At 38.7% G+C, this 139,324-nt stretch overlaps 7 protein-coding genes and 1 pseudogene across 7 annotated transcripts in view; 6 read left to right on the top strand and 2 right to left on the bottom strand.

Annotated features, from left to right (window-relative positions):
• The first annotated feature begins 25,082 nt into the window (after positions 1 to 25,082).
• LOC140236686 (AP-1 complex subunit mu-1) lies at positions 25,083 to 45,779 on the top strand. Its single transcript, XM_072316605.1, has 10 exons — positions 25,083 to 25,225; positions 27,294 to 27,450; positions 28,262 to 28,329; positions 29,689 to 29,819; positions 30,144 to 30,288; positions 37,542 to 37,668; positions 38,407 to 38,549; positions 40,903 to 41,133; positions 41,909 to 42,034; positions 42,961 to 45,779. Exons 1-10 carry the CDS (start codon positions 25,184 to 25,186, stop codon positions 43,057 to 43,059), a joined length of 1,269 nt encoding a protein of 422 aa, XP_072172706.1. The 5' UTR covers positions 25,083 to 25,183; the 3' UTR covers positions 43,060 to 45,779.
• Positions 45,780 to 46,945: 1,166 nt separating this feature from the next.
• LOC140237373 (transcription elongation factor 1 homolog) lies at positions 46,946 to 60,283 on the bottom strand. The gene is made up of 4 exons (XM_072317308.1): positions 60,192 to 60,283; positions 54,908 to 55,035; positions 53,959 to 54,029; positions 46,946 to 51,009 (listed from the first exon to the last, which is right to left on the bottom strand). Exons 2-4 carry the CDS (start codon positions 55,021 to 55,023, stop codon positions 50,945 to 50,947), a joined length of 252 nt encoding a protein of 83 aa, XP_072173409.1. The 5' UTR covers positions 55,024 to 55,035; positions 60,192 to 60,283; the 3' UTR covers positions 46,946 to 50,944.
• A 3,812-nt stretch (positions 60,284 to 64,095) lies between these two features.
• Positions 64,096 to 80,484, top strand: LOC140237145 (nuclear anchorage protein 1-like). The gene is made up of 9 exons (XM_072317086.1): positions 64,096 to 64,499; positions 65,277 to 65,394; positions 65,997 to 66,122; positions 66,918 to 66,983; positions 67,711 to 68,068; positions 69,729 to 69,795; positions 70,434 to 70,607; positions 79,141 to 79,245; positions 80,317 to 80,484. Exons 1-9 carry the CDS (start codon positions 64,398 to 64,400, stop codon positions 80,482 to 80,484), a joined length of 1,284 nt encoding a protein of 427 aa, XP_072173187.1. The 5' UTR covers positions 64,096 to 64,397.
• LOC140236869 (L-threonine ammonia-lyase-like) lies at positions 79,157 to 96,151 on the top strand. The gene is made up of 13 exons (XM_072316809.1): positions 79,157 to 79,245; positions 81,377 to 81,739; positions 83,438 to 83,508; positions 84,767 to 84,812; positions 86,543 to 86,728; positions 87,515 to 87,570; positions 88,686 to 88,848; positions 89,836 to 89,926; positions 91,200 to 91,275; positions 92,293 to 92,418; positions 93,358 to 93,525; positions 94,166 to 94,223; positions 94,937 to 96,151. Exons 2-13 carry the CDS (start codon positions 81,446 to 81,448, stop codon positions 95,039 to 95,041), a joined length of 1,440 nt encoding a protein of 479 aa, XP_072172910.1. The 5' UTR covers positions 79,157 to 79,245; positions 81,377 to 81,445; the 3' UTR covers positions 95,042 to 96,151.
• A 9,085-nt stretch (positions 96,152 to 105,236) lies between these two features.
• LOC140237144 (uncharacterized) lies at positions 105,237 to 106,190 on the top strand. The gene has a single exon (XM_072317085.1). It carries the CDS (start codon positions 105,237 to 105,239, stop codon positions 106,188 to 106,190), a length of 954 nt encoding a protein of 317 aa, XP_072173186.1.
• A 1,389-nt stretch (positions 106,191 to 107,579) lies between these two features.
• LOC140237142 (uncharacterized) lies at positions 107,580 to 113,653 on the top strand (annotated as a pseudogene).
• A 3,333-nt stretch (positions 113,654 to 116,986) lies between these two features.
• Positions 116,987 to 117,415, top strand: LOC140237141 (putative deoxyribonuclease TATDN2). Its single transcript, XM_072317084.1, has one exon. The coding sequence runs from the start codon at positions 116,987 to 116,989 to the stop codon at positions 117,413 to 117,415; it is 429 nt and encodes a 142-aa protein (XP_072173185.1).
• A 14,014-nt stretch (positions 117,416 to 131,429) lies between these two features.
• Positions 131,430 to 139,324, bottom strand: part of LOC140237262 (ATP synthase mitochondrial F1 complex assembly factor 1-like) — a 9,855-nt gene continuing 1,960 nt past the window's right edge. The window contains exons 2-10 of the mRNA XM_072317206.1: positions 138,110 to 138,203; positions 137,321 to 137,377; positions 136,216 to 136,278; positions 135,430 to 135,480; positions 134,901 to 134,948; positions 133,825 to 133,920; positions 132,923 to 132,989; positions 132,148 to 132,188; positions 131,430 to 131,702 (exon numbers count right to left, since the gene is read on the bottom strand). Of these exons, the coding sequence (XP_072173307.1) occupies positions 131,538 to 131,702; positions 132,148 to 132,188; positions 132,923 to 132,989; positions 133,825 to 133,920; positions 134,901 to 134,948; positions 135,430 to 135,480; positions 136,216 to 136,278; positions 137,321 to 137,377; positions 138,110 to 138,203 (682 nt within the window). The 3' untranslated portion in view covers positions 131,430 to 131,537. The remainder of the gene's footprint in view (positions 131,703 to 132,147; positions 132,189 to 132,922; positions 132,990 to 133,824; positions 133,921 to 134,900; positions 134,949 to 135,429; positions 135,481 to 136,215; positions 136,279 to 137,320; positions 137,378 to 138,109; positions 138,204 to 139,324) is intronic.

Below are 139,324 nucleotides of genomic sequence, written 5' to 3'. Positions count from 1 at the left end.
ATTTCACAATTTCAATTAACTTTTGTAGTGGCCAAACTGTAATTTTGGAAAGTAGTTATATTTGTATACGGGCGAGCTATTTTTTAGTCGCTTGCCCAATTTCTATTTTCTAGGTTTTTCCATATCACTTTAGGTAAGCATGTGTAACGTCCTTGGGATATAACCCGGATGTTACACACAGCTTAGCTTTAGTTTGGCCTATTATTTGCGGTATTCGTAATATTTTTTTGCGTTTGTAATAAAATTGTTAGCGTTGTTGAAACTCGTGTCCTTACAGAACATGAGTTTGATTTTGGTCTACAATTTAGTGGACGTTTTGTCAAGTTGAATTATGTTTGCGTAGGTTATTGCATTATGAAACGTGCATGTTAACGTGTCCGTTATATTAAGCTTTTGTATGAGTCGAGAACTCCGGCCAAGGTCTTCTCGTACATATTCGATGACGCCAGTACTTCTGTAAATTGTCTTTTTGGAAGTTGTTCGTTATCGTGCTCGTTAGTCGTATTTTGGTATTGCAACTCGATGTATTCCGTATATCGGGAATTACTGTGCCATATTAGACTGCCCGTATATAGTTTCCTTAGATTATGTGTGAGGCAGTCGGTATATAGCTCATGTTTTTGACCGCGGTCCGAATTCATTCGTTGAACGGACCTGCGTTTATGCACCTTATGTATTTTTTCTCTCGCAGGTATATAGCAGCCTTCGTTTGAACATTTTCTGTACAAGCGAGTGTTGAGCAATTGCCGTTTATTTTGCGGACAAGTTTGTGCAAAGCGTTTTAGATATTTTTTTCTCGCTTCTCGTGAAGTGTTCATCGCAGGTGTTGCTTATCATTAGTGAACCACTGCAACTTTAGCGGAGTACGCAGCAATTGGCGCGCTTCAAATTCTATAGCTCTTTTCGTCTTTTGCCGCGGAAATTGGTGCATCATTGAGTGGTCTCCGGGAAGCTACTCCGGCTGGTGCACATTGGACGTTCTTTTCTTTTGTCCGTGTTTGCATTTTCTTCCCTCGCTTGCGGAGAATTTTCAGCCGGCGTGTTTGAATAAATTTGTCTCGGCTACGCCGCGCTGCTTGATGCATTTATTGGCCGCACATTTATATATTTGCTGCATTTATTGATTATATAAAATGTGGTGTAAGATTGCTGTTTTTGTGATTATGTATTTTGTGATGATGTATTTTGTGATTATATTTACGCTACATATACATTGCAGTGAAGTTTGATGTTAATAGTGAATACTGATGTTGAACAGTGAATATTGATGTGAAAGTTTATATTCATGTCGATTTGTGTGCATCAGTGTATGTCTTGTATGTTGTGCAAGTATTGACGCAATGATACAATTTGGATGTTTATACTCCTTGGACTGAATTCGTAAATACATGTTTTCTTATATTGCCGGGAGTCTTTAGATTTTTGCAAATATACGCAAGGGAAAAGAGCGGAGGATTGCTTTAACCCTTTGTATATTTAGCAAGGGAAAAGGCGAAAATGATTATTTCAGTCTCTGCTTAAAGAAGAGAAAAGAGCGATAATTTGCTTCAATCTTGGCTTAAGCCAAAGAAGAAGCAATAAATTGCTTATTTTTGTGATTTGGAAATTAATAAGCAGAAGTTATTGGGGGAGACGAGTGAAAAATCGCTCGAATTCCTTAAAAAACTTTGTTGCTGTGTTATTTTCCGAAAGAGTTTTGTTTGTATTTCGTGAAGTGTTTGTTTCCGGAGTTTCTTTCGGTCTTTACGAAGTGAACGCCTCCAGGTAAGTTAGAAAAGGTGAATGAGTGAATTTGTATACCGTATTGTTTCGTGAATTCGTATTTTATGCCGTACTGATACCGATACATATACCGAGTGTGCGTTACCGGCGATACGTAGTTCTTAATTTACGCCGAGTTATATACCGGTAAGCAGAGAAGCGTATAGAATAGCGGAAAGAGATTGTGATATATTTGTATTTGGTAGCCTTACGCTACGGTTATTCGTTTCATATATTTGTATTTTGTAGCCCTACGCTACGTTTATTCGCTTCATAGCATACTTACATGATTTCAGTATCGGTTTTATTGAGTATGCGCTACGCTATATAAGCCTGGATAGCTTTAGCATTAGCGAACCGGGAAGTGTAACGTTGTCGTTGCGTTTGTACGTAAACAATCCGTGATTATTGATGTTATAGAAGAGATTGCGGTATTTATATTGGGTAGCCGTACGCTACGTTATTCGTATCGTACCAGAATTATATATTTCACTATCGGTAATATTTTGTGTATACGTTACGTTATATGAGCCCGGATAGCTTTAGCATTAGCGACCCGGAAGTATATGGTTGCGTTTGCACGAAAGAGATCCGGAATTATTAATTTGATAGAATTAGTATTTTGTATATAGTATAAGTTATCTCTGTGTGCGTTATTGACGATGGAGCGAATCCGTATTAATTGTTGCAACAAAAATGACCTGTTACAAGTACCAGGCATTGGCGATGCAACAGCAGCACGGATCCTCGCCTTACGCGAGGCAACGGGAAATATAACTCCCGATTCTATTTGTTCGATTCCGCATATTCGAAATTTAGCGGATATAATTCAAATGTTGGATTTTACGCCAGCTCCAGTCCCATCCCCTAGGCCTCGTGCGCTGGGCAGATCTGGCTCTCCGCCGATTGCTCCGTATCCGTATGATCGTTTCCCGGCACCAGGGTATCCGAGGGCTGCATCCCTTCCGCCAAGGGGATCAGAAAACTCTACTGTGCCTTACGAAAAAGGGAGACAATCCCTACCTCCTGATGTCGGTAGGTGGCAAGTAACTAGGCCCATAGCGATGCCGCGGGCAACAGTAACTGCTAACCTTACCGACCAAACCGCTAAAAATGCACAGAGTGTTTCTGAGACCCAGCAAGGGGAGGGGGAATTAGAGCAAGCCCAACCGGAGCCGAATGACAGGCGCGATACTGCTCCTGCTAGTGTTAGTCACACTGGCGAGCCTCAGTGCGCACAGCGGCCACCGGGAGGGGAGCTCCGTGAACGTGATCAGGGTCCTGACCACGATCATGACGAACCTCAGGGTGGTACAAGCTATACCGCTGTACAATCCCGAGTAGAGACAATTAATGAAGGGGACCCGACGTATGGTCAGTTAGGGGACAGGCGCCCATATTATGACAAACATCACGAGGTCACTTATGGTTCTCGGTACGAGGGAAATTATGAACCTCGTTACGAGACATTTCGCGAGCCTCGACGTAACCCGTCTCCATATAGGCCAACGGGTCCACCCCTACATTTTGACAACCGTGATCGATATTGCGATTATGAAAGGTATCGGGGTAACGATCGCTACCGAGATCATGATCGTTTTCGACAGGGTAGCGATCGACACCGTTACGATAGCGTCGATTATTACATTGATCAATACCGATATGATCATGAGCGATTCCAGCAGGATCGATGGCAGCATGATCATGATCGGTATCAGGATGACCACAATCGAATTCAATGTGCGCATGATCAATATGAATGTTATGATCGACATACTGACACTTGTGATCGACATCCTGATCGCTTCATTGGCTATCGGGACAGCGATCATGAGTATTATCACTCTCCTTCCTATCGTTTACGCGAGGATGTATTTCAGCCGAGTTATGGGGAAAGGAGGAGAGGTGAGCAGCCTCTGCGGGCCTCCCCACCACCCGTGCGACGGCTGACCCCGCCACAGCCTGTAGCTCCTAAACCGGCTCCTAGGCCGGCCCCTAGGTTTAACGTGCCTCGGCCAGGTCAGACATCACCGGCCGCTAGTTCTAACCTATCCGAGCCGGGTACTAGGTCAAGTAGGCCCAAGCCTAGCTCTCGTTTCTCTCCTTCCGATACTCCAGTGATACCTCCTCAGCCCGCTCCCAGGACACATTTACCGAGAACGATTACTTTCAATGGTACAGGGAGCTGGCATGCATTTTTTGCCAAGTTCACCTCATTTGCCAATGAGAGTAAATGGAGTCCCCAACAACGGCAGAATCAATTGTGCTGGTCGTTGGATGGGAAGGCAAGCGAATACTATGCCTCACTGATCCAACGGGAGCCAGCCATAGATTATTTCAATATCATTCTCAAGTTGGAGAAACGGTTTGCCCCTCAGGAGCTACCTGAAGTTGCTCAAGGCCAGTTCAACTGTGCGAGACAAGGCCCAGATGAGTCTTGCATTGAATGGGCGGAGCGGCTTCAAACTCTAGCTTCTCAGGCTTTCCCCAATTTGCCTGATGACTTTGTGCAGAAACAGCTGGTGTTGCGTTTCTGCCAGGGATCTACTGATCGCGAAGCAGGGCAACACACACTAAATCATCAACCACCAAACCTTGATGATGCCCTACGTGTGACACGCATGTTTCAACATGCCAGGCAAGCCATCTACGGAAAACCGCGGAAGGAAATAAAGCAGTTGGTTGTCGCAGATAGTTTCCTGGAAAGAGATGTGAGAAAGGTAAACCTGCCTATTCCACATACAGTCCCTTCCAACCATTCAGAGGACGAACCGGAAACGCGAATAACCAAATTTGAAAAAAGGTTTGATTCCTTTCAGTGTTCCGTTAATGACAGATTAGACTCGCTGGAGGCGCAAGTACGTACCCTTAACGCAACAGTACAGGGACTGGTTGCGACCCTTCAATTCAGACGAGATGCTCCAATGCCTAGGTCATCCCCAGGTAGGTTATCTCCGGCCAGAGCCGGTTTCCGGTCACCAGGCCAGGATAACCACTGCTTTAAGTGTGGCAAGCCCGGCCACTTTAGGCGGGACTGCCCCGAAGGTGGACAGGGAAAAACCGTCTCCTTCGTATGTGGCGATGACCAGGAAAACGGGCAGGGATCGGAGGAGCTAGCCCGACCCCGATCCACCTAGCTCCGGGCAAAATTGTTGTCTCCCCTCCAGTCAGGGATAAGAGCCCTCAAACCCTGACGGTGGGGACATCTTGCAATAACATGGAGGGCAATGCTGATACAGTATCAAAACCGGGAGCAGGGGCCAGTGAGACTGTTTTAGATTCTCGGTCCACTTTCACTCCATCTCTCCTTGCCTCCTTGTCAAAGGAAAATGCAGAGTCAAGGAGTGTTGGTGGCGCTGACTCTTCACAGTCTCCTAGCCCACAGTCCCAGGTAGGTACAGGTGAGCAGCCTGCCATTGTCACGCATCCATGGCTGCTCCCTCCATGGCCTCCGCCTTCCACAGACTCCATAAGGACTAGTTCCCATGGGGATGCCAGAGAAGCGTCCGTTGGGAACAACTACCCTGATGATGTCATTGTTTGTCAGCTGAAAACTTCTTCAATGCTTGGCATTCAAATCCAGATAAGAGGTAAGCCAATAAAAGCAGTTGTTGATACAGCCGCTGAAGTCACTATTTTGTCAGATCGGATTTACCAGTCTCTTCATCCCAGACCACCAGTTATCAAACAGGTTGTTTTAAATACGGCGGGCCGGGACATGAAGATGACAGGGTTAATTGTTGGCCCAGTGGATATTACATTAGGGAATATGACACTCCAAGAGGTAATGTATATCGCCCCAATTGCCGATGACATGTTACTAGGAGTAGACCTCCTTCGTAAGTACCAGGCCACAATTGATATTCCGAGGGCAAATTTATCGTTTCAGGGCCAAGACATTCCCATGACCTGTGAAGGAAACCACCATATTTCAACGGCTCAAGTTCTCGTGCAAAACAGTGTGGCCATTCCCCCTTTGTCCGTGAAAAGGGTCACCTGTATGCTAGATCAGTCCATGGATCAATTCATAATTGAACCCCGTTTAGACCTCCCAGGACTGATCCCTCGCTCACATCATGAGGCGGGAGCAGCCATTGAAATATTTGTGTTAAATCCAACCGGTCAAAATCTCAGTTGGAAACGAGGCCTGGTCATTGGGGCAGCTCTCGAAGCTACCACCATAGAACCGGCCTCAGACTCCCTACCGAGTAAAGGGGTGCGGGGGGTGGGTGTCGCTACATCCACAGAAATCCCAGCACACCTACAAGACCTGTGGGAAGAATCCAGGAAACATTTAGATCCGGATCAACAAGAAATTCTAAAGGGGTTACTTTTAGAATTTGAGGGAGTTTTTGGCCGGGATGAGTTTGATCTTGGGAACTTCACAGAAATAGACCATGAAATCAACACGGGGGATGCTGCACCAATCAAACAAAGAATGAGGCGCGTCCCCATGAACTTTGTGCAAGAGGAACGAGCCCACCTCAACAAAATGCTCACTGCTGGGGTTATTCAACCTTCGATATCACCATGGGCATCCCCTCCTGTTCTAATCCGGAAAAGAGACGGAGGAGTGAGATGGTGTGTTGATTACCGTCGGTTGAACAATGTTACCAAGAAGGATGTTTATCCTCTCCCCTGCATTGAGGAATGTTTGGATACTCTTTCAGGAAACACATGGTTTTCTAAGTTAGATGCAAACTCTGCATACTGGCAGATAAGACTTAGGAAAGAGGACCGGGAGAAAACGGCCTTCATTACCAAACACGGCCTGTTTGAATTCGTACGCATGGGCTTCGGTCTCTGCAATGCCCCGGCTACCTTCTCCAGGGTAATGAACTTAGTCCTCAGAGGTTTACACTGGGACATTGCCCTGGCTTTCCTAGATGACGTGGTGGTGCTTGGTACCTCTTTTGACGACCATGTAAAAAACCTCAGGCAGGTTTTGGAGCGTTTCCGGGATTACAAGCTGAAGCTTAAACCCAGGAAGTGCTCCTTCTTCCAAAAACGTGTCGAATTCTTGGGCAGAGAAGTGGATAGGCATGGACTTTGCTTAAAAGATGAACATGTCCAGGCAGTGGTAAATTGGCCTGTACCGACCAGCTCAAAAGATGTTGAGCGATTTCTGGGGTTAGTCAATTACCACAGAATCTTCCTGAAGGACTTTGCCAAAACCGTAAGTCCTCTCTACAGTCTTACTGGTAAGAAGTCTTTTCATTGGGAAGCAGAACATCAGGAAGCCTTTGATAACATTCGGCAACTGATGACATCTGCTCCAGTTCTTGCTCTGCCTAATTCGGTTGACCATTTCATCCTGGATACTGACGCATCGGGCACAGCCATTGGAGCTGAGCTCCTCCAAGTCCAAAACGGACAGGAACGGGTAATAGCATATGGTAGTCTATCTCTAGCTCCAGAACAGCGGAGATATTGCGTTACTCGTCGGGAGCTGCTCGCGGTGGTTAGGTTCACACGTCAGTACAGGCACTACCTTCTTGGGAAACCGTTTACGGTAAGGACCGACCATGGAAGTTTAACCTGGTTGATGAACTTCAGAGAACCTCAGGGCCAACTAGCACGGTGGCTCGAGGAACTGGGCCAGTATGACATGAAAGTGGAGCACAGACCAGGCAGGAAGCATCAGAATGCCGATGCTCTCTCACGGGTGCCCGAAGGTGAGTTTCTTTGCGAAAATGGCTCTCTCACGGGTGCCCGAAGGTGAGTTTCTTTGCGAAAATTACTATCTCGGTGCATATCCTGAATCCCTGCCATGTGGAGGATGCTCCTACTGTCAGAAAGCCCATCGAAACTGGTCACATTTCACAGAGACGGTTGATGACGTGCTCCCTCTAGCAGTCAAACCAAAGCAGATCTCCGAAATCACCGTAAGTAACCAAGAGAGTTACAATGTTACCCACATGGATATCCTTCCCACTTCGGAAGAACCCATTATATCCATAAATGGGGTAACTCTTGCCGACCCTGGAAATGACACACCTGCCTCTTCAGCACATACAGCCACGGAAAAGGATATAACATCCAACGAGTATGTCAAGCAAGAGCAAGAAGCTGACGATCAGCTTAAATACTTGCACAAGTGGCTTGTATCGGAGGAGGAGCCAGGTGATGGTACCATCATGTTATTGGATCCGGGTGGCAAGTTCCTCTGGGTGAACCGGGATCTCTTTCAAATGAAAGATGGCCTTGTCTGGCGGAAGGATGAAGACAAGGAGCTGCTAGTGGTACCGAATTCTCTGCGAAATGAGGTGATCAGACTCAACCATGATCCTCCATCTGCGGGTCATGCTGGGATAAACCGGACTTACACTAAAATTCGGTCCAGGTATTTCTGGTATGGTATGTCCCGTGACATTCAGAACTACATTACGTCATGTGCAGTTTGTAACAAAAACAAGAAACCCGTGAGGTATGGGAAACATCCTATGAAAAACTATCATGCCGGGGCCCCAATGGAACGCGTTCATCTCGATTTCATCGGGCCACTGCCCAAAACTTCACAAGGTAATGAGCACATCCTCGTAATGGTAGACCAATTTACTAAATGGGTCGAATGTGTCCCTTTGCCATCCCAGACGGCAGAAGTTACTGCCCAGGCAGCAGTACGGGAGTTCTTTTGTCGTTTTGGGTACCCACTGCAGATCTTCACAGATCAAGGTAGGAACTTTGAAAGCCGGCTTTTTACTAGCCTATGTGACGCTTTTCAGATCCATAAGACTAAGACTACGCCATATCGGCCATCTGCCAATGGACAAGTCGAACGGTTTAACCGAACCCTTATGGAGGCTGTTAGGTGTTATTTAGGTAAGTCACAGAGCCATTGGGATAAGTTCTTATTTCAAATAGCAGGGGCAATTCGATCCACCGTAAATAGGAGCACAGGTTTCACTCCAAACATGCTGATGCTTGGCCGTGAAACCAATCAGCCAGCCGACCTGATCTTCCCTCTTCCGTCCTCTGCAAAATCAGGCTCAAAGGATGAGTATGTAGCAAGCCTCACACAGACTCTCCTTCAGGCCCATGAAACTGCGAGGACTAAGCTCCGTGCAACACAAGAGCGCATGAAAAGAGACTACGATGTCAGAATTCATCGCCGAGAGTTCCAGGAGGGGGATCGAGTCTATTTACTTGACACGGCCACACCAAAGGGGAAGACCAAGAAATTGTGTCCTCCCTGGAAGGGGCCTGCGGTCATTGTAAAGAGACTATCCCCATATCTCTATCGGATATCATACCGGAACTCCCTGTTTGTAGTGAATCACGATAGACTAAAGAAATGCAAGGATGACAGCCCAGTCTCCCAGACTCACCCAAGGAGCCACAATGAAGTTCTGTATTGTTTCTGTAGAGAACCCGATGATGGTACACTCATGATTCAATGCGATAGTTGCGACCAGTGGTTCCACGGTCGCTGTGTAGGCATTACTCCGGGTGAGGCAGTGAGCATAGATAAATACTTTTGCCCCTTCTGCAAGAGAAGGGAATAAGACGGGCCATCCACTTTTCGATCTTATCGTGATCTGTCTCCCCGGCCTGACAGAAGAAATGTGCCAGATGTGTCACTCACTGTAAGGTGAGGTAGTTGAGTAAGTTTGTTGTTTTCTCGAAAGTCCGGGTAGTAAGCACATTTTGTTTTATTTTGTTTTGTTTTGAGATTGGCAACTGGCCTGAAATAATAATTCAAGTATAGTCGCCAATCTATAGGGCCGGGGGGAGTGTTGCATAAGGCAACATAGGGATATACATGTTTATGTTATGTTCGCCCGTGCAGCGCAGAGTGCCTGGCTTAAAACCGGCAATTGTGCTATATGCAGGGCGATAATCGGGGCGCCGATGACCGGTGCGCCGGTGCGTGGCACGCACGCCGCGTGCGCGCGCCCACACACACACCTGGGGCGTGCGGCGCGTGCCGGTCCCCGCACGGGCCCGGCGCGGGCGGCCTGTCCCCCGTTGAGGGCGGCTGTCGGCGCGGGCTACTTCAACCTGTGCCTCCCTATATAAGGGAGACCAAGGTCTGAAGACGAGAGAGACAAGGAACAAGTAAAGGAACGGAACAAGAAACCAAGGAACCAGCGATCTAGCGACACAGCGACCAGCGACCAGCGACAGCGTATACCAGCGTATGCCAGCCAGGGACTACTACCTGGCATCCGCGCCTACCTGTCTCTCCGGTGGTCCTGGATTACCAAGCAAGGTAAGTACATTTATCTAAGTTACCATGTTGTGCGAGGCGTCGCGACCAAATAATTTATACGGCGCATCACAGCAGCGTTTTGGTGGCAGCGCGCCGCACAACAGTTCCCAGGTCGAAATTCCCATAGAAACCAGTAGAAACCAGTAGAGACCTTCTACTGGTTTTTAATGGTTTCCGGATTTGAGTGGTTTCTATGGGAATTTCCAGAGGGTTCCAGTAGGATCCCCATAGAGACCAATAGATTCAACTGGTCAAAAGACCAGAACAAACCAATAAAAACCAGTAGAGTCTACTGGTTTTCAAATGGAGTGTTAAATTTAAAATTAGACCAGTAGAATCCAGAAGAAATCAGTACTGTTTAATGGTTTCAAGTGGAGAGGGAAACCTGTAGAGAACAGTACAAACCAGAAGAGTCAACTGGTTTCAAAACTGGGTTGAAAAAAGACAAGTCAGACCAGTAGAAACCAATACAAACCAGCATTTTTTTAAATACATGTTAAGACATTACTTGTCAACCAGTAAAAACCAACAGGTACCCGTGCAGCCTACTGGTTTGAAGATGGCTTTAAAAGAAGGAAAAACCAGTATGAACCAGTATAAACCAGTCACTTTTCTGCATGTATAAACATGAATTAAGTCAAACCAGTAGAAACCAACAGGTACCAGTAGTAATGGCTTGAAGAGGGTCATACAATTGTGATGAAGTAATGACCAGCATAAACCAATAGGAACCAGAATATTCTACTGGCTTAAAATGGGGGTGTCGAAATATCAAGTCAAACCAGTGGTAACCAGTACAAACCAGTCAATCTCCTATACATGTAGAAACAAATAAGTCAAACCAGTAGAAACCAACAGGTACCTGTAGAAGTCTACTGGTTTGAAGAGGGTTGTAGAAGTGTGAAGTTATACCAGTAGAAACCGACAGAAACCAGCAGAATCCACTGGCTTTAAAATGGGGTGTCAAAATATAAAGTCAAACCAGCGGAAACCAGTACAAACCAGTCAATCTCCTATACATGTAAAACAAATAAGTCAAACCAGTAGAAACCAACAGGTACCTGTAGATAGTCTACTGGTTTGAAGAGGGTTGTAGAAGTGTGAAGTTATACCAGTAGAAACCGACAGAAACCAGTAGATTCCACTGGCTTTAAAATGGGGTGTCAAAATATCAAGTCAAACCAGTGGTAACCAGTACAAACCAGTCAATCTCCTATACATGGAAAAACAAATAAGTCAAACCAGTAGAAACCAACAGGTACCTGTAGATAGTCTACTGGTTTGAAGAGGATTAGTAGAAGTGTGAAGTTATACCAGTAGAAACTGACAGAAACCAGTAGATTCCACTGGCTTGAAATGGGCTGTCGAAATATCATGTCAAACCAGTGGTAACCAGTACAAACCAGTCATCTCTTATACATGTAAAAACAAACAAGTCAAACCAGTAGAAACCAACAGGTACCTGTAGATAGTCTACTGGTTTGAAGAGAGTTGTAGAAGTGTGGAGTTACACCAGTAGAAACCGACAGAAACCAGTAGATTCCACTGGCTTGAAATGGGATGTAAAAATATCAAGTCAAACCAGCGGAAACCAACGAGTACCCGTAGAGTCTACTGGTTTGAAGAGGGTTGTAAAATTGTGAAGTAATACCATTAGAAACCGACAGAAATCAGTAGATTCTACTGGTTTAAAATGGGGTGTCAAAATACTTCTAACAAGTCAAACCAGTAGAAACCAACCGAGTGCCTGCAGAAACCAATAGAAACCGGTGGATTCTACTGGAAGTTGTCAAACAACAGAACGTCGTTACAATGAACAACTTTTACGGAAAATTTTGTTAATTTTGTTATCATGGGGATATTAACAATTGCAAAAAAAAAAAATATAAGTCATATATTTTGAAATAAAATTATACTTATGTAATTGTTATAACCTAATTGTCTTTAAACTCGTTATGCTCATCAATGAATCCCTGGGACTCAAACGGCAACATGACGTCATATTCTACCGCGCAGCTAGCCGTTATGCAAACGAGCTACTTTTGGCGGGCAGCGCAATCCGCCGTCCGCTCCCCGGCCCTGCGCTGGCTGGCTGGCCGGCCGACCGCCACCGCATTCATATTTGAGCTGTACGTCGTACTGTGCTGTCGTACACACATCAACGCACCCATCGCAATCCGTTCAACTCTGTCATCCAGCAGCCAATTATACCGAGAAAACTCCACTTACGATTGCATTTGTGTTTCGGAATGAGAATCTTCAATGAGCTCAGGAAATCTAAGGTTTAGTTAGCGGTAAACATTGACGTTTTATTTCATTTGAGAGTGACTTTGATGTCGAGTTTGCTTCCAGGCCGTATTCAACCATAGCTGATCATACTAGATGACGATCGGAATCGAAGCCGTGCGTTTGAACGCTACGTTTTTTTCGGTGTACTAGTACGCCCTACGGTATGTTTCAGAAATGTCGTACACCATACTACATGTATGTTCAAACGATTTGAAATGTGCGAGCTAGTGACATCGTGAAAATTGACGAAACAATCCACTGTGAATCCAAACTGTATCTGGTACTACCGTTGTGGTGGTGGTACGTGTCGGAGACTGACAATGCCCGATAATGGACTGTGAGACACTGGAACAGCTACAGCCACCAGTACGCAGTAGGTTCACTGATATGCATAGCCATGCTGTACTCGATCGTCTGCAGTGCAAGTGTATGAGGAACCCGACTGAGACAAACCGAGCACCAGTGTTGGCCAGTTAGAAGGTTAGTGAGTGTTTTGCCTTAGACCTCTTGTTAGCCTAGATTTAAAGTATTATTAACGCTAACTACAAAGTTAGATTTAAGTTAGCTCTTTATATCACTCAATATCAGTTTGTGTGCCATGATGGAAACATTTTGTTTGCCACATTAGACACCAACAAAATAGTGATGATTTGAGAATACATGTACATTCATTTTTTCTCATCTACATGTATTTAACTTGTAGATTTATGTTGAATCGTATTTTGGACATGCAGTGAGCAAAGTTGTAGAAAAAAATGCCAAGCTTTGCTTATTTCATGTGTGTTTGTAAATTGTATGACAAATCTGTGACCATTTATGCGTACAAAAAGCCAGTATACAATTCATAACAACAGTTCGTAGGGAACACCGCTTGCTAGTCAATCACCAAGTAAAATACAGGCTATGCCGGTTACCCGGTACATTGTAAGTGAGAGAAATGGAATTGCCAGAAACACTGTCTACCCTGTGCTAGTGATTTATCGATCGGTGGGTGCGGGTTTGTGCATTGAGTAGAATATGTGAAGTTAACTATAACATGCCCTTGACAGAGTCAGGCGTGCAAACGCAACATATGTTGTACGTATGTATAAAGAGTTCAAACTGAAACACTAGTTGACCTATGTAATGATACGATTGTTGAATGTTGATCTCCAATGAAGAAGAAAAATGTGCTGATTTTATTAAACAAATGTTCTCAATTTGGCAAGATTTACGTAGTACAATATATCACTTTAACATCAAACATTGAAAATTGATTGATTACTCGAAGTTCTCTTTCTGTTTGTTTTGTCTGTAAGTATTAGGAGACGATGAAGACTAGAAGAAGCCAGCTAAGGTCGACTTGCGGAGCTCCGTTATGCCACGTACCTGGTCTTTTGACTGCCACGAGTGGGCCCTACATCTTCCCTTGCCTTCAGAGAATGATGACCTCACTGAGAGTTTGGGCCTTCAGCATTTTGAAATCGTCATACAAGCACCAGATGGGCCCAACCAGGGAGGCCTGGCCAAATATTTGCTGTTACAAAAAGTGTATGTTGTCAGCTTGTCACTTCAGGAAAATTTCAAGATATTTTCACATTAGTGAAAGAATTATGTGAGCGAAAGAAATGTAAAACTGAGAGAACCATCATATTCAGCCAGACTCATCATCATCAGTGCAGAGATTTGTTAGCGACAATGTACTTTAAAGATTGACTGGAGGAAAAGGAGTGTCACTATGTCCTGTGTTATTCCATCACTGGTGACAGCGTAAATGAGGAAATACTTGTACAGTACCGTAATGTACAATGTACAAGTTTAGTACATACATGTATGTCAAAACCAGATGACTGGGCTTGGGTGATCTTCTGTGCTACAGTGTATCTTTACATTCATGATGGGTACAAGTATAAACTGCAAGAAAGTCAGCATATACTTAGTTCATGTACAGTATTTTGATTTTGCACAAGAGAGTTGCTGTGCTGGTAGAGGAGGGGAAGATTCCTGCGCTGTACTGATGGCAAAGGTATAGCTGTACTTGCTATCGGATAAAAAGACTTATGGGTGTGAGCCTGAAGTGCAAAACCTTCCGCGTCCATGCTGTGTTGTTTGTGCTCAAAGTTGTGTAATTGAATCATGCAACGGTGTACACTGTATTTTTTCTTTTTTATTTTAAATGGTCAAATGGGTAATGTTCAGTTTGATGCATTTTCTTTCTTTAAAAAAAAAATGAAATTAGTGTAACCTTGCAACTTACAGACCTGCCAGTTTGCAAATGATAATGGATGATTTTATCAGGTCCCAGGTGAAGACTCTTGACTTATTGTGAAAAATCTATGACTACTATTAGACATTGATTAAACCTCACAGATTGTGCATACCACTTTCCAGCTGACAGAACAAGGACCTATTATAGAAAGAAACTAGCCCAACCAAATGCTGTGTGAAGCAAAGGGACAGGGCTGTGTATATTTACAATATAGTAAGAAAGGTGATATACACTCAAACAAGGTAATTACAGGTGAATCGTATTTTGGTCCTTGACATAATGAGGTTCTCATGTTTTTAAAAGGCTATTAACTAACATAAAATGAGCTGCCAAGCATGCGTGAGCATTTTGGTAATTGAAATCTATTCTGTAAACTTACACATTCAGATGTGACTATGAATTTGTTTATTTGTTTATTTTCCTCTTCTTTTTTTTTTTTTTACTCATTGCCTCTTACCTACAATATCCAATCCGATTTTGGTGCCGCTTTTTTTTAGCACTATCTATGATCGATGCTGTTAGTGTTATCTGTGTATGTACAGTAGATGTATGTACTTGGATGATGCCAGCAAGACAGCATGGTTTATTTTACATACATAATTATGAACATCTATTCTTTGCCAACCACCAATGCTGTATTTTGTTTTGTCAAGTGAAGGTTTGTTTGTCATGCCATCAGTTTAATATCTTTATTATCAAGTTTGTTTGTGTACGTATGAGTTTTGCATCCTTTCAGATGAACATTTTCTATGATTAGGGTAATCATCTTTATGTTATCGCTTTAACAAACAAATGGGGCATATGGAAAGTGCTCAATGACGGGAATGTAAACCTTGTATTTTTGATGTAATACAAATTTACATGTTTTTGGCTTTTTTTTTTTCAAATACCTGTCGAGGCCTTATTTGTCTTTCAAAAAAATAAATTCCTGTCACATAATCAGTTGAACGAAATTGTTAACTGAAATAAAAATTCTTTGGCTTGGCAAAACAACATGGTGAAAAAAAAAGTAATCTGAATAATGAATACAAATGTAATGTACTCATGTAATATGATTATCATCCGTTGACCTGTAATAAAATTTCCTCAACTTAAGACTGTATTTACTCCAGACTTACAGTGTGTGATAGAAGTCTCATGTTTTGATCAATGTATGCATACAAATGCAGTGTGAATTTGTGTGGCATGTGTTGTGTACATGTGTGCATTCTTAATTTTGAACATTCAGGTATGTCTCGTTCAGTCGAAAATTGGTTAGTACTGTACATTAGTTGATCATCTGGTGGCACCATTACAAATAGGTTTTTTGTCTGTTTGTTTGTTTGCTTTTTTTTTTTTTTGCTGATTTGAAGAAGAATTTGTACTACTAGCGCACATCCATTATAATGGACATGGTTCTATGGAAACTTTTTTGCAATGTATCAAAAAAGTAAAAAATCACGTCCTTAAATTATTATCTGTATTTACAACTGTACTACTAGTGTACATTTACAATGTTCTTTCTTGCATTGTTGAGCGGTAACAACATTTTAATGTAACAAAAAGAAAACTGTCGGTCCTGAAGATGTCGTTATAATGGGAGTCACTTGAAGTGCAAGTTCTTCTTCCAAATGCATTGGTACATGCTGTTACTGGTTCAGTAGGAATTTCTTCTGGTTTCTACTGGGGCCAGTACAACATCTACTGGTATTCTGTTGGTTTCTTCTGGTTTCAGTAAGGCATCTACTGGTATTCTTCTGGTTCCAGTAGAAATTCCTACTGGTTTCTACTGGTTCCAGTAAGAAATCCTGCTGGTTTCTACTGGTTCCAGTAAGAAATCCTGCTGGTTTCTACTGGTTCCAGAAGAAATCCTGCTGGTTTCTACTGGTTCCAGAAAGAAATCCTGCTGGTTTCTACTGGTTCCAGTAGGAAATCATGCTGGTTTCTACTGGTTCCAGTAAGAAATTCAGCTGGTTTCTACTGGTTCCAGAAAGAAATCCTGCTGGTTTCTACTGGTTCCAGTAAGAAATCCTGCTGGTTTCTACTGGTTCCAGTAAGAAATCCTGCTGGTTTCTACTGGTTCCAGTAAGAAATCCTGCTGGTTTCTACTGGTTTTCTACTGGTTTTGTTAGATTTCTACTGGTTTTGTTGAGATTTCTACTGGTTCCAGTAAGAAATCCTGCTGGTTTCTACTGGTTTTCTACTGGTTTTGTTAAGATTTCTACTGGTTTTGTTGAGATTTCTACTGGTTTTATTGAGATTTCTACTGGTTTTGTTGAGATTTTTACTGGTTCCAGTAAAAAAATCCTGCTGGTTTCTACTGGTTTTCTACTGGTTTTGTTAAGATTTCTACTGGTTTTGTTGAGATTTCTACTGGTTTCAATGAGAGTTTTCATTGGTCTCCACTGGATTCTATTGGTTTAAATCAAGCATTTCTACTGGTTTCTACTGGTTCCAATAAGAATTCTTACTGGTCTGCTACTGGTTCCAGTACAAATTTCCTACTGGTTTTCTACTGGTTTTATTTCACTTTCCATATTGAAACCAGTAGAAAATCGGTCTCCACTGAACCCGTACAAACCAGTAGAATTCTACTGGTTTTAGCTCTACTGGTTTCTATGGGAATTTCGACCTGGGTTAGCTCTAGTTCCTTTCATCTCTCTTCTTTTTCTTCTTCACTCATCGACCACTTTCAAGTTCTTCTTCCTCTTCTAGGTCACCATGTCCATGTGGTGTATTAAATCTGGCTATTAATAATAGCATTTAAATATACACTATACTGCTTCATGGTTGTTTTGTTCCTCGCCCAACATGGGTTGAACACAGCACAGACAGCACGTACAGGAGGAGCTCAGGAGCTAACGTTAGTAGTAGGAGGTGGGTCCTGATCCTGGGGCATGGCCATGGGGCCGATGGGGGGGGGGGCTACATTGTACACGATTTGGCCAATTCAAATACAATACAGCAGCAACAACACCAAAACCACGGACAACGATGACGACAATATTAACAGAACAACACACACTGACGTGACACAGCAAAGTTCCCACCCAACCCACCACGGAATGCAATGGCACCACCTCTTTCATTGCTTGCGCAGGGTCAACGCATGTCGCACGTGAGGTAGGCCTACGTGCAGCACTTCCAAGTTCAACGGGCACATGAGAAACAGCACGCCGGTAGGCCAGGGTACCGTGATAAACTGTGAACCGTTGCGCTGGTTAGGTCGTACTTCAAAACAGAACTAATTCATACAATAGGTGAAAAAGAATTGCCGCAATCTACATTCATCACGTCTCAATGAAAAATACAAGATGTTACTACTCACTGGTACACTTGTAGTTACTGCTCTGAGTGTGAGTCCAGTTTGAATTTAAATTTCTACCCATGATCCGAAGAGGTGCAACTCGATATTTATTGTTGCGGATTAACCATGCAACAATGGCAACCTATTTACCAGGACATCGACATATTACTAGTATCCCTCGAGATCGGTAGTGGGTAGGATCCACAGAACTGTGGTAGGATCTCGGGAGAATGTACGAGCATAATATTATATTCCTGCGACAATTGCTCCCGTGAAATATCTGCACTCTATAAGCCAAACATAAAACAAGTTATTCTACCCACAAACATGATAAACCCTAACCCTAATCCTGCTATTAAACTAAATTTAAAAACCCTATCTCAACCCTAACTCTAACCCTATGTCCTTGGAGAGAATAAGACCGGAGCATAATGTCGCAGGAGCAATTTATGTTGGGTCACCATAATACTAATCAAACTCACCACGAGTGACCATTCTTTTTGAACAAGAAAGGTTTAAATTTTATCTATCTCTTACGTTTTCATCTCGAACATGCAGAAAGTATTCTGTAAGCAAAGTATTCTGTAAGTGATTAAATTACTAGTCTGTATGGTTTCGTGGGTGTATTTTTTTCTTAAATTCATCAAGTTATGCCAAATTCATAATTCCATAGTCAAAGCATACAGAGACTCCAACTCTCCCGTTTTCGACGGGAGATCTCCCGCCGAAAACCCACTTTTGCAAAATCTCCCGTTCTCCCGTTTGAGATTTAATTTCTCCCGCCCTGGCTCAATGTCTCCCGTTGGAAAGGATTTCTTACTTATTGCTATCGTATATTGCAAAAATAAGCCTTAGATAGCACCAGAGAGCATCTATAACCCTAGGAACTTCGCGCTTCGCACACATAAACTTGGGTCTCCCGTTTGCTAGGGGTTTCAGGCGGGAGAATCTCCAGATCAGAAGGTGCTTGGGGTTGGAGTCTCTGAGCATACACAAGATGGAGGCCAATATGGCATGATAAAGATACAACAACAAGAATATAGGATATCAATTCGAATTTTGTTCGCTTTGTTTAAAATGAAGGCTGAAATGGTAAATGAAATGTCAGGCAATAAGTGTGAACATTGAAAATAAAAGTGAAAAATGAGACAAAAGAAAAAGAAATAGTCACTTGTGCCTCCGACTATCAATCGGTGAGTTGATTCATGCAGAACTTGAATCCTTGATACCACAGGGAAAAAAAATGAAAAATGAGACAAAAGAAAAAGAAATAGTCACTTGTGCCTCCGACTTTCAATCGGTGAGTATCATTCATGCAGAACTTGAATCCTTGATACCACAGAAAAAAGAAAAAAACTTCCGTGGCCCTAACTTTGTTATACATATCGCCTTTTGTTCGATGGAAATAAAGTGATAGTTGAAAAAAAAAAAGAATGGAAAAGGATAATTTCTGTTCTTAGAGCTGATGAAAATGAATTAGTGAAAAATGAAATAATGCTATTACTTACTTTATATTTCTCGTGATTGACCACTAATTTAGAATGTGTTTTTGTGACTTTTTGCGTGCACTGTCATGAAACGGGTATACGTAAACTATTCTATCGCGATTTCCACATACAACCCTATACAGCATACAGCCCTCCTGCAACATTACGGTTTTATCATGATTTGTGGTGGGGTTTTTTTCTCTCTGTTGTTGATGTCCCTTTTCTACAGCATAACCTTACAAAATAGTTGTGAACATGTAATGGGTTGTAATATACATAATACATGTCATGAATGTGTGTGTGTGTGTGTGTGTGTTTTATCTTGTAGTGAATGTCTTTACTGCATGTTTGTCGATGTTTGATAAATAAAGACTGGAAATGAACATTATTTCAGGAACTTGAATTGATCTGTTCATATCATCAGGTGCAAATAACAAAAACACACAAACAACTAGAGATTGTAATTTGTCATCACTGACAAATTAAGGTGATCCGATTTCTTTTTTAATCAATGATTCGAATCGTGATAGTGCAAAGTCTCAGCTACAACATACTAAAATCTGAGAGAAATTCACCGAAGCATAAGTAAGATAGTGCTCGATAAAGAGAGTCATGTCAATTCTCACATCTAAAAAAATTCCCTCCCATAGAGATAACACGTCATAGCGAAAATAGAAAAAAAGAAGTACATATGACCTTTGACCCCACTTTGCACAGACAAGATGGCATCTGAGCAAAAAGTGGTTATTTTATGAAATGATCCCTGTAACATGGTCTTTACGTGTGCACAATATGGGAAAGATAGGACATGTATTCACCAAGATACAGGATGAAACATCTATGACCTTTGACCCTAATTTACATACCCAAGATGGCGTCTGATCAAGTCGTTGTTATTTTATGAAATAATGTTCGTGACATGAACTAAATATGTGCAAAATATGGTGGTGATAGGGTATGTTTTTCTTGAGTTATTGCACATAACGTTGCAAAAAGAAGGAAATATTTCAATACATCGAAGATAAACTTTAATTTCAAGTAAGTTTTTGACGTAATCCCGACATCGTATGAAAAAACGAAGGGCACATTACGATAGCCCAAAGTCTCAGCTACAACATATTAAAATCTGGGAAAAATTCACCGAAGCATAAGTGAGCTAGTGCTCGAAAAAGATAGTCATGTCAATTTTCACTTCCAGAAAAACTGCTCTCCCATAGAGATAACACGTAAACTGGTCAAATTTTACAAGGATACTTTCAATCCATTTTTACGAGGTGATGACGTCATCCAATCAAAAGATTGTATAATAAATATGAAAGAACATTAAATAAGCTACAACATACTGAAAGTTAGGTGAAAATCGGCAAAGGATAAGTGAGATACGCTCGAGTGAACTTGAATTTTGATGACGTCATTTTGAAAATTTACTTTTTTTACTTTTTTAAGAAATTTGATATCTTTTAATCATTTTTTCAGTATCGCCAACCCATGAAATGATATGTACAACTCATCAGCTTTCAAAATATGTAAAGAAAATGGGGGGTCACCGTCCATCCTGACGAGTAAAATCGGATTTAAATTTGGCGGTTTTTTGGCATTGTTGCACTGTATATCACCATTGACGCGAGCGCGGAATTTCAACTTTAACGGGCCCGTATGACGTCATACTGAGTCGGATTGACTTGAAACTTGGTAGAAACATTCTTTGACATTTCAGACATCCGATACGTGTGAAAAAACGGGAAATTTATATTGCATATGAGCTGTGCGTGCGTATATGCGCGCGCGCGTACGCGTCCGTCGATTTTTTCTGAAATACTCCAAATGACCTGAAACGTGTGCAAAATGATTTTGAGCTCGATTGGAGCATGTTAAAATTTCAACGCGCGCGTACGCGCTCGTTAAATATGAACGTGACTAAATTTTATGAAATATATCAACAGAGCTTGACTTGAACTATATGATATGTAAATTTCATTGAGAAAATCCATTCCATTAATGAGATACGAATGTGAACGTGTTTTCAGATAATGACGTCATAGTGACGTCATGGTTGACTGATCACAGTGATACATTAGATCTGTCGTCCTTATGACGTGATACATATATGGTATCAGTTTAGAAGTGATAGGTGAATGACTTTTTGAGTTAACCTCTGCACAACATTTGAGGAGAAAGAAATAAAGAAGAAGAAGAAGAAAGAATCCGTACAGATACAATAGGTGATCCGAGAGGATACTCGGATCACCTAACAATTTATATCTGGAGCTTTGAATGAAAACTAATGCTTTAAGTCAAGTCAAGCTGTGGGATATATCACAGCGAAACTTAAAAAAACCCCGATTTGTTGACATAATATTATACGTCTACAATTGACACAAAATTACATTGTTAAAAAAAAAAATAAACAGACAAAACAAAACTTTGGGTTTGTATGCCTCAAGTTTCCATAGAATTAAGGGGAGGGATACATATTCAAGAGGTTATTGAACACACATTCTTGAATTTTCAAGAATATTTCTTGAAGCGTTTCAACTCATCTCTACCTTTCTCTCTCTCTCTCCCTCTCTCTCTCTCTCTCTCACTCTTTCTCTCTCTCTCTCTCTCTCTCTCACACTTTCTAGAAAAATGTTGTCACGAAAAGAGTAAAATAATTACACTTTTTATGTAAACTTGAGCACTATCACTATAAAAGGTGCGTGGAATAGCATTGTCATGGTTTAAGAGCGACTTAAGAAACGCTCATAACATGACATATTGTGGTGGTCGATCGTGTCAAATCGCAAGTTGGTTACATCCAGTATGTGGTGTGCCACACCCTATAGGGTAAGTGCTTGATCCTTTGCTATTTTTCATATATATCAATGATATCATTCACTCATCAAAATTATTTTTATATTCGCTATTTGCTGACGACACGTTATTGTTCTCTCATAAAAATATTGCTACTCTATAGTGACGGTTGCAACTGCTGAAATGATAAGAAAATTACTTCTCATTCATTCATTTTCATCAATTTATTTTTCCTTTTCCAAAGGAAACATATACATATTTACAGATGTTGAATACATAAATTTCATCATAATACATATGATAAAAGATAAGTTTACAAAATATTGTAAGTATAATACAGAAATGCTGGAAATGGGGAGGAATGCTAAAAAGCAGTGCTTGTATAGGATGTATTCCCCCCACACGTAATACAGCAAATTATATGATTGATAGACTGATATACATAAAAAGTGGAAAAACAAAAGAAACTTGCGTCGTTTTGTTATGATATAAGCTATCATCGAATGTTTAAAAGACTAAATGTATCGATCTAGAGAGGCAAAATTGTTCCGAACAATATTGTTGATTTAAATGTTGGGGGACACAACGTTTGTTCATAACGAGATAGTGAGTATGGGAGAGTATGTTCAACTCCTGGGAGTTATTATTGTTGATGAGCACCTGACTTGCAAACCTCTTATAGAATCTGTTCTAACCAAGGTTTCTTGAGGCATTGGTGCCAAAGCATGCAAATTAAGATACCTTAATCTTGCTTGTGAGGATTATCAAAACTCTATACACCAGCATTGTTCTTCCCTATATTACCTGACTTATTGTATTGTTTCATCGAGCAATACTCGTATTGATAAATTGAAGGTATTTCAGAAGAAAATGAAAAGGTTTATCACGAGTTCAGACTTCAGACAGCCGAGTGTTCCTTCATGTAAAGTTAGTTGCTGCCTCTTGATAAATTAGTATCATTTAGCAGTTCGATTTTTATGTTTAAACTCCAAATCTGTCCAAAATCTTGCCACTTTCAAGACTTATTTGCATGCCCTTAACTCACAGATTCATAGTTTCAGTTTCAGTTTATTTAATTTAATCACGGCAATTTGAACAGCAAAGCTGTTCTTCTGCAAATCCGTGAACATCATATAAGGACTACTGTATATCATCGTTACTAGTATACGTGTCAAAGAAACCTCCTCCATCGATCTTATGTAACAGAAGCGGATCTAGAGGGGGGGGGGGGGGGTTGCAACCCCACCCCCCCAAAAAAAAAATAATAATAATAAAATCCGGGGACCATTTTTTTTTATCTTATCTTTTTTTTAAAACTTGTAATTTTAATTTTTTTTCTATTTATGGCAATGACCTCTATACCAAAAATAGTGGTGTTTTAGATGCAAGAAAACGCCATTTTCACTCACAGATTTTCAAAAATTCTCCCTACTGTGGGAGGGCGGAAACCCCCTCCCACACCCTCCCCCCCCCCCCCCCCCCCCCTCGCTCGCTCCGCTCGCTCGGGCTCGGTCGCTACGCTCCCTCGCATACCGCCCCAACCCCCTCCTTTATAAAAAGCTAGATCCACCCCTGTGTAAGGACTAATGTTTCATCTAAATCTTTGGCGAATCACTTGTATTAAAGAGTGGAACCAACATCCAGTTGATATTGGGATCAGTACAACATTCTCTTTGTTCAAGGTTCAATGTACAAAATTTCCGTGTTTAGCAATATGAAGTCATCGAATTATTTAAGTCGGTCTTTAACATTGATTTTATGTAGACCAGTGTAGTCTTGTGTGTTCTGTGTGGTGTGTATGTGTGTGTGTGTGTTTGTGTGTGTGTGTGTGTGTGTATGTGTATGTGTGCGTGTGTGTGTGTGTGTGTGTTTAGGTGTTTAGATAGGGGGGCACTTAAGACACAAAGAGAGGGTGAAGGGATCAGTACAACATTCTCTTTGTTCAAGGTTCAATGTACAAAATTTCCGTGTTTAGCAATATGAAGTCATCGAATTATTTAAGTCGGTCTTTAACATTGATTTTATGTAGACCAGTGTAGTCTTGTGTGTTCTGTGTGGTGTGTATGTGTGTGTGTGTGTGTGTGTTTGTGTGTGTGTGTATGTGTATGTGTGCGTGTGTGTGTGTGTGTGTTTAGGTGTTTAGATAGGGGGGCACTTAAGACACAAAGAGAGGGTGAAGGGGATGAAAAAATCTTCACAAAATACAGGGCTAGGAGGAGCTGTGGGGAGTGGGGTCTTTGGTCAATATACAATATATCATAACCACATTCTCTTTTGATGTAGGCCTACATTTGTGATCAGAGATCTTTTTTTCGATCATTATCTTTTGATGACTCGAATACCAATTTTCAAATATCCAGTTGTAATTTTTGTTTCTAATGAAGAAGGTTGTCAGAAACAAGTCGACAGAATATTTTTTTTTAATGTTTGAATGTGGAAGAATAATGATTATTGAAAAAAAGTGTGTGTGTGTGTGTGTGCGCGCAAGCGTGTGTGTAAGATTGGCGTTACTTTGTACAATGTTTGTGTATAATGCAGTTTGTCTTTGTGTGATGTTTTGTTTTTGTTTCTGTGAACGTTTCTGTTTCTATGGTCTTCATTTTTCATGAAGACCAGCTTATCTCATTATGTTATGTTTAATTGTATGTTGTATAAAGTCCCATTCATAAGCCTGGCTTCGTAATTCAGGGTCCTAAAAACATTCATATGTAATACGTGTATTTTTATGTAACAATGATTTACGCAAACTCGGATATGTTTGGTATTGGTTTTTTAATAAATTGAAATTGAAGTGAAATAATTGTTTATATTTTCTGACATTCAAGCAGTCTCTTCCATTATACTGTACAAGCTTGCCATTTTGATACGTACATTCTTACATCTGGATGCGAGGTTAAGGGATACGCCGGTCCCACACACACGCCCTCAATTCGGTAGCGGTAATGTATTGTACCTGTACTGTGTGTAGTGTGTATGACGTGTATTACGTGTGAGGGTACAGAGTAACAGCGCTTCTGACTATCTGTGAAAGATTGACGGATATCATGAGGAAAATCTTCATATTTTGTTGATTGATTCTCCTTTAAGTTTACCCAAACCAAACCGGCATGTCTGTATCTGCCCTTTTCATCCTCGATATAAAGGGGAAGGTAAGATTTCTGTGTTTCTGGTGGCGTGTTTTGCGTGGTGATAGATGGAAGTTGCCAAAATCGGTGACAGTGCCAGTGGCAGTGCAGTGGAATTTAGTGGTGTGAAACCTATGACAAATGTCCTAGTAGGCCTACATGGTTTGAGTATAAATAGGGCTCTCCATACATAGTAATGTTTCTATTATTAATACTATGTCTAATCAATGACAGTGGAAGGATGAAACAATTCTGGTTTTACAGAATAAAAGATTGACAATCACTTCACTGCACCAACTTCTACTTTGCTTTACCACACTGCTGTTTACCTTTGGGTAAAGTTTACAATTACATGTCATGATATTGATTAGAAAACAACAATGAACAAGGTATGAAGATTATGAAACACCTGCAGTTGCAGCCACGGTCATGATATGATGGTGGTGAAATGGTGGTAGCTCAGTCCTCAGCGGCATGTACCATCAACATCCCATAAGGCGTGTCTTCATCAGCCCGAAGTTCAAACTAGCGGGACATTTTGCGGTCTTAGAAAATAGCCCGATACAGCGAATGTGCGTCTTCATCAGCTCGAACAGCCTGCTTCGGGAAATTAGTCCGAAAATTGACGCATGCGCACTTTGCAATATTACTCTGCCTGGCTCGCGGTTCGAAAGTGGATTTCCCCGCTCAAAATCTCCTATATCACCGTATGTACGATTCTACAACCAGGGAGGTGAGCAGTACAGCAAATTCTCTCCAAAGGGATATTAATAACGCTACTCTTTCTTCTGTCCAGTGAGGCATCTTATATGAAATTAACGAATTGCAATGTTTAAACAAATCCAAAATGCACACAATCTGCAAGAATCTTCAGCTAAGGTATGAATAGAGTGGACCAGAAGAAGAAGTTTAAAAAAAAAAAAAAAAAAAAAAAAAAAAAAAAAAAAAAAAACCAGCTAGCATGCAAGGCACAGAGTTTTAATAGGGAGGTGAGAGAAATAACCTCCCTGGTTTTAAAGATGACAACAACAGTACGCCTATAGTACACACATGTGATCCTTGAATACACCGTGCGTGTAATGTACTATACACAATCACTAGCTGCTTGTACATGCGCTTTCCATTGCCAGCTGGCGAACCAGAAGCGTGGAGGGATCGAGAAAATTTCGGGCTGATGGAGACACACCCAAGATAGCGCGCTATTTCACGAATTAGCGCTCTAGTTGACGAACTAGACCAAGATTTTGGGGGAAATTTTCCCGATCAAATAGCGCGCTATCTGCGTCTTCACTACACAGATAGCGCGCTATTTTGACATCGGACTAGTTTGGTAACCGCAAGATAGCGCGCTATCTTGAAACTTCGGGCTGATGAAGACACGCCTATAGACATTATTGGCATTGGGGGTCTTATTGTCCAGCCCAGATTTTATCAGACACAGGACATGACCTTGAGTACATGAATCCATTTAGATTGTGTTCCAGCCATCTTGATGAGGAAAAAAATCTGGAGCTGAATACAGAGCTGAGGCCAAAAGAACAGACGGTGCATTCAGAATTCAATTATCTACCATGTCGATTTAAATGAATATTGTTGTAATATTGTACATAGGTTCCTGATTGTCACATTTCAGTAATAATAAGGGATTTAGGCCTATCAATGTCATTATTTATCTGATACTCAAGCATTGACCAGGTCAGATGTACAAACCGTAGCGTAGGTCTACAGCTGTACATAGAAGAATTTCTTAACCAAGTAAAATAAATGATGTTGAACCAGCAATTTAGTTTACATATGTGTATGAACATGATCAGCCCAAGGCTGTAGCTGGGACTATTAGCCAAGTCTTCCTCATGGTAATGTCTTTGTTTCTATCTCTAAACAAGTACAGTGTAAAAGCCTACCATTCAAAATCATTGAACTCCTTGGTCTCTAACGTAGAGTCTATTCCAGTACTACTTTTCTGTTTTCTCTCACCATATTCACAAGCTCTTTTCCTTGTGCTACTGCTAGTTTTAAATGGTCTAATAGAGTGTAGAAACCTTTCTAGAAGTCATTTGATTGTTTCATTTCTTCTGCTTCCCCCTTCAAGGTCCTCATCTCCCGAAACTACCGAGGAGATGTTGACATGTCGGCCATCGATAAATTCATGACCCTGATGATGGACAGGGAGGAAGAGGAGGCACTGTCTCCCATCATCATTCATGGCGGAGTCAACTACATGTACATCAAGCACAACAACTTGTACAGTATCCTTGACCAAGAGATTGTGTTTGTTTCTTTGTTTGTTTTGTTTGTTTGTTTGTGTGTGTGTTTTCCTTAGAATGCCTTGTATGCACAAGCATTATTTACTGTAGGACATGTGTAGCCATGAAGAAACAATCAAAGCGGGACATTTACATTTTTCAAATTATTTTCAGGGTATACCCACTCTTAGGATGAGGAAATGTTTCGTGAACACTAATTTGTCCTAGAGTAATCTCATTTCTTATTTTCTGAATTGCTGTGTATGGTTCTGCCTGCAGGCAAGAATTCCATAAGTACCCTCCATCAAAACAAGTATTGTTTTAAAACAGACATTTTAGTGAGAATGAATTCACCTTATGAGTGTAGAATATAAATCAGAATGGTAAATGTTGGACACATTGTATGTTGCGATATACGTAAAGATGGGTTAGGTATGAGAATCGGAACGTGTATTGGTTGAAGTCAAGTTGAATGGAGGGAGTGAGGAATGCTTTCCTTCTGATTTCTACTTTTCATGAGTATCTGGAACATTTGTCTTAGTCATAATGACTTAGCAGTGCTTGTTGAGTAATCCCCATTCTGTCTTTCAGTAAAATGTCACATGTTTCATATAATTTTCTTCAAGGGCTCACTTTTTTTCATGACCCAATATAGAAGAACAACAACTGAAAAGAAAGTTTTGCAAAATTTAGCATCTTACAGGTGTGATGAAATTTGATTTCATTCATCTTACAGAATGCTGTCATTACCTTTTAGCACCAACAGAGGTATGTCATGTTTATGGATCACAACCTTAACAATGTCACTCCACAGTTGTCACCATTTCAAAGAAAAATGCCAACGTTGCACTTGTATTCACCATTCTGCACAAAGTGGTAGAGGTAAGTGGATCATATTATGATAACATTATCTTTGCTGATAAGATGAATAGATTACTTGACCATCGATGGGTACAGAACAAGTGTAGGGTATGCCTGTGAGTCTTTGTAGCCGTCTGCTCAGTTTTATTGAAGGCCTAATCAAGAAGTTTACTCCAGTGTCTGTTGTCAAGTACAGTTGTAATACTATACTCTCTACATTAAAATCTATTTGTAGGATGAATACTCATCTGCAGGGATTCATTAAAGTGATAGGCGTAGTCTCTTTCTTATGTTTTCAAATGTTGGCCTGTAGTCCACCATGTAGACTATAGATATTTGTTTTTTCCTCATGGATAAAAGACATACCTGGTTACTCGTTCGATGTTTCTGTTGATATACTCTGATCTTGGACCCCGTTTACAGTGCGGGGCCGGGCTCGGCCGCGGCTCGGCCGCGGCCGAGTCCGGCCTCAATTGCGCGGCCGAGCCTCGCAATTTTGTCCGTTTACACTGCTGGGCTCGGCCGCGCTTTTGATTCAAACCTTTCAATATTTTGTCGTAGTGGCGCTCTGCTTGTAAACAAACGCAATTTGGTATTGTCTGGTTTTCAGACCCTTTGCCAAATGAATTCCGTGGCGACGAAGTCACCGTTCGGGCAAAGGCCTTTGCCGAAGGAAAAAAAAAATCCTTTGCAGGACAAAACCACCTTAAACTATACTAGTTTTCGACGTTGAGGGGGTTAATATCCTGAATAGCGAAAGATACAGGCAGAGGGTTTGGAAGCCAGACTAAAATTGGCCGCGCAATTGGCCGCGCATTTGGCCCAGTTTGCGTTTACACCAAGAAGAGGCAGGGCTCGGCCGCGGCTCGGCCGCGGCCGAGACCACCTCCAGAGCGAGGCCAAATGCGAGGCCAATTTTGGCCTCGCATTTGGCCTTTTGCGCGTTTACACTGAAGCGGGGCTGGTCTCAGCCGCGGCTCGGCCGCGGCCGAGCCTCGCACTGTAAACGGGGTCTTCGTCAGGACGGCAGAATTTTTGTTGTGCTGCATTCCTATCATGCCCTCTGTTCCTCCGTCAAGGACCATGAGTGTGCATTATGGCCTGCATGTTCAGGAGGAAAGTTCCCAAAGAAGAAAAAGAGTTTAAAATTCAGTCTCAATTCTGTGATGCAAGTCATACTGCAGCAGGAATATGCCCCGTATGCCTGTCCATTCAAAATTTGTGTGATACATACCAATGGTATAAAAGCCAACTCTACACAGCACTTTCCAAATAGAAAGATGAACACCAACGTGCCCATGAGTGACATCTCATATAACATTTCAAAAGATGAATGAAGTCATTTTCTTTCATTTTATGTCATTTTCATTTGAAATCAAGGTCTTTATAGAATACTTCAAGGAGATGGAGGAAGAGAGTATTAGGGACAACTTTGTCATCATTTATGAGCTTCTGGACGAGCTCATCGACTTTGGATACCCTCAGACCACGGACAGCAAAATCCTTCAAGAGTGAGTGTGGAAGTTTTTGTGTCATAACAATATTTGTTCTTTGTTCAGCCATCTGCTGGCATAATTTATTCAGCGTGGATATCCAGCACTAACTGTCAGTGAATACTGACCATGTACTGTAGCTTGTGTTAATCAGCACTACATTATTGGGGTTTTGGTGTGGGATTGACACAATGTTAGGTCAGATTAGATTTTAATACTTCTTTTTATTTTATTGTTGTTTTACTTTTACCAATTCAAGCTTCCAGTTGTCCTGGGTTTTTTTTTTCCAGGTAGAATTATTTTCCATCCTGTGATATAAACACTCTCCTCCTACACATTTAGATACATCACACAAGAGGGTCAGAAGCTAGAGATAGCACCCAAACCACCTCCAGCCATCACCAATGCTGTTTCCTGGCGGAGCGATAACATCAAATACCGCAAGAACGAGGTCTTCTTAGATGTCATTGAGTCTGTCAATTTACTGGTAAGCAGCACTGGATGCATTCCACATTTCCTCTTTGTCTGTCACTTATAGATGTAAAACATAGTTAGAATCTGGCATATTCTTTTCTTTTTATATTAGCCATTTCTTTGGCAGTTAAGTGCGATATTTCTCATTTAGTTTTTTGCCCATTTCTTGTACCGAGTTCTAGTTTTGTGAATTTGTATGTGAAGTGGACTTCTCTTTAAAGAAAATAGCTTCAGATTACACTGAGGTTGTCAAAGAAATGTCATATAGACGTAAATAAGCACTGAATTGATCAGTGATTTAGTAGTAGCCATGATAAAAAAAAATCATGGGCATACATACTCATGCAGGATTCGAACCTACGACCGTCTGATCTCCGGTCAGGTGTCATCTCCACCAGCCCGACAGCAAGCATTGCTTCTAATCCTTACAGCATGCAGCGGGTACTGCATAATAATTCAAATTCATGAAATCTTTCCGTCAAGAGATCCGGAAATCAGGAGGTCGTAGGTTCGAATCCTGTTCGAGTAGGTAAATCAGTAAGTGAATCTGCTACTAAAACACTGATCAATTCAGTGCTTATTTATGTCGATGTAGGGCAATTTGTCAATCGGTTGCAATGAAAACATCTTGACAGAAGAATTTCATGAATTTGAGATGTCATATATGTGCAGGCAGTGTGCCATTTTCAGACCAAAGTCAAAACAGTGATTGTGTACATTTGTACTTTTTGACAAAATGTGCCAAAAATGATGGTTTGTGTGTGCACGTAATACAGTAGACCTCGCATAAGTCGACATCGCGTAAGTCGACAACTCGCTTAAGTCGACACAATAAAAAAGTCCCGATTTTTGCCTTTGTTATTCCTTGAAAATTTCCTCGTCTTAGTCGACATTCATAAGTCGACAACTCGCGTAAGTCGACCTGATTTTTCAGTACCAACTGAACTGAAATACGTGTTAATTCCCTCGTCTAAGTCGACATGATTTTTCGCTCAAAATCTTATCGCCATTCTCTGAAAAAAAAAAAATTGTTTTCCCGCTCCGATTCTCTGCATTTCTACTCTGTAATTCGCTAGTGTGCGGCGCGGTAGCGTTCGCGCCATGCGTCCATTGTCTTGTATGCTAGAATATAGAAAGGGCATACACTCATTTACGCTGGAGTATTACATGTAGTACCCAAGGCAGTTCACTTTACCCCTTTTCTCCCTCTCGTTATTCTCAAAACGCAAAAATTTTGAACACCAATATGTTCCAGTAGGTATTCATTATCCGAACATGAAATAGGTGTTTTTTTTAATCCGAATATTTTAACGTTAATTATTCCGAAGCGGTATTAGAAACCTGGGCCCTTTCTAGAAAATTCATTAAAATGCAACTAATAGTACAACTCAAAAAATCAAATGCAGGTACATTGTATATCAAATCACACGCAACTTTTGCATTTAAACGCAAGTGTGTTGCTGAAAAGACTTGCGTTGGATAATCATATGAAACTAGAAAATAATTGTACGAACCTGAAACTCAATTGCATTTAAACGCATCTCTAAAAAATCAAATGCAAGTCCATAAAATCACACGCAACGATGTATTTAAACGCAAGTGCGTTGCAGAGAAGATTTGCGGTTTTCGTACGAAACTAGAAACTGTGTTTAAAAGCATCTCTATACATCTACGGAAGTGCGTTATTGTTAAAAAGACTTGCATTACTTTTTTTTTTTATTTCGTAAGCAAAAGTAGAAATTAAACGCAACTCTGAAAATCAAATGCAAGTCCATCAAATCTCACGGAACGCTGAAAAGACTTGCGTTTGATAATCATACGAAACTAGAAAATTGTAGGGAACTTAATCTCAATTGCGTTTAAACGCAACTCTAGAAATCAAATGCAAGTCCATCAAATCACACGGAACGCCGAAAAGACCTGCGTTTGATAATTATACGAAACTAGAAAATTGTATAGGGAACTTTTTTTTTAAACTCAATTGCGTTTAAACGCAATTCCGTATGGGAAGGGCAAAAACAGCAAAATTCAAAGTTAAGTAAATGCTCAGAAATTTAAGTTTCCCGTGCAGACGGATTGTTGTATTTACGGAAACAAAAAACCCTTTTCCAATAACTTTCCTCGTTTTTGTTGTACACACTTTTAAAGTTGGAAGACTATTTATTGTATTTATCTAAAATTTTACAATATTAAATGAAAATTTAAAATGAAACAACTTAAATATCTCTCTGCTTTATCCATACTTCCACATCTTTCTTCCTATGCTTCAACAATCACATTTAATGAAGCATTCAGTCACTCTCATTATGATATTTTTTTGAGAAATTTTCAAAATCTACTGACAAATTGACGTAATTCCGTTACCATAAAATTGAAAAAAGTTTTCTCCTGAACAAACTAATCACTGATTTTTTCTCCCCTTGTAAATTTTTTCTCTACATGTGACTCCCTGAAAACTCACAAAACATTTTGTGAAATATCTTCTTCAGTTCTTCTGTAATTGTGGTAACGGAATTACGTGGTAACGGAATTACACGCACGTCTAATATCGAAGAGAATGACATAACCTACTTTCGTGCCAATATGTATGTGAACCGTTCATGAAATAGCATCAGGGCATTATCATTGAGCTTAACAGATTTAGTGATTGGCAGTAAAGGAGTGAAAGTTGAAATATATGTATGGTATGATACACTGACATGACTGAGCATGGCTGGATGCCTCTGACAGTGAGTCCTGACATCAGGGTACATGCTTGACAAGACTTCTTGTGCTGAAAGTCTCCTCCCTTCTGATCTTTCACCTTTTCTCATGTACAAGAACTACATGGAGACTGTGCTAACTGATAACTTTATAAGGTTTGCTACAGATACTCATTCTCAAATGTTAAAAATCATACTGAATTCTGAGATATCAGAATGTATATTTTCTTGCTAAAAAGTCTCATGGTTTCATACAAAATCTAAGTATAGTGATGAAGGACTATTGCATGGGTGTGATGCAGCATAAATTGAACAAAGGTTAGAAAGAAGAGGAAGGATATACAATTTCTTTAAAAGGAAAAGAGAGCACTGCTACTGACAGAGAGAAATAAACAGGATAATTTTTGTGAGGAAAGATCAAGAATTTAAGAGAAGGATCATACACAATGTGATAGAAGTCATTATTTGACACGGGATGCCCACTAAATGTGACACCTTTGATCTTTCTGTATGAAAGGCTTTATTATCACCAAGTCGATAGTCTGACCTTTTATTGAACATGTCCTGTTTTCATCAAGTCCTTTATCTTTAATGGTAAGTGTATGACTATGACCTTCTTTCATCTGTTTCTTAGATCTTTCCTCCACAGAGACGTGTATTTTGATTTTCATGCCCATTTGATACAGAGCATCTGCTGCCCTTTGAAATTTGTTCTTTAATCCTTTCTTTTTAAAAGGAATAAAGACAAAAACACCATTTGTGACGAACATTATACCCAGTCAGTAATTGTGATACAGCTCTAAAATATAACATTTAGACCTATACTTTCCTGTCCTACAAAGATTTTAAATGTTAAAGTCAATGGGCTTCTGCTTCTACCTTTACTCTTCATGTTACCATTTGCTGTACAATCCAGTTTCCTTTCATACAAGTGCCATTACAGTGTATTTTATCATTTGCTTTCAGGCAGTCAAAATACAACTTACTGCAAAAGAGAAGATGCACACTTTTTGTGAGTAAATATATGGCAACACTCAGGATGAGAAAATAGACAAAGTCAAAGAAGAAAGACAGAGACAGGAAACTTGTAGGAAATTTGTAGGCCAAGTCATGATTACAGTCAATGATCAAATCACTGTCGTGTTTCTGAAGATGTCATTTGGAAATTTTGTGTGGTCAGAAGTAAATACTAAGAACATTATTCACAGTTTGATTAATCTGACTCTAACACAGTGAGCTGCAGATGGATAAAAGAGGCCCTCTTACCTTTCTATGAACTAACAGAATTTGGTGGACTCACTCGAATGGTTCAAAAAGTTGTAGTTTGTTAAAGTTATTTTGCTGTATTCTATTTCATTTTAGTTTAGTTCATTTTATTTTGGTGGGCTTAAGCAGGACTTACACTGTAAGGGAATTATCAAATTATGCACTACATTATTTACCAGGGGGCAACTTCAGCTATTAGTAAAATGTCACAAGTTTTTAGTGATTAATATATTAAAGCCACAACATATAAATAATAATGATTGAGCACTGGTGCAGTACCATAATCATATAAGAAAATTTTATTTTCAATTTATGATTGAATTGTAATTTGTTATATTTGCCATTGAACCACAACTGCATCTTTTCACTTAACAAATTAAAAGTTTCAAGCATCCTTTGTGTTTAATGATGGGGCTGCACACTGTGCTCTTGCACTGTAAATTGGCACTTTATGATTTAGATTTAAATTCAGTGTCAATCCGGACAGTTTTTTATTATTTTCTTGTGCATGTGCACATAATATTTATGTACAATACTTGTAAGTAATTCACACATATTATCAATTATTGGCATATTTAGGAAGAAGAAAACAGAGAAATATGTCTTGCATGATATCAACAAAAGAAATACAAGAAAATTTGAGTATTGTTGACTGGATTTATAGAATTGTACTTGTGTAGGGCTGTTCTAGCGTAATTCCGTTACCATGTGTCTTAGATGTCATTTACCTGCAGAGTGTGAAATTCTTAACTTGAAAGTAGACAAATTTTGATGGATGTGGTACTTAAAAGTTACAAGATCTTGATTGACATAGTTACAACTTCAAATCATAGTCATTAGCATGAAAATTCTATGTTTTCTTGACAATAAAAACTCATTTGGCACCTATACACTTGTAGCAGTTCAAGGTCAAAGGCTAGAGAATACTTATTTAGTGGTTATATTATAGCCAAAGGCATAAACAATCTTTATCAAGACATTTCAGAATACATGAGTACCAAGAATGTGTATTTTTTCCAGTGTATTTCAGAAGGCGTAATTCCGTTACCATTTGTGTAATTCCGTTACCACTGACTTTACAGGGAAAAAGCCTGCTGCTGGGAAAATGTGATGAAATATATGAAAAACAATACAACTAAATTGAAGTTGACACAATCAAAGATGAAATCAGACAACAACCTATAGTGTATGTGTTATAGATTTCAGAGAAACAACTCCCAAAGTCAGAGTTGAAGTTGTGACTCAATTTTCTGGTAATTCCGTTACCATCGCACATAGACCTCTTTTGTAACCAACCAAGTGAGAACATCTAACAAATTTGTATTTGGGGTGACAGTGTGAGTACCTCTGCATCTTTTAAATGTATCAAGAGAAGGCAAAGTAATCAATCCAGTATACAGGGTGAAAGAATATGAGCCAAAATTCTGTGATTTGTAATTCCGTTACCGCGGAATTGCCCATCTCTAAAAATCAAATGCAAGTCCATCAAATCACACGTAACGCTGTAATTAAACGCAAGAGCGTTGCAGAGAACACTTGCGATTTTTGTACGAAACTACCCGCTATCTAAGAAACTGCGTTTAAACGCATCTCTCACATCTACGGAAGTGTGTTATTGTTGAAAAGACTTGCATTATTTTTTTTTAATTCTTAAGCAAAATCAAAAATTTAACACAACTCTGAAAATCAAATGCAAGTCCATCAAATCACACGGCTGAACGCTGAAAAGTCTTGCGTTTGATAATTATACAAAACTAGAAAATTTTATGGAACTTTTTTTTAACTCAATTGCGCTTAAACGTAACTCTAAAAATCAAATGCAAGTCCATCAAATACACGTAACGCTGTATTTAAACGCAAGAGCGTTGCAGAGGAGACTTGCGGTTTTTGTACGAAACTATAAGAAACTGCGTTTAAACGTATCTCTAAACATCTACGGAAGTGTGATATTGTTGAAAAGACTTGCATTATTTTTTATTTCGTAAGCAAAATTTAAAATTAAACGCAACTCTGAAAATCAAATGCAAGTCCATCAAATCACACGGAACGCTGAAAAGACTTGCGTTTGATAATCATACGAAACTAGAAAATTGTATGAAATTTAAACTCCATTGCGTTTAAACGCAACTCTAAAAATCAAATGCAAGTCCATCAAATCAGAAGCAACGCTGTATTTAAAACGCAAGAGCGTTGCAAAAAAGACTTGCGGTTTTTGTCGCGAAACTAGAAACTGCGTTTAAACGCATACATATTTACGGAAGTGCGTTATTTCTTATCTCGTAACGGAACTTTTGCCGTGACCGAACTTAGTTTGCACTTGCAGGGAAAAGACATCGCAACATTTACACGTTTCAAACTACCGAAACGCATGCTGCTGCACGAAATGTCAATGGAAAAAATGATAACGAATTATTGTTAAAGTTCGCTTTATGCCAAAGGTTTAAATCTCAGTCCAAAGTTAAAAGTAGTCCGACAATGGAAAAAGGTGTGTTTTTACGAAGGCTAGTAGTCCGGAAGATGTCATTTTCGGATGAACAAACTTTTCTTCTTCTTTTTATTTCGGACGGGCCCGCGCCGTACAGCACGGTAATGTTGCGTATCGGAGCGCGTGAGCAATTCATTTTCAGAGTATGGCAATAGAAATTTAAGCAAAACAAATATGGCGACTTAAGAAAGGAAAATCACACATATTTCAACTCAGTCGGCACTGCAAAATTATCTCGACAGAATCATGCGAAATCACACGCATATCTTGGCAGCAACGCACTTGAATTTAAATCGCAAAGTTTAATGCAATTTTGGGGAATTTGCGTGTGATACATTGTATTTCAAATCAAGTTTAAAACGATAAGTGTCTAAAAACGGGCTTAGGTTTCCGATCCCGCTCTCTCAAAACCTCTCTAGAGATTTGGGAATTATGCATTGTCGTTACTAACTCGCGCGAAATTTATGCATGAACTAAAACATTTTCGTTGCTGATGTCAGTGGGCATGTTTTGGCGGCAAAAGGAGTAATATTTGGGTAAACATCCGCATCGTGATCCAAATTTTACTCTGTAGAGGGGAAATTAGTTTTCATTTATAAGTCGACAAAATGTCGACTTACGCGTAAGTCGACGTGTTTTGCTCAGTCCCGATTATGTCGACTTACGCGAGGTTGACTGTATTGTCAAAACGACTGACTAAGCTGTATTCATTTTCAGCCACCGCCCCCCCCCCCTTTTTTTCCCCACTAGAACTACAAAGGTAGCTGGTGGCTGGTGTATGAACATTACTTTTCTCCATCCTGTATTCACTAGGTAAATGTCAATGGTAACGTGTTGCGGAGTGAGATCATTGGAGCCATCAAGATGAGAGTTTTTCTCTCTGGGATGCCAGAGCTGCGCTTGGGCCTCAACGACAAAGTGCTCTTCGAAAACACAGGCAGTAAGTGGCGTGTACAAGTCTACTAGTTTGCCAACACTTTGCTTTAATCTTGTAGATATACTTGACATACAATGGGATTTAGAGTGTTAAGTATTGAATGAATAAAAGGAAAAGCTAGTGCCATTCTTTTCTGCTCCAGCAGTTTCTCGATCTATACTTGATTAAATTTTTGCCAAGGATTTCAGTATGTCACACTCTGTTGCTCTATCCCGGTCAAAAATAAAAGCAGATATGCTTCATATTCAGTACTTGTTATATTTTTTCTAAATGCATATTTGTGAGAGACAGTACCTCCTTGTAGTGATAACAAAGAGAACAAGAGACAAGAAATGATTGCGTGACTGTTAATTGCCTACATAATCTAAGTGTAGTTTATGAAACAATATGAAAGTGATAGATGCTAACTCGTAGCTCTGCATGTCTAGTCTTAAAAGTCACTGATGTGTAACAACTTGTAAACATGCCTTCACTACACTATCTGCATGGGTATACTAATGCTTCAACACCTGGCTTTCTGCAGCTGAGATTCTGTGTAGTTAGAAAAGCTGTCCTGCAGACTATTTTTTTTTTTTTTTTTTTTTTTTTACTTCTGAACTAACCTGAACACAGCTACTTTATCCTAGTTTCTTTGTTCTCTTTTTCCTCTCTCTCCATCGTCTTTATCTCTTCTCTGCATCATCTGATCTTTCTGCCATTCATCCTGCTCTTCCCGGACACCTCCTGTTCCTTCCCCACAAGGAGGGAAGAGCAAGTCAGTCGAGCTGGAGGACGTGAAGTTCCACCAGTGCGTGCGGCTGTCCCGCTTCGAGAACGACCGCACGATATCCTTCATCCCGCCGGACGGCGAGTTCGAGCTCATGTCGTACCGGCTCAACACGCATGTGAGTTTGAAGAGCAATGCTTGAAGTATGTGACAGGTGGCTTCTTTTATAGCAGTGCATGGTGCAAGGCCTTGTTGATGTAATCAGGTGTTTGTTTGTTTGTTTGTTTGTTTGTTTGTTTGTTTGTTTGTTTGTTTGTTTGTTTAGTTGTTGTTGTTTTGAAACTGGAAAGTTCTAAGAGATTTTGCTCCAATAGCAGAGGAGAGTGACCCTTGTAAACATGACACAAAAAACACAGTCTAGTGTCAAAAGTAAGGCTATGCTGAAAATCACAACATTGATGGATGCAAATTAGAAAGCATTGTCCTCTTTGTAATGCACAGAATGTGATATGCAAAGACACATCCTTTCTCTTCAGTGCATGGATCATTTCACAGTTATGTGTCTGTGTACTTTTGCTAGTTAGTACTGCATTGTTATGTGAGAGATGGTACTAGCTGTGCTTTGAAAGGCTTGACATGCAAATTCCCATGCATTAGTCATCATGTTGGCAATAAGAAGTTAAAGGGTGTGTACGGTTCTGGTCGAGGTGAGGATTTAGCTTTTAACGTTTTGCGAGATATTCAGAAACCACTCTATGAGATGTCAAAGAGCATGCAGTTCTAAGGGATATCAAAAGTTTATTCAATGAAAATCGGTTTTGAAATGGCTGAGATATCCAAAAACAAGGTGAAACTAAGAGATCCTAATAAAGTTGTGGCATGTCGCCTTTTATTATTAGCACTTTTTTTGATATCTCAGCCATTTGAAAACCAATTTTCATCAAATAAACGCTGAATCCTTCTTAGAATTACATGTTCTTTCATATTTCATAAGAGGCTTTTCATTATCTCACTTAGGAATGTTCAAAAACATGAATCCCCACCTCAACCAGTACTGTACAGTCCCTTTAACCCTATTCTAACTGGGCTATTTGAGACCAAGTTTTTACTGAGGGGGGGTCAATTTGACCCCCCTTCAGATCTCGGCCGCCGATCACGCGATCGCAGCGAAATTTTGCCTGAAGATAGAGCTGGATGTCAACTACAAGATTACATCGTCATACAATAGAAAAATATTGCCTTTCTATTTTTAATAAATTAATTATGCAAATTTGTGCATGAAATCATATTTTTACCTATAACTCCATTAAAAAGACTGGAGGATTGCTAAATGTTTGTGTCAGAATTCCTCAAGACACATCAAACAATTTTTGTATAAAAAAATAGCTCAATTGAAATTAATTTCTTTTGTTTTTTATTGTTTTGTTAATTTCTTATGTATTTTATTGTTTTTTTAACCTTTTGTTTTCTATTGTTTTTTGCCAAAACTTGTTGCAGGCACTCTTTCAGGCTTATCTACACTAGAATCGATTAATTTCAATGGTTAAATGTTGAAATAATCTAATTTATATCAATTTAACCAAAAAACACAATTTGCATTGGATTTGCACACGATATCATGAATTTGAGCAGTTTTTTGGTTGACATGCATATGCAAAACATTACGTAACTTCAAAACGGTGTACCCGGACGTCGCAAATTTGGTCTCAAAATATGCGGGAGACTTCAATGAAAAAGTCGTGAAACGACGCGGCAAAAGCTTTGCGCGTTGCGAAATCGTGGCGCGAAACGTCGAGGGGGGGGGGTCAATTTGACCCCCCCCCCCCCCCCAGTTAGAATAGGGTTAAAGTTTGAAGAAAAAAAAATCATTTTTAAAACTGCATGCTCGAAACAAAAGTTTTCTTGAATAATGAAAAATACTCCTCTCGCTTGACATTCAAAAGTTTGTGATGGGGGCAAGTTTCTTCTTTGAACCAGGCTTGCACATAAATCATAGGTATGTTCATTCATATGTAGGCTTTGGGGCACTTCCCAAACTACCTTATGGTTTAACCCTTTATGTGCTTTGAATGCAAATTGACACAGAAAACCTCATGGCATCATACACACTGTCCAAAGTCCCTTGCACAGAAATGGTTAAAGGTACTGTTTACCATTGGGAGCAGTGATTTAAAGAATGTTCAAGTTATCACATTTGATGCATATGTGTAGGTCAGTTGTATCACAAAACATCCTACAATATAAAATTTTGCAATAAAGCGTGAAATATAATGAGACATCACTATTTTTCTCACTAAACCATAACTGTAGACGGTTTAGTCTAGAAACAATTTTATTATAACTATTGTTCACATTTTGTATATTTAACAACACTTAATAATGATTATACACTGATTAACTTTATTACACTGGTTGTTTCTATCCGTAACTCCCATTTTAGAACTATTTTGAAGCGCTAAAGCTAGGTTTCTGTTTCATGTGCAAATGGTAAACAATGCCTTTAATTGCCTCTCTTTATGCATTTATTATAGGTGAAACCCCTGATCTGGATCGAGTCGGTGATTGAGCGTCACTCTCACTCCCGCGTGGAGTACATGATCAAGGCCAAGAGTCAGTTCAAGAGGCGGTCGACGGCCAACAATGTCGACGTCATCATTCCAGTGCCCAGCGATGCAGACTCGCCCAAGTTCAAGACGACTGTCGGCTTCGCCAAGTACATGCCAGAGAAGAACGCAGTGGTGTGGCACATCAAGTCGTTTCCGGTGAGTACGGCATCGTGGTGTCTCATTTGTGGTTCTTCATTGTTTTTAAATGGAGAGTTTATGTAGTCATAGGAAAACCAGCTGAGGTACTCATTCACAGCTTGTTTCTGTGGGTTTTTCTCCAGAGTATATAAACCATTCATTCTTTATACATAAATTTGACTTTGTATATTGACTACTGTAAAATAAGAATCTTATGGGAAATAAATTTTTCAAGATAGGCTTGTAACAGTGAATTTCACTTGATTGAATTTTTTCTGACAGGATGAATTTTGTGCATATATATCTAGATATCTTCAAGAATATTCACTTGCTATTTTTCAGCTACTTCAGTTGTGCATGTATTTTTGAAAAATTTTCACATCATAAGATACTAGCAAGAACAGTCCCCATCAACAAGGAATATCTTTAAGATATTCCTTGTTGATGGGGACTGTTCTTGCTAGACAGTTTACTGACATACTGACAGTTACTTTATGTAACTGTGTATGCATAGGGCATTTATTTTGTCGTAAAGGTAAAGTGATTGACGATGTGTATGAGTGAGAAAAAAATGGAAGTTAGGGTCAGGCAGTGTGATAACACTATGCTTATATTTCATGGATATTTAAATGTAGTCCTCGTATTGTCTTAGGATATATGGGACATATTTCACAGGAGATGCAGAATTCAACATATCAAGGATAATTTCCTTGTGCACTAGTTTTACACACATATTTCATATCTGCCTCTGTTCACATTTCTATGTGTTCTAATTTTTCTTCTCTGTGTGTAGGGAGGTAAGGAGTACCTGATGCGAGCCCACTTTAACCTGCCCAGTGTAGCGGCTGAGGAGGCGGAGGGCCGGCCACCCATCAGTGTCAAGTTTGAGATTCCCTACTTCACGACGTCCGGTATTCAGGTGAGAATGTCTTGAACCCACCCAAACACCAACAATGTAGGCACCCAAATTTCCTAGCTGTGGAGTCTGGTATTGGCCTTCTTGAATGCTTTTGTTGTATTTGGAATTATTACTTGTAATAGAAGGAATGCCTCTAATAGCAAGGCAACATAAAAATAAGCATTTATTATCATATACCTCATTTGTATTGATGTATGATATGATGTGTAAATATGAGCAGGAAAGCTGGCATTCCTGTTGCATTTGTCCTTTTGCATGTTTGGTACAAAGAAATGAAAACTGGTATTCCCTTGATGAATGTATGCAGCTTCATTTTGCTGTGCTAAGAAAAGAAACTTGCCAAATATTTGTTGGATGTATGCTGCTTTATATGTGGAGCTGTTGTGGCTAAGGGGATAAGGCTATGGGTTGATAATCACAAGGTCCCTGTTAGTTTGAGTCCCCTGGTGATTTGAGTCCCCTCTTGAAGCGGTTGTGCCCCTAGGCAAGGAATTGATACTAATTGCCTTATAGTCCTTTGGAGGGGACTATAAGCTCTCAGTCCTGCGGTCGCATTCTTACAAGCATGTATTGCTTTCTTAGTGGCCATTTAAAACAAATGAATTTTATGCAATTCAGTTCAATTTGTCTGTTTCATATCCATCTGAGTAAAGGGCTGGATACTGTAAAAGTGGATATTTTCGTGCGACTAATTTTTCACGCTTGGTCGGGTGAGAAGAGTTTCGCGTGTTTCTAATTCCGCGGAATCAAGACACCAAGTACAGGAACATACGACAAGCAAAAATATTCACATGCTTTTATTTTCGCGCTAGTTTCTGGTTGCGTGAAAATTTCCACTTTTACAGTAGCCCATATTCAGCTGCACTAGCTGGTCACTACAGCATGGTCAACTCAGTTTTCTTTCTTTCTTTTTCCTTGTATCATAGGTTCGCTATTTGAAGATCATAGAGAAGAGTGGCTACCAGGCTCTGCCGTGGGTGAGGTACATCACACAGAACGGGGACTACCAAGTCAGAGTACAGTAGGGAAATGATGTAACAAATTCAGCCAACCAATCACAGGACTTCTCTCAGACATCTCGCTACCAAAGCAGAGGTGGACAGCCAATGAGAAAAGGCGTTTCATTTTGTCAATGTGTGAGCCCAGTGACCAGAGAGACGATCAGCACTAGCATTCCCAGACCCACTACTGTGGGAATGTCCGGATCAGTGAGCATGTGTTAATGACACTGTACGCCCTAGACATTATACATTAACCCTTTGTGTGTTTTGATTGCCGATTTGCACAGAAAATCTCATGGCATTGTACACAGTGTCCAAAGTACCTGACACAGAAAGGGTTAAGAAATCATAGCAGGAGAAATAAGTAGCACGTCTTCAAGTGATCAACTTGTTCCTCCATCCACACTCGCCATCTCTCAAGTTTATGCTGTTCTGCCCCTTGAGCATGCATATATTTACACAGTAGATAATAAATGTGTGGTGAGCTTGAAATAGTGCTATGCTTGTTGTCACAAGTGTATGATAGCTAGATGTAATCCTTCCCCCTTTTCAACTTGCAACAATCCACTCATCCTCGACTGATACAGATGTTTAGCATCCGTACCTTTACGTTGCTGAGGGACGTTTTCGGTTTTAAGGTCATCAACCCACAGTCAAAACACATGCAGGCACAGCAGCTCGATGAGAGCATAATGACTGCCCAAGGTCGATGTGTGTCCACTTCTCACATCACTGGAATGCAGATATGGCAAAATGTTGTCCAACTGCTGAAAGTCATCGAGGCCTGGCGTTGCTTCAAGAGAAGTCTTTAAAGTTGTTTCAAGTACTCATGATAGGTTAATATATGTTGTCTGTTCCTTTTGTTGTCTTCTATATTTCATGATTTGTAATGCATCTATGTATCGCTTTGGCGCTACCTGCAGTCACACTTGTGCTTGTGTGCGATTATCACTCTTTTTTTTTTTAACATCACAAGTGTAGAGATTCTTCTTGGTAAAGATTTTCTTGCTGCTACAAAATGTGTATTCTTTATATCTGTTGCACCCCCCTCATGTCAATGACTCTGTTCGCAGATGGAAGTCGCCCCTTTTTGTCCCGCTACTCGTGGTGACCAGAGTGATGTAAATTAGCATGTCACTGGTCAGATGGTGTCAAAACATATAGCCAGATACTTGATGGTATGATGGTATTGCACATTGCATTGGCAAGATTTACTCGAATCTAAAAAAAAGAAAAGTGTATATATGGGAGAATGCTTGATCACCATTTATTGCACTTCATGTTATGTCCTTGTCCCAGTAAATATATTGTCGGGGGATACTGGCAAAAAAGAAAATAAAAAGAAAATAAATAAATAAAATAAAACCTAGTTTACAATGTATGTGCACTGATCATTGTCAGGGAAAAAGAAAAATCATGTTATCACACAACTACATGTAAAATAGAGTAAAGCTGTGCATTTTTACCCAGGTATTTGTCACAAAGTCTGCTTAGCAGTCACAAGAGTGTTTCTTTAAGCACCTGTCCATATTACGTGTACATTTTACTTTCCGTTTGTCCAGGTTTTTGTGAATGTTTTTTGTGACAAAGAGTTTGTATTCCTATAGGGTCATTTATATGCAAGCATATGCTGACCTTGGCTAAAGTATCTACAGAGCTGCCAAGTTTCACTGAATATGTTGGAGGCTCCTCATAAAAAGTCTGATATCTTGTCAGTCCTGGCAAAGAAGTGTCAAATCCTTCTTGAGTCGGGAAAGCGTTTTTGCCTGTTGAGATTCATGTCATGATTACCATGTGGTACCTGATAATCGGAGACTGCTTTAAGCGGGAACCCCGCTTTGGTGGGAGAAAAACTTGGCTCCCGACCCCTCCCAATTAAGCAGGGACCACTGGACTAGTATCTCCATGTTTACTCTTGACTTTGGAACATCCCAGACTTTGGTTTGTGAATGTTGTCAGCCCTGTAACTAAAGACATTATGAATAATGTAATGTCAGCTCACACTGTACTTTGTATGTATTTATCACTATCAGTTATTTCTTTACCATCTTCGCCAAAGGTCACTAGAAACCTAATGTAAAAGTTTGGCTCTGATATGGTCTGTCATAAATGCCAGCAGTTTTTTTCATATACTGTAAAACATGATATATTCGCGGCATGAAATTTTCGCGAATTGGAGCTGACAGCCTTTTTCGTGGCATGAAATTTTCGCGAAGTGCCACTGGCGTTCAATGCATATAGTGTAAACAAGAACTTTCGCGTGCATTTTAATTTCGCGAATCTTGGCGCTCGCGAAATTCGCGAAATTAAAGTGCACGCGAAAATTCCTCGTTTTACAGTAGTCTCAAATAAATAAGATGGCATGATGTGTGTCCTCCAACCTAGGTAGGCATCATAATGCACAGAATATACTACAGTGTAGGTCTTCAGATGAAACAAGCTACACTGCAGCTTGTAAGCTTTACAGTGATGCATTTATATACACTACATCCTGTAGTGACATATGGATACAGCATTTATCTTCCCAAAATGGAGGTCACTTCTGTAAAATGGAGAGAACAATGCACTTACTAGTATGATTTAAACTCCTGATAGAATCATTCTTGAAATGTCGGCCTTCCTAATCCATAAGTTCATTTTTTCTTTTTCTATTTTTCTTTTTTTTTTTTGTCTCGATGCGATCAGAAGATAAATGTGTACTACTATCAGATGATGTAATAAATTTTGAATCATAGAACATTATAGATGTTTGGTGTGTGATGGACTTATTCTTGATTTGTTAATTACCCATTTATTCATCACCACCCCCCCCCCCCACACACACACACATACACACGCACAAAGGCAAGGTAGACACATTTTTTATTGTTCAATATATTTATAAAAATATCATCACTGTTGGGCTGTGCTAACTTGACATTTGCTTTAGTTCAACCCAAACTGCATGAAATGCAATGGTCCTGTACTTGCTGGTCTATATCAAGTGTATAAAACCTCATAATCATTTATCCTCCACAATTAACTCCAAAAGTACCCCGAGGCTGTGAGGCCTCCAGCACGTTAATGAAGAAATATGTAAAAAAGACAAAAATTGTTGTAATTCACAAAAGAAAAACTCTCTCATTTCAAATCAAATCATTCACAATGTGAAAAATCTGGCAAACCCAATTTTGCAACAGAGAATGCATTTAGTACTAGTAACTGATTATTTGTTCTTTGATTTATCATGCAGAGCAACAAACTTGTTCTCACAGTCCTGCTGTAATAGTACAACTTGTATGTGCATTTTTGTAATATTACCCCTTGTGTGTGTGTTTGTTTTTGTTTTTCTGTACATCAATATCTCTTGATCTGAAGAGGGTGGAAGCCCTGGTGATGACACAAGCACACAAGATTACATACCCAAACACACACTCCCAGAAGTTTAACATGCAGTGTTGCAAGAGTTTTAACATGATTTTATCAAATTAAATCAGGGAGGCGAGACAAACCGTATCCTGAAATGCAACCAGGGCCCTGTCGCATAAAAGTTGAGATCAAACATGGAAGTCAGGAAATCAAACATAAGACTCTGAATACTCAATTCTGACTGGCTGATAATTGACTTATGTTTGATCTTCATACATAAAATTTGATTGTGTTTTTTTGTTTTTGTTTTTGTTTTTTTTTTTTTTGCAACAGGGCCTAGGAACCCAAAACCACAAAAGGCTCAGCAAACACCCTTCCCCCATTTCCCACATTCTTTCCCTAAATACACACACACACACACACCTCACACAAATGCACACAGATGCACACACACACATATACAGGTGTACCATGATTCACCAACCACTGAAGTAGCATATTTCTGATGTCCCTAGCAGCAACAATTTCGAAATACATATGTACCAATGGTGACAGATATATATTTCATTGTAGCGTTAACCTGCATTTATTATATTAAGGCTGGACTCGCATTGAAGAAACAAAAAGCAACATGTACAGATTTACAATATTATTTGGCATCTCTAGGTCATTACTATCTCCTCAAGAAAGTAACAAAATATAAATCAATATTCCAAAAAAAAAAAAAAAAAGCATACGATTTTGTTTTTAACCTCACATTTGAGTATAGTACCTTCACATTAACCTTCACATTAGCCTTCACACAAGCATCCTTCAAAGAAAAGGAAATCTTTGTTTTTGATATCATGGAAGGAAATCATTTGGGCATGATTTAAACTTTTGCTCAAAGCATGAAAATGTTGACAAATCATTTCTTTCACTTTGTAATTCATAAACTCATAAATGTGGCTTCCATGCCCACTCTTAGTAGAATCAAAATTTTAATATGCAATTTGAGCCATTCAAAATTACACAGGGTGGATAATTCCTATAGACACCTGATGCTAACATGCAGTATTTGTTTTATAAAATGGCAACTCATGTGCAAAACACATCTTGATCATAATGTGGTATTTAAGTACTTTGTAAGGAACTGCATCACATTGAGAAGTCATGCATGTGCTTTAAATCTGCCAAGTCCTTCATACGAGTACACTTGTGGGCAACTATTAGAGAATTGCCATTAAAAAAAAAATGGTATGCAGTAACTTCTAGTTCAACAACAAACAAACAAACAAAAATGCCTCATCACAACATGGATCTGGAGTCATTCATATGATTGTGAACCACGTCACTATTTCAAGATGAGCAATATCCCAAAACGCACAAAAAAAAATCTACAAAACATAAAAAAAAAAAAAATGTTGACCTCGGACAAATTTTTTGGCATGATTCTTTTAAGGAATATCACCCGATACAGACTGTCTAGCCATCAATGGTTCTCAAAATGCACTAAATTGCTTAAAATTACACACATTCATGGTCATTTGGATGAACCAATACATAAATTGAGTAATGGCAAATTATTAAAGCTGCAAATCAAATATTTTCCAAGCATTCTGGTAATAACAGAAATCACCACGAATGATCAGCTTCTACTTGGTCAGACACAATCACAAGACAACACTTGCATGCACTTTTCAGGAATGATTGAAAAACTAATCAGATCACCATCAGTGCATGTAGCTACGTTGTCTGTAGCCCGACCAGACGCCATGGGAAGCACAGCCTGTTGCCACACTTGTGAACAGCGACAGGGCTGTGTGTGACTATGTTGTCTGATCTTGCGTTGCTACAAGTGATATGCAAATTCTAACTTGATGATTTATCACACCATTCCCATGATTGAAGCAAAGTTGTTTGTCTTTTTTTTCCCCAATATCCCACTGAATACTATCCACAAATGATAAATTGTGTTGCACAATCACAAAGAGTTAGAATAAGTCAGTAGATACCTTACGGTACTCAGCATGCCTGCCTGCCACAAAAATGCATTCAACATGAGTGCTTCTTTTTTTTTTGAAATTTCTCCCCTATTTACATATTTACATCAGCAATATGTTTGCTCTTTATATACATAGTCTATACATACTGCTCAATAACAGAAAGTCATAGTTTTTATGAAATAAAAATTAAAATGCTCAATTGAGTTTGGATGAAATAAAGATACAAGTTAAAGCAGGCACATTCTTTATCTATTGAGCATAAAACATACATACATATATTTTGTGGGAGCTTATGATGCGACTGTAGATGCATATTTCATTTACTCACGATGAGGGTAATTTGTGAAATGATAAGGATCTGCTTCACTACATGTATTTTATAAAGCAATCAGTATGTATACATATTGTTCCAGTGTTGGTATACACATACTCGGTCCCTTCGAAACAGTCCAAACACCCTTGACTATCGCCTAGGGCATGTTAGACTGGTCCAAGGGTGGCCTTGTGTCGTTATTCTCACTTTAAGAATGCTCTCACTGATGTATATTATTTGTATACTATCCGACCTCATGTCTATGGTAAGGAGTGCATTTCAGTGAAACAACATGTAACAGAATTATGCAACATTAAAAAATAGGGCTTAAAGGGGCCCCGACATCCAATTCCAGTCCTGAATTGATGACAATCTGCTGATGTGAATGGGTCTTCACACATTATCACATAGTCAGTTTAAGGTGCAAACCATTTTGCGATGTGATACATATTTAAGCTGAATTTCCTCATGATGATACCACAAAAGGTAAAAGATTTTTTTTTTCTTTTAAAGGAAGAGCTTAGTGAGTGCAGAATCAGTTCTAGAATCTGCAATTTGTAGACCTATTCACACCAGAACAAGTCAATGTGAAATGGATGACAGGGGACCTTTGAATTAGTCTGAAAGCCATGAAAGTCATAGCTGTGGATTCACTATGACTGGCCTTGCAAAGAATCACTCTTTGGCTTTGGACACCATTAATTCCCTGTCTAGAACCTCTTATTTGTGCTGCTTGAAAACATACAAGTAGTGGCCTTTTCTAGAAAAAAGAAGAAGACGAAGAAGAAAGAATCCTAATTTGAACCCTGAAATAAACTGCAGAATGACATCAGAACCCTACCAGCCAAGCTGGTTTTACGCCGTACCACATTTCATTAATGTCTCAGCATGTCCTACCACAGGGAACTTGAATAATTTCCTGTGGTTCGAGTTGTTGCCATGGCTGATGATCTATGTTTTACTAATCATAAATCAATTGCACTCTATATAAACCAGCTGAGCAGCTGGTTCATACTGTAGTGAACACTGATAACTGATAAGATGCAGAATGCTGCAGCAAAAGGAAAAGAGCTAAACATTTGCACACCTTAGCTCTATGTAATTTCACGGCAACATTCACTTGAATATTTCACTTTTAATTCCATCAAAAATCCTTAAAATACTGTATGTGGTTAAAAAAAAAAAAACAACTTTGAAATATACCAGGTACTGATATGCAAACTGGATGGTCTTCTCCCACTGATCAAAAGTAATAAAGGGTCAAAGGCCTATTTTACAATACTTCCTAATTATTCTCACAAAGACAAAAATGGCAATCCCTTTTAAACCTGGAATAATTATAAGCAAGAGAAAGAAAAGAAAAGGGGAAACGAAAAAGAAATCAAATACCGGTATTTCAAATGAATAATGAAGATTTAAAGGTATATACAATAAAACAGGGGGCATCATGAAGACGTTTTTGCATTTGCTGTGCTTACATTGGTCAATACATCAATACATGCCAAACTTGTAACGACGTTGAATCTTAAACATGTTCAGTACACATAAACAAAAGAAAAAAAAAAATCACGTACTGCATCAAACAAATATGAATCAGAATTTCATCGTAATGATGTTCAAGCTGCTTGTGCTAAGACTAAAGAACAATGTTTAATTTCTGATGCAAGAAATGTACATGATACCTACACTACTGTCAGTCACCCCTAGTGATCAATTACTAATATAAATTGTAAATAAATGCAATATTTTTGTTTTTCATTTTGCATGGAAATAAACTTATTATAATTCTTTTTTGTATGACACAAAACACCCAACACTGCTACTGAGCTGGTCCTGCTTTGCATGGAAAATGCAACCATCAAAAAGATTTATAGATAAATGAAGAGAAACAATGATCATGATTTCCAAACTGTCAATGCTTTGCTGTTTTCGTACATTTTTATTCTTGACCAGTAAGCAATAAAGTGGCTGACCACAATTCATTTCTGCTCAGATCAGAAGATGGCAAGCTTTTGATTTTGCATCTTGAACTCTCCATTATTGATAACTACTTTCCATAACAAAAATAATGGTAGAGATATGTAAATATGTAGAAAAACTGAAAAATGAACCTGGTCAAAATACTGCCTTGACAGCATTATTCTGGAAAGTCACTTTTGCAAAAAATATGTACCAAAAGTAATGAAAAAAATTCCTGTAAAATGAAAAACAAAAATTATGAACAGCAAGAGGCTAGAGAGAGCTAGGGGTGACGTCACTGGGGCTAGGCGTTGGCTTGTTCGCAGGCATCAATCCAGTCACTGTATACATCCACTGGTTCCGATAGATCTATGGATTGATTGACTGGTCAAGGAAAGGGAAGTGAACAAGGATTTCACATCATAAATGACCTCTGAGACATCATTGGAGAAAATCTTGGTATATCATAGCTTTTTATAATGCAACTCTTTTGGATTTTCTTTTTCTAGAGTAAATTATCAATTAAAAAAAAAAAAAAAAAAGGACTGGTAAAATCACTAAGAGAGAATGGTAGAATCTCAAGAAAATTGGAATACTGTAAAACAAGAAATATCCGCAGCATGAAATTTTCGCAAATTCCCACTGGCATCCAATGCATAATAGTGTAAACAAGAAATTTTGCATGCATTTGAACTTCGCGAATTTTGGCTCTCGCGAAATTCACGAAATTAAATTGCACATGAACATTTCCAGTTTTACAGTACACTATTCTAAGAACAACTTGAAACTTTTCTCACATTTTCAAAAACAGTGATAATGGACATCATTAAATAAGTAAGTTTAAGTTAGAGGTGATGATGTTGCATTGTATGTATCACATTCAACTGTATACATTCATGGCTAATTTGTGACTCACGAACACCATACACCACAAAATAACACTGATTGTTGATGTCAAATTGATTTGGTATGCACACATATGGATGCACTCTTAACCCTAAAAAGACTGGGCTATTTTGATGCCTCGTAGGACTTGGGGGGGCTCATTGGGCCCCCCCCCCCCAAGATTTTGGCCGTTGACCGCGTGATTGCAAGGAAAACTGGCACGCACGTCACCCACAAGGTAATCTACAAAACTGAATAGGTAATTATTTCACAAATATTCAAAATTATTTTTAATAAATTAATTATCCTAATATATGCATGAATTTTAAGAAATGTCAGCACCAGTAACATGGACACAGCAGCATTTTAAAGTGTCACAAGTAACACACATGACAGATGCAATAGCCAAGCACTGCAATTAGGAAGAGCTTAGCATGTAAAGTTTTTGTGTTGGGACTCCCTCGCTTGGCTGACTCTCTTCGCCCCATAAAACTTTTGTTCCTCCAAACATCACAAATGCCACGTCCCAACTATTCTCTGTATCACCTTCACTATACTACATGTACCCTTTTGTTTCTCCCTTTCCCCGCTGCCTGGAGTGACTCGCCTTGTCCTTTTTTATCCTCCCTGCGCTTCAAAAAATCCCAGGCCCTTCCTGGTCTTTGCCACATAAAAAAATAAGTCATCCTTCGTACGTGACATGTCAACCGCGTAATAGGACAGGGGAATAAAGTGTATCTTCCTCAAGTCCTATCAACTCATGTATTCAAGCTGAGATCAAAGACTCCAGCAGAATTATATTCATGCTTGACTTCTCCTTTAAAGCACATCAGATCCTTGCCCAACTATGGTCCTTACAGAGACCATTCAACAATCTATCTAGCTGAAAATGTATGTAGGGGAGTCATCAGGAATATTTTCTTGAGGACTGCCCCTCATAGCAAAATAGACCTAAATGAGTAACAAACTCAGACCTCGTTAAAATTCAATTCCACAATGCAAACACCATACTCATCACCTTCTATGAGTGAGAAAGGCAGTGTTGCATTTGTTTATGTTGTTGCTTCTGTTACTGTTTTTGTTACTTTCACATAAAGAAAGGTGAAATGAATCATCACAGAGGAGCTTTGAGGCTGGGAATAATATTTTATTAAAATAAAAATTACCAGCAATCAAAATGTAAATATATATATATATATATATATATATATGTATATTACTTTTGCTTGAAAAAAAGAAAAACCAAAACAAAACAAAAAACTTAGATGAGCTTTGTGGTTGGGGAGAACATCTAAAAAAAAAAAAATTACAAAAAATAACAAAATAAAACAAACAAAAACAAAAAACAGAAATCACTTTAAAACGCTGTGAATGGTAAACACATATTACTCTCAGTCTGCATCAGTAGACAAGCTACCTCTTTCATGGGTGAGTCAAACTAGAACATCTGACAATGGAAGACAGTTGTTACTGAATGCCAGGAAGTAGACTGTTACACTGAGACTGCAAACTGGAAACCAGCCAAATAAAGAAAAAAAAGGGGGGGGGGGCAAGCATTCCTCACATATCAGTCCCATTTCTCATCTCCTTCACAAAACTTAGGCCAACAAAGAGCCTCCGACACGAATCATCTTCTTTTATGGGGCATACATTGAGGCTGATCCTTTTTGTCAGCTACTTGATATCATGGTATGATTTCTTTGCTGTCCAGGTACAGTTTACCTTTCCCTGAATAAGAGAAACAGCTTGCCTGGCCTTGCTTGTCCCAGCCACTAAAGATGCATGTAAAATCCCAGTGTTTTTCTCGCACAATTTCAGGATTTTGGACTATATCATAGATTGCTGCGGCCTCTGCATGATGTGCATCCTGCACTGAACGGGTTGTTGGAAATTCTTATGGTGTTGGTAATGAAAGATGACTTCAAGAGAAACTGATGAATAATGTTATTATATTTGAATGGACTATTGATCCATTCTATCAAGAACTCCAGTGGCTTTGTGGTTCACAAATAACATGAAAGCACTGGCATTTTATATCTCTATTCTTTTTTTCCTTTTTTTTTCCCAATGATGGGGGAACCAATGTGAAACTTTGCAAAGAGTTTCAACTAATGCGAACCTAATGAAGTCTGCTACGGTTACTGTAAAAACATAACCATTTGCCATTTGGAGGCAATGGAATATTTTTCAAGACATGAAACTTTCGCAGATTGCCACTGGCATTCAATGCATTGTGTAGACAAAACCTTCCATGTGCATTTCAGTTTCACAAATCTTGGTTCCTCCCAAAAAAAAAATCATAAAAGTTTCATGCATGCCAATATTTCTGATTTTACAGTTTATGATACCAAGACATAGGAAACAGAAGGCCTTTTATTTTCAACTCACCAACGGTCACTATAAGCACAACAAAATGTAAATGTAAAAGGATACACGTAATGCTTGTTTGAAAGTCCTCCAGGCAGACTCTACAAGAGATAACGCCGACGTTCCTTGTCCGATCCCTGCAATACAACAGGGCAAAGTGTATACAGTGAAAAATAAAAAGTCATGGAACATCATTTACTGTCTTATAATGTCCAACATCCATTTCAATTTCAATTTCCATTTGTTTTATTTTCCAGCAACAATTTTTCAGAATCAAAAGCACAATGTAACTGTACAAACACAAAATATTTTACCATCATGGAAATCAAAGACAAGCTATCCAAAAATGATTCAAACTCACACAGAAGAAGAAAAAACAAAGAGCAAATCAAAGGTAACATATAATTCCAGGGGGAAGCAAAATCATTATCCTGTTACAGTTTTTATGACATGATTTTATATGTACACATGGTAAAACTAGAAAAGCACTCTGAGAGCGCAGACCTCCGCCAAGCAGCTACTTTCCACCGATGATCTTGCTCTTCCATAGAGATCAGTGATTTCCACCCATACGTATGCATGTTGAAAAATCATCCACTTCCCAATATAGAAGCCTTTGTTACGTCATAAACCCTCAGCTGCGCAGCACGCCTCGCTCTAGCAGAAACTAGAACACACACTTTAGTGCGCCTCGCTCTAGCAGAAACTAGAACACACACTTTAGTGCGCGTATGAAAACCTCAAATATTTGAACTCCCAAGTTCATTGACCCTTCCTGCCAAAATATTGAAAATCCTTTATAAAATCTAAAAAAAATTTCCAGATCACTACCAAAATTTAATCATCTGTTCCTTGTGTCATTCTCAAACTTTTTCACTTTTTGAGTTATTTTGCACACGGACAAACAAACAAACTAACTAACAAACAAACCAACTGTAACGAAAACATAACCTCCTCCCTTGGCGGAGGTAATGACTGATAAAGAAATTCTCAAGTAAAAACACTTGTTACTCACATCTTTACATCACATGACTTTTCGTGGTTGCAGAAAGGGCATGTGAACTGCGTCTCAAGTGTTCCCAAGGTCTTCTTTTTTGCCTCAGGCTTTCGCTTTGATCGGCGACGTCCCATTATTCACAAAACCTAGGAGAAAGACAGAGGAAAAGGATGATGATGATGACGGCCTCCTTTTAGCTGGAAATCTCTATTATGCGCATGTGTTCATGCAGTGAAGGACTTTTTTTTTCATTCAAAAATAGAGAAAAAACAGTGACTTTCATGGATCTATTTCACTAATTTCATAAGATGTGCATGATAGGTTTCTCCATATCTAATTAGGTAAAACATGTATGACAGCAGCTATATTCATTAACATTGTGTCTCCCATATCCGCCCAATTCGCTTATCCGGATGAGCGCCGGTCTCGACATGGGCGGATAATCAAGGTCGAACTGTACTACTACTACTACTACTTAAAATAACGTTGATGTCAAGGGAATACGGCAATTGAACACGATTTAGAAAACTAGTTGGTGAGAGACATTTTAGAACGGCGCCATATTGCGAGCGAATTGTTGGCGCATGCGCGAGCGGGATCTCATATTATGCCGTACGGAGAATTACGAATTAAAATATTAATGATAATACCAAAAGTAATAACAATAATAAAGATAGTAATATTAATACACATGACATACACAGGGCCAAATCTACCCTGTAGAGTGCTTAAGGCTCATACACACTACAGTCACTGGATATAGGCCTACAATATTACTTCAACCTACTACTGACAGTGCAACACTGATATTTCAAAACCATTTTCATAACTCATACCCTTCCATCAATTAGATCCTTCAATGTTCATCCAACCAGCACATAAAAAACTGTAAAAGTGGAATTTTCGCAGTGTGGAAATCTTCGCGCATTTCATGCAACCAGATGCTAGCGTGAAAATAAAAGCATGCAAATATTTTGGCATGCCATGTGTTCCAGTAGTTAATGTCCTGATTCCGCAGAATTAAAACCACACGAAATCCATCTCACCCAGTCGAGTGCAAAAAATTACTTGCGCAAAAATATCCACTTTTACAGTCGTACAATGTACAATTCGTACACCACAGATGCCTCATGCAGAAGCCAATTACGACTTTTTGTGACTCTCACACTACAGTCAAACGAGTGTAAACAAAGAAAGATTTGCAGCACACTTTAATTTTCACAGATTTTGGGCTAGTGTAGTACGATTTGAGAGACTTGCATTTGATTTCTGTAGTTTCTCGCAACTGGGGTCAGGAGCATTACAGATGCAAGCTTTCCACCAGAATGGCTGGCTAACTTCAGAAGGTGATGTGAGTTGAGAGTTAGTAAATTGGTAACTAACGCAATTTCTGCAAACATCCAACAAAATTAATGCCAATAATTTCATTATTGATAGAGCTTGACTTTGGTTAGCATCGTTGCAAAGCTGAAACATGTCAGAATAGAACCAAGTGTCATACAATGTAGTCTGGTCAAAACAGTGCTTCACCCCAAAACTTGATCACTTTCATTCTCACCCTAGCACGCATGCACGTCCCTGCCCCCTGTTCCAAAACGCAGGAAATATTCTACAATTCTATGCAACACCGTTTGATTGCTGAAAGGTCTGACTCTGACTGAGACCATTTGCTGATACGTATAATTTACTAAACATAACTTGGTCACTTTACACTAGATGCATCTAGTTTAAAGAAGTTGATCATGGTATGATAGTGCAACCAGAGGTTGGTGGAGACGCAAGTAGAAATCTCATACTGTAAAAGTTGATATTTTTGCGCGACTAATATTTCGCGCTCAGCAGGGTAAGAAGAGTATTGCGTGTTTTTAATTCCGCAGAATCAAGACATCAACTACTGGAACATATGGCAAGCAAAAATAATCACGTGCTTTTATTTTCGTGCTAGCATCTGGTTGCACGAAATCTGTGAAAATTTCCATTTTCACAGGATATCAAGTAAAGTTGAGTCATTGACTACACTTCACTGTAGTGTTTGGTTACTAGCTACTGGCACTAGAGTAGATATCTACCTGTCTGTCTAGACTACTGGTAATTACCAGACGTCATGTTTGGAACAGTGGCAATCATGCTCTTTACAGCCCTATATTATTGGTACCTCATTCCCTGTGTGCCAAGGTGATATCCCACGAACCACCACGCACTGTGCATCTGCTCTTTGTATGGAACGCCGTTTGACAAGTGATAATGTCACCAAAGCACTCTTCAACCCTGCGATTTTGACACAGCAAACACTGCACAATATCACATGTCTTTGCTCTCTGCTGTAAGATTATCAAGCTTTACATTTAAAATATTGCATCGTAGAAGTTTCTAAGGTCATGGCGCAATGTGTGAAGAATTCTGCAATATAGTAGCTTCCCTTTGAACATCCTAGCTGGCCACATCAATTAAATACGCAAATACTGTATTTTAAAGGGTGTGTACACTACAGTTCTGGTCTAGGTGAGGATTTAGCTTTTAACGTTTTGCGAGATATTCAGAAATCACTCTATGAGTCTATGATGTCAAAGAGCATGCAGTTCTAAGGGGTATCAAAAGTTTATTCGATGAAAATCGGTTTTGAAATGGCTGAGATATCCAAAAACAATGTGAAACAAAGAGATCCTAATAAAGTTGCTGCATGTCGCCTTTTATTATTAGCACTATTTTGGATATCTCAACCATTTGAAAACCAATTTTCATCAAATAAACGTTGAATCCTTCTTAAAATTACATGCTCTTTTATATTTCATAAGAGGCTTTTCATTATCTCACTTAGGAATGTTCAAAACATGAATCCCCACCTCAACCAGTACTGTACAGTCCCTTTAATGTCTCCTTCATCCATCCTCCGCCACCGCAATTCGCGCAAACCACCCGTCGCAGGCAGGAGAGGCTTGTGTGTGTGTGTGTGTGAGTGGTGTGTGTGTATGCATGTAGTGTCTGCCCGTAAATCGGTAACTGTGCAGACAGTAACAGACTGGTGGATCAGAGATTTTGAGGAAATTTTTTTTTTTTTCAAGTTGTTCATTGTTTTACACAATAATTTCGCCACAGACAGTGAACATAAATTATACGCCCTCTGCAATAGGCTAATTAGTTATCACCTGCTTGAGATATAATGCAGTATCAATTCATGAAGGACAAAAGTTTACAACTGTTGAGTTGCGCTGCGTTGCACGCACAACACAGCTGCCTGTCTCTGCTCGTTCACGCCGCGCAGGGCAGAGGGGAATAAATTACCATTAACACCAATTACCGTATAGTTACCACTTGTGTGTATTCTCCTATGCACTCCTGGGTTGGCGAAATAACGATATATGCACAGAATTAGTTCGCTGCCCAAAGCGCACTTGTATTATTAGCGTGTGTGTTATACACACACTTCAATGTAGGATGCATTGTGCATCATCACGTTTGAAAAACTTTGTTAATCTGCCACGTGAAATCCATTCGAAATCAAAGACATTCTTGCATTAAAAATGGTTTTGTCACCTGCTACATATGGTAAAATACATTTGAATTACAATTTTTTTGTGTTTTTATGAAGGAAAAGGGTGAATTAGGAATGTATTTTGAGAGCGATGAAAATCCATTGCCCCAGCTGATCTCTGATCGCGGCGCGCGTTACATGCGATGTGAATGTCTGGCGAATTTAGGTAGTGGTGACTTACACTGTTCATGTAATGGTAATTAACATTAGAGCAACGGTGTGGCGTAGCGTAAGTACTTTCATTACTCACACACATCGAATGTGAGGTCCCACACACCTGCACACAGTACCAGAACACCTGCTGTTGACCTGCGGTGCCTGATAGGTACTTGAATTTGCATGAACTGCTCAATTAGGAAAAAAATCTCACACCGATAATATTATCGTTGATTAAACGTTAGCACTGATATAGTAACCGAGTAGAGCGTTCAAGGCGGAAGGGACGTGGACGTGGACGTAGACATAAATTTAGTGCATGATTGCCGGAACAGTGACGGTATAGACGTATCTAGTTCTAGTGTACATTGTGTACACTGTCCTTAGCCTGACCAGACCGCTGTGCTTCGCACAGCAGTCTGACATGTACTAGTGTTTAAACGTTGTAAACGATCGTCGCTTTTGACGGCAAAATCACATAAAATGTCTTTTATTTTGTTTGATTTTAACAGTAAGATGATTTTTACCACTCACCTACATCGTATTTTGCTGATGGTTGAGTTGAATTTGGTGTGTTGTTGATATCCAGACCTTATTGTTGAATTTTTCGGAGTAGATTGTGCGATGATTCACAAAATCAACGAACTACCACGAACACTCAACCGGAAGCACCGTGGTAACATTTTACGTACGCCCGTGCGTTTTGTGTATTACGTAAAGCTTGTCGTCTGCTACGTACATGTATTTCCGCGCGTGCTGCTCTCATGATCTGACCTTTTCTGCGTCACTTCACTCCGACTAGGTCACCCGACTAGGTCAATGAACTTTTCCGACTCGCTACGTTGTAGTATACGAGAGTGATTGCCATTCAAATAACACGCAGAAGATGAGGAGTGCATGAATACGGACGCTTACAGACCTGATTTTAATCGCGGATTTCGGTGGGTTTTCGACGTAATTTTTTTTTTTAAATCGCATACCGATTATTGAATGAATATCATACTAGACTATGGGGATTCCTTATATTTCAGTTTTCTACAATAAATAAAGATATTCATGAAGGAAACGTACACCCACGCTGAAAATGATGTCGTCTACAAGAGGGTAGACGTGCAGCCGCTGTCGCCGTGTAAATTTTAGTTAGGCTGTCCTATGCCATGGCTACTATGGGCTGTGATGATGTCGCTAGAGCTGTGTAAATTTACATGTAAATTTAAATAATTAAATCACTAGAACATAGTGATTAGTGGCAGCTTGAAAACCACACTTATTTTACAGTCTAGTAGTAGGCTAGTAACGTGTTAGACCGACTCAAAGTCTCTAGATGTAGACTCTAAAAGAGGATTATGGTCTACGCTACGTCTTGTCTAAGTTAGACCTAGATCTTCTAGATCTAGATTCTATCTAAATTCATAATTTATTACACTGCACTGCTTAATTCCACCGTCGAATGTAAACAAGTGGGACTGAGTGAGACTCGATGCTTACTGACACCCGCACCCCGAGGTTCTGCTCCTTCGTATTTGAGCCAGCAACAACAGGCTACAACCTGAAAATTGCGTGAAGTAATTTGTTCAACAAAATTCTCTTATTTCACCATTTGGTTTTACTTACAGCTAAACAATTCGGCAGAGAATGTCGCCAAATCACAGCTCCGTCCAAACGGTACGAGATGATCAGGCAGCGTGACTTTCGATGTGGCGCATGCATGTCATCGCATCAATCACAAAACGATTCTGTCCGCTGCAGCAGCATGGCACACATCACACGCCACATCACACCAGGGAGGTATTTGTCTCACCTCCCTGATCACACCGATGATCAGAGTGTATCACAAACATACACGCTGCCCTCTCTCGTTCACTGCTGAACGAATGAATGAATGAATGAATGAATGAATGAATGAATGAATGAATGAATGAATGAATGAATGAATGAATGAATGAATGAATGAATGAATGAATGAATGAATGAATGAATGAATGAATGAATGAATGAATGAATGAATGAATGAATGAATGAATGAATGAATGAATGAATGAATTGCCAAATTTCAGTGATATTCATAAATTTTGATAAATCAAAATGGTACATATTTGATACATACAACGTATTTGTAAAGAGTGCTAAAAAAGTAGAATATCATCTTAATCGAGGGTAGTCCCATAAAGGCTGATTACAAGAACCACTATCAGCAAATTGACTGAAGATATACATCTCTCATATCTTTTCAAGTGATAACACATACAGTATACATGACTGATTGTACAGTATTTACAATAAGACTAATAATAACCATTTCCAGAAGAAGAAGAAGAATAAATATAAAGTGAGCTTATAATAATAAAGTGAAAAGTAATGACTTTTATGGATTTTTCTGATTGAATCCAAGGGATTAAAAAAAAACACAATCACCTTGTGTCCACTCACCTTCGCTTATTCATCGAGTTAGTCACTAAGCTCTTGTTTTTATAATCTACCTTACCTGATGCTAAATATTGTAATGTCTCATTGAAAAGTAAGTCCTAAAACAATCAATATTCACATCTTCAGCAATTTTTGCTACAGTGTACATTCAGACAAATCTAAAGTTAATTTGTTGTCTTTTTATAATCAAATCATCATCTTCCCATGAAGACCGTGAAGTTTTCTTTTTCTATAAGGTGGTCTTTGTAAATGTATTCCACAGTACGAAAATCAGAGGCTGCAGAATGGGAGAGAGGGTACGATTTATATGCGTGCAAATAACACACGCACCCCCACACATTTCTTAGTATTAATGATAATGATAATAATAATAATAATAATAATAATAATAATAATAATAATAATAATAATAATAATGATAATAATGATAATAATAATAATGATAATAATAATAATAATAATAATAATAATAATAATAATAATAATACTAATAACAATGATAATAATAATAATAATAATGATAATAATAATAATAATAGTAATAATAACAATGATAATAATGATGATAATGATAATGATAATGATAATAATAATGATGATGATGATGAATAGCTGATATTTTAGAGCACCTTTTCCTCTGTAGGCAATCCGCTATGAGATGTCATTCGTGGTCGTCATAGAAGATAAAATTTATACAAATTATACCAGGCAGTGATCAATGTTTTTTTTTTTTTTTGTAATTCACATTTTGTTTAATACCATAACATTTGTTTTCATAATGACATGAATAACAGTGATTTCGTGTAGATCCATACAAATAAACCAAAGACTATATAATACTCATCTACAAAATACTAACATTACATTTTTCTATATTTTACACCTTAACTACGCATTCAGCTTCAATGTACAAACGCAGCAATATTCTATCAACAATGATCAAACAAATAAACAAAAAATCAATCATTACATAACCCAAGCGTCGTGACATACATCTTGAATTTATAATGATTATACAAACTTACTCGTACACGCACACAAAAGAAAATGAAAAAGTAAAAAAAAAACAAAAACAAAAACAAAAAACGCTCCTGACTTATCTACTCTTCCCCCTTGTAATTCTATACGGGTTATACCCGCTCACATCCCAACCAATTCATACACTTAAAATCATAAAATTCCATCATCGCAAACAAACAAACACACACACACACACACACACACACACACACACACACACACACACACACACACACACACACACACACACACACACACACACACACACACACACACACACACACACACACTTACTTTTGGTTCTCATAGAATTAAAAAGGCGGGAGTTTGGGGTATCGGAAAAAAAAAACATTATAATGTAACACACACACATAAAAAAAAAAAATCGGTAACTTTGAGAGGTGCAAATGGTGGCATCTTGCTTACTCAAAGCTGAGCACTTCCCTTGACCCCACCTCCCCCCATACCTATTAATCCGCTGAGACCGACTGATTTTGATATAACACGCATTTCCCATAATAGACACCTGTCAGATTATTCTCGGAACTCGTCTTCAGCGGGTTAAAAACGTTCCGTGGCTGACCCCCTGAAAATGGGGGGGGGGGGGGGGGGGGACAAATGCAAATCAATTAAACTGCACCACCACCACAACAACAACAACACAAAACGATGTTGAAAAACAAAAACAATGTATATCAATTCCATTTTTACTATTTCTCACTGGTGTCTGTGTGATTATAAACCCAGGTAAAGGACTACGTCTTGAAGTAGAATGGACAATTCTGGCAATATGAAATTAGACAACGAGCTCAAGACCTTTATACATCGAAAATATTCCTTTAAATACCCATGCATTCTGCATGCATGCATGAATTTATTATTTTTTTTTAAGTGCTTTAGTCACAAATCCTGATGACAAAAGAACCAATAATCCATCTGGATTACCATCAACAGAAAGGGGATCAAATTATTTTGTAATTTGGGTCTTTTGTGGAGATCACAATTTATGTCAGAACTTGTTTACTTTGTTCATTCTTCATAGTGTGCTGTCTTTTACCATCATGCTGCACTCACTTAGCAAATACTGCTATGATCATTAGGGTACTTGATATTCAGAGTTCATGTATAGTTATAGCTCCTGAATTCATTTAGTCTGCTTCATTTAGTGATAGGCCTACAGTCAAACAAACGAAAGTTGTACCCCTAGACATGTTATATAAGCATAATATTATGCTCTCAATATTTTTGTCTTGACCAATACAGCACCAGTTATTACGCAACTATACATTATATCCCCGCAGCGATATTGTAACACCGCTTTGGTTTTATGACTGAAACAAAACAATCTTGAGGTTTGGCTACATTGTTGTACTTTCTTTTAATGACCATTAAAATGATTTGAAATAGATCAAAGTCCATACATGTGCATTCGTCTGTTGTTTAATCTAACGATAATCCAGATGATGTGTATTCTGCACTTTTTACAACACCCCCCCCCCCCCAAAAAAAAAAAAAAAAAAAAGTGGCATGGAAAGTATAGCATGGAGCGTTTCGAAGACACTGCAATACTGTATTTTAGATAAAATATGTAATTTAAATAAATACAGTATAAATACATGTAAACGGTATTTCAAATGAATATTTCTGTGCCAAAAATGAACAAACGAACATTTTACTGTAAGTAGTAGGACCCTATACTATACAGAGTTACACTCTGTATAGTCCCTGCTCTATGCAATAACTATGCACAAGAATGAGGAGTGGAGTTGAGAGTGCCTTGATTCAAGACTATGTGAAAAACTTCGGGGGCCCGTTGACAACAACAACGCATCAGCGTTCAGCATTTTATATCGAATCATGCTCGTCCTGATTACTAAATTACGTTGTGCCTGCCCTAAGTAGCTTGCAGTTATACTTGCAGTAAGTTAAAAGTACATTTTCAAATGTGAATAATTACAGCAGAAGTCGGACACAGAAGCGACTTTTATCAGAAAGCAGTTCACCGTACTCAGCCAGCTGCAGTCTGTCCCTTGGCGATGCTTACCCGTTCCGCTCCCGAACGTTCCCGTTGCCTGCCCGTACCGCAACTCCACTGTCACTGAGAGTGCTTTGTGCGTGTGCCTGCATTGGAAGCGATGTGACATGGCCACGGAAGGGCAGTCAGTCTCCAGGCAGTAGACCTAGTTTGATTGATTTATTCTCCATGTGCTGTTTTTCTGAATTGATATTCTCTGATATTATGTAGCTGGCAATCATTTATAATGACGGACATGAGTATTATCGACTTGTAAAATGCGCATCATCACCAGTATGTGATTGTGAGAATTAATAAGAATGCAGCATCTACAACTAGTTGAGTGAAGAACTGAAGAAATGGATGTTCAGGAAGCACTGGCTGCAAATCATCTCTATGCTTCACTCTGGACTGTCAAGAATCCATCATGTCATGGTCCGGAGGCAAAGAGAGAGCGACAGGTACTAAAAACTGCTTTCTTTTCTGTCATTAGTCCATGATTGAATCAACCAAATCTGCAGTTCATTGTCGTTGGAAGTACTCCTGCTTCTCTAAATATACATCTATGAAAGCACAATTATGAATTCTCTGCACAAGGTCCAGGATGTGATCCAATCCAGTCATATTGAAGGGGAGACAAAATTTGGAACTGAACACACAAGCTAATTCCTGCACACAGGTTCTACCACAACACCACCACCATCAATGAACACATAGTGGCCATGCATGTATAGAAAGCTCTTAAAAATTATTGGTCATAAATGCCCTTTATGTATTTTTATGTTATTATTTTTTCCATGTAGTGTATGAAATTATTGGAATGCTTGTACAGTATAAACACTAACAGACCATTTTAAAGATAAAGTCGCAGATCACAAGCCATACACATGAAAGTTACTTTCTGAAATTCAAAATTATTCCAAAACTGTGTAGATGGTAGCATGTTAATCTTAACGAGAAATGCTAGTAATGTGAATTTACCTTGGAGTGCCACCCCTCCATCTTCACGTAGATAGAATGCAAGTGTGGCAGGGTTTAGGGAGCTTAATCGTACCCTATTAATAACCCAATTTGGACGATTTCTTTTTGAATGTGAGGAGTGTCTGTGATTGGATGACATCTTCTGGGAGTTTGTTCTAACTGCCTACCACTCTCTGGCTGAAGAAGTGTTTTCTTATAGTATGTCCAGTCTAGACCATTGAATCACTGCACTGTTATGTTCTGCTCTTTTGTTACAGACTTACACTGACTGGATGAACAAACAGCTAATTTCTGCTGTGGAACAGCCACTGATTTACAACCTTGAAATGTCTCTTGCAGATGGTACAACATTGTGCAAGATCACTGATATTCTTGGTGAGTGTCATGCTTGGACAGAATGCAGGCAGATTTTGTCAAATCACGCATCAGCATTGACCAACTTCTTGATACTAGCAGCAAAATGCTCAGATATGGAAACAAGAACAAAAAATGAAAGAGGTCGATTGAACTGCCAAGGTCTCATTTATGTAAAACATAACTTTTGTTGGCCCAATGACCTCATGTTAAATGGGCTTTGTTCATAATACATTATTATAAATGTAGTACATATAATCAAATTTTTGAAGACCCTATACTGTAACTTTCCTGGAAGTTTTAAGATGTATACACATTCAGTTAATTTAGTGTGTTCAAATGATATCTCATCAGAAGAAATCATAATTTCATTACAAATATTATGCACAACAATTGAACAAATTTTTGATGCATCAACATCATATGATGCAATCTATGAAGATTTTATTTTAACTGTTTTATCATGCTTAAAATTACATTCAAATAGCCTTCCCTTTGTTCCTCATGTTGAATATTGTTCTTACTGTCAAACCTCCAGCCAATATGCTGCTTTCTTGAAGTACTTGCTTGTAAAAAGACTCTGTTGTTTTTGCTTTTCTCTAATGATCCCTCGTTACATGCAGCATGCCAGAAACTGGTCTGGCCACACCCCAGACCAGCTCTCCTCCCTCATCGCCTTGACAACGTGAGGGCGTGTCTTGTGCACTTGTTGAGATTTGGCGTAGATTTGACAGGTGTACTAGCAGAAGGTTAGTCACAGCCTGTAGAAGAAGATAGGAAATGCATACAGGTTCCATTGTAATGCTTGTAATTAAAATATGGCCTTACATCTTGAGGCCCCTGAATAGTGGAAGTCATTTTATGTGTCAGGCCATAATTGTTTGATGTTGTCAAAGAATACGTGAATAACCATCCAAAGTTGAATGATTTGATTTGTGGGTCATGAGATTGAAGGTCAAAGGACATGGTTTAGGGTCAAACAGCATAATTTAAGCAGTGGTCTATGAGATCTGCTGTGATCCGCATATTCAAGTTTGAGTAGCATGGTAAGCTGTAATGATACAAAGTATTGAAATAGCTGTTGTGAAAGTTGCAGATCGATTTGAATGAATGGAGCTTTACCTTGAATAGAGAAAGTTTTGCTGAAATTCAATTAATATGTATGATATTCAACAATCCCTAGAAATCTTTTGAAAAAGTAAGGATGTTCCCTTCAAAGTGTTCTTAAACTTAAATTCTGATAATAAGAGCACCAGTACAGCTTTTGGGTAGTAATTCCAAAGGAGATGTTTAAAAAGTCCTTTCATCAGTTCAGTGCTTTTCCATCCTTTAAATGATTATCAATTCCAAATCTATCTGGAGGGAAACAGCTAATGATGTTCATATGTGACATCATTCTGAACTTTGTAATCATGAAACGATTGCTGTAGAAGTTGTCGCTCATGTTCATATCTCAAATAACTGTAGAGAAGCTTTGTGTACATAATTATACACACACTTGTCCTTCTAATGTTATGTATCATCTTAATTTCCTGACCTTTCAGACATTGTGCATGGAGACCCAAAGACTGCCTTAGCCCTGAGTCGTGCCATTTACACAAGATTTCAAAGTAAGAGACGTGCACTCCTTTCAGAAAATGTATCTTTCATGATCATTATAATCATTGTAATGAATAGCGATAGTAAACCTGTTTTAACCCGTTGAGGATGAGTCCCGAGTATACTCGGGCAAGTGTCGGTGGGAAATGCATGCTGTAGCAAAATCAGCCCGTCCTCGTCAACTGGTTAAGTATGGACTTTTCAGATGCTCAAATGTAAGAAAATGGTTTGGTTTATTTCAGGATGACCATGTTTGTGTTTTTTTTTTATATTGTGTGTGTTTGTGTTTGTGTTTGGGTCTGTGTTTGTGTAGTCTGTAAAGGATGATTTTTGTGTGTTTATTATTTGAATAGTGTGACACTTAAATTTAAGTTGGATGTACATGTATAGCATGAAGGTACTAAACTGGCATACTATAGACATTAGAATGATGGATTGTAAGTATATTTGTGTGTGTGTGTGTGTGTGTGTGTGTGTGTGTGTGTGGATCAATAAGCAAATAGATCAGTACATTGATTGTGACATTATATGGCAAGTTGTTAGCAAGTGTTCTGCAGCAAAGACTTTCAGTGTGTTTCCATTCTTTTTTTTAGTGATTGCTTGTCAATGATATACAAATGGACTTGGCTACAATTGCTCTGTAAAATACTCACACAAAATAGTTGCCAATGTTTCGTATCAATGACTTGTAGTATGTTTTGCTCAAACAGTCTTGTTTGGTCTCTTAATTTTCACCAGGACATCCACATATGACATCTCCCAGGGTGCATCACAGCTCTTCTCCAGTGCAACCACAGAGTGTTTCCAACTCACCGAGGCTTGGGGATTCCCAATACCTCTCATCAAGTCTTGATTCATCCTCCTCATTCTGGGCCAATCCCTCGCCTGTTTCCATGGCAACGGCAGACAGAGCGCACGCGTCGCAGCTCTCTTCAAACCCCATCAGGCCGGGGGATCCACATTACTTCTCCCCCAGTGTGAACTCTTTAGCCTCTTGGGCGACTGCATCAACTGTTCCCGTGGCAACCAAAGATGACATGGCTTTGTTTGGATGGGTTGAAAGACTTCTAAGAGTTCCTGTGACTAGATATGAACAGTAAGATGGCAAGAATGATAATAATGCGGTACATTTCTTCTGTGTACACAGACTCCTGTTTGCTTGTCTTACCCAGAACAATTAAGAGCTACAAGCAAAACAGTTTATTGAAATGTATACATTATTACAAAAATAAAGACTGTACAATAGAGATAGAGGATGCTCTGGAGAGACATCTTAGAGATGATGTAAATGTCATGCTTAAAGGGGATGGCTAGTGACTGATCAGTGGGAATCAGTGGGAATGCTGGGGGATGATTGTTCCAATCCTTGTGGGATTCATTTAAGAGTACATTATATATCTATTGTTGTGTGAAAATTATTTGCTTCAGAATGGTCTCATATTCAAGTAATGTGCAGTTTAATGTTTCCAGGTTAGCATGCTTGTACAGTGACGGGGCGATCGTTAACATTGAACTACACATTACCTGAATATGAGACCATTCTGAAGCAAATAATTTTCACACAACAATAGATATATAATGTACTCTTAAATGAATCCCACAAGGATTGGAACAATCATCCCCCAGCATTCCCACTGATTCCCACTGATCAGTAACTAGCCATCCCCTTTAATTTGTCATTTAGTTGTTGCCTGAGTACATCAAGAGTAGTTTAAAAATGAAGTGTGGAAGTGCCCATGGAGATCAAACTATGACACATGAAATCAAACTTCTGGTTATAGAGAGGAAAGTGAAATTTTATGATGAAGATAGCATTGATGATAACTTACATAATGTGACCAAATTTTTGAGATTTTGATCTTTTTGATTTTGTCAATCATCTAGGCACTGAATGATCTTAAAAAGAGGAAATAAACATTTGTTTATGACCATTTGTTGTCTCCTGAGAGTCATGAAGGAATTAGGAATGTGTTTGTTTTGACACATGCTAAGTAGATAAAGATGAGACAACATATGTCGTGTACAAAATTATATTTCTTGGATCATTATGCTCAGTAAACATAGTATATGAGCTTCTGAAAACCTGCAAATTGTTGATAATTTTGACGAAGCTTTGATTGTTTACTTCAGAAAATTGCAATATTCATATGTTGCTTTAAAGGGCCCCTGAAATCCAAATGCATGTTGATTTGTGTTGATTTATGATACCCTCAACATCACTTTTTGTGGTGAAACGAATATCTAGAAACATTCCATATATTTTTAACAATTTTTTCTTCTATTTTTCTTCAGATTACTTGGGAACACCCACAAAAAATCCATCTGAACCAATATTCCTCAGATGACCTCATCTGTCAATCATTGCTAAAGTACTGAAATGTTTAACAAAAGACATTGGAATGCACCTTCCCCTCCACTCAGCATAACTTGCATGTTCCCTCGCCATGTCTTTTAGTAGCCACATTAATATCACAGAAACATGCAAGTTATGCTGAGTCGAGGGGAAGGTGTATTCCAATGTCTTTTGTTATATATATCAGTACTTAAGCAATGATTGACAGATGAGGTCATCTGAGGAATATTGGTTCAGATGGATTTTTTGTGGGCATTCCCAAGTCATCTGAAGAAAAATAGAAGAAAAAATTGTTAAATATATGAAATATGGAAAGTTATGTTGAGGGTGTCTTAAATCAACACAAATCAACGTGCATTAATGGATTTCAGGGACCCTTATTTTGTTTTGTTTTGTGTTCCAGATTCCAGGATGGCATTATGTTATGTTCTCTTGTAAATCAACTCTGTCCAAGGAGCTTCACCCAACAGGTAGGCCATCTTCGTATAACAACACTACATTTAAAGGATATTCACTTAAAAACGACATTCCATTTGAAAAATCGTATGTGCATTACATGATCATTTGTGCTATCAGTGTCACTGATTTTGAGTAAAAATGGAAGCTATGAAGAACATTACTAATGAAAATGATCGATAAATGCTTTCAGAAAAGAGGAATCTCTGTGGGGGAAAGTGTTTTACCATTCTCAATGTTTCTATCCAGAGTAGTGTTAGAAAAAAAATATGGTTCTGTGAGCAACTTGTTAGAATGGTACATTTGTTGTGAGGCCAGTGGATGCATGTTTTTTTTGTGTGTGTTTGTTTGTTTGTTTGGTTTTTTTTTTGTTAAATGGACAGGACAAAAGTTTGTGCTATGTCATACTGTCTTGGGAGGAAAAGATGTATGATACAGTGTATTTCTCATATGAAATTTTTGTGACATAAATGCACTTGGTATTTACATTTTGATATGATTTTGAGACATCTTCACCACAACTTGTGAATGAATGGTGTACAGAAAGTATCAAATCATATGTCTCAATCAATTCTTATGTATACATGTACATACATGTATACACATATTTACAAATGTATTTCCTTACAAAATGTATGGCATCCCTCAACAGCAAGTGTTGTCCAGTAGTCCCTCCCAGAGAATGGGCATTGCCGTTGCCATAGCAAGCAGGTATCTCGGAGCACCGAGCAATGTCGACATCATGCTGATGACATCATCGCTTGGTTATATGGAGGTCAAGAGATACTTGACCGGGCTGAGACTGGCGCATGAACAATCATTTGTGGTGAGAGAAATACATCCCCCCCCCCCCCCCCTTCACATCACCCTAATTTTTATGACTTGGGAATGATAACTATATATGTATTATGTTTTGAAATCATTAGCCCCTAATGTGCCCAACCTCCTCCCTCAATCTACCTTGTCAATCTTTCTGTCCAAATTTTGGATGAATTATTTCTTTGTCCTCTGTACCAGAACTGTGACAAGTTTTTAGTTTTCTGAAATGTAGTACGCATACTGCAAGTTAATTGTTTGGTAGAAGTCACAGACGGTTCACATCAAGATAATGTTCTTTCGAAACTTTGCAAGATTTTAACACCCTCTGAGAATGAAACAATGCTTTTGAACGTGTAATAATAGTAGCCTTTTTCTCCCTTGACTGTCTATTCCCTTCACCAGAGCCAACTTCATCATCAGTTTAGATGCAGCAGGAATGACCCAGCAACAGAAGGAACCAAGCATGACAAGAGCAGTGCAGGGCCCTCTGCTAGATAGCACTGACATAAAGATCACCCCATATATGGCCATAATTTTGATGATTATTAGTAATGCATGCGTGTTAATGTGTTTGTTTGTGTGTGTGTGATTGTGTGTTTGTATGCCTTTACAAGCAAGGACAGCACTCAACAAGAAATTGTTGAGGACAATAGCCGTATTTAGTAGTTACACAATCTGTGAGCATCGTGCAACAGCAGGTTAGGATGCCAGGATATGAATATGTCCATGTGCCTTTGCAATATAGTGAGCAGCTGGCTTGGAGTGTTTCGCCATCAAGTCCAAAAATCAAACATTTTAGTGGTTTGGTGCTGAATCTTCAAGTATAATTTTACATTATTCATTGCTGTTATGTGATTGTCATAAAGTAATATGAAATCATCTCATTTAGTTAATCTATACTTTGGACATAATATTGTATATTTCAGTTGCTGTATAGGCCTAATTAAATTGTCTAAATAGGTAAATGTATAAATGATCCTTAAATTGGCAACACATTTCAAAGATGGCAGTCAATGTTTCTGAAAAATTAAAATTGGCAAATTGTTGTGTTTTTTTCTGATTTTTGTGCCAGTTAAATTAATTTGATAAGCTTCATTTCATCTCAAACATCAGATGCACACTAATATTCAAACTACCCATTTCACAAGGAAAAATGACAGTTTCTGTTTGACACCAATCTAAGTATTGGTGCAGTGCAGACTTGGTAATCCTGTATTGTTTCATGCTTTTCATGTTTATAACTGGTTTTACCAAAGATATTTCAACAAGTATCAAGACCAATTTTTATAGTTGGGTGCATCTGATCAAAAGCTGTGTAGACAATTATGAAGTATTTGAGTCGTGTTATCTTTTTTCTTTTCTTTTTTCAGAGACTGATATACAAAGGAAATGTACTTCTATGTTTGTGTATACAGTTTGTATGACATCAGAGTCACTATACAAATGTGATGCTGTTTACTATGAATGTCTTTTTACGGCTTGTAGCCTCTGTGGGTCTCTAATAATTACTAATATACTGCCTTTGATGATACTTGTAGTCTATATGAAAAGATGCATCTTTTTCATTCATTATTGAACAAAACTTAACCAAAGACTTATATCTGTCACAATTAGATCTACATATTTGATAAGATGATGATATAAATATCAGTTTGTATAGTTGGGTGCTTTAAAAAATACATATGAAGAAAGGTATGTTCTAATTCAGATTTGTTATTTTGCTCTTGAAGTGTTAATGTATCACCTCATGATTTTCCATTGTTTTTTGTTCTTACACAAAACTGCAACAATTTTCTTGGATAAATAATTAGCAACCACATCTTCCTCTGTGATGTATCTCAACTCTTTTATTACAAATATACATTGAATTATGAAACAATTTGATTATAAAAGCAATTTTGGTGATATTTTTGTGGAAGTCAGCAAGAGACATGATTTTATGACGTTATCAACTCATAATTATGTTGTTTGTTTTTTTTTAAATGTGATTTTCACCCATTTATTTGTGAAGGTAGATATGTGAAACTATACAGTATGTCCCCCAAAAATTACAATCGGATTTTCGCATCGATAACACCCGCAATATTATTAAGCTGTCTAAGTGCTACTTCAGGGTCTTAAAATATAATATCTCAGCTCTATTTTGCAGAAAACCCTATTCAATTTGGTTTAGTGGTCACAGAGAAATGTGGATTGTTGTAAAACATGTCATGAGTCTGATTCTTCCAAGTTTAGCACTTGGATGCTCTTGAAACTGCATGCATATTAATGTGTAAACACAATAGACAGAACCTGGAGTGAAGAGATTCCTGACATGCTCTACAAAATTCCTCATTTCCCTTTAACCACTGAAGCAAACTGAATGGGGTTTTCTGTAAGATATGGGCAATGAGTTTTAGTTTCATACCCTGAAATTGTATTTGAACTGATTCACTACAGTTTGAAAGTTATCGTTGTGGAGGGTACCATTTTTTTTTTCCGGGGGGGGGGGGGGGGGGGGGGGGGGAGCATATGCTATTATGAGGTGAATTTTTTATGTTGTAGTTGTTTTATTTGTATGTTAAAAACTCCCAGTTAACTATTTGATTTTAGTCTGTAAAGAGTCCATTTGATGAATAGTTTCACCTCTCTTTTTTCAAGCATTTTCTTATGATTTTTTTTTCTTATAAAGTGAGTGACAGTACAGGTTTGAATGCAGCAATGAGGACCAGAAAAAAGTATTACTGCAATTCTGTGTTTCCATAGTTTGGGCTATCATAGAGTTCACAGCAAATAGAATATGAAGAAAAAAAGAAAACAGCAACACCCCACCAAGGGTCTACATGGTTACTCACCCACGTAGGATGCATTCATGACCGTCTTGTTTCCTCCAGAGAAAACATCAAGGATGTGTTGATAGATAATGGAAGAGAAGCATCTCAGCCTTGCACCAGCCACTGGTGACTGTCACGTCAAAACTGTTCTGGATTCAATTTTTCTCTTGACCAGTGGTAGAATCTGTGCCTCAAAATCAAAAGCCTTATATCATTTTAATAGTGAGCAACCTTGAGCATCACATATATTGTATGTAGGTGCATCGACTACTGGCCTTGTATCTGGCACATGTAGTGTTGTTGTACGCAGTAGCTGATATATAGCCACATATGCACCACATGTTAAACTACAAGAGAGTTGACCTACTTTGATAATACGCACAACAAGTTGATTTGCATGCATGAATAATAATAATAATAATAATAATAATAATAATAATAATAATAATAATAATAATGATAATGATGATAATGATGATAATGATGATAATGATGATAATGATGATAATGATAATGATAATAATAATAATGATAATGATAATAGTAATGATAATAAAAATTATAACAGAAATAATGAAATAATAATAATAATAATGATAATAGTAATGATAATAAAAATCATAATAAAAATAATGAAATAATGATAATGATAATAATGATGATAATAATAATAATAGTAACAATAATAATGATAATAATGATAATAATGATGATGATGATAAAAATAACAATAAATTCTTATATTGCGCATTTCAGACTTGAAAAGAATTTCAGTGCCCTTTACAAACAAATTATACCATAACACAAAATTCTTTGAAGTTTGGAGACCTGCTTGTCCGGAAGTGCAGTAATGAGGAGACTGTTGCAACAGTCCAAGATTGTCAAGACATTGTTGAAACAAAAACCGAAGTGCATGCCCAACAAGCTAACTTTTATATGCAGTGACCCAATTACATGTACCGGTACTTTAAGCTGATTTTTAATCAAGTCAGTGAAATTTAAATACAGTACATAGTACTTCACATTCATACACTGCAAGCAGAGCAGTCCTTCAACTTCAAACTGATAGAGCAAACGCACTAGTGCACAAATTAAATTGATGGACCTCAGCTTCTGCGTAGTGATGTCTACAAAATCACATCAAAACTTTCAGTTTCCACAGGAAGCTGGTCTCATGTTCATTCTCTCTTTGGGGAAAGCCACAGATATGTTACTACTAATGCTCCTTATATACATTTCCTATGAAGGATACTGTTGCACATTATGCAAAGTTTTGGTTTTGTTGCTTTAGTGCACACAAGGCTGTAATGTTGTAGAAGTATTTACGGAAATGACACAACCAGGATATTTACTTTGCACAGTTCTCTGAGAGAACTTGACATTCACTTTCTCTCTGATGACCTATTCTAACTGTAAAGGGATGGTACAGTATTGGTTGAGGTGAGGATTCAGCTTTTAACTTTTTTTCTTTTTTTTTGCAAGATACAGCCGTACTTAGAAAACAACTGTGAAATATGAAAGAGCATACAATTCTTAGAGGAATTCAAACTTTATTTGATGAAAATCGGTTTTGAAATGGCTGAGTTATTCAAAGGCAAAACAAAACAAAGCAATCCTGATAAAAGGTGGGTCCAACCTTTTATTAGGCTTGCTTTGTTTAGAATATATCAAATCAATATCCATCAAATGAACTTTGAATTCTTTTTAGAATCATATGCTCTTATATTTCATAACAGGTTTCTCATCATCTAAAAAAAAAGAAGAAATCATCATCAAAAAATGTTAGAAACCTGAAGACCCATTTCAACCGAAACTGTACCATCTCTCTAAATCTGAAATTTTGGTGGCCCGAATAAGAAATGTAGTGGTCTGATATAAAAGGAAACATAACAATCCATTTTGAATCTTTGTTACCCAATCGGGCCACCAAAAGGTAACCTTTTGTGAAGTTTGGTGATCAACATCATATTTAGTGGTCCAGGGCCACTGCTGATATATAGCTGTGTATTCTTATCCAGTGTTTTTTTTTTTTTTTTTTTTTTGGGGGGGGGGGAGAATTGATACATTGCAAAAACTTTGAAATTTTGAATGAAAAGTTGATTTGTTGAGATGAGACTTTGTTAAATAATTTTTCTTAAAACATCAGTCTGCTGTTCACAACAAAATCATGTTTCCAAATTATGTGTTTATGTGTTAAATTGAAAATAAACCAATCATATTCATAAACTCTTGTATAACATGCAATAGTTTTATTGCCTCTCAATAAAGTTCACATACTCAAAATTCTCCTGTACTAGAAAATATATATGTGAAAAAAAATATTGAAGTGTGAATTTTTGTTGATTTCAGGGAGTAAAATTCTTGGTGTATCGAGATAGATAGATAGATAGATAGATAGATAGATAGATAGATAGATAGATTAATAGATAGATAGATAGATAGATAGATAGATAGATAGATAGATAGATAGAGAAAGAGAGGAAGGGAGAGACTATCCTGTGTGGGATGCACAATGACCAGAATGAGATCATTATGAATTTTCTGCTACATCATGTCCCTTGTAACCAGTCAATTGGTGAGCAAGAAATTTGCCACAGAGAACAAGTATTTTTTTTTTGATGAATATGCCATGGCCAACAAACATTCAAATAACTATTCCCCCCCCCCCCCCCCATCCATAAGTTTTCATTACATTAGAAACAAAAATGCATTGATCGATGTGCATGTGGTAAATAAGCAACTAAATTTCTAAATTAGCCAGTTCGGCGTTTATAGCTCATGGGCACATGGGTACAAATGACCTTTCTTCATTCTGTGTTGATTAGGCACTCCACCAGTTTCAAGTGACAGAAGGCATACCTGGATAAGCTTGCCCAACGTAACAATTTATGGAATTCACCAGTCATGTTCAAACAAAGGATGAGGTGGCAAAACCTTTTTGGTGTCATTTTGTTTGTCGGGCATAGATGTGCTTATCAAGCTATGATAGCATTTCCAAATGAGTAGCTTAGTCATAGTAAATGAATTTTTAACCAATTTGGTCTCGTTGTTATATCCCTATACTTCTGAATCGAAACTAACCGCTATACAAAGAAGAGCACTGTCTTCTGTATGTTCCATAGAGCTGTAAAATGCAGCTTTATGGTATGTTCACAGGTGTTCTGTTGTAAACGCGGTGCGCTTAGTCTTTATTCAAGGCAGCGAAGGGAACATCCAAAGGTTATGATGTCCACAGCGCTTAGTCTTTATTCTAGACGGCGAAGGGAATATCCAAAGCGTATGATACAGTGTATATCCTTTTATCTAAAAACAACAACAACAACAAAGCAATTCCTCGTGAATTTTACCGTATCATTCAATTATTTATAATTTTCCGGCGAAAACGCTACGGTGAAAACGCTGATACCACACCAATGTCGCTTTATTTCCCTCCAACAATATAAGATAATGCAAAAAACAATGTACCGGTACACTACGATACATTATAATGAATGATATTGTAAATGAACAGAGTGATTTTTGTTTAAAACTGATGTATTTGTTGATAGGGTAGTATAAAAACAGTATAGATAATCCCTTTTATGAGGAACTTTAGATATGATAACGGTACATTGGTCTAGATAAAGACTAAGCGCACCGCGTGACAGCTGTGGACATCATAACCCTTTGGATATTCCCTTCGCTGCCTTGAATAAAGACTAAGGGCACCGCGTTTACAACAGAACACCTGTGGACATACAGAAGGCAGTGCTCTTCTTTGTATAGCGGTTTAGTTTCGATTCAGAAGTATAGGGATATAAAAACGAGACCAAATTGGTTAAAAATTCATTTGTTATGACTAAGCTACTCATTTGGAAATGCTATCATAGCTTGATAAGCATATCTATGCCCGACAAACAAACTGACACCAAAAAGGTTGTGCCACCTCAGATGGTACCAACAACCCATTTTTCGGGTCTTGGCCCATGGACTATTTTGCTGTCAAGTGGATGTGCTAGCAAGTACCACCTAATAAGGATCACTTGAATAATTATTACATCACAGATGCTTATCTCAGTAAATTTAAAAACCAACATGCTCTGCTGGTACAGATGACCTTTTTCTGCTCATGTTCAAAGTGGAACCCCGAACTGGCTTATTACAAGTGACACTGGATGAATGAGAAACAAATTGTGACAACTCGTGTATCTGAATCTGACATGATATATGTGCTTTTCTTTTGTGTGTGGAATATGTTTAAAATGCCACTTAAAATGTTCTTGTATTTATTCATTAATAGCATTACTGAGAAATCTTACTTATGAAAACTGTGATCAAATTGATTTCAGTGTTGACTCTGATTTGTGTTTCTATTATTTTTGAGGACTACTGTAAAAGTGGAAATTTTCGCGGTGGGGAAATTTTTTGCGCATTTCGCACAACCAGAAACTAGCATAAAAGTAATAGCATGCAAATATTTTTGCAAGCCATATGTTCCAGTAGTTGATGTCTTGATTTCGCAGAATAAAAAACACGCTAAACTCTTCTAACCCCGCCGAGTGCGAAAAATCAGTTGCGAGAAATTAATCCACTTTTAAAGTATGCAAATTTGTTACTTTACAGAACATTTCATGAAGCATGCTAGGCAATGACTTTACTGTCTTTTTATGAATAAAACATTATGTAGATGTCTACGAGATAATTAACATATTGGCTAATGTACTGACACTCGACAGATAAATGACTGCAATTCTCCATCTAATCTATCACATATATCCATTATATTGGTTTTGATTCTTTGTTTTAAAACCAGATCCCGATCAACTCTCAACATTGGCCTTATGTCCTTATTAGAATTTTCCTCGTTTCACCTCATTTCTAAAGCAAGTACTTGTAATTGTGTCCCCGCGTCGCGAGGACAGCTAAATGGAGAATGTCTGCTTTTGTGCAAGTAAAGTTTGCTGCGCTACGTGTACCACTGTGTAAGAGGCAATGACTGTTTTTCAAGGGCGTAACGACCTCAAACCATGGAGTTAGTAGCTCCATGCTCAAACCAAAATATCGGCACACGTGTACAGTATGGAGGCGTTGTCCCAACTAGCCAATCACAATAGAATTGTCGGAACCGTGTGGGCGTTGTCCTGTTTGGCCAATGATACAGCATTCTGACATAAAAAAGTCATTCAGGTTAGTGTACATTTTCATACTATTTTGCTTCGGTAGCATGTTACCTATATTGTTTCCATGACTTCCAAAGTAAATAAAACAAGAAACATGATTTCTTGTGTAATTAAGTGTCCGAATTATTTGATACTGTACTTCTTTTTCAGAAAATATGGATGATATTTGAAGGGAAATATGATTGAAAATGAAAAGAGATTCCTAGCAAAGCCTAAATGAGATGACGCAACAATCCGGCATTCTCACGCTAGCGTACGACGACAAAACAAAATACGTGACTGCGTGCGATGCATGCACTAAGCTACAGTAGCTGTGGCTTTGGTCGGCGGCGTGACCGGTGCGAACCGGTCTAGTCACGAAAAGCAAAAGGAATACTAATATGAACAATGCTGTGTCTGGTCTGGCTGCAGTTGTGGCTGGGAGCAAGATTCGCCGGTCTAGCTTATTTTGAGGAATAGCGTCGTTACGCCCGATGTACTTTTAACCCGCGACTGAAACTCGAAACTCGTCGAATTACGGAGTAAAATTCAGAATCCAATTTTCTGTGTTTTGCCTCTATTGATTTAGCGTCCAGAGGCAGAGAACAGCAGTGTGGGTCAGGTGTTCCGTCGCGTGCTTTCACGTTCACGGGCAGAGGAGGTCCAGACCAGACGATCGGTCACCTCAGTGTCGGTAAGGAGCAATTCTTCTGTTTTGTTTTTGATCTATTTCCCAGATTTAAATGTCTACAAGCGTCATCACTGCCACTGGCTTATCTGGTAACTGTTAATCGTAGAGAATCTCAAATAAATTTTGCTTCACGGGCGATTGATCGATCGTCAACTATCTAGAAAACCAAGATATGTTGGCAAAATACTGAACAGGATCGGTCTGTCTGTATCTGGTCTGGCTGGCTTCACGGTATCCCCTCCTTTATAAAAATAAAAAATAAAATAAAAAATAAAAGACTCCTCCGGACAGATGGATCTTTCTGTCTACAACTAACGTTAAATCTATGTGTGCTATGAAGATGCACTCCTCCAGGTAAAAGTGGAGTCTTAGTCTTACTGTGAGTCTGAGTCTTACTCGAGCAAGTACAAAAGTCTGCAGCCCGCTTTGTCCTAGTATGTGATTACAGCCCAACATCATCTTCCACAGCCCTAACAGCACTCGGATCGGATGGGATAGCCTTCACTCTCGCCGCCTTCTTGCCCAATGCACACTTTTTCACAAAATCCAACATCACCTGGTTGCCATGCCCAAATCCCACCCGATATCACCCCAGCTAACTAACGTTACATTGGAAGACAAGATCACCAACTCAAATACACAATCTCTAGATCCACCATTGACTCCCACAAGTATTCATTCTACCCAAGAGCTATAAGTCTGGAACCGCCTGCCGGGACCCGTAGAAAGCACCGCCAACCCAACATTATTCCAAGGAGCTGCTTTGCCCATCCTCGGGGCAATGCAGCCTCCTGCTGGATCTGCCACTGTAGAGGATCGATGCTGTTTTTACTTGCACTGAGCACCTATACTCACATTTTATTGTATGATAGTGAGACATCTGTACATACACTGAATGACACCCCCTCATGACACACAGTTCGAGTTCATCCCAGTATAGCTTCATGTACAAGCTGCTTCAAGGGATTACTACATCAAGGTATCAAGGAGTCCTCGACAGAAAGATCCGTCTGTCCGGAGGAGCCTTTTTTATTCATTTACTTATTTTTTGGACGTTATTGTTCTTCTCCGGAGGGATTCCATGAAGCCATACGTAGTCTCTGTGGAACATCCCCAACGACCAGATACGGGGTCTACAGACCGATTCTTCGGTCAAAAGGAGTCCTAGTCCTACAGAAGAAGGAGATTGCTGTGTCTCTTTTTATCTTGCCCATTAACACTCACAGAAAGAAATCTGTGTAAGTATACCAGGTATAAAAGACAAATAGATCTAGAGGTCTAACTCTAAACTTGTTTTTATTAAAATAAGTTTTATGATGAGCAGATTTGATGATGTCACTCAATTTGTACTCCACATGTGTAATCTACAATTTACAAACATGCCCATCGTGATGACTTGCTGGATTTCTATTCACAAGGAAATGAATTGCTTGTCCAGTAAATGTGTGTCATAGATAAGGGTTGATGAACATGACTTCCTGTATTGTTTGTCTTCCATTGAACAAATGAGGACTGTAATTTCCTGTGTTTGTTTCCCATAGGTCACTGGTGTACTTTCTTGCAACTGATCATTTTTTTAATTTTTTTACTGTCACTATTTTATTATTGTTAATTAGTTATAGTGGAAGTGGAGTTGAAACGTTGAGGAGTATTTTGAAGAAGAAGAAGAAAATTTTTTTTTCCAGAGTTCTTTTTAGTGTGTGTTAGGTCTTAAGAGCAAAATTCTTTGTGGAGAAATGTCAGTGATCATTACAATTTCTTAACTAAAAGCTGTTTTGATGATCATAAATGCCCTTTTCCTAACTTGATGATTATTTTGTATCTGGGTGGTATCCATTTTCTGGGTCAAGAGGGGCCATGGGGGTAAAAGTGTTCTTGTCTTGTACATAACTAAGATGCGCAGTTCTGTCACTGCACTGTACACAAGTGCATCGTACTGCATTTGGCCGGGCTACTGTCTATGAAGAATTAATGTACTACTGGACAAGTTGTCAACACATACCTTTGTGTCTGAAATTCAAAGACCAGTCATCTATAGATATCTTGGTACATCACATTCACATGCCACATCACAGATGGTTGGCTTCTGTTTATTTATTTATTTATTATTTATTTTTTATTTTGTTGTTGTCAGGACTGTGTAGGAATTGGTTCCCAAGTTTGTCAGCTACTGGCACAGGACGCCCTGGAGACCCAGCAGAAGATGCCAACAGAGATCATCGGTGGTCAGTCCATGGAGGAAGAGAGCATGGAGAGCATGAATGGGATGGGCAGCATGAAGTCGTCGACCAGCATGAACAGCGTCAGCACCGACGGCATCAGCAGCGACCTGGACGGTGACTTGGAGAAGGAGGTCAACATCGACATCAGCCAGATCAGCGAAGAGCACCAGCATGATCCCTTCTGCGACCCTGCCAACCCCATCCAGGTCAAGTTCCAGGATGTCAGTGCTGCTGCGTACAAGATCAAAACAGGAATCATTAGGACCCCCTGTGCAGTAAGCAGAATTATTCTTTTTGTTGAGTAAATGTCTTTCGCTCAATTCAACTCATTTGTCTCCTTTAACAAAAAGGCAATACATTGGACTTGTACAAGTACAGTGTAGTAATATATGTTCATTGTGCAGGTACACTAAGCAACACATGGCGCATTGGCAGTACCAAGAATTGTGTAAATTGATACCAAAGCAGGAAATAACAGAACCGATGGTCCCAAAAATTATTGTCTAAGTCTGTGCCGTGTATCTAGCTGCCTGCTCGAGGACTCTGGAGATTATCTTGAATTCTAATCATCTCCTTTTCTCTCTCAGTAATATTGAACATATAATTATACACACACCTACACAGTAAAACTTGATTGGAATGAACGATGCAAAAGACTCAACACAATAGCATGGAATGATCACAAGTTATTGTCCAGCTTCTTTGAAAGCCTTTGATTCATTACTGACTATTGCTGCACAGGTTTGGCCTTGGCATTCATCATCTGGGAGGTTGCTGGATGCCTTAGTGCGGAGAATTCTTTCTGACATGCATGTGTGATCAGTGCATTCAGATGGGACAGCACTTGAGGGCGGAGACAAAAAGCACACGTCAAAGACTGACTTTTGATTCGATGAAAACACTTTTGTGATCTCCCCATTTGAAGTAATCTAGGTCACATGTCACAGCACAGGTCAGTTGCTGGAGGTAGTGAACCCTTTTTTGAAACCACTCCTAAAATGAGTGTCCCACCCTTAACAGCCCCCCCCCCCCCCCCCCGCCTGACATACATGAAACACAAAACAAACCACAACAGCAACAAACCAAATAAAAAAAAAAAAGCATGTCTGTGACAAAATCTTTTACAGAAACATATTACCTCACTGTATGCTAAAAGAATAATCACATAATACTACAACCTTACCTTGACAGTGGTTATAAACAGCTCTTTAAGCATTTACCCATTTTCAGACCAATTACTGTCAATTAAAATCTCACACTTTCAAAAAAGGAGGTAATCAAAGAAATCAGTGATTTAGTGATTAGACTGAAGTACATGTACAGAATGGTGCCAGATAGACAGTGAAAAACAGACAAGTTACTTTTTTATTTGGTTTGTTGTTGTTGTGGTTTGTTTTGTGTTTTGTGTATGTGGGGAGGGGGGGGGGGTGGAGGGGAGGATAAGGATGGGACACTCATTTTATGAGTGGTTTCAAAGGGTTCACAACCTCCTGCAACTAACCTGTGCTGTGACATGTGACTTAGATTAGTTTACCAGCTGGGGGGCTCACATATCACAAAAGTGTTTTTATCGAAGTGCTGTCCCATCTGAAAGTGACCACTCATGCATGTCGGAAAGAATTCTCAGCACTGAGGCATCCAACAGCCTCCCGGATGAAGAATGCAAGGCCAAACCTGTGCAGCAATAAGCCAGTTCATGATTAGCTCACATGCACATTGGTACAAATGACCTTTATATTTACTGGGTTGCAACAAGGGCAAGAGAGGGTAAGAAAAAAATTGATGACAGATGAGAAGAATAAGTACCATTACAATGTACATTATGTATGTGCCATGAGTACCATTTGCTGAACATGCCATGTGGTTATATCCAAAAAAAGAAAGATTTAGGCCCTGCCAAATGAGTCATGTAGAGATTTGCCTGTGATCACATGTTTGTTTTTTATCTCTTTTTCTCTTTTATCCCTTCCAAGAAATCCAATCTGTCTTCAATGCTTGGAATGGAATTGTATTTCAAGAAGGATTACCTGCAAACCACAGGAAGGTAAAATTACAGGATAGTGCCAAGCTACTGTATATCCCACAGGGTTTTCCATTTGTATGAATTTTGTAAGTCGGATGCTGATTGAGAATTTAACAACACATGAAAATGTTACCTCTGATTTTGACACAAATGCAACGTACAGACATTTATTTCTCTATTCATTACTGTACTGCACAACTGCTTAATTGAATCACTCACTAAATTGTCAGAAAGTCTCATTTCGCGACATATCAGACTCGATTGGCATATAGTACTGTATACGCCGAATATTTTACGAGGTTTTTATTTTTGCGAATTTCGCGAGTCAGGTGCTCTTCGCGAAATTAAAGACGCGCAAAAATATTGACTCTGATCCCGCTGTGAATGTGATGTACGAGTATACACTCCTCCATTCATTACAGGATTCCACAATCACGAATTTAACCACTCGTGAAATCGTCGGGAATTCCCGATTCACGAAAATTTAGACTCGCGAAATATATGACGTATACAGTATGTTGCACTCATGCTGCAGCATCATGTGCATATTATTACTGTGACAGACCGTTGTGGCTTGATTATATTTCTTCTGTGCGTTCTGCATCTTTTTGACAAATGTTACAGTTGAGATCTTTTCCAGGGATGTTTCTGGGACTCAAGGTCAATTTTAAATGCCAGGGAAAGATTATGTTCAAAAGTGATTTAAAAAAAAAAAAAATGTTGTTCATGTGGTTTTAATCATGCTTATTGGCCAAAGTTATTGTGACATCTTACAAATATTAATATGATCCATCCTTGCATTGCATGACAATGTTTAATTAAGGTACACATAGAGTGGCCCGTTTACAACTGTATGTAATTGTGGGTACCTGTATTAAAAACATGACAGAGTTTATCATTGTATGCACTACCTGGTACATGTACAGTGTATGCTGTATATCTTAGGATGTCACCTTAGGGAGACACTTCTGTACATGCTTTGTCACTACATAAAGGAGACACTATAAGGAGACAAATTTGTGTCTCCATAATACTTTCAACTATATCATATCCCATTCAATCCATGTTTTACTGCTAACAGTGCTTGATACACATTTTCCATACACTGTCTCCTTTAAGCTGAATCCAGAGTTATCAAATCTACATGAAACCACAGTTTCCACCAGCTTTTAGTTTCGGAAATTATGTAAGAAAGTTTGTAAGCTACTACAGACTTAGAAATGATGTACACATAGCTATATGTTCCCTTCCTAATGATTGCCCTTTTCTACCCTTCTAGCTTCAAGGAACGTGGAGCACGCAACACTCTTCTCATGCTTCCAGAGGTAGGGATTCCATTATTTGTGTTTGCGTATGATTTAGAATGTGCGTATGTGTTTGTGTGTATGTGTGTGAGTGATATAGGCATCATTCTGTTAGTATTTTTTATTCTGTCATCACTATCAATGGTGTATTAGCATTGTGCCCAAACAAAGATTTTTACGTAGTAAGGTTATTTATAAATGCCTAAACTTATGCAAACTTGGCTCAGTTTTGTCCCATACTCTCAATCATTGGATCATTAAACAATTTGCATTCTGTGTTTAGAAATAAACTACAATGCCTTTTTTTCTCTTGTTCTATCTTTTTCTTTTATCGTTAGTAACATTCACCAATAGGCTTACTGAAAGAGGTAAATTTTTTTGGAACACTGTGATATTTGACAGCATTGCCAGCATTGTCTTGACAGAAAACAGACAACATACATGTGATAAGAGTTACCTGGCAAATGACTAGAAGACAGATGACGTTGTTTTACAAAGTGCCTTTTTTTGTAAACAAAATGAATATGACACATGTAGGGACCACCGTGCCAGCCTGTGCCATATTGTCAGGGTTTTGCTCAAGCTAGTTTCGCTGACGACAGATTTGTCACGGCTGAGTGATGGCATTAGGCAGTTGCCGATGATCTAATACTTTGTAATGTGCAGCACAAACCACAAACAGTATTATGTGCATTATGTGCAGGTTGATGGTGACTCCGTGTATGAGTCTTATCAATTTAAGGCATCCCTTCGTATAAAGGGTCATTTGAGCATTTCTTAGTCATGCACTGCGTATGTGACCCTGCATCATAAAACCAACAAAAAGTCACAAGACATTACTTTTTTGTTAAAGGCATGTTATGAAAGAGCAGACTTTAATCCGTGAAATGATGTTTAACTTAATTCAAATGGACTCTCCTAACCTATCTTTGGAAAGAAAGCGTAACACACGCTGGAAAAGTGTGTAATGAGAAAAGGCTCTGTTTTCAGCTGTGGTTTGTCAAGTACAGTACTTTATCTTACCAAGTCATGCTCTGTGCAGTGAATGGAACAAAGAAGCAGGGTGTAAAACTCCTCAGGAACAACAATGAAGGAATTTTCGGATTAAGCTTAGATTTAGCATGCTTTATCAACACATTCCATTAATGACTAGTACCAATTTTCAAAGCAGCAGCACCATCCTTTCAAAAGTTATTAGAGTTGGAAGTGAAGAGAGTGTAAAGGGTTTTCAAGAAGTAAAAAGGGGCCGCCAAGACATACTTAATCACACTATTCTACTAAAGAGTGTTTCAGAAAAACTGCTTAAAACACAACTTCCCATTCCTTTTATGATTCCAAACTTCAGAATAATGAGAAGAAGAATCACTCTTACAGAAAATATGAAAAACTTATTGACTAGGTTGACCAGTTTCACCTAGATTATGAGTCCTTACTGGAAATCACGGTGTGCAACTTTTTGTTCAACCTGTTGTGATGCATGGTCACATATAGTTCAACTGAGCTTACCTTCATTAAAATGATACATGTATACAAGCAAATGATAGTAGAAACAACTCGTTCATGATAGTGATGATGGTGATGATGAGAATGATGATAATGATAAAAGTGAGAATACTAACAGTGATAATAATGATTGTCATAAAAATTATGATAATGGTAATAATGATACTCATGATGATAACAAATCTCAATTTCTGTATGATGCCAGTAGTCCCACTCACTTGGGTAATCCACACGTGTGATTTTCCCAGGAGTACAAGCAGAGGGGTGTCATTGCAGCTTCGGCAGGGAACCACGCCCTGGCCATGGCATACCATGGCAAGGATCTCGGGATACCGGTGTTTGTTGTGATGCCCAAGATTGCCCCCATCATGAAGGTGAACCGGTGTAAGCAGCACGGCGCCACCGTCATCATCCGGGGCGAGGACATTGGAGAGGTTTGTGGCTCATTTTATCCACGCTTCTAATTCTGACGTATGGTGATTCATTATATGCCTTGTTCACATTGGTATTAAGTAGATGTGCTCCTACCCATCACAAAATTCAAGAGAGCATAAGTATTTATCATTCATAGTCAAATTCACATGATATAGCCTTCTTCTTCATCAAAGAGGAGGAAGACAGATTGTTTCTATAGCAACCTTTGCAGACTTCCATCCTGAACAGTATGAAGGTTATTACTCCATCTTGAAAAGCAAGTTTACAATTCTAACCAAGGTTTTTTTTTTTTTTCCTTTAGAATTGTCCCCTATATTGTAGGTCATCCATGCTGAGTCTGTTCACACTGTGTTAGTCTGAATGGGGTAATCGTGATAAATTGTGCTTCTGCTGCATTGACTGGCTATGTTGACCAAAGCCATGTACAACCTGACAATTTTATTTTGCTGGTATTGCATTGGTCAAGGTAATATTTTTTTTTCAGCCAAGTCCAGTGGAGTGTATTAAATTGGGTAGCATCATAAGCTTGAATGATTTTCAGTTTCAGTTCTTGTTCAGACACAATTCTATGTAAAAATGAGGACTCGTACAGAGTGCTTGTTATGCATTGTCTTAAAAAAACAACAAACTAGTCAAGCTTCCTTTTGAGATATTTATGTAGGAGTGTTCTACAGTACCAGTCACTTTGCATTTGATATTATGCACATGTGTGTTGTTTCAGGTCTTTTTACAGTAGAAATATGCCAAGATTTATTGTTTCTTTTTTTCTTTTCTGCCATCTGCAGTCCAAGAAACTTGCTTTGTACTTGGCAAAGAAGAGGGGATATTTCTATGTCAATGGGTAAGTATTTGCATGAATTTAAACTTTGATTGAATCCAGATGGTAGTTTGCAGCATTTCATCCTTTTCTTCAGTAAGGAATGATTCACTTGCATATTCCAACTGTCTTACCTGCTTGCATATGAAAATTTGTAGGTTTTACCCTGTATTTTATTTAACATATTGTGAAGTTGGTACAGTATTCATGGCATAATCGGGACAGGTTGGGAGTAGCAAACACGGCCCCTTTAAGCAGGGTGCCCAATTTCGCGATGAGCACTCACCATACACTAACGGCATACGACATGTACATGTAGTGCACACACACACACACACACATGCATACTGACGTACTGTACATGTACTTGAATACACAACCACGCTACCCCTCGGCACGACCCTCTAGCTCTCCCTGCACATGGCTTTGCTTATATGTAGGGGAGAAGAATGTTCGCGAAAGCATGTGTTTCGCAATGGCATGGATACTTATACACGGCGCTTTTGTGGCTATGCATGAGGTACGTGTACTGGATGGACGGAGGTCAAAACACACCAGTCCAAAGCTTGCTTTGTACGTTCGATGTAAACGACAACTGATAGGGAATCTTTGAAATATTGTGGTATTTTGGTAGATTTTTTGTGTAAAATATCAACAAAATTAAAGATCGCTTGAAGAAAAATTGTCCCGTTTATCAGAGGTCCCCGCCCGATTATCCAGTGAAAATTACATGCATTGGAAATGTTTCTGGGAAGCGTATGTCATTTAAGCGAGGTTCCCGATTATCAGATGCCCGATTATGCGATGAATACTGTATTGTCAGATAAATTTCATGAAATTCCATAAAATTTTCCTTCCTTCTTTTTTTTTTTCTTTTTTTGAATGCCTGAGGTGCCTTCTCATTTGGCATTCAATAAAAATTTCACAGTTACTTCATTTTGTTGTCGTATACAAGCCATGAATCAGGCAGTGTGACATGAGAGCTACTGTTTTTGAGATGCTTTGACTCTATTTAGGGGCAAAATTCTGATTTTCAACAATTATTCAAAGTATTCTCCCCATATCATGACCCAAACTCTCCTAATGTGCTTGCATTGTTTCCTCTTTGTTTTTGTTTTTGTTTTTTCTCCCTTACGTAGCTATGACAACCCTCACATCATCGCTGGCCAGGGCAGTATGGGATTGGAGATCATGGAGCAGGTGCCAGACGTCGATGCCGTGGTGATACCAGTGGGCGGGGCAGGGATGATTGCCGGCGTTGCCCTGGCGATCAAGAGCCTCAACCCTTCCATACAGATCATCGTAAGTCAGCCAGAGGAGGGACAATGTCAAAACTACCACACTATTCTCACTGCAAATAATTTCAGTAACTGCTGACCCTTTCTGTGTCCTTTATAGTTGTAACTTGAAGCACTGTTTGGAATTATCAGCATTCAGTTAAATCCTCCAAGCTTGACCTCATTGTAAGTTACACAGCCCACTGAGATACAACAATGGGTCGTGGTCCAATGGGGAGGCCATTGTGACACGATGGGGTTCATGGGGATTTGGTAGACCCTATTCAGTAACAATAAGTTTCCAGTCATCTGTGTTAATCAGCTAGGAAAGCTCCAGTGGACATGCCAGTGTGCGAGCAAGGATTAAAAGACGCGAGTAATTGAAGCATGATAGTAGGTATCATCATGTAGATGCAGTTACATCAATCTCAGCGAAGCATTTCGAAAACGATAAATCTTGTCTTCACCACCTGAAAGGTTTGATGTTCTGCAATGGCATTGAATGTTGCTGAAAAATACCACAACTTTTATAGCAAAGATGTTGCAGTAGTTGTCGTAGTTATAGTTGTCCCACCTATAAGCACCAAAGCACAAATAAAAACACCAATAGGGTCTGCTAGTTGAAAATCTATTGAACCATACTGAAGTACTTATGAAAATTGTGACAAGGTGCAACAAAGTTTTTGCAACATGCATAAACTTGTACATATATGTTACATGAGATACAGTAGTGAATGATTAGAATTCCATTTGTAATATGCTCTGTCTGCTGTTACAGTATCTGAAAAGCAAACAGCAAACAATCTATTCTTATAGTATACTCCAGATTCCTTTTGATATTGAGTCTTGAATATTATCAGAACAACATTTTGTCCTCATGAATAGAATGTTATAACTTGTTTGAATGACAAGTTGCTTTTCTAGAAGACACCAAGCCTCTTCTCTTCAGAATTCTCCTTGATGATCTCACAAATAGCCCTCTATCTGACACATCCTCCTCTTCACTTTTCAGGGCGTTGAATCAGAGTTAACAAGGAGCTTCTCGGCAGCCATGGAGGCTGGGAAACCGGAATATTTCAAAGTTGGACCAACTCTAGCTGATGGTGAGATCTTGTTTCATCTCTTACTGACTGAACATGTCTATTGTTGCAACCTCAATTTGCATGTCATGTCATCGTAACATTTATGCTTAGTTATTATCGAAAAATGCAGAGTCCATGTTTTCGTTAAACCCCTTGGCTTCCCACCAGTCTGGGATCATATTTTTTGATATTTACACCAGGAGTATTAAACATGATTTGACGTGGAGGGTAGTCCAAGACGTGAATAAAGTACTGTAAAACGAGGAATATTCGCATGCATTTTGACTGCAGGAATTTGGGAGAGCAAAGATTATGAAATTAAAATCTTACAATCGTGGCGAGTGGTTTGTGTGGCACGGAGAAGAACGCAACACGCTGCCTCCCCCTATTTTGTATCAAATGTCGTGAAACCGAATGAGAATAGCACTGGCTCAATGGGTCAGCGAACACACACTGGGCTCAAAATCACCCGACCCAAAATGGCTGTCCGAGCCATGCGAGCTTCCGAATGGACGCACGCTCACAGTGCGCATGCACATGAAGAGAGGCCAAGAGAGCCCACGTCTTCTGGCTTTTCTCCTCCAATCACCACAGCTCGCGGTCACAATGTTTGTGTATGATGCGTACTCACACACACACACACACACACACACACACACACGTGTCTCAGTGGCAGCATTGTCCCACACGTTTATGGATAGCACTGCAGTCTGGCATTGCGCAATTGCTGCACAAATTTTGTTCGTTCGGAGGAGTTACATAATAATGTACCTTTAGGGGTTAGGATCGTCCGACTTTTAAATGCATGCAAAAGATCTTGCCTACACTGTATGCTTTGAATGTCAGAGTCTACTTTCAAATGTTTTGTGCCACAAAAATATCTTGTTTTACAGTATATGTATAAGTGAAGAATGTATTTGCGTTATTTGGACATAAGTCTTTTCCCAAATTAATTGCACAATGTTTTACTGACTTCGTTCTTTTTCATTCCTCTTCACCATTTTTGCCCCGCAGGCAGTTGTTTTTGTTCAAAATCCAGCAAAGACTAAAAACATGACTGTATGTGACTTTATAAATTAAAAAAAAAAATGTACTGAAAGTTGTTACATCAAGAAAACAGTTGCGTTATGACTGACAAACTCACATCCACTGCATCACAAATCAAGTTTACCTGTGGTAGTCATTTTGTGAGGTTACAGTATTGTAGGGGTGGTTTAATACTATGGCCATTTTTAAACAAAGACTCATACTAATTTTGTGGTCTTTAAACATTCTTCTTCTTCTTTTCTCCCAGGACTGGCTGTACCAGTGGTTGGAGTAAATGCATTTGCTACAGCACAGAGTCTAGTAGATAAGATGATTACCGTCAGGTGTGTTCTATGTGGTGTCAATGCTTAGTCAAAGGATAAAATGGCATAGATCGTTTAGGCACCAGCAATTGGATATTCTTTTTCTTCAAGAAACATACTTATCTAGAGATAGTGAAACAATTGTACGAAGTGCGTACCATGGTCCATGTTTCTTTGCGCATGGAACCAATCACTTGCGAAAAGTCTCCGTACTGTTCAATGTTACATTGAATGCACAAGATACTACAGTAAAATATATGTTTGATGTTTAATAGTGACTGATAAGACTAAAATTAACGGCGTGGATGTACTGTTGAGTAATATGCACCTCCTCAAGGCTACTTAAATAATTTTTTTTTCAAAAGTTATATTCTGTAAAAGATTTAAAAATATCATAATGGTGTGTATGAGTTACTTTTAGGAGGTGATTGGAATTGAGTGTTAGACATGCACATAGATTGGTTAACCCTTTGAGCACTTTGAGCACTGACTGGCACAGAATGCCGCATAGCATTGTACACACTGTATACAGTCCCAAGCAGAGAGAATGCCGAGTCCAATAGAATAGATTCACATGTTCTGGGCAGGTGCCAAGGTATTTAAAGGGAGCGTATAGTTTTGGTAGAGACCTAGCTTCAGGTTTCTAACATTTTTTTTGTGAGATAATGAGAAGCCCCTTATGAAACGTGAAAGAGCATGTAATTCCATGTGGAATTCAACGTTTATTCGATGAAAATTGGTTTTGAAATAGCTGAGATATCCAAAACAGAGTGATTCTAATAAAGTGTGGGACCCATCTTTTATAATTATCGCTTTGTTTTACTTTGTTTTTGGATGTTTCAGTCATTCCAAACCCAATTTTCATCAAATAAATGTTGCATTCGTCTTAAAATGGTATGCTCTGTGCTATTTCATAAGTGTTTTCATGGAATCTTGCATAAAGTTAAAAGCCCAATTTTCATCTCCACCAATAATGTACCATCCCTTTAACAACTTTCATTCAACACTCCTTTTGTCTTGCGTTTTGTTCCTCTTCAGTGAGGATAATATAGCCCTATCCATCCTGAGGTTGATTGAGGTGGAGAAAGCAGTGGTGGAAGGAGCAGGAGCTACCGGTTTAGCAGCACTCATTGGTGGGAAGCTGCCAGAGCTTCAGGGAAAGAGGTGAGGTTATTCAGCAACAACTAAGATAATCACATGTCTACAAAGTAATTGTTTATTAGTTGTGCATACATTTGTCATATCATGTCCTTGCTGTTCTGCCATCTTTCATTCTTCATAACTGTCTCTCTCTCTCTCTCTTTTTCTTTGTAGAATTTATGATTTGATTGATTTTCTTGTCTTTTTTTTTTTTGGGGGGGGGGGGAATCTCTTTCAGTCATATAATTTCAATTCAGATCAGTATTTTCAGACAACAGGTATGATAATCTGTCCAGTCAAAGTAGAATTCCTGTAGAAATCGGCTTGGTCCAAATAAGACGTTTAAGAAGTGGTGTCTTTTATTCCATCTGAATGACATTATTCCTGACATTTGCACAATTTTTGTAAAATGGATATAAAATAACACTTGTGGAAACAATGCAGATGTGTAAGTAGTGGAAAGAACACTTTGAGTGCACTCTATTAAAAAGTTAATGTTAGTCATACTGTATAGTGTTTTACTGCAAAGCATGTGTCCTTTTTCATATGATGTTGTTGTACAGTTTGTTACAAGTAGGTTGTGATCAACATGTGTTAAAACATTCAACAGGATTTTCATGGTCGAGTATTGTAATACCAGCATGCAAAGCACAGACATGTACTGTATAAGCTGTTAATTTCATTCCTTAATACAGATATTTTTGTGAATGAGGTCACAGACAATTTTGCGAGATGTTTTCGCAATTTTGACACCAGAGCTATCGTAAATGCACTCATGTGTTGTTAAGTTTGCAGTCCAACTGTGATTCACGAAAATAACACCTTTTACAGTATGACATATTGTGTTCTTTGTGATTTGAGTGGAAAACTGCAGCAGTATTACCTTTTTCATGGTGCTGTTGTGTCTTCTAAATCTTCTCCACAATTCTTCTCCCTTCCTTCTTTTTTTATGCCACTCTGCAGGGTGGTTGTACCGCTCTGTGGCGGAAACATTGACACGACGGTGTTGGGACGAGTGCTGGAGAGAGGACTGGCAGCGGACAGCCGATTGGTCAGGTTTATAGTGACCGTCAGTGACCGGCCAGGTGGCATTGCAGAGCTGACCAAGCTGATCAAGGAGCTAGGAATCAGGTAAGTTGTCTCGTGTGGAGCAAGTCCTTGCTTATTTGTACCAAGTGTATTTAAGTTAGATTAAAAAGTGCCATCAGGGAACGTTGCCTGTATGCTCAAAAATGGCTTTTTGTGCAAACTTTCTCAAATTTCATGAACTGAAGTGTACAGCCAAAAGATCAAACTGCCCAAAGGTAATAAAACAGTGTCAGAAAATAAAATAGAATGTAATTCTCTCAATTGAATGTCAGATAAAAAGTTCCAGTACAAGTTTCAGATGACTGTACACTGGAATGTAGAATCCAGAATGTAATTGTTGAATATTGACTGTGAGTCATGTAAGATATAGTGTGAACCTTCACTTCATTTTCTATATACACCTTGATAAAGTGTGAGGAGTCATTGTGAAATATGGCATTATCTTTGCTATGTGCCAGATTTTATTATGCATTAGGTACTTGCAAGTTTATATACCTGGTATATCATCTGCCCAAATGGCAGTAACTATCCACCCCCCCCCCCCCCTTTATGGCTGGTATTATACGTAAAGGTGATTTATTACTGTTGGGGCATCGTGCCAAATTCAAAATATGATTGTGTCACATGGTTGTGAATATGTCCTCATATACCGTCCACTGTTTCATGTCTTCATTTTCTCCAGCATTAAAGACATTTTCCACGAAAGAGCCTTTCTGAAGAGTGCAATATTCCATGTGCAGGTACGTCCTTTTTTCTCACCTGGGCTTGTAAACTTGACTTTCACATCAAAGACTTGAACTGGACTCTGGGAAGATTGTCACCATGATATGTCTTTACTAGTTTTATGTAGGACACACTATCAAAATTTAGATGTTCTATCAAATTTAGGTGCTCGATTTAGATTCAGTGTACCATGCCCCTGCACTGCATGGTTGCAGAGCTTAGCTATCATACTACTTTGATGGAGTCCTGGCTGGCATGTGCTGTACTGGGTAGTACAGTCGGATAGAAGCAATAGAATGATTTGAACCCTTCCTTGTTGAGCATGTCATACGAACATGATACTTTGTTAAAAACAAACAACCAACCCTACCTCACTAAAAACAACCAACACACACACACACACATAAGCAAAACATCCAAATTTAGAGAGAAACAAGTTTTTGGAATTGAAATCTCAAATTTTACTCTCTAAATGATCACAGCAGGACCCATTAAATTCAGAATTGATACTGCTTCTATACATACATGCATTTCCTTTGCTATCAAAAGATGCATAAGTTCTTTTTTCTTCTTTTCAGATTGATAAATTATGATTGTTGGATGCAAGGCAAGCAAAGGAGCTTTAAGTAAACTCGCACTACTTCTATAATCGCATGCAGCCCTGTATTAAAGGTGTGTCATCTGGGATGTGTAGCTAATTGTTTGCTCTGCTTCAAATTTCCCGCTGCAGGTGAAGTGCGTGGTTGAGACAATGGACCAGGCTCATGCGGACAAACTGCACAGCGCCCTCAAGGAGAACTACTCCAACGTCATCTGGGGCCCCAATGTCATGTAAGGAGGGTGCGCAGGTATTTGCCAGGCACGACCACGAGAGTCTTGCACTTTTTACCAGAAGAAGAATCAGAGAAATACGCACAGGTTATGTCCAGTGCTATGGAATACATGGACTTTTTGTCATTGGTATATCTTTGTTGTTTTTTGTTTGTCTGTTTTTTTGTTCATGGCAGACAACTTACTTTTCATTGAATGTAAACTAAAGACTGGGGACAAAAACATCCCGTCTGCTCTCAATCACCCAGAGGAGTTGAAGATGATTGTGGGAAAAAGTCGAAGATGTTTCAAGCATGGAAAAGAGAACAGTAGTGTGTGGTGGACTACACAAGTCTTCAATGTACCTTCTCGCAGATTTTATGTAGTGGAATTTTGTACTATGAGTGCACACTTGATTAATTTCAAGTGCTAGTGCTCATGATTTTTTGGCTTTTTAAAAAAATCTTATGACAGAGTTATTCTATGCTACTTTGAGAGCCATGACCATTTAACTAACCTGGATTTGAAATGTGTTATGACCTATTAGCTGTAACAGCTATGCGGTGAATGTGCGTGATGGATCTTTAGCAAATTATGGGTGAGCTTACCATGGGATGCTATCAGAGAATGAATTGACTATTAGTGTACTTAACGTGTTATCACGTTGAGGTGATGACTCCATGCTTTGTCTGTGGATGGGCATAACCAATGCATTGCATTGGAGATATATTTAGGTGACACTGTGTGTCTACAGCTTTGCTGATCTGTTTTTTGCTTTCTTTTAAATATCTACAACAAAGTCTGTAAAGTATTATGTATATTTTGTTACAAAATCAGTTATTTGGGAAAAGAACAATGTAATATTTTCATGTTTAGAGAAATTCTATTGTTTCTACTATTGCATAATAAGCAACATTACTGAAATTAATGATAAAGGAGTGTAGAAAATTAGTTAAGTCACACCGAAACAAATGTTATTATTTTGTCCGCTATTATGGAATTTGATATGTTGTAACTGAAGTTTTACTTGAAAAAAAAAAAAAAAATGTGATGACACTATCAGCAGATACATATTGCATGCATTAGAATAATCATGCAACTGCGATGAGAGTGTATACAGGGCGCAAGTCAGTCTTCTTCGTTTTTGGGGTTTTTTTTTGTTTGGGTTTTTTTGAGGGGGAGGGGCTTAAATGTATGTGTTATCTGTATACGAAATACTGGTGAGAAAAGATCAGAACATACATATGCGTATGTGTATTGTACATATCAAGTATTTGATACATCTATGGAAGGCTGTTGGGTTTCAATTATGGATTGGATTGTTAGTACACTTGTATTATGAAAGCCAGTATTTTCTTGAACTTGTATTATTCTAAGACAGAGATGAAATGCCATAAAGACCTATGGTAATCCATGCTGTTCGCTAGTTTGTCAATGTCTTTCAGCCAATCACGTATTGCACCTTGTCCATTGAATTATATATTGACTGCAGTTTGTAATTTTTAGAGATTCTATTATGAGTTTTTAAACACCCTTGTCTGTGAGAGCAGGACATGTATTATTCACTCTCAATACTGACAAAAGTTCTGGAATATTCAAAGTTTTTTTCTTTTCTCTTGCCCATAATTATTCAGTTTTTATCTATTTGTGTATATGAACAATGTAATAACTCTTTAAAGAAAAAAAAACCCACACAAACAGAAATCTCATCCATTTGAGAAATGTAAAGAGGAGCTTCCCTTTTCCCATGCTATCATGATGAACACTAACATGTAGAGATCATCCCACTAGTTCAAAAAGGTTTACAATGGTTCTGGAAGTTTTACACATCCATTTCTGTTATTGCTCCGTGCTAACTTCAAATTGCTAGTATTATTCAACTAATTATCAGTTATTTTATTTCATTCTTTAACGCTAATTAGGCGGGGCCTCGGAGGTCTCCCCCCCCCCCCCCCGACATTTCACGCGATGCATCACCATTGCATAAAGCTATCACCGCGATGTTTCATGACTTTTTTCTTTCGTGTCTCCCGCATCTTTTGACACCAAATTTGCAATACCACACCACTTGTAATTATCCATTGCCCTTGATTGGAGAAATATAATTGAATAACAGAAAATAAGAACAACCAAAGTGCATTGGACAAATTTTTGAGAGAGATAGAGAGAGAGAGAGAGAGGAAAAAAAAGGAAAAAAAAAATCCTAATATTTTTTATTTTTCAGTTATGGGAATGTGATAATGTATGTACAAGTTGGAATTCAAAATAGTCACATGCATGATTATCCTCATTTGCATTACTTCGCAAGTGGTCTGCGAAGATGATAGCCAAATATGGACGTAGGCTGTTCTTATATTCAGGTACATGCATTTTATTGTATGATGGAATTCAGTATCTATATCAACTTCCAACTTACAATAAAAGATCATTTGACAGTTTAAAGTATTGTTAATATGTACATGGTCTCACTGAGTATGTCGATTTAGTATCTGGTATACACTTTTTTTTTTTTTTTATTTAAAGGCTCGGGATTAAAGTGGACTTGTAGTTGGTAATAATGGCATACTTTAGACGGACAGGCAGCCAGTTGTATTTCATAGATGAGAATCACTACTGAATCTGATTTATTTATTCTTCTTCTGTAGTAACATCCATTTCATCATTGGCAAGAAATGTTTAACGTTATGTATAGGAATTAAATGAGATGGTTAACAGAGAAAGAATTATGTTAGATGCGTACAAGATACTGTGCTCGACTTCTGAACAGCTCATTAAGGTGTTTGTGTCAACAGGGTGTAGATCCGTGAAGTCCATGGTACTGCTCTGCATTATATTAAAAAAAAAAAAAAAAACAGACCCTTATTGCTAATAAGTGCCATAAATTTCATGAGAATTCTTTTCTCTCTTTTTTTTTTTGAATTGGGACTTTTCAGGCAATTTCCTGAATGGTTGAATTTGTGACCAAGAATTTTTTTTTGCAGGAAAAATGAAGGTTTTCCTTTTTCAAGAGAAAAGTTCCCACCTTTGAGCAGTAAGCAAAATCTTTGTGTTACTTGAACCAGAGATAGCCTCGTTACATTACTTATTAAAAATCAGTGCTTGGAATGGAGATGAAGTCCTGAGGCAAAGCCTCTACCTTTTTTTTTTTCCCCCACTTTCTTCTTTTTCTTGATCAAAATTCCACAGTCACAAGTGGACTGAATATGCACAAACCATTTGCCTTACAACACTACAAGCATAGATTTGAGTTTGTAGGACTACATGAAATACTTCACAGGCAGAACAAATTATTTATCCTTACCTCCCTTTGTCCATGTGGTAGTTGTGAATATATTTGTTTGGTATGTTTGTTTTTTATCACTACTGTACGAGCTGAAATTTTCATGTGCAGATATTTTCGCGAATTGCTACTTGGAGGACATTTACGCGTGTTGTTAATTTCGCGGTTGCGAGGGTCTAACTGAACTTACTTATTTGCGCATTGTTATTTTCGCGGTTCAAAGGCAATTCGCGAAATTCGCGAAAATAAAACCACCACGAAAATTTCAGCTCGTACAGTATTTTGTACCTGTTGTGGCTCCCACAAAGAAGTGGAGAATTGTCAAAACTTTTACAATTCAGGTGAATTTTGGACTGTACTCTATGTCAGGAAAGGTAGAGCTTTTGCAGTATTCAGACAGTACCTGTATTTTAATATCTGTACAGCTCACATTTTTGTTTTGAATATATGAAGAGTTTGTTTGCAAAAACCGATAAGTCCATATTTGCCAAATGGAGATATTTGCGATTAAAGGTCAAGAAAAATAAAGAGAATAATAAGAAAATTTTTGTTTCTTTTGACCATAACTTCAAAAATGTACCTTTATATGTAGTGACCAATATATCATTTAAAAGGTATTATTTTGCACTTTATGACAGAGACCGCACTTCAAAATCTTCAAAAATGGACTTATCGGTTTTTGCGAACAAACTCTTCATATATTTAATTTGCTTGCAATAAGAAAAGCATTGTACATTATTATCCACCAGACACAGATTTGCATTTCATAGCATAGTAAAAAAAATGTTCTGTTGCGATTTGTATTTCATAGCATACTAACAAATGTTCTGTTGCATTTTTGAGTGCCAATACCCGAGAGGCAGTATCATGGTATATTGTATTGTGGTTTTGGTGGTTGTATTTAAGATAAATCTATGAATTTAAGAATGATTCTTCCATTTTGTTTGTGTGCCTAGCCCTTTCATGCACTAAATTATAATGAAATTAGTATTTTTTGATCAGAAAAGGTTGTAGTTATTCATAAATATGTGATACCAGTCTTGCTCTGATAGTTGTAGCACACTCTCACCTTGCCTTGTAAAATTCTGACTCCTTTGCCATCTTGAAGTTATCTCATTCTTGGGAAGCACTTCTTCTATTTACTTCAGTAGTTAATATGACTTACAATATGTGTGTACAAATGCAAAGTGTAAATACAAATATATCTATTGCTCTCCCAAGTTACATACGTGTAACTGTACACTATTAAACTATGTGTAATATCTCATGCTAGGTGTGCTAATATTGTAGGCATGCTGTGTGAAGGGGAGTTGGTTGTGATATTGCTTACATGGTAGTTGATGCAAATAAAAAAAAAAAAAAAGAACAGAAAGGGACGATCTGTCTTCTTTGTCTTTTTTTTTTTTTTTTCTTAAATTGGTGTGTACGGTACTGCTCTAAAACTTTGACTGCCTATAAACCAACATATTCACAGTATAATTTTGTTCTGGCATACACGTGAATTCTAGATTGCACATTATAGCTTTAACCACATTTCTCATTCGTTGTTTGTCCTGAGGACATCCCATCCAGTGTAGTACATTTTGGTAGTCTGAGTGCACAAGGCAGTAAACTAGAGCATATTAGGTGAAGCATGAAATTATTGTATTAGGATGGCCAATGGTCACTGGTGGCCTGAGCATTGCAATGCACAGTTACCATGGCTGTAGTACGGTAACCTCCACTTGCCAAACACCGTGTTTACTACAAATATAATGATAACTATTATACCAACAGAAGTGTCTTTTAGTAGTGTCAGCAGTACCAATATACATGTATGTTTTATTTGTTATTTACCTTTTTCAATAACCTGGTCATAATTTGAGGTGAGGTACATTTGCAAAGTCCACAAGCAAATATAGTAATTTAGCTGATACTAAAACAGTGCATCAATGGAAAAATGGGCCAACTACAGCCTACCCTGTATACATGTATTGTATTCACAGCATGTAAAGGATGTATTTGGACCTCGTTCATAAAGACAAATTATTGATGAGTAAAAAGTGCTCATATGTGATCGTGCTACGAGTCACCCGGGATCAACCTGCTGCTTTTGATAGCAGTAGTCCTTTGCCATAAAAGAGGTTGGGCCAAAGAATGAACAAAGTATGGCCAATGGACAAGGTTGAGAAGTTATGCAGCAAGATTGAAAGGATGTATCCAAGTGTAACAGATACTTATCAGTATATCAATCTACAGTATATATCTATCTATCTACCTATCTTTCTATCTTTCTATTCACACACACACATACACACACATGCGCACACACATACGTGGCTATAGTGGAAATCAAGGACATGCTTTACCCACAAGAATTTTACCATATAACCGAAGATTCAAATATTACCATACAACCGAGGACTCATTACAGTAATGTTAATCGAGGACCTACAAATATGTACTCCTAAATTCAAAAGCAAACCGTCTGGAATGGTCTGCAAACCGAGGACGTCCTCGGTTTAAATGTACAGTTTGTGTGTATGTCCTCCTTTTCCACCATGGGTAAGTGCACACACACACCCGCACGCATGCACACACACACACACACACACACACACACACACAAACAAACAAACACAAAGTTAGAAAGAAACGGGGATGCCGGTTAGAATGAAAGAGAGGGTATGAAACACATCTACATGAAGCTGATTTGTACATGAAAGGGCCTAGGGAACTTTGATACTGCCAGGGTGCGGGCCTGAATTCAGGCTTTTGCCTAAAAACTGGCATCCCTGTAGATAGATTGGAAGATATGAAGAGTTTGTTTGCAAAAACCGATAAGTCCATTTTTGAAGATTTTGAAGTACGGTCTCTGTCATAAAGTACAAAATAATACCTTTCAAATGATATATTGGTCACTACATATAAAGGTACATTTTTGAAGATATGGTCAAAAGAAGCAAAAAAATTCTTATTATTCTCTTTATTTTTCTTGACCTTTAATGGCAAATATCTCCATTTGACAAATATGGACTTATTGGTTTTTGCAAACAAACTCTTCATATATACATATATATATATATATATATATATATATATATATATATATATATAATGAGAGAGAGAGAGAGAGAGAGAGAGAGAGAGAGAGGCTGAATGAACAGTGATGTGACACAAGGTGACACAGAATGGCTGGTATATTCCACTGTAGCTTACCATGGGGCACTTATGGTACAGACTGAGTATACTCCCATTATAACGAACACGTTTATAACGAAATAAATATTCCGGCCATAGCATTATCGGCTCTCTGTTTTTTATTGTTGATTTGTTTGGTTATAATGAAATTTTGATATAACGAAAGAAAACTGCTGGTCCCAAGGACTTCGTTATGACGGGAGTCCACTGTGTATAATACTTTTGTACAGACACAATAGACAGGAAATCACAAACGAATAATGCCAAGAGTGAGTAGGCACACTAGACATACACTGCACAAAAAGAATGGTAGGCATTTTGATTCAGAGACCAAGGTAACGATAACAGCTTGATTGGACAAGAATCAGAAGCATAAAAAGCAAACAACCAACCAACAAAAGTGTATACCAGATGGGATGGTAACAGGAATGCAAACACATATCTAAGGTGGAACACACAATTTTGCTCAGTTTCCACAGTGAATATTTCTATGCAAAACTGGACTGATCAAATTTCATTTAGAATACCCGCACCCTTCTGCAGTAATGTGATATATGTACATCAACATGCCACACAAGTGGTTCATGATTTTGTGTCTTAGCACGTACACAGAAAGAAAACCACAATATGTAGAAGTACTATGAAGACGTGGATATGCCAACACAAACACAAGGACGTACACACTAAAATACTTTTTTTTTTTTCCAGATAATCTTTATTTGATTTAATAATAATAAATTAACTCGAATGATGTTACACTTGTCTTTAATGTATGTATATACATTGTACACAAAAAATAGAATCAACGAGATCACTGAACCAAAGCATCTGCAGTAACTCTATGTATCTCTTAATGAAATGGTACCTGATAAAAACAATGCCATACACACACACCTTTGCATGGCTGAAGTAACATGGACAATAATTTTTTGGCTACATATGAGACAGCTTTTTCAATAGGGAAGAATAAAATCTCTGACAGAAAATATTCAGGCTAATACTGGTGCTAGGAATAGCTTTTGTCTGGGAATTAAATTCATGAAAAAACAAAACTTTTCTTGTATCTGATTTAGGACAAATAAAAATGTGGTAAGCACATTATCCTCAATAATACTTTCATCTCCTACCTAGGTCGACATACATTTTAACAAGTCTTGTTCTACAAGGAAACCCTATTGTAATGACTTCAGCAGGGCACTGATTTCTACCTTACACCCTAAAGCAGTAGTCAACCTCATGAGAATACTGATAAGAGACCAGCTAAAAAAAAACAGTAATGGTACCAACATACATTTCGAATATGTTACTGACAGTTTTGCTGATAATATGGGGCACTGTAAAAGTGGAAATTTTTGCGGTGATGAAATTTTCGCGCAACCAGAAACTAGTGCAAAAATACTGTAATAGCACACAAATATTTTTGCTTGCCATATGTTATAGTAGTTCATGTCTTGATTCCGCAGAATTAAAAACACACCAAACTCTTCTTATCTGGCCAAGCGCGAAAAATCAGTCGCACAAAAATATCCACTTTTACAGTACAGTATGCATCGAGATGGGAATGTAATTCCTAAATGAAACCAGAAAATCTTCTGTAAAATCAAAGTGGCAATAATCACTAACTGTAATAATTCCAGTAGGCTCTAAATGCATGCTTTATTTCCGCCAATATTTGGCTTTTTACGTATGCACCCATGTTACTGCATTCTGGAACATGTCAAATTTGCGAAAATTGTTTGTGATCACACAGTCATGTACCCTCACTTCAGCTTTGACCGTGACATTTACTGATTTTCTTCTCTCTCTTTTCTTTTCTTTCTTTTTTTTTTTTTTTTAATGAGAAATTGCACCAAGATATAGGTATTAATGACATGAGGACTGTGCAATATGGGTGCAAAGGTCATCAGGCCCGTGTTCATGTGCTTACATTTTCTCCTGGAAGGATAACTGGATAAAAGGGAGAATAAAATATTAAAGGGTAGTGGTAGAGGAAATACCGAGATCAGGAAGAGAACTGCATGTTTGAAAGGTCACGGACAGACAGTAGAGGACTAACAATAGTCAATGCAAGAAATCAGAAGAATGAATGATGCAAAATAAACATGATGGTATAGTGACCAGGTAAAATGGTAGGAAAAAGGGGGCAAAGATCAAAATGATAGTCTGCAAGTGTACACTGAATCCCTGTTGAACGTGTATTCAAAGTGTGTTCAGTCAGCCCACGTTCTGACAAAATACACCGACTAAATTAACGCATGAGCAAAGAAAAATTGGGCTGATGTAACAAAGAGGATTCCAAGCTGCATTACTAATGCACAGAAGTTACTGAATGGTGATCAGAGTACACTTGCTTCTCTATATTTTCACAGACATGGTTGAGGAATGTCTGAATACGAACAGACTCTATGGGGGTTGAAATCCAAGTCAACCGAGAAAGAAAGGCTGTTTCACAAACACCAACTGAAGAAGTGATCGCCCCTTTGTATGCAAACCTGGGGCTCAGTTGTTGAAAGATGTTGAGCCACCCCTGGGCCCTGTTTCGTAGAGCTGTTCGTAAAGTTACGAATAACTTACCAGCGACTGGTGATCAGTTCTTGTGCTGAATTATGGAAATTCTGAGAAGCATAGTACATTAGAACTGATCACCAGTCGCTCGTAAGTTGTTCGTAACTTTAAGAACAGCTTTATGGAACATCCCCCTGGAGGTGCCTAAAACATCCTGCTTAACCCAACCAACCAACTGTCCATGCCCATGCTCGTACACAACTGCCACGTCCACTTGGACCAGATACAGGCTAGAGTTGGGAGACGGAAAACTTGCAGCTTTTCATCAGCCACACCAGGAGGGCTGTTGCACTTTCCAACCCAGTTGGTGCGGACGGAGCCACAGTGAATTTTTGTGAACCTCCAACATACCACGAAACAGTAGTTCCTAAGAGTACATTACAAGATGACGGAGGGGATTAATCAACTGCCATGCCTCCAGAGCAACAAATGGTCTCTCAGACCACTTTGAACAAGTGGCTGTGCGACTCACAAGTAGTAAGGATAAGTGAGGCAAGAATGGACTACTCAGAAATTCAGATGGAACTAAAATGGCAGAATGGAACTCACATGAAAGAAAGACTAAATGACTCAGGAAAGGAATCTTAATCAAACAGAGTTCTCCCGAACGTGAAGCATAATATACCATGGAACTAAAACGAAAGGAGAGGGTAGTCAATAAATTCCTCAGAACCCATGCGTGACACCACCAGTCTGAATGACCTATATGCTGGATTATTAAATTAGGCCAGGCTTAGCTGCATGAAAGTGTAGCGCTACATTCTACATCGTACATGTTACATTTATTTAACCGTCCATATTATGAGTGTCTTACAATGTCATTTTATTACACTCTTCTCACATTTAATTGTAACTGGTGCAATATTTCAACTCGAACATACCAGAGTTATTTTCATGGTAAATACAGAAAAGGGAATATTTTGACTCATATTGCTTATTTGTGTGAACTTCTTTCCAGGTATATCATAAAGTTTAAAAAAAAGGGAGACTGATTGTGTGAACACGTATTTTGCTTGTGTGGTTGTAGATGCGATTTTATTCTAATAATTCTAGTAGCTCTAACGTTAAAACAACAACAACACACATACACATTTATTGCCAAATTTAAATCAATTTTCCCATATTGGTGACCCCGACGTGATAGTTTACATAGGGCCAATTTCACATCTTTCATTCTTCATCCTTCACTACTACAATGGCCGACGAGGATAACGCTACCCCCGCCGCCACGACATTGACACCTGCGGTCACGGCGATCAGCCTCAAGCTCCCCCCTTTTTGGCCCAATAATCCCACCCTCTGGTTTGCTCAGGTAGAGGCGCAGTTCACCACCAGGAGCATCACCACTCAACAAACGCGTTTCGCCTATGTGATCTCCTCCCTGCAACCAGAGATAGCGCAGGAAGTGAGGGATTTCATCATCTCCCCTCCCGCCACCGATGCATACGACAAGCTGAAGGCGGAGCTTATCAAAAGGACCACTGTATCAGAGCAGAGGCGGCTTCATCAGCTACTCACGGCGGAGGAGCTGGGCGACCGTAAGCCATCTCAACTCTTACGCCGCATGAAACAACTGCTCGCGGACGCTACTTTAGAGGACAGCATTCTCAAACAGCTGTTTTTACAATGTCTACCTAACAACGTTCAGCAGATTTTGGCATCTACGTCCACTGAAGTCACCATTGAGCAAGTTGCTGAACTTGCAGACAAGATTGTCGAGGTCGCAACGCCACTATTGGTGACAACAGTGGCAGCACCGTCATCCATATCCCAGTCCTTCCCCGCCCCGTCGGCTACCCTCCTACCGATGACTCCCAGTCCTCCGGCGGCGGATCCAGTAGCGCACCTCACTACACAGGTTGCCATGCCAACAACGCAGGTGTGTGCACTAGCCTCCCGTCTAGACGAGTGGGGGCGTCAGCAGTCCAGAGGCGGCAACTGCGGCCGTGGAAGCGGGTCGCGCAGTACATCGCGGAAGCGAACCGCCTTTCAACAACATCATGCTGGCAGCCTACGGCAGCCTACGCAACCGCAGCATTCGGCACCGCACCAGCCCACACAATTGCAGCAGTCGCCACGAACGACGCGCACCGGTAAGCGAGTACATTGGCCAGCTCGCTACGTACAGTACATGTATTTCGACACTTGAACTTTTCAACCCCTACTTTGTTTACATTTCATCATCGATCCCTTGTTTTTAGTCTTCGTCTTCATGGACTTCTTCACTAGCGATCTGGGAGGGGGCTAAATGTAGCACTACATTCTACATTCTACATCGCACATGTTACATTTATTTAACCGTCCATATTTTGAGTGTCTTACAATGTCATTTTATTACACTCTTCTCACATTTAATTGTAACTGGTGCAATCTTTCAATTTGAACATACCAGAGTTATTTTTATGGTAAATACAGAAAAGGGAATATTTTGACTCATCTTGCTTATTTGTGTGAACTTCTTTCCAGGTAAATCATAAAGTTTAAAAAAGGGAGATTGATTGCGTGAACACGCATTTTGCTTGTGTGGTTGGAGATGCGATTTTATTTTAACAATTCTAGTAGCTCTAACATTAAAACAACAACTACAACACACATACACATTTATTGCCAAATTTAAATCAATTTTCCCACAAAAGGTAGAAAATCTGCCATCCCTGCTAAAACGTATTGCAGTATGGGGTACTTGTTCTTCCTAGATGGCAGTCAGCATATCTCACCTACGTGCGGTATGTGTAGGCCTATGTGGCTGTCCGTCATAATAAGACCTTATTAGCTGCAATGGCCCAACATGTCCGATGTTCATTTCCAACGTAAGCGCATAGCACTAGCATTCACTAGCACCAGTGGCACAGGTAGTTCTGTTTGCGATTTTTGCGAGGAACCTAGTGTCAGGGCCAGCTCGTTTGCTGATTCAACAAGTGAAATTTCAGATTTTCAGTGCAATTGATCAGTACTTACACCAACATTACTACCAATTTGAAATGCAATGATCACATCGTCTTCGGAATTCGAGCCTATTCGAGCCTCTTTTCAATGTCAGAACACTTTCCCAAGATCCACGCAGGGACATGATCAATGCACATCTGATTTTTCTGATTACCTGAATGGACACATCTTCTAATGTCCCCGGAAGATCATACTATAAAGAGGTAAGCATCAATGTCATCCAAAATTTACATTTGAGATTATATCAACGTGAGATGAGGTATGTTCCTTCATACAACAGCAAACGTTAGCCCACAAAAGCGAAGGCCAAGCAAAGCAAGCGTGGGTGGTAATAAAGTAAAAGAGGTAACTATGGTCCCCTAATCTAATCTTGTAATAAAAGTGGAATCTGGAGTAAACCCACTGCCCTCGGCCCTATAGACCCAAAGGTCCCACACAGTTATCCTACGTCGTTTTAAATTATTGGGTATCGGTCGAGGTATGGAAACAGGAGATTGATTGTCTTCAGTTCAATGAGGGTTGTAATCCTAGTACACTGGCCAGATTGGTCCATAGGTCATTATGCAGAGAGGCAGGCCAATTCATTCCTAATATGGAGATCGAGGCCACAGTCGAGGAAATTGTCAGTAAACTAGAAGGATTTAATGGAGCAGTAGAATTGGGAGTAGTATCGCTCAAAAGATTATACTCCTCTAATAAAGGGCAAGGCGAACCAATTACAGCGTACAGTGCAAGGCTGCCGCTTACTAGCCGCTTACTAGCGGTGAGGCTCAAGATAGGGGCAGTATCTCTCCTTTCATTTGTAATTAGGTTTTCCCGGCCACTGCAGCAAGTGTTACTACTTGGTGATTCACTCTGATGAATATTAACAAGCATTTTTCAGCAGATTCTCAAGTCAGTGTTCACCAAATACCAGGAGCAACATATCAATGGGTAAAATCATTATGTACAGAAAACAGACTTTTGTGATGAGTAAACAACAGTTATAACCCACGTCAGGACAAACAACTTGCACCGAAGTGTTTCGGAGAAACATGAACCACACTTTCTGCTCTTGATAGCTACAGTACATTCCGCTGAATATTTGGCTTGATGTATCGTACCCCCTTCTGAAGCCCCTCAAGGTCATGGAGAAGGTCCTCATTAATTGTGGAAGAAATAGGAGCCAGGGGAACATGCCTAAAGTTGCTGTAGGAAGGTCCAAGAGGGCTGTAGAGTCAATGCCGGCAGTTTGCAAGCATGTCAAAAATTTGAAGAATTCAGATCTCGAGCTGCTGTCATCAACCTGTACAAGAACCTCACACGAAATGGTAGGAAGGTTGCAAATGCACCAAATTAAAAATGCATCCACTCAAACCTTCAACCGCACCATAAGTCAGTACCCTGAAGATCATTGCAATCGCTTGACGAGGAACTTCTAATGAAGCTCCTTTGTTACGCCATAGGAAGTGATTTCCTTATTGTACCCCATATTACAGTGCAATTCAATCGCATGAGTAGGCTGGAGCGGAGGATAATGCACATACTTGCAGTGCCACTGTTGATGTTCTACTCACACTACCTACATTGAGTTCAGAACAGAGAAGGGACTACATTTCAAACTGAATTTATTGGGATGGGAGCTCTGAACCCTTAAGCCTTGATAGCATTATGGCAGGAAGTCTTTAACAGGTATGGAGAGGGGAAGATATCATATATTACTCTACCGCATCCCCACCTTTGCATAGTGAAGAACCAGACCATGGGCTAAATCCACTAAATAGGATTTTAACAGTAGCAGTACTTTCCCCTTTTATGCTGCTGGTCTTCTCTCATTGCGAGCATGTTGGGGGAAGAGACACTTGTCAACCACATCCTCCTCAAGGATTTTATCTGCTCTAGGCAAGATGGAAGAAGTTATTCCCTAGAACACTCTGGAAATGAGTGATTTTGTAGAATATGAAAGAGATTGATAAACTGCTCCTACTAGTGTTTTTCATTTTTTATTTTCTACATATTGTAGATGTGATGTAGTATGCTAGTTGAGAACCTAAGGTCATGTAATATATCAGAAGCTTTCTGGGACTCATCCAACATGTGGTAGTCTTGAGAGACCTTCACACCAGACAGCAGTTATATCTGTGTCAACAGCGAAGTGCTATGCCTACTTCTGTTTCAACTTCATCACTTACTGTTAGCAATCCTTCATCACCTTCAGCAACCACTACACCAGGTTCGACAATCATAACAACTGCTAAATTCATGCAGATTATTTGTGAATTATGCACGCCTTCTACTTTCATAATTGGGGAATCAGTGAGCTTGATTACTTACCTGGAATCTTCTCTTTTTTTTTAATGACACCAGACTATGGGCTAAAAAAAGAAGAAAAAGAAAACAAACAAAAAACCCAGGTAACAAGAGAGGTTATTCCATGTGCACGCAGGATTGAATGTCCTAAGCTTGGGAAGCTGTGGGAGAATGGGTAGAAATTAAATCAGAACAGGTCTTCATGTCAATCCAACAGTACACGCACCGTCTATCCCGGAGGGGTGTACGTCACACCATCAACCGACTTCAAGGAGTTGGAGAGTAAAGGAATTCATGCTCCGGAGATCGATTGCTATTTGCCCTACTTTGCTGTATATGACTTTGAATGCATGCTACAACACTATGATGACATCACAAACACAGATTCGCTAACATTTACCCAAGAATATATGTATTCCAATCAGCGTCTCGGTCAACAGTAACAGGGATATGATGCTCCTCAATGCTTTGACTCTAACAGAAATCCATCTATGCCCTCATTATGTAACTGGTCACCTACCTCCATGAAATAACAACCAAAGTTGTCAAATACTACAGGAAGGGCATCCTAGTACATTTGTAGCAGCCATAGACAAAGAAACATTCAACAGCAGTCCTCTTAGCAGTGGCTGTGAAGAGACCCCTCACGGGTGACAGGGTTTTTAAGAGATAGGGCTGACCCGCCGAACATATACAACGACACAGAGATGCTCAAGAGGTATCGCTTTACCAGACAAGGAGTCACTGGAATTCTAAAGTTTTGTAATAAGATTGCCTGATGAATCCTTGCCTTTTAGTTCCCATTTTGTGAGATTTAACTTTTAATCCTCTCCCTATAAACAGGTTGCTCTTGGCAACGGATATGCCATCACCTACTGGGAAAGCAAAAGACCAATTCAATGTATGCCAATTCCCTGGCCATCATGTTGTGGGGGATGGGGATGCTCAAGGAGAGGAGCTTGCATGGGAAGCCTTGCCCCCGACACAAAAAGTTAGCAGACCACAAGGTCAAGCCCCCAATCACTCCAGCAAAGCTTGGTTAGTTCTGACGATACACATAATTAAGCAGGACCAGCAGAGGAAGAAGGCGAGAAAGAGAAGACAGCTATTCATGTAAACAGAATGAAATAGCCCGTATCCAGGCAATTACCCCCAGAGGGCAATTACCCCCCCCCCCCCCCCCCCCCCGGCTAAATACTGATTAGTGGTAAGGTTAGAGTTAAGATTAGGGTTAGGGTTAGGTTTAGTGTTAGGAGTTTGGGTTATGGTTAGGATTAGTTTCAGGATTAGGATTAGGATTAGGGACAGGGGAAGGGTCAGGGGTAATTGCCCAGGGGGTAATTGCCCTAGACCAGAAATAGCCAGATGAATCTTGGTCCGTTTAGTTCCCATTTTGTGAGATTTAACTTTTAATCCTCTCCCTATGAACAGGTTGCTCTTGGCAACGAGCACACCTAATCACTTTAATATCTATTTTAATCAGAGCTGCTCTTGACCCTAAATTGGGGAAAGATTGCATTTTTTCCCCTCTTACTTTGCAATGCCCCCCCCCCCAAAAAAAAAAAGAATAAATATTATTAAGAATAAAAAATGTCGCTATTTCAGGACTTTGACCTGCCAAGGCTTGTGCAACTTTTAAAACCAGACTTGCATCAGTCGGGCCTACTGTTATGAAGTCTTTTGACATGTTGCAGATGCATGTCAGCCCCAAAACTGCTATTTGTATATAAATCCCAAGAAAAGTGGGTTTCCCAGGAAAATCATAAATGCTTCAACATTTGCTCGTATAACTTTGATGTTATTGAGTTTGTGTTAATGATTTACATTTAGTATGTAATAAATTTAGAGAAAAATGATGAAATGCAGAAATGCATAGAAATTACAAAAATACTGAAATATTTGAGATATTATTTTGAAATTGCAGCTTTTCATGCTGTAAAATTGTGAAACTTGCTATTATAACTAATCATGCACTTAATAGGAATTCTCCAACTCTAATATATGGTATATGTGGCAAAATATTAGTTGCATAAATTTGCATAGTTTAACAAAAATGCAAAAGTGATCATTTTCCCAAAGATATACATATGTACATTATGCATTCTTTTAGAGCTCATTGCACAATAAGTGTGCACCAAACTTTGTCAATGTCACGTTCGTCTCAATTTGTGAGAGTCCGAGTTGAGATTTGCACGCTTTTCAAACATTTTCTTTGGACATCCTTTTGTTATGTTGCTCCCTTGTTCATTTTGTTTTGTGGAATAAACACACGTACACATACGGTGTACCAAATAAAAGACTTCAATTTGTTTTGTTGAATACACAATGAATACACAAAATACAAAAACTTTGCACTCTTTACAGGAGCTCATAATTTCTCTTTTTTGGGGGATGCAAGGTATCTTCAGTAAAGTTTGCATTATTTGAATGATTGAAAGAACCAAATATGTTTTCATTTTATTTCTGATATTCACTATGACACACCTGGATAATGTTTTTTTTTTTTACCAAAATAAGAAAAGAATAAAGCATAATTTTTCCTTCTTTTCACTTTTACCTTGCAGCCTCCTCATCGTAAAACAACAACGTCATCTTCAGATTAAAGTTCGTTCCCAAGCGACCCAATGAGAGCATCGGAATCCAGCTACATTCCAAGTGATCACCAGAGTGAACCCGAGGAGGAGTACGATATTGAGGCGCCATTACATACCACATGTGTTCAGCAAGCCAAATACCTGGTCTTCGAGGAAAACCTGGACATGCTGTTCGATAGTCTACTGCGCTGCGAGGTCTGCCAATGCCCTGTAGACGAGAAGCAGAAGTCTACATCTGGTACCCTCCTTCGAGTGAAGCTGATCTGTTTGTCTGGGCATGTAATGCTGAACTGGGCGTCACAACCCATCATTAACCAGACAGGTGCAGGAAACATTCTTTGTGCAGCTGCTACCCTTTTTAGTGGTTCCACTGAGAAGCAAATGCGAACCTTTACATCCATACTGGGGTTAGAGTACATCGGCAAATCAGCTTTCTTCGATTATTAGAGTAATCTTCTACTGCCAGTGATTAATGAGTACTATCTGGGTCACATTGCCCCTCTCCGCAGTGTCCGAACCAGCACACCAGAGGTATGTGGAGATGGACGGTGTGATTCACCAGGCTATTCAGCCAAATACTGCACATACTCAATGATGGACCGCCACACGAACGAAATCATTGCCTCGGCTTTGGTGCAGGTGTCGGAGACCACAAGCTCTGTGGCTATGGAGAAGCTTGGCTTTCAGCGATGCATGGAGAGCCTTGCAGCAGATCATGTCATACCATCGCTCGTGGCTACAGACAGGCATGTTGGCATTTGTGCTCTGATCAAGAAGGACTACCCAAACATTGTTCACCAATTTGATGTATAGCATCTTGCCAAATCAGTCAAAAAGAAACTTCTTGAGGCGGCCAAGAAAAAGTCATGTGAAGCGCTTGCACCTTGGATACAGTCAATATCGAATCATCTGTGGTGGTGCGCGGACTCATGTGATGGTGATGCTGATCTTCTGGTGGAGAAGTGGACCTCCCTAACGTTCCACATCACAGATCAGCATGAATGGGAGACTGGTGACCAGATCCATTGTTGTGCCCATGGTGAATTGGAAGAAGAGGATCGAGCCTCCAAAGCCTGGCTGGAGAAGGGAAGTCCATCCCATCAAGCCCTCAATGATGTCATCTTCTCAAGGCAAATCCTGAAGGACATCCGTCTCTTGACGAAAGCTTGCCACACTGGCGAGCTCGAAGTCTTCCATGGTGCAATGCTAAAGTACTGTCCCAAGCGACTGGCCTTTGACTACCTAACTATGCAGGGTCGCACTCAGCTAGCTATACTGGACCACAACCTCAACACACAGAGGAAGCAGGCTGTAGTTCATCATCCAATGCGAGGGTCTAGTGAAGAAGGAGCTCTGCGTTTCAAGGTTGTGTGGTCCAAGTCAACCAAACGTTGGGTACTGAAGCAGGTTCGTGAAGAGAGGAAATATGGGTACTTGTACGAGATGATGGAGATGGTTGTGAGGAAGAAGGTTAACAACGAACCTCTCCTCGTTCCTCAAGCCCCTGAGCTTCCACGGAATATTGCACCTCTCTCTGCACAACCAAAACAGGAACTAATTGAGATGTTTGAAACAAGGTTTAACAGGGTTTGAATTAGACTTGTCTTCCAGTCTTACATTTTCAGTCATCAGTTAGGTAACCTTCACCCTAAAGTTTCCTTTTTACACACACTTGCACTGAGAGACCTATATGCTCATGCTGCTTTTTTAATATCCACTAGAACTAACATAAGCAGATCTTATCTAAGATGCAAGAAATACTGTACAATAGATGTTGTTATACAGCAATTAAGCCAGAATTAAGGAAGTGGGTGATGATTGAAAACACTTTGTAGGCATCCTGTTCATTTGCTCCTACAAGTGCAATTCTAGTGTTTATGACCCATTCTAGCTAAACACAGTACAGTGTACTTGTTGTCAATTCAGAAATCAAGGTAGTGTGTGAGATTTACAGTGGTTCTTAAATTAGATTGTAATCTCAGATACACATCCATTATAAGGTAATTTGGGGCTTTGAGACACTATTCTCAGATCTCCTAAATCACTAAATCAGTATTTCCTTCCAGAGGTTTTTTTTTTTTTTTTCATGTTTTTATTAGTCATTGTTCCAGTGAGGATAAAGTTTGGAATAATTTCATATTGTGTTTGCAATGTTGATACACTTACCTTTCAGTTTAAAATATGTTCACAAATTATGTGTTATTATTATCTTTTTTTTTGACAAATTAAGTAAAAATCCAAGATTTTAAGTTGGCGACAAGTGTGTTGTTATGCTAGATCTGGTCTCATTTGTCTTTCTGTAACTTGTTTGATTTTCGTAAGAACATCACCGGGAATATTCGCATTGATAGTGTGCATTACAGAACTGTTGTATTTTTTTTTTTTCTCAGATTCTGATCAGATGGTCTGAACACCCCTGTTTACATTTGCCAAGAGAAATTTTGTCATTTTGACAGAAATACAGTTTGACTATTGCAGGAAGTTTAGAATTGTTTCTCTTTCTCTCTGTTTTGTTTGAAGATATGCAGATAAGATTGTTGCAAAGTGGAGCCTTTTCACTTCTTATATCATAATGGTCGTGAATTAGACTGCACATTATTGTCTCAGTGAGGCATTGATGTTTATAGCTGACATACCAAGCTTGAAAAAGTGGATACATTTGAGACAGTTCTTCAGGCAAAGTCCTGTATTTGTTTTTTTGTTTGTCTTTAGTTTAAGTACATGTTTACCAGAGACCCTGAATGAAACTATTTTCTCTGTTCAATATGGTTTAACTGTGTACTAAAGTATTTGTAATTGGATAGGAGGCAGGTATCTAATTTCCACTCTCCAGTACTGAAAACTGTTTTTCAGTTAGTACTTGGTACTAGGTACTCATCCTGTGTAATGGTGGTTTTTAGCTTTTTTAGGAACCATGTTTTATTTACCTTTGGAAACATACCTTGGAAGTGGGCTTACAGTTCCACAGAACTTATTTGCCCCTCTGTGCCAAGAAAGGTGATTACTTTCTGTGTGACAGGCTTTATGCAGCTGGAGTGCATGGGCATTTGAAAACTTCATCAAGGTTATAGTCATCTATCTTACTGGATCTTGCCCAAATTTCTTTTTGATTTGTTTTGAATATGTTGATTGAAGTGCTCTCTACTACATACATTTATGATGGTGGACTGTTCCATTCTGATATCACTCTGACAAAATGATTGCCTCAACTTTGTGTTAACATGCTTCTTCAGAATCTTGAATTGATGTCCTCTGTTTCAGCTGCCAGCTGAAAAGTCAACAGAAATCAATTCCTTGTACAGTTTGGTAGGTTTGTATCATGTCTGATCTACATGTATGATTAGGCCAGTGAAGGTAGCTTTAGGTGTTTAAGCTGTGATGTGTATTGCAGATGTCGCAGGGCATGTACTAGTCTTGTTGCTCGATGTTGCACCTTTTTCACAGTACAGTGTCTTTCTTCATATTGTATAAGGATGCCATATGGGTGCACAGTATTCTAAACAAGGTCGGACTTATGACTTGCAGGAGTAGTTGCAGGAGGCCTTTCTCATGTATATGTATGCATGTCATAATTACATAGATGTGGGCACTGTCCTTTTTCATTTTGCTGAAACAAATTGTTACAAGCAAACTGTTTATTAAAGTAAAGTTGTCAATTGCAATAGGGCCAGGAGTCTAATTTACACTCATATTTCTGTGTTCAATAGAGAGCCGACTGTATAAAAAAGAGAGTTACCCAACCTTGAAAGGGAACATTCTGTTTTAGCTTTGCCATTTCAAACATCAAAATAAGTGTTTCTACATGTTTTGTTGAAGTCTGAAAATGATAGTGATACATGGTGGAAAAAAAGTTAACTACAACTGTATTTCAGAAATGAATATGCCAGTTAATAAATTGGAAATATACGTGCATGTTCACCTTATTCTTCAACAAGGTATGGTATAAGTTCACAATGAGCATATGAGAACATAGTGTCAACAACCATTTCCATTATGGGATGCTCAGCAATTTGTTTGGGCCTATATGATTCAATGTGGATACTCTCTGAAACCATTTACTGTAAAAGTGGAAATTTTCGCGGTGTTGACATTTTCGCCCATTTCGTGCAATCAGAAAGTAGCGCGAAAATAAAAGCATGTGAATATTTTTGTTTGCCATATGTTCCTGTAGTTGATGTCTTGATGTCGCGGAATTAAAAACACATGAAACTCTTCTTACTCTGCCGAGCGCGCGAAAAATTAGTCGCGCGAAAATATCCACTTTTACAGTAGTAGTCAAAGTACCATAGACTTCAGCTCATTACATGGTTGTGAGAAATAGAATCTATGATGCTCGGAACTTACAGGCAGTACCAAATTGTGTTCCGTGGCTTTACTGTAATATGTATGAAATAGATTTGTTTTCCCGCTTGAGAAATGGATTGTGTTTCAAATTTATTGTGACAAACATGAAAGTAGCACAGAGTTTGTTATAGTTCACATTTGTTTTCAAAGGCAATTAATACTGTTCCCTGTCAGACATGCATTCTGTATTGTCCAGCTCACATTACATCTATTACAGTATTTTATGTAATCTTTGTTTCTTTTTGGACTTTTTTTTTTTATTTGATATGGATGTACACATTGAAATGTACAGTTACAAATAAAACTCATTCAGTCTGTGATGAAACACAGGATTTATTCTCAAGATTGCCTTACTCGTGCCTAATGCTGAACTGAATTGTTGAGGTATGGCTGAGGATGTGTTGCGCTGTGGAATCGCTGTCTGAAAGTATACTAACTTTGAAAATATGTTAAAAATACAAGATTTACTCATATCCCCTTCATATTATCACTGAATATTTCCTATATAATGCTAAAAAGAATGAAATATAATTCAATGCTATATCTCCAAGTTTTCTACCAGATTTTACAAAAATTCTGAACATTTTAATGTTTTTTAGTTTTCCTCATGAATATTAATGAGGTTGGTGACATCATCTGACCTTAAGTTGACCTTTTGACCTGTTTTGCATAAAGTACAATCATTGTCCTTTACAATGATGTATAAAACATGGGGGTATGCTGTTTCAAATTGGTATGAATTTGCATTACATTTGAACATGTCAGAAAACACATGAAAACACAGCAGTCATTAAGGGTTAAAGATGCACCCATCTCAGGAATCAGCGAGCTTGGATTGGACTACTCTGTCCCCGATTCTCAATGGATCATCCAGCAGGATTTCATGGAAAGAATCCCGAGAATCGAAGCCAGTGGGAAGGTGCATGTATTGCATGTACGTGGCAGTCGGGGAGATCCTGAAGGAGAGGCTGTGCACCAGCAGTGCAGGGAACGTACGCAGAAGCACTGTCCGCTGAACACACGGATCCACCTGCATTGTTGCACCGGTTCTGCCGCTCGGGTTCGACGGTGGATGGAGGCATTCCCGAAGTGCTATTTCGGGTATACCAAGGCCATTACCCAAATGGAATTCCCGGCCCAGCAAGCGCTGCGGACTCTTCCCCTCCAGTGGTTGCTTCTGGAGACAGATGCCCCCATCTGAGACTACCCTCTGCGACTCGCTGCAATGCGCCTTCCTATATCGGAGAGGCAGTGGAAGCAGTTGCAGTGATTCGAGGGATTCAATGAAGAGAACTCAGCCATTGGGCGCATGACAGAGGAAGAACAAGTGGCTTCAACAAGCAGAGACAAGTCAATGCAAGAGGGGGATCCCTCCACCTCCACCCCTTTCTCTACCTTCCCAAGGGGGGCAGGAGGTGGACATTGATGGGAGAGCTGGGCAAAAAGCCCAGCACCCAAGCCCTCCCAATCCCGTATACATGCCAGGGACAGCATTCACCACCTCCACCTTAGGAACACTGTAGCATGTTTCAAACATCATATTTCAAAGATGGGATGTCAGGCGGAGGAACTAGAGAGAGAGTTCTGAAAGCTGAATAAGTTTGTTTAGAAAAAATCCAAGACCGATGATGTAAAGAAGCTGACATGTGAGGAGTTAAAGGAAATCATGCTAAAGCAAATTGACAGGTCCCCTGGACTGATATTCGACATTTTGTACACATGTACATAAGAAGAGCAGCCACCGCCTCAACCACAAGAAGATATCCCATGGTGCACATGTGGAAACTGAGAGGATATGCCCACTGATATTGAAAAGGTGTGGTCAACGGCCTCAAGATTGGCTCGGCAGAGAAGCTGTGAGATGCTGTTCACAGCAATTATACAACAAATAGATGTTAATACATTGAATTAATGACACTCACACTCAAATTTTGTATGATCGACTTTACATTTGGTTACTTAAAGTACACATAATATCGTATATACCGTATGTCACCATTTTTGTCCGATTTATATAAAGGGACTTTCATCTGACCATGATTACTGACATGAATTACTTTTCCTGTGTGGGTCAAAACAGAATTGTATTTGTTTTCCACATTCTGTACCAATCGAATTATGGCAACCTGGTGTTTTAAATATAGGTATGCTGCCTACCGCATTTTTCCTTGGTGCACTCCTACCTTGGCAAGGGCATACGGAAAGTGATACCAGCATGTGCAGTCAAGAAGATCAGAGAAACCTTACCAGCCCCAGATGACGTTTACAACAGATTATGTTGGGGTAATGACAGTAAACTATCATGTCTCTCTATCCCGCAGGACATGGAAGACTTACTGGAGGTACTGGAGGACCTATGGGTCTTCAATGAAGAGGACCCAGCCATTGGGAGCTAGCATGAAAGAGGAAGAACAAGTGGCTTCAACAAGCAGAGACAAGTCAATGCAAGAGGGGGAGCCCTCCACCTCCACCCCTTTCTCCACAATAGTACGGATCGTGTGATAAATTGCAAGCACCTCGACGTAGAGGGCGCGGCGAGCCACTCATTAAATGACGTCAACAAACACAGCGACACTGCTCAGTTTTTATGAACGAAATCAACACATATGCGCAGTTGCTGCCTGTGACCTCATCCTCAATTCGCCATTTTGATAGCCCTTGCAATTCGCTCTCATCTGAAACTCACCTGAATATCTCTTTTTCTTCACTTTTTCCTGAATTTTTGATTGATCAGTGAAATCAGCCGATCATTGTCCGATAAGCAGAGGGTATCGGAGGTTCGGTAAGTTGTCATTTAAATGTGCTATGAGTATGAAACCGCGCCTTTGTGCTAACGAGTTCTGCTGAGTTTTGAGAACGTGTGTGTATACAAACATTGTAGTATTTAAGTATAGTCAATGAGCGTTGGCTGGATATGCATGAATATGCAATAGAAATGTGGTGATCAAGTGCAATTCGAGGGTTGAATCGATAGTGATACAACCATGTTCGCCGGCCATGTTCGCTGGGCATAGCATACAGTTCGATGCATGCCTGAGCGTGTATGTGTGTGTGGCGCGTGCAGCATGGAATTTTTCCGTTCATTGTCCGTGGTGTATGCGTGTGTGTGTGTTGGTTGTGTGCAGTGTGTACATTGTGATGACCAAGCACGTTTAGATACGAGTATAATGATGTATGATGGTGACTGTGATGTGATATTTGGCACTTCATTGTTGTTGTGCACTGTCTATGATGCTTTTATAATGCCCATGCAGTGTGTGCGTCAGTAGTGCATGCCATGTGGCACATGGCCAGGCCAGGGCAGGGCTTAAAATGAGACTGTGTACTGTAGTACTGCACACTATAGTGCTATGCTCACTCGCTCTTCATGTAGGCAATGTTACATTGCTATGAACTTATTCTACATCATATCATATCAAAGAAGGATTAGTTTTTAGGTTACTATTTTTAGCACTAATAATCTAACGTTAGGGAAAAACAAAAAGAAACCAACAAATAATTATCTCACCAAATGGGCCAATAAACAAAGAAGAACATCATTTTAATGTCCTCAAATGTAAATTTTGCTTGCCAATGCTTGCGACAGGCATCAAAACTTGTCATCATTTATCAGGATTTGTTACTGGTCATCAATTCTGTTGACAAATCTGCCAACAAACAAGCAAAACATGCACTTTGTTGGCAGTGGTTTTACATTGAGTGAATACCTCTCTTTTATTTTCTCTTTCCTGACAATCTTTTGCATGCATGAGGAAATGTCATCTTAAGTCTTGTTTCAAAGTTTCCCAAGAGCAAGATAGACATGACATCCCCTTTAGCCTATCCGTGTACTCGTTAGCTGTGATCCTTACTGGAAAACAAACTTTGGCTGGAAGAAACCTTAATTTGTATATGGAGGTCATGTCAGACCATTCTTGCTTCAATTTGGAATCTAAATGTCTGATTTTAGCATCTGTAGCTAGCCCATTCCCAATAAAAAATACCTACGGTAGTTCAAGTTTGTTCTATCTCTTTCTGAGAGCGATGTTTCATAGCGATTATTCTTTGTGTATCCATCTTAGACACAAGTACCGTTAGTGTGGAACCTTGGTGTAATGCTTAAGTAACCATGCAGTTACAGCTTACAAGTATTTGTGTGAATTTTTTAGGTTGTTCCACAAGGTGTACAATTGGTTTAAATATTTTGTTACGCAGAAGCATTTCCAAAGAAATGTTGAAAATGTCAAGAAATCATCTCTGGTTTATGTATTATCTACATGTGTTCTAGATATTTCTCTTTTTTTTTTCAAGTTTTAAAGAAGTACATGTAGGTTATTAAGTACTTGGTGATATGCGTTTTGAGTTTTATCTTAACAAATTTTTATAATTATGCACTGTATTTAATGACCTCACACATTCTAAGAGTTACATAGTTTCTAAAATTCAAAGAAATGTACAGGATGAGAATGTTACAACACAAAGTATTAACAGTATTTCTGTGAACATTCCTCCATAAATACACTTTTAGACCATCACTATGGATGAGCTGCATGCTACTGCCCTGACCAAGCTGTGCAGAATATGCAGCCAGGTGATTGTGTCTCACAAAAATAAGTCAAAGGTGGAGAAATATGGTGAAGCTCTTTTTGCAGTCTACAGGCTTGATGTCAATGATGATGAAGCAGCTGTTCATCCACCTTCAATATGTAACAAGTGCAGGTTAGTATCATTACTGTTACAATCCAAGCAAAGAATATATAATGGGTGCTGTTCGTTATTCCGAAGGTTCGTTATTCCGAAGGGTGGTTAATCCGAAACACGCAAATTCCCTATACCTAGAGGTTCGTTAATCCGAAAATGAAAAAGGGTTCGTTAATCCGAAAATTTGTGGCGTTATTCCGAAGGTTCGTTATTCCGAAGATCGGTTAATCTGAAAATGAAATTCGAAACGATGAACCTTCGGAACAGCAAATCTTAGGAATAAAGAGCCTTCGGAATAACGAGCTGTAACCGAATATATACGGTAGGGCCTACTTTCCGTTTCAGCAAACTTTATTCAAGTCAATATCAGATGTCAATGTGCAATTTTGCAGTGGCATTTTCCCCATACATGAATTCTGAGTGGTGTGTTTAGATGTATACTGTAAAAGTGGAAATTTTCGCGGTGTTGAAATTTTCGTGCATTTCGCGCAACCAGAAACTAGCGCGAAAATAAAAACACGCGAATATTTTTGCTTGCCATACGTTCCTGTGCGTGATGTCTTGATTCCGCAGAATTAAAAACAAGCGAAACTCTTCTGACCCGGCCTAGCGCGAAAAATTAGTCGCGTGAAAATATCCACTTTTACAGTAATGCACTTGGCTGAATGAAACAAAAACTTATACAAGCACATGTAGTCTAATAGTTGTGTTGGTGATTACTATACATACATACAAATTTGTACATTTAGGCATTATTGATTTATCACAATAAAGATTAGCATGATATGTTCACGTTTCATAGTGTACAAATGTAATGTAATTTATGCAAAAATAAAAGGCATACATGTGTGTGGAAGTACAATACACGTTCCTCTTAGTATTTGTTTCTCCCTGCAACTTTCTTTTTTTTAATGATAGTAGAAATTTTGTTCTACCTTCCTGGTGAAAAGTATCAAAATATATATCTTGATATCGCATTTACAATTGTAAGTGTAATAATATCACATTATGTTGTTCTTTCAATAATGTCACATGTGATGCGATTTCCAAGGCAGGAGTGAGTTTTAATGTGCTTTAGTACTGGTCTAAGAACTCAAAAACATTACGCTAAATTGAACACAGTTCAGGTCAAATTGGCAGGAAGACCAACTGTCAATGGTGACTGTGTTTTTTAGGTCGATACTCACTCCAAGGAGATCACAAGACCACTTATACATCAAGTTTAATGAGTGAATTAGTAGAGGAGCAAAGACGCACAAAATACTTTATATCCAACTTTACATTTTCTCAACACTTTTGTTGTCCTTGGCACATTAGCTATGTAGGCATTGGAGAAAGAGGAGTAATGTAATTGGGTCAATCCATGTCAAAACAACCAGTGCTTGTAACCACAGGCCTACCCTCCTCATTTTTCTTCAAACTGGTATCAAATGCTCCCCTAAGTGTATAGTACTGAAGACTCTTGAAGAGGGACTCCTATTTCTTTTCTACTGATAGACATTTACATATTTTTTCTTTGCCTATCTAAAAATGTTTAAAAAGAAATTATGAATTAAGTGTTTGATAATGCTCTGGTTCACATGACTGGAATTCTCAACTTGTATTAATTTCTATTTCAGGATGTCTGTGACCCAAGCATTCCAATGCATGCAGAGTGGGAAAATGTTTACGGGAACTCTGCCTGTGCTTTGCCATTTTAGTCACCATCAACAGATGCAATGTGTGCAGCACATACTCTGGACATCTTCAAGCTCTTCGTCCAGTTGTTACATCAGAACAGCCGTCAACGTCTGAACATGCATCTGGATCGCCAACAATCCAAACAGCAAAAAGATCCTTTGATTTCCCCACCACTGCTGGAGACATTCACCAATCCTCTGCAAGTGGAGCTGCAGCACAGCCACCCATAGAGACCGCAACTGAAGACTTAAGCGTCGACCAGTGCCTTGCGATGCGGGTGACCACTATGACATCCAAAAATCGTTATCGCGAATTGTACAGCCAGATGGAGGGTGGGCTGAAGCCACTCCGTGCTCTCGACGAGGCAGAAAAGTTGTACATGCCAGGGAGTGTGCTATTCAAGTTAGAGGGAGGAGCAGACCTTATCAAACATACTCCAGTGAAGGTGGGCAAGACACACGTGGAGTATGGCCAGCTGTCGTTTGAGCCTGAACTAGTGGCTGCATGTAACATACATGCAGCCTTTGACATTCCGCGCCCCAATTTCAAAGCGGTACAGTGGCCGTACGTGCATGCAATCGCTAAAACCCTCGAGGAGCTGGACGAGGATATCACTCAAGGGATGGAGGCTATTTAATCGCTTAAATATTATATTCGTGAATAGTGGTCTTGTGTATTACTATGCAGAACATATTGTGGAATTTTTCCAGAAGGTAATCCGCCCTCGGAATAATCTGCACCATGCCACTGTTAACTCTCTCATGCAAAGTTCTAGTCTCTTGCCCATCCTCACAGCACTGGGTCTCATTGACAAGTATGTTACAGGGCCGTGGATGGTGTGGCAGGGAGAGAATCCATCAATTCTTCAAGTAAGTCCTGTCATCACTGAAGTCATGGAAGAATTGAAGAATTTTGATGCCATGGCTGCTGTAATGGGGAGAGAAACTACAGTGTTCCACACTCCTGTCAAACAGGACAAGAAGTATTTCCAACTTGTGAAATCGTGCGACACTGATGAGGAGACAGCAGACATACTAGCTAGCCTTGTTCATGAAGTGAGAGATGTCATGAGCAGGCAGTTAGCAGACCATCTCCCTGGTGGAAAGTACAGTGAACCATCACCAGAATTGTGTGAACAAGCTGCCTCATGTAGCAGTCACAACATTTCAGGAGAACGTGTATTTGCTGTTTGGGACTCAAAGCATCAGCGTGCAAAGTCTGCAACTGCAACAAAGATCTCGTGCAGGACAGTGTTTGCCGTAAATAAAGTTCGCAAGAAGTTCCTGAGTGGAAAAACAAAGGAAGAAAAGGCAAGCATTATTCAACAAGCAACCAGAGAAGCAAGACTTGAATGTGAAAGGGACAGGAAAAAAAAGTAACAATGATCACTGCCCTGAATGAAAAACTGGAAAAATCAAGGCAGCTCATTGAAGACAAGGCAAGTGCCAAATTGTGTCTCGCCCATTCACGTACAAGGAATGTATATTTTTTATAACTCCCAGAAGTTAATTGACCTGCTTATGACCTTTGACCTTGTGGTGACCTTCAACACCCCAAGGGACATTTACCATCCAAGTTTGGTCACAAACGTACATAGGGCTCAAAAGTTATGAGCCACAATCAAAACGCGCCCTAAAAACACAACATTGGGCCCTAAAAGTTTGTTGAGCCCTGTATGTGACCTTTGACCTTGTGACGACCTTCACCTCCCCAAGGGACATCTTCCATCCAAGTTTGGTCACAAATGGACAACGGGATCAAAAGTTATGAGCCATAAACGAAATGCGCCCTAAAAACTTAACATTGGGCCCTAAAAGTTTGTTGACCCCTGTCTGTGACCTTTGACCTTGTGGTAACCTTCAACTTCCCAAGAGACATCTGCCATCACCCAAGTTTGATTGTCATTGTAGCAACATGTGCTGAGTTACGTGTGATAAGAGTCTTGCAAGTAAACTTTAACGTATGACCTCAAATGACCTTTGACCTTATCCTGTGACCTCCAACGGAACCATAACATGAAGGTACCCCCAGTGCATCTATGACCCAAGTTAGGTTGTAATCCAAGCAACTTATGTGAAGTTATTTGTCAAAAGAGAGTCTTGCAGGTAAACTTTAACATAGAAAAGAGAGTCTTGCACATACTCTTTAATATCTGACCTCAAATTACCTTTGACATCATCACATGACCTCCGACAACACCATAACATGAAGATACCCCCAGGGAAAAAATCAGGGATATCATGTATTTATTGACAATTTTTATACGAGTGTGCAGTTGCTTCAAGATTTACATAAATTGAAAACTTTTGTCACTGGAACAATCCTAGTAAATCGAAAAAATTTTCCAAAGGAACTAAAAGAAACTATATAGTAAGGAATGGGCCAAAGAGGCTGAAAGAGGGGACATGCGATGGATGAGGATGGGAGAAATTTATGTATGCAGTGGAGAGACCGCAAACTTGTTACTCTGATGTCTACCAAACACCGCCATAAACCTGAGAATATTCATAATGTACAAAGAAAAGTAAAAGTTGGGGGGAAATGGGAAACAAAAGATGTGAAACAACCTGAAATAATCAAAGATTACACTAAAGGCATGGGGGTGTAGATTTATCAGATCAGCTTATCAATAGATATAATGTCCTACGGAAAACAGACAAGTGGTGGAAAACACTTTTCATGCATCTTATTGATATTTCTGTTGTTAATTCATATATATTGTATAACGAATGGTTGAAGAGTAACCCTCAAATAGTTAGTGCTACCTTCCCTGGTGTGTCAGATCCAAAGAAATTTATTGACAAAATGGATTCAAATTATCCACAAGTAGACTTTAGGAAAGACCTGGTTTTACAGCTCATGGGCTTGGAAGATAAAGATTTGAAAGATTTTTTACAACCTGTTGATATAAGGGAAGAAAGAAGAAAGAAAAAAGAGACAAAGTAGCAAAGAAAGAAATGCCAAAAGAAGAGAAGATCGAAAAGGAAAACGATATGAGATTGATACATCTGTACATTGTAAAATATCAGACATTGAGGTACGAGGCAGGCAGAGATGCACTGTTTGTTGGAACACAAATGACCTTCCTGCCAAGGATCGGCCTAACATTAGAACTTATTACTTTTGTAAATGTTGTGAAAAATACTTTTGCATGGATATAAGTAGACAATGTATGCTGAAAGTTCATGCCAACACAGAGGAAGGGGAATCTGTAAGAAAGATTATTGCACTGAAATCATGTACACTAAAAAAGTAAAATTTTGATCGTCATTTTTATGAACCCAACCTTTGCCTCAATAATACATGTATCACATGAATCACTCTCTTGCTTCTTTGATATGTTGAATAAGTGAAATTACATTTTGCTTTTTGTAATGTTTTTAAATGTTCCTGTAAATAATGTGTTCTTACAAACACTGAAACCCAACAAGCTTTGTATTCATGTGGAGTTTGTGGACACAAATATGACCATTCTGATATCGATATGCCAATCAATTAGCAGTGTCGCTAATTAGGTACTTTGTTTATTGATGTGAAAACAATATTTGAAATAATGTGTGAAACTATTCAGTGAATACTGGATATATTGTTCATTTCCTCTTTTGCCTTATCCTGGGAAGCTTTTTTGCTTATGTGTATTGTGTGCACAAGTTTTTGAAAAAAAAAAAATATAATACATGTATTATGTTTTTGAATCCTCATAAAATCCTATGCTTGTTCGTGTTCTTGAGAGAATAATAATGCTGCATGTATATCATAATGAAAAATCAAAAATTATGCGTTTTATGTGTTTTTTTCAATGATTTCCTTGAAGAATTTTCTACTCTTATGGATGAACAACTTCCACGGAGAAGTGACCTCCTATTATCAGGTGATTTGAACATTCAGATGGATCTGCCTTCGCCTAATACCAAGAAGTTCACAGATCTGATGGCTAGTCATAATCTTCAGCAGCATATACAAGAAGCCACCCATTCCCGAGGGCATATACTTGATTTGCTCATGACAAGGCAAGATGATGTGACAACTGTGCAAAATATCAGGGTCTGTGAGGGCATCTCTGACCATGCTGCCATAATGTGTGAAATCAACACTCCTGTCAAAATCTCCTACAAGAAAATGACATCAACCCGGAAAGTGCGATCAATCAACATTGGTATGCTGCGTGAAGATCCGATGATGGAATCTCTTCCTTTTATTTGCTCAAGTGCTGAAAATGTTGAAAAAGCTATCAGCAATTATAACTCTACTTTGTCGACGGTTCTGGACAAGTACGCCCCTATCCAGAAGTGCTGCATTACCCTTCGCCCAAACACTCAATGGTACAATGATGAAATTGCAAGTGCGAAACTGCGTCGAAGGCAATTAGAAAGAAAATGGAGGAAATCGAGATTGATAGGCAGTTGTATTGTAAACAACGTCAGTTATCCGTTCACTACTCAGGAAAGGGAAAACTGAATACCACTCTAAACAAGTTAATGACTGTGGAAAAGACACAAAGAAACTCTTTCAGGTTGCAAACAAGCTTCTTGGCAGAAAACAGAAATCCCCTCTACCTGAGCATGATTCTGACAAAGAATTGGCTAACCAATTTAATCGGTTTTTCGTCGAAAAGATAGCGAATATACGCTTATCCTTACCATGTGTCCGTGTGGTTAAAAGTGAAGCTGAAGTTGCAACTACTTCAAAATTAGACTCACTAAATCCAACCTCTGTAACTGAGGTCAAGAATATGATTATGAAGTCTCCAAATAAATCATGTGAATTAGACCCTTTTTGTACGGATCTGATAAAAAAATGTGTATCAGTGACTGCCCCTGCCATTATGAGCATAATAAATGGCAGTTTTGCAGCAGGTGTTGTGCCAAATTGAAAACAGCGGTGATATTTCCAACCCTCAAAAGACCTCATTTAGATAAGAACATGTTAAACAATTATCGACCAATTTCAAACCTGCCATTTGTTAGCAAAGTTATGGAACGTGTTTCCTTTTCACGCCTAGGAGACTACTTGCAGGAGAATGATTTTCTTGATAGCCACCAATCAGCGTATCGCCCTGATCATAGTGTAGAGACATTACTTACTGACCTAACTGATCAATGTTTGAGACAGATGGATGCTGGGAATATCACTGCAGTTGTTTTACTTGATATGTCGGCAGCTTTTGATACTGTTGACCATTCCATTCTCACCCAGACTCTCAGATCTGTTAGTGTCACATGACTTGCATTAGGTAGAGTGGTTTCAATCTTACCTTACCAGCCGTTCACAATATGTTAAGATCAATGACAGTAACTCTGATCCGGCTGCACTTACTTGCGGTGTCCCGCAAGGGTCTGTAGGTGGACCACTTCTATTCTCACTATATCTTTCAAGGATTAGACACATTTTTGAAAGACACGACATTCAGTATCACTGTTATGCAGATGATATACAAATATTTGTATCTTTTTCACCAACCAGGACTGAACTCTCTGAAGCTGCAAAACGATTGGAATTATTTATTGATGATGTTAAGGCATGGATGGAAAGAAATGGTCTCAAATTTAATGACAGTAAGTCAGAATTTATTCTGATAGGATCCAAACAGATGTTGTCTAAAGTGAATTCTGATACATGTTATGTTAGAACTGGCAATAGTAATATCAAGCCTTCAAACAAAGTTCGTAATCTTGGTGTTGTTTATGATGCAAATCTGACGTTCAAAGACCACATTTCATATGTATCCCAATCTGTAAGATTTCATTTGCGTAACCTGGGCTCAATTCCGAGATATTTAACTAGATCAGCAGCAGGAAAACTGATGCATGCTCTTATTTCGTCTCATCTAGATTTCTGCAATTCTCCGTTTTGCAGCCTTCCACAAAAAGAACTCAGTAAAGTGCAACGTCTTCAGAATTGTGCCGCTAGATTACTTACTTTCAAGAAGAAAACTGTGCATACTACCCCAATACTTCGGTCCCTACACTGGCTTCCTGTAGAAAAACGTATTAACTTCAAGATTCTTCTTCTTGTTTACCGTACATTGCACAAATTTGCCCCTGTCTGCTTTCAAAATACTCTTCATCTTCACCAACCATCACGTAATCTCCGTTCATCAAACTCGCTAAAATTACAGGTACCTCGAATCAAGCATAATTGGGGGGATCAGGCTTTTTCATATATGGGCCAAAAACTATGGAATGGCCTACCAAAATCTCTTAGAGAAGCATCTTCCATTGATGGTTTCAAAAAGAATCTCAATACATATATTTTCAATTTAAATTGATAATATTGTATACCTGTTTGTATAGTATGTGTACGTATATAGGCCTATTGTTTGTTGGTTTACAGTCTTATTATTTTCTGTGATACTGTTGTAACGTGACACAATATGTACTCTGTTCTATAGTGCCTTGAGTATCTTTTTTAGGTCGAAATGTGCGCTTTATAAGAGTCTCACTATTATTATTATTATTATTATTATTATTATTATTATTATTATTATTATTATTATTATTATTATTATTATTATTATTATTATTATTATTATTATTATTATTATTATTATTATTATTATTATTATTATTATTATTATTATTATTATATTATTTAGAATGAAGAGTATGATTTGATTGTTAAGTACTTTCTTTTGTGATGAAACAACTTTGGATAATGAAATTTGCCTACAAAATGCACGCCATAGCGTGAAAATGGATGATTCTAATCAAATGTTAACTATTTCTTTTATATTATGCAAATTAGTTGATATCTTAATTTGCATAATAATTCAATCACATAATGTGTATTCTAATCCATATTTGTTATGATACATCTCATGCTGCTTTGATTTCATCTCTGGAAATTGTAGATTGAGATATTTGTTATAATGTTTGTTATTATGCAAAATACGGTGAAAATGCCTCATTTGCATAATTATAATAAAACCAATAAGAAATTGAAAAGAAAATGATATTTACTATTTTTCTTTTATTTTTGTGTCATGTATACTACTATCTTTGACTCTGGTGACTGAGAATGTGTTTGAGTGGGTCCAACCCTGTCAAATTCAACAGAATACATAAGATTTTATTATTTTATTTGTTTTATGCAAATGTTTACATGCAAATTTGTGACCTTGAAATGACCTAGAGACAAAAAAGAATGGAACACAAAGGTAATTCAGAGCATAACCTTTCATATGATATATAACATTACTATGTATAGAGGACAAGTTTATTTTTAAATATTTTTTGAAATAAAAAGGTCTTTTAAATTCAATGAATGGAGGTAGGCTACCCAGTGTCTTTAGGGTTAATGCCGGAGGGGCAAAACCAAAATCACCGCTTGACATTGTAGACAATACATGTGTACTGCAACAAGTAAAAATTACTGGTAAGCTACAGTCTCACTAGAGTGTATATCTGCTCCCATCTACATTATATTCGCAACAGACTGGTCTACTAAATAGCTCTAATTCTCGATGTACATTTGTACAGAGATGATCTAGAGTTTTGAAGACAGTGTTGGTTGGCACTAGTCTGAGCTGAGGAAGAGCACCATGTCTGTCTTTGTGTCTGCTTTTCATTTGGATATCTAGATGGGTTTAGATTTCTAGCTAGCAAAGATCCAAGGTGGATAAGACAGTCCTACTTGTCTTGTGCTTCACACTGTTAAAGATGTTGAAATCCCTATCCTGAATGTTTTCACTTCATATTTTACTATTTTGACTTAGATAAAGTAGATGAAAACTGACCCATGTGTACGATCTTTTCATCGCACACGGCGCTCTCTATTACAGTCCCACATATACAGATTCGTGTATTATCTACACACAAGAAACCTATGGCAAAACTGTACACAATACATTGCAGTCTGAATGCAAATAAACATGGGTGGGGCCATCACAATTTCTTTGACTTTGAGAAGGCTTTCCTGATTGGTTGATGGTGGGGAAGCTTTTTTGCACACTTGATATCGTTTCCTTACACTATCAGCCAATCACAAATGAGTTTATAGAGTGATAGTGTTATAGCATTTGAAGTAATCTGTCAATCAAAATAGGGCCGACCAGATCGGCTGAAGCATTTATCTGGCAGGTTTTGGGCCGACTAAATCGGCCCATGACACAGATAGGGTTAATGTATGCTACTTTCATTCTAAACGTTTTGCTCTTCTTAATCTTGCTGGAGAGAATTATGATGGAGATTGTATCACCACTTTCTCCTTGAAGCATGAGGGATTCCACGATATGGTGGAAAATGTTGGCCTGGCAGGCCAGCAAAACTTGATGCCATCAAAACAGAAGGTAGACACTTGCATGTAGAGATAGAAAATGATGCTCATTAAGCAGAAATATTTATGAGCTTTATCACTGCATTATACCTCATCTGGTTTTGTCATGTAGTGGTTAAATGAGAAAAACATGGCCATGAAGAAATATGGCAATGACTGTTTGCATAGTTGTAAGACGAAATATGCTAGATAGGTTAATTTAGTTCCATTTCCATATGTCTGCCCCCCCCCAAAAAAAAAAAAAGAAAAAGAAAAAAAAAAGAAGAATGAATTTGCCCGAAATAAAAAGAAAATAACAATCCATTCTGAATCTTAATTTGCCCAGTCGGGTCACCATAAGATCATTTAATCTGAAATTTGGTGGCCAGACATAAATTTTTAGTGGTCCCGGGCCACCATTAATGTCAAGCACTGTGATGCCTTTGATTTTCAATGATTCAAATGAATACATGATAATAACACAGATTGTAAAGAAAGTTTTGTTCATCATCATCATCATCCTGACTTGGTACCAAAGCACACACTCTTGACATGATTCTTATCGAATACATTCAGCACCAACATGAAAGACATCCACAGCTTTATGTCTTAACAATAATACAGATCTACCGTGCGGTGCCCTTGAACATTCCAAAGGCAATCCTGTTTGTAATTATCGACAGATGGTTACTTATGTATTGAGTACCAGCTCAGCCAAGGCCAACGGCCGTGTTTGAGAGTTGGGCTATAAGGTTCATGTGCTTGAAATCTGCTGGGCGTCGGTTGAAGTCGCTTAGCAACTGTTGGCGGGCGGCGTCCTCAGTGGCGTAGTACAGCTGAAGCTGGTTGGCAAAGAACTGAGCATCTTGGACGGACTGGGAAATGAAAGGAGAATGGATTGAACGTACAAGCAATATTTTGAACTTCTGATGAATCACGCGATGTCACACCTTTCCAACCTCAAATGTGTGTGCACAGTGTGGGTTGGTGTGTGTCTGTATGTGTATAATTTGCATACAATTTAGTACCAAACAAACAGACATCATACATCATTTGCATAATTAATGTGTCTTACTATATTTGTATACCAGTAAGTACAAGTACATAGTAAATTTCAGATATTGCACACAAAATTAAATATTCCAAGCAATATAAAAACAGTTTTCCAATGGCACAGTAAATTCACAGTTAAAACTGTTGATGTAAATCTTGCTTTATTGCATTAGTTTTCCTGATTCATAGAGCAATTAGTATACATATTTCTTTCGCTAAATAGCATTACTTCTAAGACAGTTATGAGTTGGTTGAAGACTGACTTACCACAAACTTTGTGTCCATCTCCCCTCGCATCAGAACAATTCCTAAAAGGTTCATATCGAAAGGTTTGAAAATAGAGATTCAATAAAAAAAAAAAAAAAAATGAAAATAGAGGATTCCATCAGAATATATTATGTAAGTCATGGCACTAACCCTTGAATCCTCCCCAAAATCCTTGCAATGTCAACTTCTAATCAATGAAGGGAATCTGCAACTAAATGTTGAACTGGCTATGTGCTTTGCCACTATGACAGTTTACATATTGGGCCTTGTAAGACAGATTTGCAGGTGATTGAATTTGTGATGCAAACCCACTGTCATGGAATGAGAAATTAGTTATCCTTCTTCAGGAAAAGTAAAATAGTTATTTTCCACCTTATATTAAGATATGCATTGCATTTTCATTATAGAAGGCAATATTCTGATGAGTTGTTGATTCTGCGAATATCGCTCGACTCAAAAAATCTGTGAAAATAAAAGCACAGACAAGAATGGTACTGCATGCAGTGTCTACGCTCCGTACACTTCACTTGAAAATACTACAGCAAGAGAGTCCTGAACAAAGGCTAAATGTATGAGAGACAGATCTGTTTATACAATCATAAATACTCAATCTTGAGTGAGACATGCCATAAAAACCAAAACAACAACAACAACAACAAGGTTCATATCAGAGTATGTAGAATTAAAATAAACATAAGTGTAAAGATTACGAAAATAACTTTACCAGTAGCACTATGCTTTATTGCTCTGGTATGAATGAAACATGGATTTGTACCTTTTTCTTCTTGCAGTTCTGGATAATGAGTAATTGTGAGTAGGGCAGGTGCATTTTCTTGGTAGGCCTGTGTCAGGAAGGAACAAAAACAGATTCTGTTTTAAATAAGAATACATCTACACTCTGTGAGAAAGCAAAGCATCTATTAAATGTGAGTCTACTTTCAGCCATTACCTCTATGTGAGTTTACACATTATTGGCAAATATCCTTTCCAACTATTTTATCTCAACCCATATAACCCTAAGGTATAACAGGGTTCATACTCTTTCTCATGAATTAAATTCCATAACTTTCCATGACCTTTTTAGCCAGAATTCCATGACCTTTCCATGACTTTCACACATTTTTTTTTTTTCTAAACACATTAGACTGAAAATTTGATCTGATCTCAAATCAAAGCAAAGCAACTTAGGGAATACATACACATCTCAGACAAACAACAGATAAACTTCTACAATTTTCGCAATTCCATGACTTTCCATGACCTTTTGACGGAAATATCAGTTTTTCATGACTCTCAAGGCCTGGAAGAAGACTAGGTCAAACTCCATGACTTTCCAGGTTTTCCATGACCTGTATGAACCCTGTATAAATTCCCTTTTATGATCTATGATTACTAAACCAAACTCAACTTAACCTGTTGAAAACGGTTTGATTTTGCTACAACACGCATTTTTCATAGACGCTCATCCGAGTATACTCAGGACTTGTCCTCAACAGGTTAAGAGAATCTTAGGAAGTCACCGGCAAAGAGAAATTACTCTTAAACTGGAAACCCTCTGTTGGAGTACCTTTAAGGTAGGAAGACAATGGCGAATGGATCTTATACAATAAAGTGGCTGTAACAAAATACCTAAAATGCCTCTGCAGAGGACAAGACTAAAGGAGAGATGAAACTCACCTGATAGTTGATGACAGAGGTGAAGTAGCAGCAGTGGTTGTCAAACTGGGCAAAGAAGAACTCGTACCCCTCAGCCCTGGGCAGGGGATACAGGAACTGGGTGTGTCGGGATACAGGGGAGGGAAAGTATCAATCCATCAAGTGCTGGAGAAGTTATGCTGCAGTAATTATCATCTTTTCATCATCAAATTCCCAACACTGAATTTCACTGCATATCTTATAGACCGATTCTGTGACGCGCTATGTGTATTTTTGGCATGGGCAGCGCCATTACTGAGGTATCTCAGCCGACCCCTCCTCCCACTCCCCCACCCCTCTCCCTACATTAGCACGTGCACGGAATGAAAAACTGATGCATGGTTGCTTTAGCCAATGGATGTCTCGTACTGAGTGTGCGAACACTTGCTCAGTGCGCGAACCTTTGTTACAAGTGCACGGTAAACATGGGGTGGGGGAGAGGGGGGGTAGGCTGGGACACCGCAAAATGAGCTAATGGCCGCGCCCAGTACCACAAATTGTCTGCTGCCCTCAACGAACCCGAATCGGTCTATACTGGAGAATGATTAGATGGAACTGGCTGAATTTATTAAGTCCATTAACAACGAATGAACTTATGACAAAAAGAAATAACAAACTATAGCAACATGCTTCCTTGATGGGTTATTGACCATCTTTCATCCATTGAATGTGCTCACAGCAATTCATATGCAGTTCGCATCATGCAACCACCATGTTGATCATATTAGAAGAATTAAAACTGCCAACATATCTAAAGACCAAACCTGGAGTAAATGTCTCTATTTGATTAATATAACTTTGTATTCTTTATAATCATTCTTTACCCCTACATACATATGCAAAATATGTACTGGTATTGTGATGCTAATAAACAGGTTTCCCAAAACTGTTAAGAATGCATAATCTGTCACTTGTTTTAATATTTTGATTTCGTTCTTATGATCCAATCCATGCTACCAAAATAATGGATGTGGTCATACTATACAGTTATCAATCAGTATCTCACACATAAACTCACAGACTGAGAGACAGACAAGACAGACAACTATACAACTCACCATAGGAAATTCTCTGGCTTTCTCCTGCATTCGGGAATAAGTATCACTCTGCAATTCGGAAAAAAGAAAGAAATTATAATACAGTACTGATGACAAAACTACAGCCTAACAGGTCCTCGTGATAAACTCATTTTAGTATCTCAAGTAGACAAATAAAATGGAGAATCATACAAATGAGACAGAGAATTTCAAAGCTCTGTGTGATTTCACGAAAGTGTGACATTTGTCACTGTCATGCATGCAAATTGACTCCCACAGAATCAAAACTAATTTTTCAAAATGAATTCGATTAAAAATTGTATCCTTGACATCATATGAATCCGAATTGAAATGCTGTACAAACAATGATGAGTTTGAAAAATGCGTGCTGAATTATTGACCCAACAAATAAAATCTTTTCTTATTTTTTTATTTTATTTTATGCACAAACCAAGAAAATAAATGACACAACTGAATATAATTTTGCTGGGAAATACAATTATCGCGAAGGAGGCACCCACAACGGAGCACGGTCATATCACAAACTTACAGGTATCACAGCACAGATGTAGTCCTTGTCCTTGTGGAAGTCTTTCCATATCTGTACAAAAAAGGAGGAAAGGGACAAATAATAAGAATAATAATACATACAATTTCTATAGCCCCATTTTCCATTCTGATTGAATGTTCAAGGTGCTTTACACCAAAGCAAAAACAGACAAAATACTAAGGAAGCTTTCCCCCACAGCCTTCACATCAAAACAATGCAAAGTATGTTGAACACAAGTCTTGAATATCTCAGAAATAAAATGTGCATGGGATACACAGGTGCTATTATTAAAAAAAAAAAAAAAAATGTAGCCTCTCTGAAAAACCAATCATGCAAGAAACAATTCCTGCCTACTACTGAAATCATTATCATTATCTATACAATATTTTCATTGTTTAAAGTGATTCTCAAAGGAACTGACCATCATCTTAGGCCACTTTTACACAGTAGTTATGAGTTCCTTCACATTTTTTTTTTTTCATTACAATCTCTTTGAATTATTGGCACTGAGTCTATTCAATAACATTTGACTGTTGTGAATACATTATCACTGAATTCTCTCAAAGTATCTGTACTTGAAAAACATCAACAACAAACACTAAATTTGGTTGCATCTGCTTTGGCTTTATTAATGACACTGGTCCGTACGTTCTTCAACTTTGTGTTTCAATAATGTTGCTTACTTCTGTCCCTACAATGTTTTCTGTTCTCTGAACAATCATGTGCAGTTTATTTGTCAGAATTTGCTGCACAAGATGCCTTTAGTAACAGCACGCAGACACTCACCTGTGTGATCTCCTCCACTGAATGCTGTCTCAGTAGGTCTGTCTTGACAATGGAATCCAAGCTCTGGTGACGGGGGATGAGACAAATTAGAAGGTGCAAACTGAAGATAATTCATATAACTACATTCAAAAAATATCTGGCCTTTAGCATCTACTGTATACGCTATATATTTCGCGAGTCTAAATTTTCGCGAATCGGGACTTCCCGACAATTTCGCGAGTGGTTAAATTCGCTATCCTGGAGTCCTGTACTGAATGGAGAAATGTATACGCGTACGTCATATTCATATCAGCATTAGAGTCAATATTTTCCCGTGTTTTTAATTTTGCAAATAGCAGCTGACTCGCGAAATTCGCGAAATATTCAGCGTATTATGCTATCCTTAAGCGTAGTATGCTATCCTTAAGGTCATTTGCATTGACCCTGTGTCTAGTAGTGTCTTGCAGAATAATTTTATCAGCCCATGCACCTGCAGCCTGAACATTCTTCTTTACACAATGTACATCAATGTTCTTCTTTGTATGAACATGAAATTTTATTCTGAAAAGATATATGAAAGATTGACACCTGTTGGGTATCTCTAATAGAAAATCTAAATGTGACTTTACTCACACATAGACAGCCAAACACAGAAGATTCTACCATTAAACCAGAGGGGTGGGAGTAATGATCATGGCAATGCTGTATGTGCAGGTGTATGAGCATGGTTACACATTGATCTTCACTCCTGGTTCTCTACAAAAGTATTACTATATAAGCTGTTATTTTCACCAGGGTTTAATTTTTGCGAATTTCGCGAATCACAGTTGGATCGCGAATTCAACAACACGCGAAAATGTCTCCATGCACCCTGTTAATAGTGCATTAATTTTAACTTAAGTATCGGCGTCAATTCGCGAAAACAACATCTCCCGAAAATGTCTATGGCCTCGTCATTCGCGAAAATATCTGTACGCGAAAATAACAGCGTATACAGTACTTGTCTTGAAGGTCAAAACTGCAAATTTACCTGTAAACTCCCAAATCCTGTACATCTCTTAATGCCTCTTAACAAAGCACTTTCATATGAATATGATATCATTTAATAGTTGTGGTGCATACTTACTTTCTGCCCTTGTGACTCTCCTGGCTTCATTTGAGGGGGCCTTGGAGTATCTGATAGCTGAACAAATATGAAAAAAAAAGAGGAAAAAAAAAAGGCAATGTGTTTAAGGATTAAAGAAAAAAAAATCTGCTTTTGTACAATACTATTTTGATGCACAAACTACTAACCAGAAATTTGTTGAGAGGTGAGCAAGATTGAACTACTTGGTATTTGAAATGCATTCACAAGTTTCCTCAACTGACAAGTGAGGTAACAATATGCATTGTGCTGCTAACAATGCACAAAAACAAACTTCCATTGAAGTGCAACTCTGTCTGACTAAAAGGTCATGATTTGAACAAAACAAGTCACCCAACTGATGTCTATGAAGAAATGAGCATATCATGTTATGGCTTTGGCACAGAGACAACAATAGGACCTGTCATCTACAACATTTGAATGCAGCTCAAAATGGCTGGGACACAAAATTTTGTGACCTGATGTAGTGTGTATTGGTGAAATGAATGCATGCACAAGAGTACAGTGCACTAAAGTGAAATACACCAGAACAAAATCCAAAAATCATCATTTACCCCCCCCCCCCCAAAAAAAAAAAAGAAGTTTCGCTCTCAAGGATTTTGTGCTTAGATTTAACCATCACATTATTCCCCCTCTCATGACATGTACTATATGTACATTTATGTCTAAGACATGACAATAATTTTGTTGCAATGATTATCTCATCAAGAAATTATATACGAGTACAAAAATAAAAAGATGACACTGAAATAAAAACAATCCTGCACTGACCGATTGCTTGGCACTTTGTGTGGAACTTGCAGTCGTCTTCTTCTTTGCTTCCTTTACCATGTCTAGCCTGGACTGGAAAACTTCAGGTTCTGAGCTGGAGGTAAATTTGAGAAGAACAAAGTAACATAATTCCACATCATGGGCATACTGTGTGAGGCCTGTAATGGGGATACCCTAGCTCGATGGCTTGTACAAGTTGCAGCAAAATTAATTTTCTATCTTCTAACTCACAGGTATACCTCCAACAATTTTCACCTTTCTTTCTTCTGTCACATGGCAGCACATAAAATACATTTCTGTATTCCGTTTCTGTATACAGTAAATTTGTTCCCGTCTCCTTTGGAAGAGATTGATAAACCCAGACCAAGGTTTGACCTCCGTGACAAAATTTGACCACATGCAGAAGCATAGGGACCTACAAATCAATGTAAGAGTACAAAAAATGTAAGATAGAAAAATCTGTCTGTCCAGTGCAGAGGAGTCTTTTAAAGATAATAAAAAGTTTTGGTACCTCAAAAGTTTCCCTGAATTTCCTTGTCTTGGTTTGTGTTTCACGTTAAAGTACGTTGTCTGTGAGAATTACTCGCCCCAAAGTGCTCTCATGTCTTAGTAATCATGCAATAATGGTTTCGTACCAGAGCCGTCGCCATACAGCGTCGATAAATATTGTACGAAACCACTGACTGCGACCAGCAGCGTGCAGCCCATTGTACGCATAGCTAACTGCGACCAGCAGCCCCATACGCATAGCGTAATGGGGCTTCGCATTGTAACATTCAGGATCATGACAGAATTAGTATCGCGGGTAAATGTCAATTTAAAATCCCAAAATTTCTTCGATTTGAACACTTACCAATTAAGTTGAAGTATTGAAAACAGGCTTCGAACAACGTTTGGTTCTGCCAATAGTCCCTTCTTTTCGAATTGATGACTGAATGTGACTCGGTCGAGAGGACCTTGGGAGAGCTACATACACCATGGACCGATGCACACACTGACTACTACGGCCAGCGCATGCGCACACAAACATCTTATCCGTTGATATGGGATTTGAAATTTGTGCGCATGTGATGTGTTCGCATGCACTGGCTGTAGTATTCAGTGTACATGGTGTATGTAGCTCTCCCAAGGTCCTCTCGGCCGAGTCACATTCAGTCATCAATTCGAACAGAAAGGGACTGTAGGCAGAACCAAACGTTGCCCGAAGCCTGTTTT

Source organism: Diadema setosum, chromosome 13 (assembly GCF_964275005.1).
Source record: "Diadema setosum chromosome 13, eeDiaSeto1, whole genome shotgun sequence".
NCBI classification, from domain to species: Eukaryota; Metazoa; Echinodermata; class Echinoidea; order Diadematoida; family Diadematidae; genus Diadema; species Diadema setosum.
This window is presented reverse-complemented; position numbering and strand designations above follow the sequence as displayed.

What these genes read in the sequence shown, in the direction of transcription:
- LOC140236686 (XM_072316605.1), top strand. Translation starts at nt 25,184, where the DNA reads ATGTCTGTATCTGCCCTTTTCATCCTCGATATAAAGGGGAAG. An exon ending in GACAGCAAAATCCTTCAAGA is followed by an intron (nt 29,820 to 30,143) that starts GTGAGTGTGGAA and finishes CTACACATTTAG; the next exon opens with ATACATCACACAAGAGGGTC. An exon ending in GCTCTTCGAAAACACAGGCA is followed by an intron (nt 37,669 to 38,406) that starts GTAAGTGGCGTG and finishes CTTCCCCACAAG; the next exon opens with GAGGGAAGAGCAAGTCAGTC.
- LOC140237373 (XM_072317308.1), bottom strand. Translation starts at nt 55,023, where the DNA reads ATGGGACGTCGCCGATCAAAGCGAAAGCCTGAGGCAAAAAAGAAGACC. An exon ending in AAGTCATGTGATGTAAAGAT is followed by an intron (nt 54,030 to 54,907) that starts GTGAGTAACAAG and finishes GTTGTATTGCAG; the next exon opens with GGATCGGACAAGGAACGTCG. An exon ending in CTTTCAAACAAGCATTACGT is followed by an intron (nt 51,010 to 53,958) that starts GTATCCTTTTAC and finishes ATCAATCCATAG; the next exon opens with ATCTATCGGAACCAGTGGAT.
- LOC140237145 (XM_072317086.1), top strand. Translation starts at nt 64,398, where the DNA reads ATGGATGTTCAGGAAGCACTGGCTGCAAATCATCTCTATGCTTCACTC. An exon ending in CAAGATCACTGATATTCTTG is followed by an intron (nt 65,395 to 65,996) that starts GTGAGTGTCATG and finishes CGTTACATGCAG; the next exon opens with CATGCCAGAAACTGGTCTGG. An exon ending in CAAGGAGCTTCACCCAACAG is followed by an intron (nt 69,796 to 70,433) that starts GTAGGCCATCTT and finishes ATCCCTCAACAG; the next exon opens with CAAGTGTTGTCCAGTAGTCC.
- LOC140236869 (XM_072316809.1), top strand. Translation starts at nt 81,446, where the DNA reads ATGCCAACAGAGATCATCGGTGGTCAGTCCATGGAGGAAGAGAGCATG. An exon ending in ACCCTTCCATACAGATCATC is followed by an intron (nt 88,849 to 89,835) that starts GTAAGTCAGCCA and finishes TTCACTTTTCAG; the next exon opens with GGCGTTGAATCAGAGTTAAC. An exon ending in GATAAGATGATTACCGTCAG is followed by an intron (nt 91,276 to 92,292) that starts GTGTGTTCTATG and finishes GTTCCTCTTCAG; the next exon opens with TGAGGATAATATAGCCCTAT.
- LOC140237144 (XM_072317085.1), top strand. Translation starts at nt 105,237, where the DNA reads ATGGCCGACGAGGATAACGCTACCCCCGCCGCCACGACATTGACACCT.
- LOC140237141 (XM_072317084.1), top strand. Translation starts at nt 116,987, where the DNA reads ATGAAAACACAGCAGTCATTAAGGGTTAAAGATGCACCCATCTCAGGA.